The 144,179-nt window shown below is 43.9% G+C and overlaps 1 protein-coding gene and 2 long non-coding RNA genes across 4 annotated transcripts in view; 2 read left to right on the top strand and 1 right to left on the bottom strand.

Moving 5' to 3' along the window:
* Window positions 1–10,210, top strand: part of CAAP1 (caspase activity and apoptosis inhibitor 1) — a 58,846-nt gene extending 48,636 nt beyond the window's left edge. For both annotated transcript variants that reach the window (XM_053298646.1, XM_053298645.1), the window contains one exon: window positions 9,139–10,210. In XM_053298646.1, coding sequence (XP_053154621.1) covers window positions 9,139–9,476 — 338 coding nt within the window. In that variant the 3' untranslated portion in view covers window positions 9,477–10,210. The remainder of the gene's footprint in view (window positions 1–9,138) is intronic.
* A 30,589-nt stretch (window positions 10,211–40,799) lies between these two features.
* On the bottom strand, window positions 40,800–51,633 carry LOC128345979 (uncharacterized). The gene is made up of 3 exons (XR_008316724.1): window positions 51,476–51,633; window positions 45,330–45,480; window positions 40,800–42,315 (listed from the first exon to the last, which is right to left on the bottom strand). It is a non-coding gene; the product is annotated as an uncharacterized LOC128345979 (long non-coding RNA).
* A 97-nt stretch (window positions 51,634–51,730) lies between these two features.
* LOC128345980 (uncharacterized) lies at window positions 51,731–112,349 on the top strand. The gene is made up of 5 exons (XR_008316725.1): window positions 51,731–51,834; window positions 59,497–59,537; window positions 59,797–59,853; window positions 95,026–95,057; window positions 112,291–112,349. It is a non-coding gene; the product is annotated as an uncharacterized LOC128345980 (long non-coding RNA).
* The last annotated feature ends 31,830 nt before the right edge of the window (window positions 112,350–144,179 follow it).

Here is a 144,179-nt window from a genome sequence, read left to right as displayed (position 1 = left end):
AAGTGTGTATACTGTCAAATATTAGAATCTTTCCGACAGTGATTTCTCCCATGACACTCTATGGATGCAAAAGCTGGACTTTGAAGAAGCAAGATAGAAAAAGTATTGATGCTTTTGAATTTTGGTGCTGGAGAAGACTTTTTAGGATACCATAGACAGCCAGGAAAACAAACAAGTGGATCATAAAATAAATCAATCCAGGATATTCACTCGAGGCACAAATGACCAGGCTCAAACTATCATACTTCAGACACATTATGCGAAAACCCAGCTCCCTTGAGAAGTCCATAATGTTGGGGAAAGTTGAAGAAAAGAGAAGAAGAGGACGACCAGCAGCAAGATGGATGGACTCGGATTACGACAGCAATGAATTCACCACTGAGAGACCTTAAAGGCCAAGTTGAAGATGGATCATCCTGGAGAGAATCTATCTATGTGGTTGCTAAGAGTTGACACCTACTTGACGACACTTAATCAAACAGTTGTATTTATAGATAGTTTTATGGGGCAGTTACAGTCTGGGGCAGTTACAGTCTGGGACACTATTATATTGAACTAGTCTGGGACACTATTATATTGAACCCCCTTGTTCTATCCCATGCAATAGCCCCCATTAATTTATATTAGAAATGAGGTTCATGGAGCATGAGGGGTTGGTAATCCTCTCTTTAGACCACTGACAGATGTTGTTGTCCCTACCACACTGGTGTCCCTAAGTACCTCCTTTATTCTCTCCCGTATGAGTGAATGTTTGCTGCTGCTGCTTTTTCTGTAGAAGTGCCTTCTGTAGAAGGCAAACCACTGCATTTGAGGACACCGTTATGATGAGGAGAAAATCTGTCCTTTTCTCAAGAGCAGGAGGTTTGTGCAGAGGGGAGAGTGAGGTTAGGGTTAAGCAGAGGCATGCTGAAGTATTAGGAGGGAAGAAAGCAAGCGTCTGTAAAAACAAAACAAAAAAAACCCCGGAATTATCTCGTTGGCTGTCAAGGCTGACAATCCCCTTAATACCAATGTGAGCCCAGACAATTGTTTTGCTGCATTCATCAGGTAACATTTAATCACCTTGTTAATGTTTCAGTGCCTTACATGAAGACAGGCACATATAACTAACTATGGGGAAAGGTAATCGACATTCTTATAGGGCACTGAAGGTCCTACAGCTCAGAGAGATCCCCCATTACTGAAGGCTCCTTAGGGAAACATGCTCTGTTCTTTAATAGTCATATAGTAAAAGTAGCTAGTAAGGGAAATTGGACTTGATTAAAATATCATAAGGCAACAGATTAGTAGGATGCTGTGACTTTGTGGAGAATGCTTTAAATATTGCTCATTGCACTCTCTGGAATGACCTCTGAATTGACATGTTTCCTGCAGACTTCCTCTCTTCCTTCTATGCTATCAGAGGGAATTGATGACTGTTGCAGGTGATTGCTTCTTTGTCCTTTTTATGACTTTATCAGCCACCGTTTCGTGATGGCTTTGGGCAATGACAACAGTGCTAGTCAGGATGTTAGCTTTTAAAGAGCTTTTGAGAATGCACAGGCATAAATGGTAAAACTTAGAAACTCTTCTTCCACATTGGAGTCCATGGTGCTGAAGATGAAAAGCTTGAAAGCCGAGGGATGAGCAGAAATGAGTAAAAAGTGGTTAAGAAAGAGAAATTAAGTGCCTGGAAATGGATTTCACAATTCTAGCTGAAGGAATAAATACAAGTTATCAAACTGAAAAAGATAATGAGAAAAATGCCATCAGAGACTTTTATTACTATGTAAAATTACAGCTGCAAAAAAAGGGAAATGAAGCGGTTCAGTTAATTAAACATTTGTTAGGCCACCAAGGCTGTGTGATTATTGTGCATTGTAGTTCCCTAGAGATTTCCAGTACTGAAGACAACCCAGGGCTGATTGTACCTTTTAAGGTTTCGGTAACTTCCTATTCTCCAGGAGAAGGATAAATGGTTTCTCTAAAAAATAGTTTGGTCTCATTCACACAGGTCAGTGCCCCTTTCACTCAGTTCAGTTGGCCTTTGGCAAAAAAAGATGAGTGTGTTAGAACATAACTTCTGAACTTTGAACCAGACCTATTCAGTTGAGAATGTTTTCTCTCTGTAGAGAGACACTGTTCAGTTGAACAATGCATTAAGTAAATATGGACTGCTGCCCTGTAGCAAGGCAAAAGGATTTCCATTCCTTAATCCTATCGATTCCAATTTCTTTTGATCTTCCACGCACTTTGTTTCTGTAAGTTAAAAGCATTTGGATGATTGGAGTTCATGCCTGCTGCTCTTCTGTAGGCAGTGTGTGGTGGAGTACAAACTGCACTTTGCTAGTTAAAGTTAGATACTTCATGTTCTTTTTGACAAAAGCTTATCACAAGTTGGTGGTGGTGGTGATTCTAATATCAACTGTTTTTCACTGCTTTATAGCCATAATAGATTGCTTAAGAGATGAGAAATCCTAGACATGGACATTAGGCTTAAATGTTTCTAGTCTTGACCTTCTGCCTAAGAAGTGGACTAAAATACTCTCAATCTGCTCTTCATCTTTGTTGGTGTGTACATTTTAAAATGCACTTTATGAGTCCTTGTTTATTTGATCTGATTCTGTTGAACATATAGCACACTTTATAAAAGAGCAGCAAGATCTTTCCAGGGTTTCAACACATGGTGAGCCTGACAAGGATCTTAGTCCTAGTCTCATGTTTTATTGAATAGGCCCCCAACAGCAGAGTTGTGCGTTTGTGTGGATTTTTGTCATCTTGTTTTTGCTAATTTAGTCATATGAATGTGTTTGTAGACGACATTTGTCTATTTACATAAACTTTTATTTGTGAAACTGCTACTTATGGAATAGTTTACTTCCTAGTTACTTTACAAAAAGCCACTGCTTTGCAGGGCAAGAGCATTTACAATACATTCCTCTTAGTGTTCAGTATTGATTTTTCTTCCCCCTCCAGATACCAGTTATATCGTAAAAAGTCAAGGAAAATATGTTTTTCTAAAGATTTTCTTTGTTGCTCATAAACAAAAGACCCAAGCACACCCAAGGAAAGTTAAGGCACTTCTTTCTAAAAAGATTTAAAGCCAGGGTAGGATGTCTAAAGCCTTTCCTCCTCTACACACTTTTGACTGTAGCGAAAAAAGCAGTCTCTTTGAACTCATTTTGGAACCTGCACAGATTAATTTCAGTAGCATGTATTCTGCTCTGCTCAGTCTTTGCACAGAACTTGCTGAGAATGGAAAGTATCCAGTATAAAGATCAAGTGTAGAACACGATCTTTTATGTGTACAGTACAGAGAAGTTCTTGCTTTTCCCTTCCATTCTCCAAAAGAAGCTTTCACATCCATAAGCTAGCCTTATAATACAGTATACTATTACTGCCAAAGGCACTGAAATATTTAACAGGACAGCAACACACTTCTAGAATCTTTGTTTTGAGAAACTTGCATGATGTGGAGAGACTAATACATATTGGAAACCGATTTCTAGTTTTCAGCAGCATTCTCATTAAAAAAACAACAACCCAGAATGATGAATAAACTTCTTGGAACTTTTGCAAAAAATGTAATTTCATGTAATAGCAATTTGAGAATAGCCCAACAAGATCCCAAGACCATCTTGGATGCTAGTCCCAAGATAGATAGATGGATATGTAGCATCACAAATGTGTGTCACTGTGCTGATATTATGAACATCTTGACAGTTTAAGACATGCTGGCATAATTGTTTAAGATAATAGTTCCAGTTAATTACTTAGCAAATTGTGGTTAACTCTTTGGGCATGCGTGCCTCTAGTTGAGTTCATAGCATAGACTTGTGCTGTTCAATTGCCTGTACCAGGATCACCTTCTTTTCCTCTCCTGGTTCCGAGTCTCACTTTGCTTTATCTCCTCCTTCTGATCCCTACACCCAACATAATGTCTCTTTGCCTCTCTAGTGAGGAATTTCACACAATACTGTCGTTCAAAATCTAGAGCTTTTATGGCACATGCATATCCCAGATTCCATCTCTCAACCCTTTTTCATGCAGTTTTGTGTGACCAGGGAGCAGGCAGCGAGGGCTAAATCTGTTATGTATGAAACTTCTCACTAGAAATGCATGGAGGAGGTGTGATGCTGGATAGATGAGGGAGAACAAGATCTGATCATGCTGTGACCCAGCCCATGGGACCTCCAGCTGTTTCCTCCGAGTTGCATGAATCTCTGTTGAATTTGTGACATGAATGCTATGGGTTGACCTCCATTGAATTAAATTTGGAATAACCAGTTTCTATATTATTGAGAGCCATACCATTCTTCTTAAACTGGTCCAGGGATTAGAATTATCTGCCCAGCCTCTGTATAATAAAAGTTGCAATGGAGACCAATGGAGAGCTTCATAGAAACCAAACAGAAGATATGGGGCCATTGGTTTTTTTGGTTTTGGTTTTTTCCTGGATGGGCGGGACAAGCTAAGAAAAGAATAGCCTTTTTTCAGAATGCACATAAGATAGCAGTGCAGTAAAAGGAATATGAAATACACATGGAGACTTCTTGTCTTGCATCCAAATGTGATCAACTTTCTTTTATCATACCTTAATTAGAATTTAAAGGCACCAGAAACCAGATTAACAGCACAATCCTAAACATATATACTCGGCAGTAAGCCCCTCAGAGTTCAATGATCTCTAATCAGATTACATACATCATGTTTAAGATTTAAGCCTAAATTGTCTCAACAACCAGATCCAGCCCATAGACCACCAGTTGGCAAGCTCTAATGTAAGAATATCAAATCCTACTGTTGACTGTTATCTGAGCCAATGTTATGCAGTTTCTGAAGAGGACACTGGTTATCAGAGGGGGTTTTGTATTGGTTTCCAGTATATCGGTGACTGTGATGCTGATGAGCAAAAGTAGCAGATCAATAATGATTCCAGCCTTGGAGATCTAAAAGCAGAAGCTAGAAGGAAGAAACAGCTAATTTTGTAAAAACAGACCAGTGAAAAAAAATATTTTGGACCAAATGGGAAAAGGCTAATTAAAAAACAGACTCCCTAAGAATGAAAATGACTTAGTAAAGTATTGATAAAGCATGTAATTATTTCTAGGTGTTCTGGTCTAGTGCTATCATTTTATTATCATTAATGAAATATAGGAGCTTGCAAATGAATGCAGTATTACTTTAGGGGTTTTTTTGCTTGCACAAACTGAAAAGCTGTCCGTATTTTAACCCACACATCAATTTTAAACTGTGGAGGTTTCAGTAATACTGTAATTGTGGCAGCCATTAGTGTGACATTCAGATTGCAGCCAGAAAGGATAAAATGGGCAAATATAAACATGTAAGCTAACATTCTCTAAATCAGTGTCAGAGTCTTGCTGCATGCTCTAGAATAATGTGATGCCGTGACCTATTGCAGTAAATTGAACAAAGGAGCAGTTGTGCATTTTATCTCTCTGCTATTGCCAGACTGAGTGTATGGTATGTTCTTGACAAGGGTTGCTCATTGTTTCTTTAAAAACATTGCACATAAAGAATCTCCCAAAGCGCAACATATTGATCTTTAGCATAATAGGCCATATGTCCTTAAAGATGTACCACTGGGTAAGCAGTCTTTGTATTCAGCTTTTTAATACAGGCAATTATCAGGGAATTGATATACCAGATTGTGGATATAAATTTAAGAGTAGAAAACTTAGATAGCAATATAACAGATCAACAGTGGGGATTTTTGCATATTGAGCTTTCAAGATAAGTATCCCTCGTAGGGACAACTGCTTTAGGTAAACTGCTTTTAGGTAAATTACCATTCGTGGTATAATCCTATGAGACTTTGGAATTATATTGTATTATAATTCTATGAGACCATCCTATGAAAATGCTATTGGCTTTGTTCGAAGTTTAGTATATCAGATGGAACCTATTTACATATGTGGTGGAACTGTTTGGTGGAAGGGGGTTCAGTATGCCATGCAAGAAATCACAGGACAATAAATATCATGTACGGCCATGATGCTTATTTTGTGCTGTGTGACAGCATATCCCCCAAGAGAAAGAGACATTTAGTTGCATTTTTTTTAAATTACAGGCAAATTTTAATTTAAAAATACTTGGAAGTAAATTAGTCTCTAGTGTTAGGTGAGTCGATGTTGGATGCATAAGGCATAGTATGTTGTGCTCACAAACCAGTTGACTGAAGAAAAATGTATCAGAAAGCAGTTCTACATGTTAGGGACGTGCACAAAAACGGCTCTAATCCAAGCTGGTTCAAAGGGGCTCGGAGCTATACTGGGTAAAAGAGAATATGGTGAGGATTCCCCTTTACCAGTAACGGGCAGGGGGCTTCCCTAAAGTTAGATGGGGCAGGCAAAGAGTAAGAAGTTGCCTCAAAAGTGCATCTGATGGCAGCTGCAGGTGGCTTGGGCTGCTGACACACCACAGCCACCTACAACACTTTTAAGGTAATTTCTTACTCTTTTCATTCCCATCTACCTTTAGGAGAACTCCCTGTCCCCACTCCTTTACTTGTAAAGGAGAATCCTCTCTACCAGTAGAGTTCTGGTCCAGCTTGGGTTGAACCGGGACTCCTTTGGTTCAAACTCAGACCGGTTCGGCCCCAAACCTGTTCAGCCTAGCTTGACCTGAGCTGGCTCACACACCGCTACTACATGTATTCCTCAGTGTCAGGATCAGTGGCACTTGTTCATTTAGTTGTGGCAGGAAGAAACCTTGCAATGTAAAGATGGAAGTTTTGGCGCACAAGTGAAAGTGAATGTGCATTGTTCATTATTTACTCTTTTCTTTTTATAATGGTTTTCCTTAATTGGTGTTTCAGTGATATAATTTGGTTTTGGGGGGGTGTAATTTCTTAAATATAAACACACACACATTCATGGTTGGATGTACTCCCAGCCCTGAGGCAGGCACGGAGGCTGCCGTTTTGCCTCCCCCTGCATGTGCTCGGGGCCGGCCAATCATGCGGAGGATTGACCAGTTATAGGGCCAGCCTGTCCTCCCCTTTGCCAGTCGCTCTTTAGCAAGGCAGTGCTCAGTGAGGGTTAGCTGGTCACCATTTGGGGCCAAGTAGGGATTTTTTGGCCACACCAGATTGGTACCAGGTGTGTCCTTTTTCACCTACTTTTCACTAAGTCTTGTGGTGCAGGAGTTTAATAATATTTAAGATTGTTGGGTCACTTGGCAAGAGAGTGCAGTTTGGGGTAGGTTGTTTTGGTAATGGTGTTGGGCTGGAGGACCATTTAAGGTAGGAGGGTGTTGAAGACTAGCCCTTCGGAGTTTTGTGGCCCGGAGGGTTGGGATTGGCCCCTACTCAGAGGGTGGCTTGGGTCACCGGCCCACAGTTCTGTGGCTTGGGTTGGGTCAAGTTGCCCTCCCCTTGGAGGGGGGAACTCCACAGTGAGAGGATGTCAGGACCTGGTTCCTGGCTGAATTGGCACCTGACCCTTTGCCCTGGGGTGCAACGGTCCTCCTTATGAGGCTGACCCACATGGGTGGAGTACCCTCACTCTGGTTAGCTAGATTCCTCGTTGCAAGTTTCAGTTATGTATTAATTAATAAAGCAGCCTTAGTTTACTCCAATTATGCGTGTCATGTCTTTATTGGGGCCTGGGGGTACAATTTTGTTTATAGGTAAAGTGCTTCATTACCTAGTGAATATGTTTTGTCTTTGTCCGAAAAATATTAGGCTGGTTCACACACACATGTGTGCCACTTGATTACAGTACCCTTGATCACTCTCAGCTGAAGATGTGAACTGGTTCTGTTGGAAAGCATTGTGTGAGAGATTATATGAAAAATCTGTGGTGGTTGATTTGTAATAGTTCCTTCACAATCAAGCAATAATATTATCCTGCAGCCATCAAATCATGCTTGCATGTGTAAACCAGGTCTTATCTGTCTGTTGGTGGCAATTCTCCATAATAGATATACACAGAATCTCCACTAAGTTTGGAGACATAGAACAGGAGATGGAGATGAATACTGCCACCATGCCCTTCTTGTTGGCATTCCAGAGGCAACTGGTTCTTTGGTCAAGATGGAGTGCTGTATGACTTTAGGCTTTGGCCTAATCCACCAATGCAGTTCTTGAAGGTTTTTTTATGACATAAATAATTTTGCTACTGTATTGCATAGTTCTTCTAAGTAATAAGTAAACAGCATTAGTGGAGGACTTCCAATGATAAAGGATCACATATCCATAGTACTACGGGCCAGGTATTATATAGATATATCTCCAAAGTATAGTAATGTCAGAGGTTTGACTTGTCTGTTTGCATCATGTACTGTTAAAATATCCTAAAATCATTGGCTTGGATCCAAACAACCGTGCAAATAGTTCTGTGTGCCCAAGACAGTTTGGATCTTGTTTTTCTTGAACATGAGTTCTCTACTGCATGATTTTTGGAGCTGATGGGACTTTCAAAAGTGGTATGTGATAGATAGAGCATGGGGTTCTGGCATTCAATGGGAAAAAAGAATAAAATATGCCCAGGCCTTTGGGCATGCCTAAAGTAGCTATCTGGTTCCTAACCTAAGTTTTTAATCATAACTGAACAAATTAAAAAATGACCTAATGCCAATTGCAATACTTAAGTATTTACTTAATCACACAGGCATTTGTAGTATGTGTATTGGTACACTGATAACTGTTGCCTCTTGTTTTTAGTAGAATGTATAAAGAATTTTTTTGGTGGGAGGGTCTTTTTATACTGCACTTTAGGAATTAAATTTACTCCTAAAATAATAAACAGCCCCAAAGGCTTCCCACATAAACTTTCATTTTGTAATGCAGGCGCATCCTTGTGATATAAACCTTATGACATTTTAATTGGGAAAATAGATCATGTAATACCATATGATGGAATAAATTTTCCTAGCACTTCTGGCTTGGTCTACTGCATGTTCTTCTAAATTGGAATAAAAATGCATTAAAACTTGTCTAAATTAGATCAGTCTTAAAGTTGGTGGGAGGGCAGGAAGAAGAGAAACCGTTGTTTTTTAATTTATAGATGACCTTTCCTATACTCTAAATCTATGCAAGGCAAATTTTTATATAGAGATGTAATACTTTGAAAGATGAAGTGCAATTCTTTTTGTTAGGCCTCTGAAATCATTTGTTCTGTTAATTTTGTGTTACAGGCAAAGGAGAAGATAGTGACGTTCTCAGTATCAATGCAGATGCATATGACAGTGACATTGAAGGCCCATGTAATGAAGAAGATAATCCAGATGTGCCGGAGAGAACTGTCAGAAGTGGAGATGGTCAGATAGATGACCTTCAAAAAGACATTGAGAAAAGCGTGAATGAGATCCTGGGGCTTGCCGAATCCTCCCCAAAAGATTCTAAGGCAGGAACTTTAGCAGTTCCTCCAACAGATGATGTTCAGCCATCAGCACAGCAGCTGGAGCTCCTGGAGCTTGAGATGCGAGCCAGGGCTATTAAGGCCCTCATGAAAGCTGGAGATGTGAAAAAATAGCCCCAGGACTGTTCCATTTGCAAGATGTCTCTATTTGTTCTGATAGGTGTGATGTCAGCTTCCTTCAGTGCTAAAATGTATTTGGACTGGATTTGACATTCCTCATTCAAATTCTTTGTGTATCCTGACCTGTGGCTGAAATAGTTGATGGCAATGTGTAATTGCCATCAGTATGCTGCTTCTGTGACTTACACAAATGGATGGGTTTGACATAGTTTGACTCCCCTCTTTAATTTGCCCTGGATTATTTCTTGACATGGATTAGGATCCAAGAGTTTTAGGAACATGCATATTTAGCTAAATTCTGGTGCCTTACAAAATAATACAAGAACAAGATAGAATGTTCACGAGGCCACCACCAGCTTTCTGGAGATGTTTGGGTTACTTGACCTAAGAGGCTCATTTATGGTGGAGGAAGAAGTGGAAGCATTGCTCATGGGAGATGGAGAGATACAGTTCACATGGATTGAGAAAGCACCTCAGAATGTCTTGCACCAGTCATTGAGACTTGGAGGGATCAGTTGTTATGGACCCTAAGCAAGGTCTGAAAAAGTCAACAGTAGTGTGTGCTGCCTCTGACCTATATGGCCCTGCGCTGAGAGAGCAAAGCTGGTCACTGCCTCTAACTTGGCCAGCCCCTTAATGGGTCTGGATTCTGATGTGTTCACCTCTGGAATTGGTTATAGGTGTTTGTAATCCCAGTAGTTTACAATTAAAATTTACTATTTGTTAAATTCTAGAGATGTGCACGAATTGTATTTTGCAATTTGATTTGAGCTCAAATCAAGTCTCAATACACTTGAATTGATTAACTGTTTTGATGAATAGATTTGAGTGATTCCACCATAGGAAACAATGGGGAACTTGAATAACCCCATTGGTAGGTCCTAGGGATGCCAAAGTGGGTTGGGTGGTATGGTGTGCTGCGTACACCATACCACCTACCACAAAAGAAATGGGCAAGCAGGCAATTTTAAAAAAGTTAATCTTTCCCCCAAACTCCCATAGGATCCTATGGGAGTTCTAGGAAGAGGTTTGTTTGTTTTTAAATTAATTGCCCACTTGTCCATTTCTTTCGTGGGTTGGGTGGTAGGTACCACCCAGCACACTGTACCACCCAACCCACTTCGGCATCGCTAGGACCTACCAGTGGGGTGATTTGAGTTCCCTATTGTTTCCTATGGCTGAAACAAACTGGACTTACAGAATGCGCATGACAAGTTTTGCATTGCAATTTGCAAGGCATTTTGCATCCCTCCCTTGCAAATTTAACACTGCAGACTAGAAGAACAAAATAAAAGGGAATCTGTGCCTCCCACCACATTTTTTCAGAGTCCAAAAATGAGTTACCGACCCAGAATCTGCTACCAGTCACAGTGTCTGTGCTGCAGTAACAATATTGGCACAAGTTGCTCTCTCACACACATTTATTATTTCATTGCAATAGCTGCCAACAGAGCACCCTTGGCAGCAAGCATAGCCATAAACTCAGCTAGAACATCTTCAGCCACATTTTGACTGTGTACACCTTACATTGCAGATCAGTGAGAGAAACACAAGTTAGTCTCAAGGCCAGACATGGAGCTGCTCATAGCAATCACCAAGAAATATTACACACACGCAGCTGAGTAGCTGCTTTGCATTTCTTGCCACAACACCATCTCACAAACAGACCATACAGCTCAAGGAAAGCAGGTAGGCACCCATGTTCTACCACCCAGAGACGAAAGTTTGACAAATTTGATAAATAAATAAATGTTCTGCCTTTGTCAATCTGCGATCTTTCAAAACCAGATAGTTAACAGCAAGCAATAGCACAGCAAGCATGTTATACTTAGTCAGTGCTGTGAAAACCAAAAAATCAAACCTTCATTCTTTCCACCCTGCCTGCTACAGAGAGACAAGACAGAGCAGTCATGGCCTGATGGAGCAATGGTCTGACAAGAAAAAAAGCTTATATTCTTACCATGAAAAGTATTCTTCTCATCTTCTCCAGCACACATCCCTGCCTTTCTGCGTCTGATAACACCATAGCCTCAGACACATGGGTCAGGGCATCACTCCATCATCTCATTGACCATGATGGTGGCATGCATATCTGCATGTGTCAGCAGCACTAATGGGCAGACTGATACATCTGGTTTGGGGGTTGGCCAGTGTGGGATGACCTGCCAGTAGTATTGCAGTGGGTGGGTGGGGTATGACCATGAGTCACTCATCCTCCATAGCAAGCTCTGGATAGTCCAGCAGGGGGAGGTTGGCCTTCAGGAAGATCAGCCACTCCAACCTGTCAGCATCCATGCATGTGTGATGGAGTATCACCATGTCTCTGGCCACGGATAACATTCTCTCACTCTTGATGCTGGTTAGTGGGCATGAGAACCACCATCTGGCAAATGCTATCAAGTCTGGCCAGACTTCGTTATTTGATTTATATACCACCTTACCAAAGACCTACTGATACATTGCCCATAACTGGATCAGCTCCATCTCCTGGCCTGCCATTGGCTCCTAAAGACATGGCAAACCACTGCTCAGTATTGCTGCAGGGCTTGGTGGGCTTCTCCTGTACCCTTGGCAAGGTGTCAAGGAAGTCCTCCATGAACCACTGAGTGCAACACAGAGGCTCGCTTAGGTGCTAGAGATAGCATGCTGCTGGAAGCAGCAGTGATGCTGCTGCTAGGGATGTACTGCACACTAGTAGTTAGCACTCTGCACCCTCCACGTTGTGCCCCAGCCTCCTCTTCTCAGCTTGCCCAACCTCTGCAAGACTGCAACCGGAAGGTTCCGCCACCTGGGCAGCTCATCAGGATGGCTTTGTCCTTCATCCTTGGTCACATAGTCAGGACAAAATGTGCTGCCAATGCACCCAAGGGTGTCCTGAGCCACACCAGTCACCAGCTGGTGGAGTCCACAACTCCAGTCCTCAGCTGACCTGCCAAGGCAATTGCTTCCCCAGTGGTCAGTGTGGTCTGGAGCTCGCTCAAGGAGAAGAGCAGCAGGTGCAAAGCCTTGCTCAGCATTGCTGTCTCGGAGACTCGGCACACAAGCTGTTAGCAAAAATAAAGAACAGCTCAAGTGCCAAGACAACCTTGGAAATGAGCGCCCATTCCTGGTTGGATGGATCACACATGTCCAAGCCATGCCTTCTTGCCAGGAGGTGGATGGCCAGCTCTTGCTCCTGCAGATGCTGGAGCAAGAGAAAGGTGGAGTTACACCAGTTCGGATCATCCTGAGCAGTGTTCTCTCTAATTTATTTCATCTGTGTGATGAATGAGTTTTACTCTGGGCGGCAGGATCAAGGCAGTGTGTGTGCATGTGCATTCAGAGTGAGGCCTTCCTGATTCAACCTGAGCAGGATCTAAAGTTAATTGAGTGGACATCAAAAAAACTTGTGAGTGCATGCATGTGTGCACGCCTTAAAGGGAACACTGACCCTGAGGGATCAGGTATTCAGGTAGGCCCAACTCAAGCTGCCTCTTCTTGAACATATGCTTACCCCTTTTGTTCCAGTGGAAGCAAGCTGATATCTTGCGACACCTCTCCACAAGAGCAGTCGTGGCAGCAACAGACTGGCGCCCAGCACCATCAGCAGAAATGTCTCACCTGGCCCCAGCCCCAGAAGGGCCATATGCATCCCACACAACCAGGTTCAGACTGCAGCAGACAATCATGGGTGGACACAAACTGACTGCTCAGCTGCCCTGTTTATGTTGACAGCATTGTTGATGATCATGAATCCTTGGTGAAGGTTTGGATGCCCAGGCAGCCATCCCTCCAACTGGTGATCCATGGCTGCCGACAACTCATCTGCTGTGTGGTCAGTGTCCAGCACCTTTACATGCAGCACAGCCCACCTTTGCTTTGCTGTATGGGAGGGGCTGGCCTGCAGGAGCTGTCCCCTCGCTCTCTTACCCCCAACAGTGCAGCATGAGGGAGAGGAAAGCAACGTCCCTCCCACGGCAGCTTGTCCACAGATCCACCATGAAATGCACGCTGGTGTCAGGTGCCACTGTACGCAACAGCCCAGACATGGCCTCCCTGTATGTCTGGTACAGAGAAGGCACCACCCACCTGCTGAAGTTGGTGCATGAGTAGATCTTGTAGTCAGGGATAAGCAGTTTGAGCAGTAGACATTCTATTCCAGTGGACATTAAAAAAAAAACTTGTGAGTGTGTGCACACAAATGGGAATCTTCATAAGGATTCATTATGATAAAAAGTCATAACACACTGAAGAGTCTATAAACACTTAGAAAATTCTTTTTAAAATGAACTGAGCACCCCCACTGCCTTGCTGGTAGGAGGGTAGTTAGCATCCTATGTGCCCTACCCCCAACCCACTTCTGACCACCTTGGCTACCCATGGAGTGCAATGGCGCTGCTTCATATCCTCATTATTCCCTGTGGTGAAGATAAAGGAGCAGTGCTGACTCTGAGTGCATGTTCATTGCCACTAAATTCTACAACTGACGCTAAAAAAAGTGGCACTAGGGATTAAGACGGTCATGCTTGAGCCTTGTCACAGCCACCATTTACATCCCGAGATAAATACATAAAAATAGCTGGGCTGGGCACAGAGTATCTATGCCACTAGTTTGCTGCCGCTTTCCCCCCTAACGCCCTGCCACTGCTTTTTGGCCCACTCTCACCCCCCACCTGCCATTATCTTCCCCGCCCACCCCTGCTGTCTTCTTCCTCCCCATCCGCCCACTGCCTCCTTTGGTTGGCTGCTGGCCTGCCGCCGGCTACCATTGCTGTTTTCTCCCCCTGTCCCCATTGCTATGCAGGCAGCTGCTCGTGAACTCTTGCAGGAGCTGCCACACATAGCATTAGCGACAGGTACACTTAAGATAAATATATAGAGAGAGATGTAACACCATGACTCTAGGCTTTAACAAGAGCGGGTGGCAGGGAGGATTCATAGTGGCTTAAAGCAAATTTTAAAAAACACAAAAACATTTTATATATAAATATAAATATATATATATATAGACTACACAGCCACTTAATGGCACAGCAGGGAAGTAACTTGCCTAAGGAGCAAGAGGTTGCTGGTTCAAATCACCATTGGTATGTTTCCCGACTATGGGAAACACCTATATCAGGCAGCAGCGATATAGGAAGATGCTGAAAGGCATCATCTCATTCTGTGTGGGACATGGCAATGGTAAACCCTACCATAGAAAACCACAGGGCTCTGTGGTTGCCAGGAGTCGACACCAACTCGACGGCACACCTTTACCTTTACGGTAAGTTTCACATATTAACAGCAGCAATAGAACAATATAAAAAGCACAGCTTTTCAGTTAGGGCTGCAATTCTGTACATGCTAACTTGAAAGAAGATCTGATTGAAACCAATGGTACTTACTTCTAGGTAGGCATGCACAGAATGGATTGCACTATAAAGCCAAATACCTTAAACATTACAATACACAGCCTAGTAGGCAGTGATTTACATCAGAATCAAGCTATCCCCTCAACTGCCCTAATAGAGATCCCCTGCTGATAAAAAGCAAAGGCAACATTCCTCAGGGAATTTCTTAATATGAACCTCTCTCTCTCTCTCTCTCTCTGTGTTTTTTTTTTTAAGAAAACTGGGAGTCCGGGGGGAATGACTAAGGGAAACTTGAATCTTGAATTAATTTGAATTGAATCTAGAGAGACTCGATTCAAGCTCATATTTGGCCAGGGGGTGATTGAACAGATTTGTTTTGAGGTGGAATTACTCGAATCAACCAAATCTGAGTCAAATCAATTCAGCTTTGAAAGTTCCCCACACCTTAAAGCGACCCCCTGTGTTCAAATGCGGAGTTTCCAGACCAGTTGGGCATTCTAGGAATAGAACACCAAACCAGTTTGTGCACATCCCTAATCCCTAGATAAGTTTCTGTGTCCCCTTCCCTGTAACAGCCTACTTACCTGACAGTGCTCTTTCGTCTTCTGTTATCCACCACCACCAAGATAGCTGCTCCCTGCTGAGAAAACACACCCATCTCTTACCATCCCTGGTAAGGCCTAGACACATCCCTCAGCCAAACTAATGAGAGTGTCAGTCTCAACACAGACCACGCAGTCCTTTAAAATGTTAACTGCCCCCAGCCCTCAATCCCACCCCCCAAAGCCAGACCTCTTTGTCAACAAGCAAAGTCTGTATCTCTGAGATCTCCTTCCATGGAAGCAGAAGCAGCCGGATGGAAAGTCTGCTTACCTTTCCCTCCCCCCAGTTCTGTTTGGCCGCAGCAGCTTTTAAATAGTGCAGGAGGAGAAGGGCAGAGAAAGCAGCCAGCCAACACTTCTGGCAAAAGCTCAACAGGTGCCAGGAGTTGAGGACAACTAGCTGCAATTACTGAGATGTCAAGGCCGACAAGCAGAAACAAGGAGTGCAGGAAAACAGCAACAAACAAAGTCTGTATGTCGGGGATCTCCTCCCAAGTAAACAGAAGCAGCAACAGCAGGATGGAAAGTCTGTTTACCTCTGCCTCTCCCCTCTCTTTAGGAGGAGGCCACTGTCACAATTTCTTTAAAATGAAGTGGCATTGATTTCACTGAGTCAATTGTCCTCAACCATCAAGAATATCGCGGATATAAGACTAAAGATATAGCAGAGAGAGACATAGGCTGTTTAACTTATGCAACTTTGCGGCTCCGCATTTAGTGATCAGCAAGGGGCATCCATGACCCCAGATTTTCTTCATTTAACACAACACATGAGGATATTTGCCAGAGTTCACATGCAAAGGAAGAATAACGTGAACCAATTAGATGCTGCTGATAGTTCTGCCTGGTTTGTCTCTAGCTCAGTAATTTTTGTTCTTGGCTGCTTGGGGACCTAGGGATTTCTGCAAGGCTAGTGGCAGATAGGTGGAAGAGTAAGCAAATAATAAAAGAGAATGAGAAGCTCTCAAATTGATCTCATGGGATGTATAAAGCCTTATTATATTTAAAATATTGTTACCCTGTCTTTCCATAGTTTATGTGCCAGCTGGCTTACAAAACAAATTTAATCAAATCATCATCATTATTACTTCTTATTATTTATTATAAAACACAGGAATCCACTGGCAATTAATAATTAAATGACAAAATACCCAAAGCAACAGCAGCAAAAGATTATACCAGCAAAGGCCTGTTTTCCAATAGCATCTACTAGCTAAGGGGAATGCAGAGGTGAAGGCATTTGGGGGGGGGGAGAATTGGCAGATAGGAGAGGGGGATTGATCTCTCTTATAAATGTGTCCCCCTGGACCTGCAGGTGGGCTTCTGGTGCGTGCTTCTGAGGTGCTTGCATGGAGATATCTGGAAGTGTGAGCCAGCCCTTAGAGTCGGGCACTTAGCATGCAGTTGTGACTTTATACATATTTTGTAGTAACTGCATTCAGTTACATTTGGCTTTGTAATCTCTAAAGCAAGAAGTGGCATTTTAAAAACAGATATGTGTTACAAAGAAGTGTAGATTTTATATGCAGGTGATAAGCTGAATGTGAAAATAAAACGGAAAGTATCAGGAAAATTGAAGATTGCAAATTCCTTTGTAAATAACTATTTCATAATTGTTGTGAATTGCCTGGGAGACTACAAGCAGCCATTTGTTCAGGTGCTAATTCATTTTGGAGCTACTCTACTATTGTGTGTTTAAAAACCATCAGCCATATTCCATTAGCCTTTGAACTGATTCCTGGACACTTGCTTCTTAGTATAATTAAATCAGTTTTTAAAAAAATCTTAGTGTTTCCCATATCTTAAATACTTACCAGAGTGCGTTTCAGTATTTCATTTCTGAGTATCTCTTAGACCTTTCTTCTGTTTTTGCTTAACAAGAAAAGAAAAACTGAAAATAGTGGGGAGAGACAATTTACATATACAATATTCTGATCTTTTAAATATAGATACTTATGCTTAATGGATGCTTACATTATTTGTCCTGGGACTGCCAGATGAAAACTTCAGTTGAGGGCAACACTGCAGTTGCAATACCTGTTCTGCAGGGTCCAGTGCACTCAAAACATGGGATTCTATCTAAATATAGCAAACAACCACGAAGCACATACCCTCCAATATTCCACAAATGAAAATAAGAACATGTTTTTAATACCTCTGTTATCATACCAAGGATCACTGCTGGCTTCTACACTCTCCATCCCAGCCCTATCAACGTTGCTGAAGGCTCTACTCCATCTTCTGTATGATGTATTTATATACTCTTGTCGTGGATGTTGTTTTTGAGCAATAAAGACTGACTTGTATTGTGTCCCTCTGCACTCTTTGCTGTTTTTAAAAGCCAGGAAATTGTCTCTATCATATGTTAGAAAAACAAAGGGTACGATCCAGACTTGTACTTCTGCAAAGAGAAGTCATCCTGGTTCCACAAAGGGGGAAAGGGGTGATTTTCACAAACACCCCCCAACCTGCTTTCCTTCTGCAACCCCCTGTGCCCCTGAAAATATGTCTCTGACGGATGGGGGGAATCTTAGGACCACATTTTGGGTGTGTAGAGGACAGCAGAGCAAAGTGGGAGATCAGCAAAAATCAAGCTTTCCCTTTGGAAACTGAACTTCTTCCATTCCCCCTGAACCTCTTCCATTTGTGGCAGTGCTAGTATGAATGTTGCCTATTGTCCTACAATCAGATCAGCAGTTCAAAATGAGCCTTACCAGCATGTGCAATGGTAAACAATGGTAAACATCTTCATGCACATGCATCTACATGGCTGTACATAGGAACATAGGAAGCTGCTTTATATGCCAAGTCAGACCATTGGTCTATCTAGCTCAAGATTGTCCACACAGTCAGCGGCTTCTCCAAGATTGCAGGCAGGAGTCTCTCTCAGCCCTATCTGGAGATGCCATGGTGGGAACTTGGAACCTTCTGCATGCAAGTATGCAGGTGCTCTTCCCAGAGCAGCCCCATCACCCCTGAGGGGAATATCTTACAGTGCTCATGCATGTAGTCGCCCATTCAAATGTAAACAATGGTGGACCCTGCTTAGCAAGGGGACCATTCATGCTCGCTACCACAAGACCAGCTCTCCTGTAATGGTGGCCACTAGGGATGCACAAGCCACCTGCTTTCCTCTCTGCCTGGGAATGCCAAAGAAGAAGAAGAAAAAGCTGACCCTTCTGGTAGGCCGTAGTATATAGAATTTGTGCTGCCTCTGAGTTGGCAGGATGCAAGTTGTGCAGTCCAACCCATGGAGCGTCACCCCCAAGGGCCTTCTCACATGCCTGGCATTCACAGATGCACATTCAGAGGACCAAAACAGTACAGTTGTTATGGAAATAGACCAAAGAAAGCCCCGACTGTCTTGACTGGAAGCTATCAATGGCTCTGCTTGGAATTAGTTTGAAAAACATGAACCAAAACCGGCTTCTCTTTCCTACCCTTTCCTTAACCTCTCAAATCAGCCATGCTCAGTGTGAACCTGAGATTCATTCTGAGGATTCCAGGGCTTCCACCTTGGAAGCAATATCTTGCTGGCTGGAAGACACTGGCCTGGGCTGACTCCATATCAGTTTTTGTTTGCTTTTTTCAAATGGGTCATAGAACAAATCAATCCAGAATTTTCACTCGAGGCACAAATGACCAGGCTCAAACTATCATATTTTGGATACATTGTGTGAAAACCCAGCTCCCCTGAGAAGTCCATAATGCTGGGGAAAGTTGAAGGAAAGCAACGAGGAAGACCAGCAGCAAGTGGATGGACTCGATTACGACAGCAAGGAATGCACCACTGAGAGACCTTAAAGGCCAAGTTGAAGACAGATCATCCTGGAGAGAATCTATCTATGTGGCCGCTAAGAGTTGACACCGACTTGACAGCACTCCAATTGATTGATCGATCAATCAATCAAGGGTCCAGCACAGATATGCCATGTGCATATTAACAATTATATGTTCTCAAGAAACATGCCGTTAAATTATACCTTTTAATATGTTTGAGTCTAATTTGACATATATTTTTTTTTTGCACACCGCCTTGAATGCTCTCTTAAAGGCAAAATAAAAATGGTTTTAAGTAATAATAGTGACCCCCATACTGTGCAGTATTCTGCAGGAGTCTTCTACACTCTCTGCACTGCTGTGGGCATCTAAAACAAAACTGACATTGTGCAATAGCACTGTTTTGGAAATGCGAGGAGGAGGAGGAGCAACATAAATACAATGGCCATTGGATATAATGGCCATAGTGTTGCCCCAATGTGCTTGTGCAAAATTTTGGCACTTGTGCAGCAGTGCTCTTCTTGAGTATTTATCTTGATTTTGTTTTAAATGCCCACAGCTGCATGAGTGGTGTGGGTGGAAACCACCTGCAAGATGCTGTGCAGTATGTGGGCCAATAAAAACAACAGACCTTTCTGGGTATGCACTTAATAAGCCTACCTATTTCTTTTTTTTCTTCCCCAAATTCAATTTTTATTAATTTTTAACAATAATAACCATTAACAATCATAATAGACACCAATGGACTTCCCGCGCACCTCCCTTCGTGAAATAACAACTATAAAGTTTACCCTTATTATAATATTAATAAAAAACACAAATTTAAACCTTTAAAATAAAATAAAAAAGAACCACTAATCTACCCAACCTGCATTTCAAATTTCAAATCCTGCTGTAAGATCAATAGTAGAAAAATAATTCTTTAAATACAACAAAAAAGATCTCCAATCTTCCTTAAAACGCTCTAAGCTTTAGTCTCTTATCAATGTTATAAGTTTTGCCATCTCTGCATATACCAAAATTATTCCTAGCAGGAAGGCTTCTGGCTTCTTAGGAAATGTCACTTTAAATATTTTCTTTAATTCATTATATATCATGTCCCAATAGGCCTTAGCCTTCCCACAGATCCACCACATATGAAAAAAGGTGCCTTCAGAATGTCCACACTTCCAACATTTATTTGAAACATTTTTATACATTAATGCCAGTTATAAGCCTACCTATTTCAAACAGAAATGTTGTGATTCCTTAAGTGTAACAGCTTCTGGAAAGTTCTGGGCGTTTAGTCTTCAAATACTGGTAAGTTGTGGTCTAAGGAGACCATCAAGCAAAAGCTCTGTATTTCCTCCTCTTTCTTATCGGATATGAAGTCTGAGTACAAAAGACAAGGGGTGGCATTCAGGCTGTACTGCTGGAGCCAAGCGGACCAGCGCAGGGAAGCTTCCACAGCCCCTCATCCCTGCTGAAGCTCCCTGCACCTCTTGGGAAGCTATTGCTGAGAGACAAGGGGCCTTTGGCATGAGAAGAATCGCACAGCAGGGAGGAAGTGGAATAAACTGGGCCAGCCCAGTGCACTCCATTTGCCCCAGTGAAGGGCAAATTCATTGTCTAGAAACCTTGTGGAAACTGGGTCTCCCACGAGTGTCGAACATCTTCCCCGTCCCTCTCTGATTAAAAAGAAATGAAAATTTCTTGATGGTCTGATCAAGAAGTCAACACCGATGTATGCAAAATATGCAGGTGGTGGGCAGTTGCATTTTCCTCCAGCTAACTATTGGTCTGTGATGTGAATTAAGAGATGTCTCTTTCTCTTCAGTGGGGCCTAAGTTGCTCTGAAACAAAGGACAACATTTTACAATATCTCTCTCTATATATATATTTGGTCTCCAAAGGACAGGCCAAGACTAGATGGGCATGTGGACAGCTGACCTAGTGAAATATCCCATGACTCAGCTAGGGGTCATCCTTAGTGGCATAGTGACACTGATAGCAGTTCTGGGCAAGATCTGAGGTAGTCTCTGCCTGCCTTTGTGCCCCTGCCGCCCAGTTATCCGTTATTCTGAATTTGTTCAGAATTCCAGAAAGGGAAGGGACAAATGACCATTATTTGGCATAGACCAGGGAATAAATTTGGGTATTGGTCAGGCACTGAGCAAAGCCATTAAGCCTCCTGAGTAGCAGAGGTGTCCCATTTTATTACATGATTCTTTGCTGCTTCACTGTTGGCAAGACTGCAGTTGGATTATCTAACTAAAAAGGTGCAACTCCCTCGAGAGTCAAAAGTACCAATTATTCCTGGCAAGAGGCTTTAATGCTGTTTTTATGGTGATTTGATAGAGAACAATAATTAGACTTCAAAATGTCACTTTAAAAAGACAAATTATAGGCATTTCCTCCGAACAATTCAGGTTTGTTTGCAGCGTTTCCTTTTATTATAGTGTTTTGCATTTGCAGGGAAATATTTTGCCTAAACTGCTTAGAAAACCAGAGGCCTGGTTAATTTGCTTCTAAATATCTCTAGGATTTTTGCCATCTTTGGGGTTTAAAATAATTAGCTGCAAGGTATTAATGCATTGATCACAAAGCTGGCAGGTTATTAGATAGTAATAAAAATAAAAAAGGATGAAGTCTCCTAAAGGCAACGTCATAAAAATGCTGCCAATGAAGGTATTGTCCTTCAAACGTTTCAAGCTGTTCAGCTGTGAAACTCGAGTTACAGATGACTGTGCCCAGCTTGGAACAAGGAGTTTCACTCTCTTTCAATTCTAAGTAAAGGAAAACTGTCTTGGGGCCTTCCTGAATGTTAATAGCTCTTTGCTCTTAGATGTTCGATTGAAGATCCCTCCGTGGGACCAGTCAACAACAGATCCGCAAGGGAGGTCAGACTTACTGTTGATCTGGACAGGCAGATAAATCATTTGCACAGTATTCTTGGGATTGTACTATTTCAGACTGCAGTGGGGGGTTTGTATATTTGAGTGCCCACCCTCCTTATTTACCAACTCTCCTCCCCAAATTTTGTATGTAAGAAACCCTAGCACAATAAGAAGGCTAGGCTGGAATCTTCATGCTGACATGCTATTCCATTGACAGATAAATTTAAATATTACAGCAGGGAGAGGGGAGAGAGACATTCAGATATTCCATCTTCTCTCTGCCATCTGACATGGCATAGTCCCAGGAACTCTGTACCACATGATTTATCTAACTGCATAAATTGGCTTTTACATTGATAAGGTGCTTGTCTGGCAGCATTCTGAACTTTGAGGTCCACACAGGAGGAACCAGGGTAGCCCAGCTGGATCAAATCAAAGGTCTGCCTAGCATCCTATTTCCCATAATGGCCAGCCAGATGCTTCTAGGAAGTTGGTAATCACGTTATGTAGGCAAATAGCCATTCTTCCTTGTTGCTCCCCAGCAGCTGGCATTCAGCAACCTACTGCCTCTGAATCTGGAGGAACGTAAGGTAAAAGGAAGTAGCAGTTTGCATGGATCACAGTTCACGTCATGGTCTGAATTTGGATCGGTCCAGTAAATCGGTCCGGTCTGGTCTGGCTGAACCACAGACTGGTCGAGGCAGTCCTGGGGGTGGTGGTGAGTGGCACCTCACCGTAGAGACATGGGCTGCTGGGGGGAGCGCTGGCTGCTGGGTGGGAGCGCTGCTGCAGCCGGAAGCTGCCTAGATATATTTGCTTTTAAAGGTGCTGCTTGCCACCACCACTGGACCAGTCCATGGTTCGGCCAAACCGGATCGAACCAGTTCACTGGACAACAGACCGATGCAAATGCAGACCATGGCCAGAACTGTGGTCCATGCGCACCCCTAAAAGGAAGTTGACTGTTGACCTCAAGCATCATCAAACAGCTGAGTAAAGAGGCATCTTTTAAAGTGATTATTCTCTTATATTTAGCAGGGAGAGAGCAACTGGCCCATTTCACCCCCAGCACAATATCCCATCAGTGGCTGTTGCTGGAGTCTAGCATGATTCTTTTTAGATTGTGAGCCCTTTTGGAACAGGCCACTATCTTATTATTTATTTTTCTATGTAAACTGCTCTGCGAACCTTCGTTGCTAAGCAGTATATAAACATTGGTCGTCATAGTCGTGATAGCATTAATCTCACATGACTCCTATTTTTTGGCTTAGTTAGGGCAGGCACAAAACTGGATTGATGGTGATGTCAGGGTGCCTCTCCTAACACTACCTTTGGTAGGTAGCCATGGTCTTATAGGATTCCAGTTGTGTAATGGTCCCAGCTGATGCTGACTTAATGGTGGAGGCATTGTGTCATGGTGGTAGCTTTGAGGTGGGATCAGGTGTTGATCATACCAAAAATGTGAAGGGGATATGCACAATTTTAGGAGCCCAGATCCCAAATTAAAACCTGATTATTAAGCCCTGCAGTTTAGTCATGATAATATAAAGCTTCATGTTTATTGCTAAGTCAATCTGCAATATGTGCAGAGGGGGAAAAAACATGTTTATTATGTTTACTTTATTTATGGCCAAATTTAAATGTTAAAATACTGCAATTTTTTTTGTCAAGACTTGTGTTTTATGGTCCTTTCTTTCCATTAATATTAAAATATGTAAACAGGATACATAAAAGGTGAAGAAAAGTCTGAAGCCCGTAAAAAGGTTTTTGCTGCATACCAGTTAATCAAAGTGACTCTGTAGTCAGAGGGGGAAAGAACCAAAGAGCGTAACTGTAAATATTGCATGGTTATTAAACTGTAGAGGACAAGTTATCATTTGTGTTAAAATATGCATCTTCATATGGTCCAGCAGCCCTCTCAGGAAATGCATGGTCAAATTCTGTCCTTTCCGTTGCTCTTTAAGGGTTAATGTCTATATAAATGGGACTCCTCTGGTGGCCCTTCATAAATGCTTTAGACTGAGTACTTTAGACTGAGTACTGAGTAATGCCCTAGTACTTCATAAATGCTTTAGACTGAGAGTTTCTTGTATAAAGATATTGCCATGTCAGTTTCTGCTTCCTTTCTCTAATCTGACTCATTTGCACTTAAATGTGAAGATTTTGAAATAAAAATTAAAGGCTCCACTCCAATAATCTGGCATAAAATCGCAGTAAGTCAACATTAGTGGCAAGTCCAGATGAATTTTATTTAGTTATTTAGCATGCAATCCAGCCCAAGTTAGGCACATTTTAAGTCTAACTGCTTTCTGTGAAAAAGTTAAGCATGTGCATATATATCATCTACATATAAACATGCATCTTCACATGGTCCAATAGGGAATGTGAGGCCAAATTTTATCTTTCTATAGCTTATTAAGGATTATTATAAATGGGAATCTTTTGGTGTCCTTTTATGGAGAGGAAGGGATCATGGTGTCAAAGTTCTATTATTAACCAAAGAGAAGGGGGGCTCACACAAGTAGGGCCCTTTGATTTGGATGGTCTAACTCACGTGCATATAGTCTGACAGAGGCCCAAAGCTCTTGGAGTCTCTGGTCTCACGAGAGGGCTAATCCTTGGGTGGCAAGCCATTACAGGGGCAAAGGTGTGGTTTGGTGTCCCTGGACTACTTTGATGGGGTCAGCCATCACAAGAGAATCTTTGGTCACAGCAGACCAGACCCCAGGATCTTTTGCCCTCCTTCATATTCCCTCCTAGCAAGTTATCGAGATCCCTTCCTGGAGTAACAGAAAAATAGCGCCTCCTTGCATCTCCCCATTGCCAGCAATTGTCCTTGTGCAGGATTGGTGTGGGTGACAATGCAATTGCTGCTGGCAGAAGGGCTTAAATGGCATTAAAGGGTTTTAAATGCCCTTTCCCTGCCCAAGACAGGTGTCCCATACTTTCCTAAACAGCACAATTGCACTTGGCACACACACTTGAAGATTGTGGCCAATAGCTGCCACCCTGTGGACAACAGAGCTTGCTGGGATGCAGACTCAGCAGACCAGAAAGAGGGAGTGGCCCCTTTATGCTCAAACCGGAAGTTGCTGGACTGCAGTTGGATGAACGTCTGCGATGTGAATCGTGGTTCCAAAAACTAACCGTGGGTTTGGCAACCTCTGGTTTCACATTATGTGTGAATGGGGCCCCTATAAGCTCCACAAGGGAAGTGTCCATTGATTGTGTACAGATGATGCTGCCTTAGAGTGAGTCAGACCCTTCGGCCACCTAGCTCAGTATTGTCTACACTGACTGACAGCAGCTCTTTGGGTTTCAGACACAAGTTTTTCTTAGCCCTACAGGGATTTGCCATGGTTTTAACCTGGGATCTTGTTCATACAAAGATGCTCTTCCACTGAGCTGTGGCCTGTGGTGTTGTGTGTGTAGTTGGTTGCCCCCTCCTCTAGCAGATGGGCATAGTTTTCACTCCCAATCTGGTTGGAATTAGTTCTGTGTGTTTGGTCAAGCTGTGCAATGCCTTGTTCTACTGGAAGAAAGGAATTTACTTATTTGCTCTCCTGCTTTCTAGCTCCCTATCAAGAGACAAGCTCACCCAGTGAGTTCTGCTCAGTAGATCCACATGCAGAAGAAGATATTACATAGTCCTTCCCAGGTGATCATTTCTAAGTGGGCCACCTAATCAGAAAATTGGGGAACCTGCATTATGGTTGTGCACATTGCTGGCATCTGATGACACAGGGAAGGGTTTGACTGAGTGACCCAAATTTGTAATTTTAATGCAGCGCAGTGGCTAAATTTGCTGACCACATTAAACTATTTGGGGTAGTGAAATAAAGAACAGATTATGAAGTGCTCCAAAAGGATCTTTCTAAGCTGTGTGAGTGGGCAACAAAATGGCAAAAGTGATTCAATGTAAATGTAAAGTTATGCACACTGGGGCAAAAAAATCCTAGCTTTCCATAGACATTGATGGGGTCGTGGTGGATAGCTCATTGAAAATGTCAATTCAGTGTGCAAGAGCTGTGAAAAAGGCAAATTCCATGTTAGGGATCATTGGGAAGGGGGTTGAAAAATAAAACTGCTGATACTATAATGTTGTTATACAAATCTGTGGTGTGGCCACAACTGGAATATTGTGTGTATAGTTCTGGTCACCATATCTCAAAAAGGATATTATAGAACTTGAAAAGCTGCAGAAGAGGGCAACCAAAGTGATTATGGGTTTAGAGTATCTTCCTTATGAGGTAACATTTGGGGCTTTTTAGTTTAGAAACAAGACAACTAGGAGGTGACATAATAGAGATTTATAAAATTATGTATGGTGTGGAGAGAGAGAACAGTGTTTCCTAGAAATAGGTAAGAGAATTTGGAGTCTTTGTCTGCAATGTATAATGAATATTTCCATTATGTTGGATTTCTGTCACCTAAACCAACCACTGGAAGGTCTGCAATGACAGTTTTTCCCCGAGGATATGTGTCAGAACATATTTTGATCAACTGGTCTATACCTTATCCTTGTTGGTATCCCTGATAAGGGAATCACTTCTGGATTTTTGTTTCAGAGGTGCTTGAAGAGCCTACGTACTTTGATGAAAGTGGTCTTTAAAAGGTCTATCCAAACACTCTGAGGAACAATGCAGGAAAATCAGCAGCTCTTAAAACTTGATGGCCAGAAGCAGCCTGGGCTCAGTGTATGAGTGGGAACCTTTCCACTGATATGAGCTTCCCTGCTCCTTTTATTGTGTGTTCAATAACTTGTGGGGATGGGAGACATAGCTTAGTGGTGGAGCATGCAGAAAGTCCCAAGTGGAGTCCTTTGCATCTCGGTGGGGTGGGGGGGAAGCGTTCCTATGTGACAGCCTGGATAGCTGCTGTGAGTCAGTGTAGATCAGGGATTCTCAACGTTGGGTCTCTAGATGTTATTGGACTTCAGCCCCCATAATCCCCAGCCCCAGTGGCCTTTGGTTGAGGATTATGGGAGTTGAAGTCCAATAACATCTGGAGACCCAGCGTTAAGAATCCCTGGTGTAGATGATGCTGACTTAGATGGATCAGTGGTCTGACTTAGTATGAGACAGGTTCATATGTGGGGCACAGCAGCTGCTCTGGGAGGCTTGTCAGCCTACCTTCTTAGAATTCAGGCAGAGAAAAGCATGCTATTCCCTCCCGGGTGGCCTCTACTTGCTTTTACTGGTTGCGTCGGTTTTTTTGCTGGTTTGATGCTGGAAATTGTACATCACCCTTGGCATCTTGCAATGGAAAGGTTATCTATAAACATTACAAATAAGTGATAAAAACAAGATGTAGGCTTGTCAGGATCCTGTTTGGTTATACAGACATGACCTTCTCTAAAACCCCTTTGTATAATTTGCTAGCTGAATGGCCTTGGATGCTGGTTCGCTACTAGATCCCAGGCACACCCCTTGTCCGTGGGGGAGGGCTGTAGAGAAGCAGCTGGGAAAGCCTCCTGTCTGAAATCCTGGAGAGTCTCTGACAGTCAGTGCAGATAATGTTGACATAAATAGACCAATTATCTGACTAGAAGGCAGCGAGCATCCTATGTCCAGCGGTTTAGCAGCCAGAATGTTGCCAGAGAAGGAGCTAAAAGTCTGAGTTTTGCAGACTGGCTGGCAAGAATGCCTTGTGGAATGGACTCCTAGAGAATGGGGTCTGCTTTTAGGGACCTGATGCTGCTTGCAGAACCAGCATTGCCCACCTGGTTGGCTGCCTGCTCCCCTCTGCTCAGCTTCTATCTTTGTAAATAAACCTGTATCACAGGAACACTGTGAAGATGCTGTATTCTCCCAGCCCATGAAAGGAGGACTGCACCTGTACTTTCTTACTGCTTGGGGATTTTAGGGGCGCATGCAGCAGTGTTTACTTCTAATTAATTGCCTTGCATAAGATATCTAATGAAATCTATAATTGACTCACTGAGCCCTCTGTTATCCAGTTACAAGGTCCCATTACCTGAGCAGCTCTTGAAGGTGATGGCTTGAAACTGCAGTTTCCTTGTGGACAATCCATAGCTGAGCATGATCTGAAATCCTGCGAGCCAGCCATTCCTATAAAACAAAAACAAAGGAGGAGAGAGAGGTGAGTTGCTTGGCCACCAGCAACGCTTCCCTTCCCATTTTCTGCAAAGGCAGATAATGTTGTCACTGCTGTTCATTAAATATCAATAGGCCAAAGGGAATGAAGCTGGCAGGGTTAGATCTGTGGTCGATGAAGAACTGCAGGCTTCATAAAGCTGTTTGGAGTATAATATATGCTTATCACTGAATCCTATAATCAGCCCCAAGAATTGGTGGACAGAGTCTGACACACTGGACCTATAAAGTTGATGAGGAATTTAATTTGAAAAGCAAAAGATTTTACGTGAAGGTGAAAGTTGGTTTGTTTTAAATATAAATGGTGTGGTACAAATGCAGACAAATTCTGCAAATGTAAACTTCTTGCATGAGCTTTTATGTAATGTAATTTTATTTACAGTCATTGACCAAACAGAGAGTAAAAACCAGTAAACATTAAAATATTTTATATTTAACATTAAAAATTGGTTTGAAGTTAATAGTGAATTCCTCTGAGGGATCTATACATTGTGCTGGAATTTGGGCTAAACAAGTATGTAGATGCAAGAATAATCAAAGTATGCTTATTTGTTTTGGTGGGCAACAGAACCCCTGTTATCTAGATCAGTGTTTTTCAACCTTTTTCATCCCAAGGCCCATTTTTAAAAATGGCGGTACGCTGCCCTCCAACACACCTTCTTCCCCACCCCGTGGTAAAGCCACACAATTTATATTTATCTATGTATGCATATATTTATTTGTGCTTTCTTCCTCCTCTTTATTCTTATTTTATCTTTATTATTTATTTATTTATATAACATATATGTATACTGTCCAAAATGCAAAACCTCTGGGCAGTTTGTAGTTATCCCTTGCAGCCCTCCTGGAGCTGACATGCCCCATACTGCACTAGAAGGACACATCCTTCCTGGTGCATAAAGGAGTAAGTTAACCCTAAAAGCAGGGAGTTCAAACTCCCTGCTTTTGGAGCCGATCCAGAGTGAGAACGGCAAGCTAGCCAGTGTCCTGCGGCACACTACTGGCCACGGCACACTGGTTGGGAAATGCTGGTCTAGATCTTAAAACTTGAAATGCATTTTTTCCAAATCCAAATCCACTGCTTTTCCCCAAGTTGTGCCACATCAGTACAAGACAGAAGTCTCAATCCCTGCAAGTTCTGTGAACAACAACAACAAAAATAAAAATAAAAAAAATAAATCTGAGATATTTGTTTGGAATACACAAGTGCAAATTTGATGTTTGTACGTGTGATTTTCTCCCTGATTTTAATTATTTTATTAATTTAATTTGTTTCTTTGTAAGAGCTCAGTGTTTTTCTTCTTCTAACCAGGAAAGGGGAAAGAAGACTGGGTTCATGATAACCATGACAGCTAAATGGAGCCTCCATATTCAGAGGCAGTATACTTCTGAATACCCACTGTTGGAAACAAAGAATAGAGAAATGTTGTTGCTTTCATACTCTGCCTGTGAGCTCAAAGAATAATGTAGTGGTTATCTTTGGAAACAGAATGTTGGTCTGATTGGCAGTCCTTATGGTAAATGGGGAAAAGAAATATGTAAGACAGGCTCACATGATCCACCAGCAAGTAGGCAGGAGGGAATTGGCAGTTCCTAGGGAGTGTGTGCTCCCTGCAGGCAGGTCATCCCAAACCGCCCACCCCTGCTACCTGAGTCCTCCACTGACTTTCATCTGACACTCTGTCCAACTTCAAATCTCAATTACGGAATTTGGGCAAATGGGTGGAGGATTCAGGAACCAGCAGTGAGAGGGTTCAGAAGACACACTTGCTGACAGTGTGCACTCTTTGGGAACTGTTAGTTCCCTCTTGCTTACTTACTGGCGGATTGTGCGAACTCACCCATAATTTGACCTAGGAAAGAAAAAATAGGCACAGAATATTAGAAAACTCAACTTCCTGACCCCTAAGACCCTCCTTTTGACCTTCTATTATTTTGGTTTAATTTCCAGGTTTTTAAAAGAAGTTACCTGAATGTGTTTAACTTCATCGATGGAGAGAGAGAGAGAGATTCAGACACTCTCTCTTAAAGTCTTGGAAATACAGACAAAGATAAACCAATGATGGGACATGCACCTTTTCTGAACATTTGGCTGTGTCACTGGTATGAAGACCACGATACAGAATGAAGCAATGTCTGCACTACGTTCCTTGCTTGATTTTTTTCCCCTGAATTAAAAAGGAGCAAACTCTTTCTTCCTAGATTCAACCAGTGGTCTACTGTACACAACAGGAATAAGCTTTGCAACATGTCCAAAGAGTTTGATGAGTGGCAGGAAAAGCAAAGAGTGAGCTGAGTGCAGCTTCCACTGGTCAGAGTTGCCCTGCACAGTCCTTCTCTCCCTCTTCATTCTGTCTTCCATCGTCTTCATGGTTACTATTTTCTTCCACTGCCTCTGCAACTCGCCAGCCTGCAACTTCACACAATCACACAATCTGGATTCCTTGATAAATTCAATGCAACTGAGGGCCATTCTGATGTAAAGATAATTACAGTAAGGACCACAATACTGTGCGCACGTCAATAGGTAGTAAATCCCGTGGAACACAGTGGAGCTTGCTTCTGAGTAAACATGTATAGGATTGGACTGCAAATCCCATTAATCAAAGTGGGAGAGTTAATTTTCAATAAATCACTGGGACTTAAAGGTGCTTAACCTTAGCTGGATTATTTCCCCAAGTCTTTGTCTCCAAGGCCATCAAGAGAAGAACAAACTACACCCTGAAACAGTGAATAGAATTGTATTTTGTTGAGAGGGAGACTCAGGTCAAATCCCATAAGATCCCATAAAGATCACTGGGTGGCAAAGGCCAAGCCTCTGCATGCATAGTCCTAGTCAGATAATTGGCAATATCTACTGTGGGAAGAAAAGAGCACTGGATGCAGCCTCTGGCTCCCCATCCCCACAAAAGCTAATTGACACAATTACCAGTTTTCTGATTACAACCATGTGGGAACAGGCAGCCCTAGTGCTGGGTTGGGCGAAGAGCTTTTTCCACATCATCCTCAGTTCTCCGACCACTGAGGGACCTGGAAACCTGTTTTCAGATGGTTACGTCCCTCTCTTAATAAGGATGCCTATTTTTACATCTTAGAAGCCTGCGAGGCAGCTTTGCTATGGAGACAATAAAATAAACTTAAATTTGCTATGGAGACAATAAAATAACCCTCTCAGGATTGGATCGGAAAGAAGTCTAAAAAATTAAATGGGGCATTCCAGAATGACAGACGCCTCCCCTCTCACAAACAAGCCGTTTTTGTTTCATACCCTCTGCACACCCCTTGCATAAAAAAGAAACGGCATCCTCTCTTTTTTTAATCCCCCATACTGCTGTATACCCAAAGCAATAGAAATATTTTACTATGGCAGTTTGCTCTTTGTGGCTTCCCATGTTGGTATTGATAAAGTGTTATAATCAACACTTCGTCTTGCTACCTCATTTTAATTTTTTCCCCCTGTGTGTTTATCTCAGTGGGGAACTCTAAACTATATTTTTTATAATGTCCTCTTTCCCCGCAAACTTTTATCTTCAGCTAGTGAAAGAGATTAATAATCCCCTTACCTTCGCGGCAAAAGGTTTAATAAACAATGCTTAATTAAAACAAGGGAGGCACAATAAACCCAAAGGGTTCTGCTTTAGTGTTGCATATTTGTGTCATTTTTCTTGTTTGTTGTGGGGGCTTTTTTTTAAAAAAGGACTGTGGGGGTGGGGAAGGGAAGGGCCAGCAGAGAACATCAGACTTTTATATTTAATTGAACTAACAGCATGTGCTGACAAGTAATAAATAACAGCAGAATGGAGTGACTAAATAAATTGGTTTCCCCAAGCAATGATTCATCCTCTGTCTTTCATTGCCATCAAGTTAAGAGAGAGCTTCTTTGTGTCAGCTAGTAGTAGAAATATTTAATAGTGTAATACTCTTCTCCCCCCACCCCCCACTGCAGCCACGACAGACCTTCTAAGTGCCACTTGGCTTGTGAGCACTGCTTGTGACTAACGTTTGCTGGAAAGCATCCTGTGGTGATTCCATTTCTAGTAGATTCCAGTGGGTAGTGGGGTTCTGTTCAGAAGAAACGACTGGCAGTCAGTTCAGGACTGACAAAAGAAAGTACTCCTTCCCAAAAATGCATACTTAACATTAGGATTGGCACTGAAATGTCAACAAACCTGAAATGCAGAGCAAATTTCAGAGTTCCTCCCAAAAAGAAACACCTGAGGATTTTCAAGGGCAGCCAGATGAGTTTCAAGCAATCCTGTATTGTCTGCATTTTGTTATATAGGGTGGGTTTGTAGGAATATAGGAACATAGGTCTGTCAGACCTATGGTCCATTGAGCTCAGTATTGTCCAAACCAGGGCTTCACAACTTCAGCCTTCCTGAAGATGATCAACAACAATTCCCATCATACCTGATTATTGGCCACTGTGGCTGGGGATGATGGGAGCTGTGGTCCACAAACTGCTGGAGGGTCCACAAACTATTGGAGCTGTGCAGTCCTAGGGGCTATTCTTATGATCACAAAAACCGGGCTAGGAAAATCCTAGCCCGATTTTTGTGATCGTAAGAACTACCGGGCTTGTAGCCAAGTCTGGTGGTTCTCAAGCGGCTAACCCGCTCCTGTAGCCCATCCCTTAGCCCGGGTTTGCAGAGCGAGTGCTCCGCAGACCCGGGCTATCTGCTCGTGAGTAGCCATGGCGTGGCTCCACGCTGCAGCTACTCGTGAGTAGACCCCCGGCCGGGAGGCTTAAAAGCAGCCTCCGGGCTCGGGGTTCTCCCCAGTATGCCATCGTGTGGGCGGCCAATCTGGCTGCCCAGGGCTCCCTGCCTGCTCGTGAGCTTAGCCCGCTCTTCCCGCTCACTTCTCAAAACCAGGTCTCACGGATCATGAGACCCAGTCCCTAGTCTACACTGACTGGCAGTGGCTTTCCAAGGTTTCAGGCAGGAGTCTCTCCCAGCCCTACCTGGAGATGCCAGGGAGGGAACCTGGGACCTTCTGCATTCAAGCAAATGCTCTACCATTGAGCTATGGCCCCATCCCCTAAGGGGAATATCTTACAGTGCTCACATGTAGTCACCCATCCAAATGCAAACCAAAGTGAACCCTGCTTAGCAAAGGGGACAATTATGCTTGCTACCACAGATCTCCTCCCTTTATACGACCTGCAGCAAGTAAGTAGGAAGGAACTGGTAGTTCACAGCAAGCATGTGCTCTCACAGGTACTTCCGTCACTTTTGGTGTAATCCATACCTGCCAATGTCAGGTGGAGAATGTCAGGTCCCCTTTCACTTCCTGACATTTGTAGTAGTAGTAATAGTGTAGCAGTGGTAGTGGTAGTGGTAGTAGCAGCAGCAGTAGTAATAAAATAATAATAAATAAATAAATAAATAAATAAATAAACAAATAAATAAAAGTTTATTTGTTAGCTGTCCCATAACTTGGCAAAGAGGCACTTTTTAACATGGTGATTCTCTTTATTTAGCAAGGGGAGAGTAATTGGCCCTATCCACCCCCAGCACAGTACCTCCAGTGAGTTAGATGGAGCAATGGTCTGACTCGGTACAGTATATGGCAGCTGCCTACGTTCCTGTGTTCCATATAAAATAAATCTTCTGTAATAATATCCAGCTCCCTAAGCCTACTCCATTCCCCTGAACTCTTCTGCCTGTGTAAGAGGGAGTGGTATTCTCTGACTGAGGAGAGGAGGGGGAAGGTATTGGATTGTCCAAAGAATTTTCAACCTTCTACTTAGGAGCAAACATCTTCTAGGAATTACAGAGGAAAATAGCACGACTTTCCTGCTTAAGAAACATATATGTGGCATTAGCAGCTTCCCAATACCCACACTAATCTCCACCAGTCCCCACACTCATCTCTGACCTATTTGCAACTAACATGCCAGTCAGAACGAGAGATAAAGAAAGTGGCAAAGATGTGCATGCTTAATGGTCCTGGAAGGAAAAAGTCAAGAATGGATATGAGAACACAGAGATGAAAAACAGCCAATGTCTGGAAATACAACTGATTGATAACGCAGGTCTGGGGAATTTGGTGTGGAATATCGTATAGAAAGGTCTGGGGAATTTGGTGTGGATAACGCAGGTCTGGGGAATTTCACTAGAACGGTCACAGAGAGGGGCTACAACAGCTGAATGGGTCTGAAGGGAAGAGGGCTTGAGGACCCTTGAGGTGATGGCACAGATAAGGTGATGGGCAGGAATGGAGGGCGCATAGATGAAGGGTGGGGGGCAGCAAGACTAATTGAAAGAAATGTGAAGCAAAGCCTGGTGGGAAGGAAAGCTGGTGTAGCTGTCACCCATCCACTCAACTACCATTTGTAAGGCTACACTTCCACACATGGTCCTTCTATCTGGTAAACAACCATGGGGCGATTCTCACGATCAACAAAAATTGGGCTAGGAGAGCCTAGCCCAATTTTTGTTGGTCGTAAGAATCATCGGGCTTGCAGCCAAGCCCGGTGGTTCTTGAGTGGGTAACCCGCTCAAGAACCCCTGCTAAAAACAGGTTTGCGGAGCGAGTGCTCCAGCAAACCTGCTTTTTAGGCTCGTGAGTAGCCGCGGCACGGCTTCGTGCCACGCCTACTCATGAGTAGACCCCCGGCCGGGGGTCTCCCCAATATGCCCTGCGCGCTCGTGCAGGGCATACTGGGGCTTGCGGGGGCCACGTGGCTCCCGCTCCCCCACCCCCCACCGGCTCTGTCATGGAGCCGGCCGTCGCTTAGCCCACTCTCTCCACAGTTTTTACAAAAGCGGGTCTCACGGATTGTGAGACTCGCCTCCCTATCTCATTGGTAAACAATCATATGCTTCTGAAAACTCTGTCAGTGGGTGGGTGTTCGTGGGGTAGATGGGGGAAGGCAACAGTAGTACAGCTAGGGGTGATCATGGGGTTATTTTGGGGTTCAAACCTGGGGCCTTGTGAAGAGGGAGAAAGGTTTCACAAAACCATGGTCCACCCTCATATTTCTGGAGCTTCTACCACCTGTTTGTGTATTCTGGGCAGCAGCAGTGTACTGCTGCCCATACCATTTCCATACAGCGTCCTACCCAAGAAGTGCTAATTACAAAATTACAACAATTTCAGTGCCAGAGAAAGCAGAAGTTTCCTGCCATTATTCTGGGATCTTTTGAGGAACAGGCCTTGAGGAAATAGCACCACCAGCAGTGTGGATCATAAATGCTGGTGGTGGTCAGTGGGGTGAGCAATTTGCACTGTTTGTGTTCCCCAGATGCCAAAATGGCCTCCAACCTTTCAGTTGAAAACAGGGTATCAAGGGTTGTGAGGCAAGGGTGTTGGCTTGGCACTAGCATGGTGTTCCTGCAGCAAGTATGCCTCATCCATTGGGACCTACAGGGCTACTCCACAAAAGTAAAAAATGTGGTAAGGGCATGACTCGAACTGTTCACTTTCATATTACCTCTTTCGGGAGCCACAGGACTGTAACAATTTGAGTAAAAGGGATGTTGGCTCTGTGAATACATTTTTGGCAGTTATCAGCAGGTGGTGCTGTTGCACCTCCTATTCTAGAATCTGTGTAATGCTAGAATGAAGCAGGTTTTGGGAAGCCATATCTAAATATCTCCAGTTCCAAATAACAAAGTTCCGTGGAGAAACTATGGCCACATTTACATGTAACGTGGAACTGTTCCCACCCCTGCTCTCTCGTCAAAACTAGGACATAATGGAAAGCGGTCTCTCTGCAGTCTGTGCAGAGAGGAGGGGGAACTGACTACCTGGGCTTCCTTCTTGACTGAAGGACAGCCATGGCAGCCAATAGCAGCCAGAACAGGGAGGAGCTTCCTCCCTCAACTCAGGTTGCTGGACAGCGAGACTGTGGTGCCGCTTTTGGATGTAATGCTGGCACCACAGAACTAGAATTAAAGGAAGCGAAACTCACTACAAAAGGAAGGTACAAATTGGAGTCTGGGGAGGGAAACCACAGGTCCATTTTTGGTATGAACTACAGTTGCACGCATTTGGATGTTGAAATTACACAAATTTCAACCAGAGGCCCCTTTAACTCTGGTTTCATGTTACCTCCGAATGTGGCCATAATGTGGCCATTAAAAGGAAGGATCTGAGGTTGTCAGAGTATGGCCTCTCCATCTTGCTCTCTGATAGCCTGGTCTATGTTAATATTATTTTACTAAGAAAAGTCTTTAAATCATTGTGTAGTTAAATGAGCCCAGTAACATGGGGAAGTAGTTTTTAATGACAAGGAATAGAAATGAGATTATTCAGTTTGAGTAATCTGGTAGAGCCATAGGCTGACATGATGTGCAGTGGTACGGAGCCACTGTACAGCAATCCCAATGCTGTAGAGAACAAGCGATTGCTCAAGTAGCACTACCACAATAGTTCCCATTAACAACAATGGGGGAAACTGCAACAGTGCTGCCTGCACAATTGCCCATTCTCTACAGCATTGTGGCTGCTTTATGGGAAGATAGCAGCCCTGATGCAGTGCACAGCAGCCTTCTACCACTACTCATTATGTCAGACGTATTACTGTGTTTCCATAGATAAAGTCCTGAAGATGCACATTACAGATCAACAGTTACTACCATAGCTACAAAGCAATGGAGCACCATAACTTTATTCTGGGTATAACTCTTTCTCTACCATGTTGGGCACAGTATTTTAAAAAGTTTAAAAAAAAAATACCAGTTGAATATGCATAATGTGATCTGGTTTGATGTCTACACAGGAAAGTAATAGGTGGCCTTGCAAGCATGCTCTTTTAACTATAGCCAAACTGTTTCACTAATGGGCCATAAAAATTTCAGATGACCCCCAAATCCTAGCACAAAAGCCAATGCTGGTGTCAGAAGAAGTTTCAGAAGAAGAACCGTCATCTAGGACACTGCATTGTTAGAAATTGTTTTAGAGGATGCATTATGTTGACTTCAAATTGTACCACTAAGTAATCAAATACACACATTAATTAATAGGTGAGATGGAAAACAATGAAAATTCTTATTGCAAAATGTATATTGCAAAATGCACTGATCATATGGATTCATTGTACGGTTTTCAGATTTTATTTTGAATCCAGGCTCCTAAAAGTCTCATCCGTGTCAATCAGAACCATAACTTTGCTTGGAATAGGGCTTTTAGTTTAGTGTGCAAAGACTTTGGGGGAGCAGAGCTGGTCTTGTGGTAGCAAGCATGAATTGTCCTCTTTGCTTAGCAGGGTCCACCCTGGTTTGCATTTGAATGGGAGACTAGACGTGTGAGCACTGTAAGATATTCCCCTTAGGGGATGGGGCTGCTCTGGTGAAAGCATCTGCAGGCTTGCATGCAGAAGGCTCTAAGTTCCCTCCCTGGCATCCCCAAGACAGGGCTGAGAGAGACTCCTGCCTGCATCCTTGGAGAAGCCACTGCCAGTCTGTGAAGACAATACTGAGCTAGATGGACCAATGGTCTGACTTTCTATAAGGCAGCTTCCTATGTTCCGATGACTTTTCATGGCCAAGGACTAATAGCCATCCATCATTAACTGCAGTTTCTAGATTGAACAGTTTTGTTTGTGAATAGGATACGAGGAAAAGATTTAGTCTCATTTCAAGCATAATTTTGATGGACATTTTTTATGATGGAATTTTCTGTCACCAAAAATATGTCAGAGTGTAATTATTTGCATATATTAAGATAATTTTTTTTTTAAAAAAAAGAACTGGAATCCCTTTAATATGGTACAATATAATACATTTCTCAAAGATTGGCAGCTTGCTACTGAAGTGGACTGGAGGTAGTCTTTTTATTTCTAAGAATAAAATTTTAAAAAATGCTTTCCCCACACACTATTTTCACCCTGAAAATTTTCACCAGCATGCCCCCTGCCAAAACAGCAATTTACCTCTGTGTTGGCAATTCGCCTTGTATAATGGGCATCTTATACCTATCCAAAATGATGGTTGCTTCTAGTACTGTATTGTAATCAATTCTATATTATAATAATCTATACAGTATAATGCTCCATCAGTCCATCAGTTCTATGATTCTGTGGCAACTGCCCTGGTTAACACCAAGTACCTTCCATCTGATTTTCTTTGGTATAGGCAAGTTAAATACTTTATGCTAAGAACTATTAATCCAGATATGTAAAGAGTCACATACCATTTCTTGGTTTTAATATGTTTGTTGCACTGTAGCACTGAATGCTAGCATGACCTTGAAAGAGAACTCAGGGCATAGTCTGAAATCACATGGTACACTCATTGGAGCTAAGGAGGTCTAGGTTTTATCAGTGTCTGGATGGGAGACTGCTTGGGGACCCCATGTATGGCACCTTGATTTCATGATGGAAAAAAAGACGGGATAGAAATCTAATAAATAAACCCACCAGAGGTTGTGGAGAAGGTCGTTAGGTTTAGGCCCTATACAATAGAAAGAAACCCCTGCTAACTTGGCAAAGAGGCACCTTTTATGGTGATTCTTTTTATTTAGCAGGGGGAGAGTAACTGGCCCTATCCACCCCGAGCACAGTACCTCCAGTGACTGTTGCTGGTTTCTATCTTATGTTTCTTTTTAGGTTATGAGCCCTTTGGGGACAGGGATCCATCTTATTTATTTATTATTTCTCTGTTTAAACCGCCCTGAGCCACTTTTGGAAGTGTGGTATATGAATCGAATTAATGATGATGATGATGATGATGGAGGAAGTGAATATGTCAGTAGAGTTAGAAAAATTCTAAAGTCCAAACTCAATGGTGGAAACACCCTACAAGCCATAAACACCTGTGCTATACCCATCATTAGATACATTGCAGGAATAATAGACTGGACCCAGGCAGAACTAGAGATGCTAGATCACAAGACCAGGAAAATAATGACCATCAATCATGCTCTGCACCCCTACAGTGATGTAGATAAGCTATACCTCCCTCGTAGCTCAGGTGGAAGAGGAATGCTGCAAGTCCATCAAGCAGTAGAGGAGGAGAAAAGTGGCCTTGAAGAATATATCAAGGACAGTGAAGAAGATGCACTTAAAATGGTCAATAATTAGAAACTATTAAAGACCAATGAAACAAAGCAGGCCTACAAGAAAGAACAAGTCAAGAACCGAGCAGAAAAATGGAAAAAGAAGCCACTGCATGGTCAATATTTGCACGATATAACCGGAAAATCAAACATCACCAAGTCCTGGCAGTGGCTCAAGACAGGCAACTTGAAGAAAGAAACAGAGGGTTTAATACTGGCTGCACAAGAACAGGCATTAAGAACAAATGCAATAAGAGCAAAAGTTGAAAAATCAACAACAAACTGCAAGTGCTATCTGTAAAGAAGCAGATGCACTACTTAATCAGCTGTTGTAAAAAGATTGCACAGACTGACTACATACAAAGGCATGACAAGGTAGCAGCAATGATACACTGGAACATCTGCAAAAAATACAAGCTACCTGCAGCCAAAAATTGGTGGGACCACAAAATTGAAAAAGTTGTAGAAAATGAAGATGTAAAAATATTATGGGACTTTCGACTACAAACAGACAAACATCTGCCACACAACACACCAGATATACTGTAACTGTAGTCAAGAAGAAAGAAAAACAAGGTAAAATAATCAACATAGTCATACCAGGGGATACCAGAATAGAAAGAAATAGAAAAAATCACAAAATACAAAGATCTACAAATTGAAATTGAAAGGCTGTGGCAAAAGAAGACAAAAATAATCCCAGTGGTAACTGGCGCCCTAGGTGTAATTCCAAAACATCTTGAAGAGCACCTCAACACCATAGGGGCCACAGAAATCATCTTCAGTCAACTACAAAAAACAACTTTACTGGGAACAGTCTACATTTTGTGGTAATACCTATAACAACAACATTGATAACAAAATTCAGCCATTCCAGGTCCTTAGGAAGGACTCGACGTCCAGATAAAATGAACCAGTCAATAACACCTGTTTGACTGTGCAAACAAGAAATAATAATAATTAATAATTACACTCCTTTATTTTCTTCTGTATAGATGAATTGGTTCCTTTTCTTTCTGTGGGAAACATAGGTCCTGTTTTTGCCCCATTGGTCATAATGACTGGCATTTTAATACAAACCGATGCCTGCTTTTTACAAATTCTTTTTTACATATTCTGAATTACAATCAGAATGTTTTTTATTCTCCCTCTCTGCAGCCATCATGCTTTTCCCTTTCTTTCTCTTCCTGTGGAAGTGGCTCCATTTTTTCTGTGAGAAGGAACAATCTAGAGGTCTGTGCTCAGAAGGGTAGTCTGACGCAATCTAGAATAAGAAGTGTGATGGCTTGGTTCCTCTTATCACATTTGTTGAGATCACATGGAATAGAAAACATAGCTCCATGGTCATATCTGATTATTCTGTAACTAACCCAGTCACAGTAACCACGTTTCTACTGGGGAAGAAGAAGGATTCCAAGTCACCCTAAACAGTAAAGAGTCACCTCTTCTCCCAACACTGAGAGGGTTGAAACCATGTTTATCCATGTTGCAGATAGAGAACAGTGTATCCAGTCTTTGCAGCAAACTGAATGAGTAAGGCTGTCATATTGAACATCTAATTAGGTACCCAAGAACAACCAATCCATCACAAACAATTTTCTGCTGGTAGAGAAAAACAATGCTTTAATTCAGCTAATTATAATATATATCCCCATGTCTAGATAAAATGATCTTAAACCAGTATAGATTAAAATCTGCTGTGTTGTGCTAGTTTGGAATAGAAGCTGGGCTCAAAACAAATCCATCAGCGGATTGCTTATGAAAATGTCCGTCAGTCTGAGCAATGTTAATGGGTGAATCACCATAGCATTCAGGAGAGCATTTGAAAAGGCCATTTGCCCTTTCAGAGAAGCACAGCAGCTAAATTATTCACTGTGCTCTGTGGACAGAAAGGGATGGCCTTGGTAGAATCTGACCAAAGAGGCTGAAAGTCAGGCTTTTGCTTTGTTATAATAGTTGTCCTTGAAGAGCTCAGCAAACATGTGGGACGAATGGAGTATTTCCTCCCTCAAGTCCTGTAGGAAAATCCCCCCCTACCTGACAGACTGCATGGAAAAATGGGAAGGCATTGTACACTGAACCACCTATACAGCCAACACAACTGCAATGGTGCTATCAGCTGGAGGTTAAGGTCCCAGAGAGTCCTGGGACTAAAAGTGAAGATGGAGCCCTGCCCACTCCATCCCCCCACTTCCATCTTAGGAGAGACAGGAGAGGGAGAGCAAAGAAGAGCAAGCTTTTCCCTCTTCCCCAGGGGCCTACAGACATTTGTGCCCTGCCTTGTTCAATTATAGCTATGCCCCTGGTGCACAGCCACCTGGCCTGCTGGAAGTGTGCTTTATTTATAAGAAATCCTTCGCCTCCCACAGCATGTCAAGCTGTGAGCAGAGTCACCAAGACACAAGATCCTGTCTCACACGATGAAAGCACTCTCTGATATTAGTGAAGCAGAATTGCTATCCAGTTCATGTCATTGCAATCACATTGGATATGTTCTGGTAAATCATTGATTGATTCATAATGTCTGGAGTGTCGTACAACCACAACAAACTGAGCGTTATCATTTAAATGAATTTTTGCACTGCTGCGTCATCTGACTTCATGTGAGCTCTGTTCAGGAGCCTACCACTTCACCATCGACAATGAAAACAAAAATAAGATGTATTTACAGCATACATATTATGAAGTACATTAGCATATAAATAAACACAGATAATGGAGTAAATAGTGTGAAGATATTTTTTGCAGCTAATGTAATTTCCACCAATGAAGTAAAGCCAGATATTCGTGAATGTCTTGCTAAAAGGACTATTGTAAGGAGTAGAGGTGAAGGTTAGGCTTTATTTCTCAAATGAATTCAGGATAGGTTATAAACCAAATGTGTTTGGAAACTCATTTCTTTGCAGTGTTTAGTGGTGAAATGGCATTCACTCCAAAGACCTCTTATTCATTTTATATCCACACAATGAGACAGAACAATGCAATGTTAAAATCATATATCAGTGCTTGCAAAACCAGGAGATTATAAAAGTCTGGACCCACTGGAATCATTCGTCCTTTCATCTGTAGAGTTGTTTATTTGGTTTTGAATGTAGACTTGTTTATTTGGTTCCTGAATGTTCCTGAAAGGTAAGCACATTTAGAAATAAATAATAAAAGTACTTCAGCTGTTCAGGATGGGGACCTCTAAAACACATCTTGGCTCATCCTTGGTCCTCAAATAGTTGCCCAAATAAAAATGGTTTGCATTGCTTTGAAAATATATTTGGGCTTTAGTTTTGTTGGACTTCTGGTGGAAGAGGAGCCCACAGACATGGGGAGCAGGGGAAAAATATGCCTCTGTATATGAACATGCAAAGCTGCATCCTGAGACAGACTCTTGGTCCATGTAGGTCAGTATTGTCCATGTTGACTGTCAGTGGCTCTCCAAGGTTTCAAATGGGGTCTTTCTCAGTGCTACCTGAAGATGCTAAGGACTGAAACTGGGACCTTCTCATGCAAAGCACATGCTTGACCTCTCAGCTACAGATCCTCACCTGATGCTCTTATGTTCTGGTTTGGTGTGTGCATGGGTTGGTCATGCTTGTTTCCTATGATATCTTATTCTTTTTAATTTCCATGTTGAAGCACCATGCAGCTTTTTTACTCCAACGTAGGGTAAGGGTGGTCCAGTTCCTAAGCCATATTCAACACTCAGAGCATGGACAGACAGCTAAGCTTCTCCATAGTAAGCTGACAATGGTCATCTGTACCATCCTGTTAAGTATTTTAAGGAGAATTTTAATACATCAAGTACAGCTGACCATTTAACTACACATCTGTACTGGAAATGTTAAACGTCTCTGGATGGTACAGATTACCAGGCTACCGCAGAGAAAAAGAGCTCACTCTGGAGAACTTTGGTCATCGATGTGCACTGTGCATGTTGAACGTGCATTAATTGGACAATGGCCTTGAAGTCTAAATGCTATTAACAGCCTTTGTGGCAAACTTAAAATTCAATGAAGCTATTCTCATGACCAGGGGAGATTGGGCTAAGGAAGCCTAGCCTGATTTCCCCTGGTCTGCTGCCACGGGAGTCAGACAGCTCCTGGCAGCAAACCTCAAAAGCTACCCCTCCCCTTAAACGAGGTTAGTGGAGCGAGCGCACTGCTAACCCTGTTTTGTTGATCATGTGCTGCCGCGGGGCGGCTCCACGCCATGGCAACACATGAGGAGACCCCCACCGGGAGGCTGAAACAATCCTCCCGGCCCCAAGGGTCTCTCCAGAATGCCCCATGCATTTGCGTGGGGCATCCTGGAACTTCCAGGGGCCGGCTGGCACCTGATCCCTACCGCCCCTGCTGGCTCCGTGACGGAGCCGGCAGTCGTGTGGGCAACTGATCTGGCCGCCCAGGGATGGCTCCCTGCACTACCCCGAACAGCGCTTCACACCGATCGTGTGAAGCACCTCAATATTTCATCTCCCCTTTCCCCCAAAGGACAGCTGCACATGGTAGTTTGTTTCTCTGAGCTGTGATTAGGATGTTATGCATTTCAAATTCTGTATTATCTTACCTGCTTAGATTTATCTGATGTTTTATTATCTCATTTATTTTATATTGTTATCGTTGTGACTCAAGTCCCACACAATATTTTACTAGCGTGGTGTAGTGGTTATATTTTACTAGCCAGCGTGGTGTAGTGGTTAGAGTGCTGGACTAGGACCGAGGAGACCCAAGTTCAAATCCCCATTCAGCCATGATACTAGCTGGGTGACTCTGGGCCAGTCACGTATCTCTCAGCCTAACCTACTTCACAGGGTTGTTGTGAGGAAAAACTTATGTAGCACACTGCTCTGGGCTCCTTAGAGGAAGAGTGGGATATGAAATGTAAACAAATAAAATAAAATAATAAAAATAAATAAAATATTACAAATATTTATATACTGCTTTTCAACAAAATTGCTTTCGACATAAATAAATAGATAACTAAATGAATAGATAGATAAGAAAGATGGTTCCCTGTCCCCAAAGGCTCTGTTAAGATTTGCACCTGCTTTCCATGCAGAAGATCCCAGGTTCACTCCCTGGCATCTCCAGGTAGGGCTGGGGAAGACTCTTGCCTGAAACTTTGGAGAGCCACTGACAATCAACATCGATAATACTGAGCTACCGTATTTACCCAAATCGAAGACGACTCTGAATTTAAGATGACCCCCTTAAAAAGTAGAGGTTAAATACAGATTCTATTTGCATTTACTTGAAAGGAACAGACTCTGAATTTAAGACAACCTCCTGATTCCTAAAATCAAAAAATTTGGGGAAAACCTAGTCTTGGATTCAGGTAAATACAGTAGATGGACCAACACCCTGACTCAGTAGAAGGCAGCTTCTTGTGTTCCTGTGTAATTGTTAGGGTCAAACTCTGGTGAGACAGAATACATTTACTCAGTAAAACCAGAATAATACCAGAGGACTAATGGAATTGGATATAATATAGTACAGCCAGTGGGTTCCAAGTATTCGTTGCCTCCATATTGTGTGAGAAAATCTCACCATTTTATACTCTTACAATCTTCCAACTAAGCTGGAAAAGCCACTTGATGGTCCACCAAGACTGGCTTTTCTTCAATCATATTATTGATAACACTCTGTGTAGCAACATCTCCGCCAAGAGGTGCTTAATGAACTTTGGGGGGGGGGAGTTCTGAATAGAAAAAGGTTCTATTATCAACAAATGGTAGCTGGAAAGAACTAAATAGGATTATGAAGATTATCCTTCTTTAACAATGCCTTAAATTTTTATCTCCTTATCCTTTCCTCATTGCTTTCTCTCTCAAGACATTATGGTTTATTGTGTCTCCACAAGGTACCTTGCATGTGATTTACACACTGAACGGCCTGGCTTTCAGAGCAAGTTAATGATATAATATCCCCATTTATATTCAGAGCAGTCAACATTTTCTAGCTCTCAGAATAATAAAACCACCTGCATTTAATATACATGGAAAAATGGGAAGGCAAATAGCAGATATGGCACAATCAGATAAGTGTAATCAGATAAAATATCACAATATTATAGCAGATCAGCATCTGGTAATGACTTGAATTTTAAAAGACTGACAAACAGCATGGCTCAAAGCAATCAGGCATACCTCATTCGGAGCTACTTATCCCAGATATGATTGCTCTTCTCATATGTTTCTGGCAGATTAAACATTCAGGGTTTCTTAGTTTAACACTTCTAGTGCTGGGTGTCTCTTTGGTGGAGAAACACAAGGCTTCCTTCCCCGCCTCCTCTCTTGCCTGAAAGTGACAACACATGATGAAATGGACAAGCAAATCAGGGCTTCGTAATGGTTACCGTTAACGGAACTACATTGTTCCTAGTGATGTCCGTTTATGCACAGAGCTGCTTGTGTGATCCATCAGCCACCTTTGTGGATTTCCCACATCTTGCTTCTTCTCAAATTGAGGTCACACATTAAAAATGCAGAACAGCGAACTCTAGCTGGTGGCCCTCATGCAAGTGCCTTGTGAGCTTGTGGCTCTGATGCTGAAAAGCACCCCATGTGGCAGTGGCATTTGTGTGAATCGGTATGTTCATGTGGGAGGTGGAGGTTGTACATTCAGAAGTTGTAGAGGCAACAGCTGCAATGTTCTCAATTTCAGGCACTCCAGAAAGGAGCACCTAGATCATAGCCATGGTGTGTGTATTGCTTCTGTGTGGAAACAATAGTTCATACGAACAGCACCTCCCGAATACAAGTTTGGTGGTGGACCTGCACACTCCTGAAGCTCTTGCATGAGGGCGTCTGCTCAGAACCAACTTCAGGAGTCAATGTTCTTGATCAACTCTCCAGGATCCTCTGATATGCCCACTGCTGATCCCTAAGACCACCTCTGTGCTGTAGCCTTTGTGTGGTGTAGTGACAGAGTCACTCTTTCAGAATCCAGCTATGCAGAGGCGTATCTAGGGAAAATAGCGCCTAGGGCAAGCATTGAAATTGCGCCCCCTGTCCAAACATCTGACACCCATCTTTCAGATAACTTTACCATAATATCAGTGAAAAAATAAACCTGGACTAGCTCTTGCCCTCATTGCTCAGAGTTTTCCTCTATCCTTCTATTTTTAGTCAGAGATGCTACTTCAATTTGGTTCTTGCACATACTCAAAAAATGAGGCTGTTCTCACGAGTAGCCAAGACCGGTCTAAGGAAGACAAGCCTAGGGTTGGCTGCCCATAAGAACCGCCAGGAACTGAGTGGCTCCTGGTGGCACCTCAGCAGTAAATCCACCTAGGGAGCCCACCTTGTAAATGAGGTTAAGGGAGCAAGCACTCCCTTAGCTGCAGTTATTTGAGCATGTGTCAGTACCGGCTGCTTTAAGTCAGTGCCAATGCACTGATGGGCGGCCGCCCACCCAATGCTCTGGGGATCCCCACAATGCACCGCACACTTGCAAGGTGCATTGTGAAATTTCGGGGGGCTGGGATGACATGTCCCAGCCCCAAACCTCCACGGTGCTTGGAGCAGCAGGTGACTGTCTGGGTGTGCAAGCAAGGACCCAGGAATCATCTGCAGGGAAGGTAAGTTTAAGCAGCCTTTCCCGTCGGCCACCTGCCACCCCACCCACCTGGTCATGAGAAAAACCTCAATATGCCATAACTATCAAGTGTCATTGAGTTCCAATGTTCCACATATCATTTGGGAAAATTAATTGTAACAGGTCTGCAGTCTTTTCTGTTTGCAGACATGCTATTAAGAAATCACATTTCAGGTTTGGAAAAAGTTCCTCTTAAATGCTTATAATCAGGCCAATATTAATCAGAGGCATCTCTAGCAAGTTACTGTAGAAGCTGGACCTGTTTAATTTCTAACTGGATGCATCCTTCTCCTGTCTAAAATCAAGCTGAAAGACCAAGGCAGTGTGCCCTGAAGTCTAATTTCCAAAGTCAGCAAAATACACAAACTGTACAAAGTCTTTGCAGCCCATAGGGCACAGAAGTTAAGATGAGCACCTTAAGTTTCCACATAATTTCCGCTGAAAGTATCTTAACTCTCATCTTAAACCAAAGTTTTTTTTGGATTGCTGAATAAATCTCTGCATTTGGTAGAATAATGGATTTCTAGCATTTTTTTTCTGCCTTTCAAGGCAATATGTATATTTCTCAATTACTGCATTGTTCCTAGAGAGGCTTTTTGTAATCTGAATCCCACCAGCAAATCCTAATTCCCGGAAACCTAATGAAGTCTCTGCTCTGTCTTCTTTCTCTTCTTGATTTGCTCTTCTTTGTCTGGCTGCCATCATCTCTAAACATTACTACCACCATCACTACTACTACTGCTGCTGCTGCTGGTACTACCTCCGCTACCACCACCACCACCACCACCACCACCACCACCACCACTACCAATACTAATACTAATACTAATACTAATACTAATACTAATACTAATACTAATACTAATACTAATACTAATACTAATATGGTCTGGATACCAAAAACTGATGGACCACAAGTAGTTTTAAAACTGAATTCCTATATATTAAAGACTACTAGTTGTTCTCTGTGACAGCTTAAAATACTTTTGTTCTTTTTGCTTCTTGTGAGTGGTTTTATGAATGGTTGAACTTCTCCATGTGTTCAGGATTTTCTTTATTTTTAATTTTCTTTTCATTGCAAATGAGTATTGAATGCTGTAATGTATTATTAGGTTTCTTCCCTGTTCATAATTCTGACAGATCGTTCATATTTTGGGAACTCTGCCTGCAATAAATACAAGACCTATTATAAATGAAGTTTATCCATAATTTTGGTTGTCATGTTATTTTGTATAAGAAATGAAATAAAATGAAGCTGTCACTTGTGAAGGCAAAATTGGGTCTCTGGATACAATCATTCCAAAAACAAAACACAAACTAATGCAGACATGACACTTACCATAGATATATGAGCAGATATGGTAGACTGTTGTAATGTGTGTTCCTCATCATTAACAACACATTGATATGTTCTGCTGAGGAATGTGGTGTTCTGGGTTAATCCATACTTTGATCCAGGCCAGCTTTTGAATGGGGCTTTAGTCACTTGTATGCCAGATCTGGAGTAGAGGCAGGGCTAACAAACAGCTGGCAGCAAGAGCACTGAAAAGCAGCCTGCACTTGCTTCTCTGTACATAATATCTATTTCATTAAACTATCAATATTCCGGATTCCACTCCACTGCTTTGTCCTTGCATACCACAACTTGTTCCCTTGGATTCTACAAGGAAGACATTCCTAGGGATGTGCTCGAAGCGTTTCGGCACCTCTATTTCCAGCCGCTGAAATGCTTCGAGCTGCCCCAGCTGAATTGTTTGTGCTGGGGGCAAGCAGGCACTTTAAAAGGAGGAAGGCAGGACTTACCAGCCCCTCCGTTGCTTCTCTGTTGCTCCCTGCTATGCCAGAGCAGTGCTGTTTGCATTAAGCAGCTGGGCTCAATGTTTGCCCGGCTGCATTTGCTTAGGAACAGTGTTGTTCCATACCGGGAGCCAAAATTCCCTACCAGAGGCCCAGAAATTCCCTATTTGCTTTTGAAATTCCCTGCAGGAATTCCTTTTTTGCCCTTGAAATTCCCTGCAGGAATTAAAAATGATATATGCAATATATAATTACTAGCTGAACTGGAACAGAGCATCTGTGCACTAGTACATGTTAGCTCCCCTTGCCCCTGCCACAGCCCCTCACCCCAGAGACCTCCCTGCCTTCACTCACTTGGCCTCTCCCCCTTTGCTCACTCGGCCTGCCCCCCTTCCCCTTTGCTTGCTCACTCACTCATTCAGGGAGAGCGGCATTGCAGCAGTGGCCTAGGTCAGCTCAAACCTCCAGCCTCCATAACATTGCTCCATCAAGTTTCCTCACGAGGAGGAGGGTCGAGCTGGGGCTTTCCATCCGGCTTGCATGGACGGGCCTCGGTGTATTATCTTGCCCCAGCTCGGCCGTCCTTACGAGATTTAGTGGGGTGATGGAGGCTGGCGGTTAGAGCCGGCCCAGGTTGCTGCTGCCGCAATGCTACTGCTTGGAGGCACGTTTTAATTGGTTGCGGCTGCAGCGGGGGCAATTTCCATTGATTGTGGCTGGGTTGTGGCTGCTGTGAGGGCGGGGCTTGGCATGTACCATTTGCCATGGGCCACTTTAGGCTGATAGATAAATAGATAGATAGATAGATAGATAGATAGATAGATTAGACAGAAATAACTGATCAATTTAGGTGGGGCGGTGGGGGCGGTTCGCAGGGTGGTGGCGGTTGGCAGGGTGGGGTCTGCCTCCCTCCAGGACTGACCTCGAGCGTGTCACATGTTGTGGACACCCTGACTCCAACATTAAACCCACAGTTACCAATCTAAAATTATGTAGAATCCAGGCCTTTGTCTGATTCCATTTTATTAAGGAATCAATTAATGCCTGAACTCAAGTCTCATGAATTGCCTCTGGGACAGAAGGTCATTGCTTTGTGAAGGAAGGGGCAGCCCAGCATTGTTTCTCAATGTTTGTGAAATGGGAGACACAGTGGCCAGGCTTGGTTTCCTGTCTCACACATACCCAAATAATATCACTGTGGAATGCCTTTATAGATTCATGGCAGGAAGATTTATACACACTAGCAATCTGGATATGTTGGTGCCCAGCTTATTCATGTTGAATGAGAACTCATAGCCCAGTGGGCCCGGTTGAGTTCTGCTCTTTGCCAGTACTACTGAACTCCTTGCAACAGGAATTCAAATGGAGTAAAATGATTAAACTCCTAAAATGTGCCTGAACTTGCTTTCAGGTAATGTCTTTGGGGGAAGCTGGCAGCTGAGCTTGCATTTCCTCTTACAAAAGAAGTCTACGTTAATCATTGGTGATTGCTCTGCTTTGCCCAAAGGGGATAATTTTGTCTTTCTCTGAGGCATATTTGCTATGTCGAATTAGAAGCATTGTTATACCTTACTGCTGTCTTTAGAATTCCGCCCTAGGTAAATGCGCACAGAAGAAAATGATTTAACTGCTCTCTCACACCTATAGCTTTGAATTTCCTTCTTTTAATACCTTTTTAAGGGAGGTAGGATATTTAAGTCCCCCCCCCTCTCAGGGGGACCAGGCGCCAGAATATTTTGGGACAAAAGAAGATGCCTATTTGCAAGCTCTAGAGATGCAGATTTGCTTTGGGAATGTCAATAGAACAATACTCTGCCCAAACAGGAGATGGGACCCAGATCCTATTTACCCTGGACTGAATAATTAGAAGACAGGATCTGGAGGGCAACAGCAATTCACACCTTTTGTGATCCAGGAAGGATGAAGATATTTTGAATAGACTCTATGGAGATCAAATGATGGAACAACTATAAGAAGGGGTCTCTGGACATGGCAAATTAGCAATCTTTGCCTAACAAGCAATACTTGCTCATGTGCATAATCCAAGTGCTGCTGTCTAGCTGTGCAGCTAGCAGGGACTTGGAACCTGCAGACAAGAGGCTGCTCAGTGATTCTTGCCATGAGGCGAAGAATCAAGGGCTGACTCTGTGAAATTCAGCACCAGCTCTTTCCATCTGAAGCCTATTGTTCCAAAGCCTCGCATCCAAGCTGTTTACACATGCTGCCCCATGTCAGACCCTGGTAAACATGGCCTTGATTTCCACTCCCCTCCTCCCTACTAATCACTGCCCCCCCCCGCCACCCCTTTCCTAAGCCCTCCCTTCCTTCTTCTCTCTCTGTTTCTCACTAAATGTTTTAGTAAGATTTATTAGGCAGCTATAATTATTGATTGTGCACACATGTGATAGCTAGGCACATTGCCCAACACCTTGAATTTTATCCTGATGTGCAACTTTCTGTAATAAAGCCCATTCAATTGTTTGAGAGTATTTTTGGTCTTCTTTCTACCTTCATGCCCAGACTACACACTGTACAAAGAACTGGTCACTTTGTGACACTGGTGGAACAAGCCTAATTTCCTATGCTCGCTCAGGAGCATATCTAATATACAAATCAGGCTTGGCTCACAACACTCTCCCTCCCCAGGAAATTGATCAGCTTTTTCTAGGTCTCTCTCTCTCTCTCTCTTAGCAAAAGACCACACACTTCCCATCATCTCATAGCAAAACACACTACCAGAGTTATATAGACTCAATTTCAAAATAATAAGATGTGTTTATTCAAGAAGTAGTATAGGTGTGCACTTTAGGAATACACAACAATACTTCACATTGTGATTTCAGTTCTTGGGTAGCAATGATGTAAAATTTAAGGCAGTGATTCTGAAACTCTGATATACCTGATTTGTCATTGGTTACAGACTCAGGGGTTTCCTCATATTCTTCCCCAAGGTAATTTTTTTTCTCATGGCAAATAAAAACAAAAACATAAATGCAGAGGTCTGCCTCAGGAATTTCTGCTACTCTTTCCCAATTCTGAGCATGTGCAGACACCATCTTGAGTGGTCAGTGTTGCTGAGCACTCAAGATGGTGTCTGCACATGCTCAGATACCATTTCCTGCCTGACTTCCTGCCCAAAGGCTTCTGGGAATAGAGAACCTCCTGTTCATAAGCAAATGCAGCTGGGCAAACAGAGAGCCCAGCTGCTTAATGCAAACAGCGCCTCTCTGGAGTGCTGGAGGAGCAACGGAGGGGCAGGTAAGACCTGCCTTCTTCCTTCTAAAGTGTCTGCTCTCTGCCTCCTGGATGTGCACAAAATGCTTCGTGCACATCCCTAGACACCCCAAAGGTTCTCCCCCTTCTTTTAAAGATCTCCTATGAGGCATACCTTGTTTTGTAGGTAGTTTAGGACCTGAGATGAATCTGAAATTCCTGCCTTTGCATGGATTCACACAATCACACTAATGCCAATAACCTACAGTTAAACCAGTTGAGTGAACCAGGCCTCAGTGTGTAATTGAACTGAAGGTATATTATCTCTTTGTTTACCCTCAGCATCATCTTTCCCCATCCCTACATTGCCTTCACTGAGTTAAATTTCAGTCTGTAAGCTCCTTGGGGCTGGGCCCTATCTTTTTTCATTACTCTATAGTACCACGATCATTAAAGGTGCTATGCTATTGTTTTTGTATATTTCATAGTGTTTCTGTGAAGGCTTCTGTGTCAGGCTTACATGCTGATTTGAGCAACTACGAGATGCTACGGTTGCTACGCCTCAGTTGGCCTTTGACTTGTCCTCACATAAGTCTGACACTGTCAGTGGTTTTTACCTGTTTGATAAACTGACTGTAACAGTGACACCTCCACTTTCTACCTTTTAATTGATATTGGTTTTTCATTTGAGTTAGATGCTTTTCTCTAGCAAGAATGCATTGCTGATTAAAGTACAAGAGAAAGCAGCTGTGCACTCTGCTGTGCAACCTGGGAAATGCAAGCATTACAGGAACAGCGTAATTTCCAACTTCATGGTGTGTTGTTGTGATGGTATTGTGTGTGCACACATGCATGTTGGAGAGGAGAGCTGGTCTTGTGGTAGCAAGCATGACTTGTCCCCTTAGCTAAGCATAGTCTGCCCTGGTTGCATTTGAATGGGAGACTTGATGTGTGAGCACTGTAAGATATTCCCCTGCGGGGATGGAGCCGCTCTGGGAAGAGCAGAAGGTTTCAAGTTCCCTCCCTGGCATCTCCAAGACAGGGCTGAGAGAGATTCCTCCCTGCAACTTTAGAGAAGCCACTGCCATCTATGAAGACAATACTGAGCTAGATAGACCAATGGTCTGACTCAGTATATGGAAGCTTCCTATCTTCCTATGTGTTTTGGCTTCCCAAGCGGCCATGCTTCAGGAAAAGCAATTCCTTATTTCACATCTTAGGACCTGCGATTTCTTCACTTACCACATGCTCACAGGCAGACTTTGCATGCTGCAAACAGAGACACTGCATTCCATGAGTAACTCTGGATCTTGTTCTTGGAAGAACACTGTATGACAACACGGAGGAGGGAAGTGTGGTGCTTTTTCTGCTTGTGGTGCAGTCTTCCTGGTGTTCATTGGATGGTCAGACAAGTTCTTCACAGAGCTCAAAGAAGACGTATTGCGCTCACTATCTCAAAGCATGGGGGAGGAGGGAAAGAGAGGAAAACAAACACTGCAGCCCTCATTGATCACATCTGTGATTTGCACGTAGGGATTAAAGAGAGCATCATATCCAGACCTTATTATTCACAAGCTCTTACAAGGTTCAATAGTTCTCTCAGTCTGGTTGAAAAACACGACTTTGTGAAACAAACAGCAACAGCAGTAGAACAATTGCTTCGGCAGTAGCATTTCAAACCTGTGCCATAAGTGCATAAATGCAGTAGGAAAAGGCAGAATTGGGCAAAATTGTGCCTGTATGCCCTCCTAGTGGAGGAGGAAATAGAAAGCAACAATGCCCTGCCTACCTTGGCTTCCCATGCATCCAGATGTTGGCGGGGAGTGGCAGAGGCTCTAACTCTACTCCTGGTGCTAGCTCCTTGAACCTGGAAAGCTGGAAATGGGACAGAGCATTTGCTGTGTTGTTGCTGAGGCCTGGAACATGTCAAGCTTTAAAGGTGATATTATAACATAGGCAAAGCAAAACAAATTCCTTCTCAAGTGCTATTACCCTATTCGGCTTTGAGAATGGCCAGTTGACAATTTGCACCGCAGCCAAATTGTCACGCCAGAAAACCACTGCTTTGTTCCTTAATGTGGATGAAAAAAAATTCCATAAATGCAAGATCATTTGACAGACCAGACTTGATCCATTCAGAAGGCCAGTGAGCTGCACGCCACTAGCCCTACCAACAGACCCTGAAACTTACAGTACCTGCATTGTCTGAATGCACTTGCAAACTCTCCTCCCATGTCCCTCCATAATAGATCCCGTTAAATTCGCACAAGGAGTGCAGCTAAACCTCAAGGTAATTATGAAAACCACGGGTCAACCGGATCCTGTCATGCAGCAACCAAACCTGTGCCATAAATGCAGTGGGAAAAGGATTGGCTGAGTGCAACTACCCAACATGCAAAGTTCCTATTTATTTGTTTGTTTGTTTGTTTAACATGCAATTTAAATTTATTTATTTAACATGCATTATTTATTTATTTATTTAACATTATTTTTATACCACCCCACACTTGACCCTCTAGCACCTGAAGCTCTCTTCTGGGATTGCAATTTGAGTAACAGGTTGTGCAGGACTTCCAACTTGTGCAATGGGAGCCTGGACAAGCTGTGTTCAGTGTCAAACTCAATTTCCAAGAACTGAAGGCAGCTGGGCCTTCAGTCTTATCAGAGGCTAGGGGGACCCCAACTCTGTGGCTGGGCCTTCAGTCTTATCGGGAGCTAGAGGGACCCCCCAAGTCCTCCATCAGCTTGGCAAAACATTGTAAGGTCCCAGCACAAACAGTAGAATCAGCAGGGCCAGTGAACAACAAGTTGTTCTAGTAAGAACTAATCAGCCTACTTTCCTTTCACTGTCTCTATATCTGGACTAAATTTGGTGCAAATTGAGGTCCACAAGTTAGATCTCTTGTACCTCAAATGTTCATGTATCCACCATCTTGGATTGGGGTGGATGTCATCATTACAAACTGCACCATTGAGCTGTCCCTGTGTGTCACTCACTACATCTGTTCCAAATTTGGTTCAAATTGATTAGACAGTCCTCACAGTGCACTTGCACCTCAAAAGTATATGCCTCTGCCATCTTGGATCAGGGTGGGTGACATCATCACAAACAACACCATTGGGGCATCCCTATGAGTCCATTCAACTGTAGCAAATTTGGTTCAGATCGGTTAGGCTGTCCACAAGTTAGTGCACTTGCGCCTCAAAAGTTTGTGTCCACCATCTTGAATTGGAGTGGATGACATCATCATAATCTTTGCCATTGAGGTGTCCCTATGTGTCCCTACAGCTGTGGCAAATTTGGTTCAAATTAGTTAAGCGATTCACAAGTTGGCTCACTTATGCCTCAAAGGTTTATGCTTCCGCCATCTTGAATCAAGGTGGATGACATCATCACAAATTACACCACTGAGGTGTCCTTGTGTGTCACTCACTACAACTGTACCTAATCTGGTTCAAATCAGTTAGAAAGTCCACAAGTTAGCCCACTTAAACCTCAAACATTTGCACATCCACCATCTTGGATTGGAGTAGATGACATCATCACAATCTATGCCATTGAGGTTTCCCTATGTGTCCCTACATCTGTAGCAAATTTGGTTCAAATAGGTTAGGCAGTCCACCAATTAGCCCGCTTCTGCCTCAGTAGTTCATGCAGCTGCCATCTTGAAATGGAGTGGATGACATCATCACACACCACACCATTTGGGCATCCCTATGTATCTCTACATCTGTAGCAAATTTGGTTCAAACCGGTTAGGTCAGGGTTTCTTAACCTTGGGCCCCCAGATGTTGTTGGACTACAACTCCCATCATCCCCAGACATGGCCTTTGTGGCTGAGGATTATGGGAGTTGTAGTCCAACATCTGGGGGCCCAAGTTTAAGAAACCCTGGGTTAGGTGGTTCACAAGTAAGCCCACTTGTGCCTCAAATGTTCATGTGTCTGCCATCTTGGCTTGGGGTGGAGGACAACATCACAAACTAAGCCGTTGAGGTGTCCCTGTGTGTCACTCACTGCAACTGTACCTAATTTGGTTTAAATTGGTTAGACAGTCCACAAATTAGCTTGCTTGCACTTCAGATGTTCATGCGGCCACCATCTTGAATTGGAGTGGATGACAACATCACAAACGATGCCGTTGAGGTGCCCCTACAACTGTACCCGATTTGGTTCATATTGGTCCAGGTGTTGCGAAATTGATGGGGGCGGGTGGACACATGGATGGACACACACACAGACGTACACATTGACACACACACAGAATTCCGGGTGAGCTCATAAGCCTACTGAAAAAAATAATCTAGAATATGCAAAATAGCATCATACCCATAAACAAATGTGAAACACCATTGCAGAAAAGTACCAAAGCATTCAAACACTGCACAAGAACTAAAGCAGCCCATAGGAAGAGCTTTATCAAAATAACACCGACCATCAGTATAGAAGCCCAAGTACTTGAAGTCAGCTGGGTGAACTGGCAGCAACCAGAGAAGCCACTGCCAGTCTGTGTGGACAATCCTGAACTAGATGGACCAAGGGACTGACTCGGCATAAGGCAGCTTCCTATGTTCCTAAAGCAGTCTGGAAATTGCACTTTGTCTTCAAACCATGGGGGCTGCACCGATGCACAAGCCTAACGGTTCATGCAATATACTATATACATGAAGCAGATCTGACAGAGCAAAGCTCAGAATCATTATTACCATTCACTGAGCCCCCTCAGAGGTAAGTCAAATGGTGTATCAACCAGAAATCCCCTGGCTCTTCCTTAGGAACAACGCCCAAAGGGGCAGCCCTAACCCAAGGTTGCAGCCTCAACACTCTACCACTCCTTAGTCAACTTTTCATGTATCATGTGTTCAGCCTCTGCCACAGATTTCAAATCCCTGGCACCTAAAAACAACCAAGGCCCTGTATAAGGGACCCGAAAGCTAAACGTAAATCTGTCCAAGAGATACGCGGCCCTGGGTCAGTCGGGGTGGGGTGGGTGGCGTAGATACTGAGCCGGGGCTCCCAAGCACACCAGCGTTGGCACCCTTGTTCAGAACTCCCTTGGATCCATGAACAAAGGGCCCAGGCTTTCTTTGTGAGGGTGTGGCCAGCTCTCAAGCGGCCCCTGCCCGAAATCAGGACAAGGCTGGGTGGCTGCATCCGCCATGGGAGCATTTGTGCTTGGATCTGCATGAAGTACGAAAACATTTCCCATTTGAATTCAACTTCCAGCACGCTCCCCTCCCCCAGTCTTTACCAGCAGGATCCCTACCAGCCTCACTGCCTTACAGTAGGGGCTGCTAGCCATACCCATGGAAAGGATATGCCCATTGTTGGCGTATTTGCCAGAGGAAGCTCTGTCCTGCCACATAATATCCCAGCAAAGCTCCCCATCCTTTCTATCCCAGGGCCCAGTCCATGGCACTGCACATTTGAAATTGCCCACTAACGAGCCTTGATATGAATTATAAGCATGGTGAATAATATCAATTTTTTGACTATGGACAGGGCTCACCCAGCCTGGGCCTGGAGCACAACTGCCATAAATATGGTATAACCCGAAAGCCAATTGTCCCTGTTCTATTCCGCCTTGGACCACTTCAGTTGCTCCACCACCCTGGATAGGATGGTCAGTATGCCATCCTTTACTAGGAGCTTGGGCTCGGGGTCCCTTAACAGCAAGGAGGAAAGATCAACAGATTTGCCCTTCCAAATGTTCTCCTTGGTGGCCTGCTGGAGGTGACAACTTAACGGGGCTGATACTTCCATATAAGGATTGCACTGAGAGGACCAGTTCCTCCAGAATAAAGCTGAACTTGCACCATAGGAACATAGGAAGCTGCCATATACTGAGTCAGACCCTTGGTCTATCTAGCTCATTATTGTCTTCACAGACTGGCAGCAGCTTCTCCAAGGTTTGTTTGTTTGTTTGTTTATTTATCTATCTATCAAATTTGTACACAGCCCCAAACTTTCATCTCTGGGCGGTTGCAGGCAGGAATCTTTCTCAGCCCTTTCTTGGAGATGCCAGGGAGGGAACTTAGAACCTTCTGCTCTTCCCAGAGTGGCTCCATCCCCTGAGGGGAATATCTTACAGTGCTCCCGCATCTAGTCTCCCTTTCATATGCAATCAGGGTGGACCCTGGTTAGCTAAGGAGACAAGTCATGCTTGCTACCACAAGACCAGCTCTCCTCCTGGTGTCTTTCACCTGCCTGGCCCAAATGCCGGAATAGCACTAGTGTGCCTTGTTGAGGATCCAGGCCCAACCCCACTGACCCTCATGTCCAATTCGGTATTACGTGCTAGATGGGTAGGATGCAGACCACTTGCCTCTTCCCCTGCTGGCCCACAGGCTCCTTGGCCCTGGGGCACTTCACCAGCCTTGCCTATGCCACCACTGCTTCCAGTTAGGGACAATGAACCCTGTGGCTGCATTGGAGATCAAGTCCCACCTGGGTGGGGTGGGTTGTGGGGAGCAGGGCTGAAGCAGCTCCTGTCATGTTGACCACATCACCTAAGGATTCTGCGCCGCACAAAGCTGCGCTTGGGCTGATTTGGTATGCCTGTATGAAGAGGGTCCAGTATCTGGATGTACCATTGGGTGTCATGGTTCCAGTTATCCCTAAGGAAGATGTTGGCACCTGGAAGGTAAATGCAAGGAAAACTGGCCCTGGTGAGGTGACGCCCCATCCCTCGGCTCCCCTGTGCATCAGCCAGAACCTGGGAAGAACCTGGGATGTGGGACTTGAAAACCACACCCCATGATCCCTCACTACTTGGGGCATCCATGCATCCTCCCACGACCCTGCCATATGTGCTTGCCCAGCACCAATCTGCAATGAAGGGGAAACAGGGATGTGGTGTGCCATCCTGGTATCAGCTCTCCCCTCCAAAGCGCTGGGGCAGGTGCTGATTTTGCCCATCAGGGCAATGATCCACCAAGACTCCATTCCCCTGAGTTCTTTTCCAGGCCTGCTCTCCTGTGGCATGGGTCTGCCCTGGGCTCTGTGTGCAGCAGCCCCACTTACCCCCGATGGACCCATACTGGATTGCTGCTCAAGCTGCTTCAGATGAGCCTGTCGCTGAGGACTGACTGTCAGAAGATTAGGAAAAGAAGGGAATGACCCCAAGGACTTCCACTTCTTCAGTGCCATTAGTTCAGTAAGACCAAAGTAGAGTAGGTCTAACTGCACACAAAACCTCAACGTTGAGCAACCGACCAAGCCAACTTTTATACCCCAGCTTCCCACCACTCGTAGCCTCATGGCAGGGGCAGGAAACTTTGTCTTTCCATTAGCTCAGTGCAAATTAACCCCCTCACTTCATTCACCCTGAGGGGGAACAAACCTTGTGATTCTTCAAATTCTCCTACTGAGATCCTCTGTAAATACCACCCTTCTTCAACATAACTTGGGATATTACCCAGGTGACCTTGCATCATTTGCAACTGGGAAAACGAGAAGAGTTAACCAACTTGTTGCATGTTGGAAAATCAGGTGCAGCACTGGGAATCCAAGTTAATCAAGAATCTCAGCTACTTAACTTCTCCTTGTAATCTCTCCTGTCACAATGATTGGAGTCTTTATTGTTAACAAAACAGAAATGCAATCCTTTGTGGTTGCTGCTGTTGTTTTTTTGTTTCCATATAAAACAGATTTCTTACCCACATAAAAGAGTCACAAAGCATTTCTGCCACTGTATTTTTCTCCACAGGACTGTATATTCTTCTGCTCCTTGGTAACTGCAGGAGGCTGGTGAGCAAATTTATTAGGCATGCATTGTGCCCATGGAACTAAATGAGGGATGATTTGTCATGAGTCGCTCTCTTTCCCCCTATTTGTTTCGACAAAATGCACAGCTCTGAGATGAGAGATAGAGCTGCATTTCTCTTTTGTCTTCTCCCTCTTTTCTGTCACCTTTGTGTTTGGGCTCTAGTCTTATTGTCTTTGTGGCTTTCATTGTAGTCCCCTTTCATCTGCAACAGTCCTCAAATAAAGGCTTTGTCTTTCACAGGAGAATTCAGCATGGGACTGTAGTGTATCACATCATGTTTTAGGATGCAACTAGAAGGTTAGTAAAGAGCTACATCTTTTGATTCAGGATTTTTAAAAACAAACACATTGCAGACTATAATAGGAACATAGGAAACTGTCATATACTGAGTCAGACCATTGGTCTATCTAGCTCATTATTGTCTTCATAGATGGCAGCGGCTTCTCCAAGGTTGCAGGCAGCAATCTCTCTCAGCCCTATCTTGGAGAAGCCAGAGAGGGAACTTGAAACCTTCTGCTCTTCCCAGAGCGGCTCCATCCCCTGAGGGGAATATCTTACAGTGCTCACACATCAAGTCTCCCATTCAAATGCAACCAAGGCGGACTATGCTTAGCTACGGGGACAAGTCATGTTTGCTACCACAAGACCAGCTCTCCTCTCCTAAGACCAGCTCTCCTCTCCTCTCTAATTGTGATGTGGTAGTTAGGGGTGTCAGGCTAGAACCAGGGAGAGTGGGGTTCAAATCATGCTTAGCCATGAAGCTCACTGGATGAAATTGGACCAATTGCTATAGTCCTATTTGGCCATTCAAAAAGAAAGAAAGAAAGAAAGAAGAGCTGCTCTACACAGTGTTAGCATCAAAGTGAATCAAAAGTCCCACCTTGCCCCCATCCTGCCCCGCCCACCCTGCCGCTCACCCCCTTTACTTTGCCACTCACAGTTAAGGTGGTGTTTGTCTGCAGAAGGCAATGCTGTAACCTTGATGACTGGCACATCCGTGATTAGCAGCCTGGATCACTCCAGGCTGCTGATCATGGAAGCACCGGCCATCATGGATATAGTGCTTCCCTCTGCCAAAAATGCCACTGAAACAGTGAGTGGCAAGGTAGAGGGAGTGCATGACAGGCTCGGGTGGGACTTCTGGACCCGCTTTGCTGCAGTACATATGTATAGTGCTTTGGGGTAAAATGTCTAAAGAGGGCTTAAATCTCTCAGACTTACCTACATCACAGCCTAACCACATCACTGGATGAAGTTGGGCCAATCGCTATACCTCTCAGTCTAACATACATCACAGGATTCTTGTGAGGAAAAAAGTGGGGGCTGGGAACCAAATATGCCACCCTGAACTCCTTGGAGAAAGGACAGGATAATAATGCAATAAATAACAACAACATCACACTCAGGAGGGTGGGAATCCTGGAAGCAAGGGAAGCACACCTAATATCTATGAAGAGCCCTAGATTTGTCCCATGGAGAGTTGTTAGTTAGAGATGTGCCAGCCAGCTCAAAATAGAGTTGGTTCGAGATTGAACTGGCTCGTTTAGCAGATTTGACCTCAAGCTGAACCTGACTCGGATCGGTTCAAGTTCGAACTGAACTGGGCCGGCCAGTTTGGAGCTGGCTGAAAGCCCTACCGGCAAAGGGGAATCCACAGAGGCCTAAAATTGCCCTAATGGGCCCAGGAGACTCTGGGGGAGGCCACCGGGGGTTGGGGGCTTTGACTGGTAGGGCTTTGGGTTGGTTCTGAACCAGTTCATGGTAAAACTGAACCATGGTCAGAGCTGCCAAAAGTGAGCTGGTCAGGTCCGTTTCAAATCTAGTATGGATTCAAACTGAACCAGGAAAAACTGGTTTTGTGCACATCTCTATTGTTAATCACCTTCAGCTATTGACAAATTCTCCCCAAAACTGGCTCTTTCCCATAGCCCTGTACTTACTGTTCTTAAATTGTAGTTTCCAAAGCACTTTCAGATGGCTCATGAATCCCCAGTGAAGATAATGGGTAGAAATGCTGAAGAGCTAGTGGTTTCTTCTTTATCATAGCTGTCTATAATATAGTTGCCAAGGCAGCTAATCAACCCCCCCCCCAAAAAAAACAACCCCAAAAAACCACTGCATCATTACAATAAAGGGACCTACATGCAGACGGTAGTCACTGATCAATTTAAAGTTTAGGCTAAAATCGCTCTGACTCTTCAAGAGGGCAATCAGCTGCAATGAAAACTTCCAGAAACTCTCAGCAGTATGCCTGGATTCCATCCATTTGTACATAGGTGTCTGTTATGTTGTGACTACAGAGGAAAAATGCAGAAGCTGAGTTTTAATTTGGAAGCTTTTCATGTGCCCCCTACCCCAACAATGGGAAAAACCATAACTTGAAGGTAGAAAAGATGCTTTATATGTGCAGGCTCAATCTATGGTGTCTCCAGTTAAAAAAATATTGGGTAGCAGAACTAAGAAAGACACTTGAGTTTTAGTGGCTATAAGGTAAGAAAATGTGGCAGCCCACAGAGAACAAGTACATCTGAACAGTAGTCCCTAATGCAAACCTGTTTAAGAACCACTGCAATATTATTTCCTATCCCATTGACAAGAATCCACAAGAGGATTATTCTCATGTGCAAGGAAAACTGGTTTTTCCAGCATGAGAGAACCACTGGGAGTCCTGAAACTCCCAGTGGTGGTACGGTGGCAAACCCACCTCCGGAGCCTGCCTTCTAAACTAGGTTAAGGGAGCAACCTCATTTTTTTGATCGTCTGCTTGCAGCCAGGGCTGGGCTCCCTGCTGGCACCGGGGGATCCCCATGCGCTCGCTCAATACATTATAGCAATAGCACTTACATTTACATACCGCTCTATAGCTGGAAGCTCTCTAAGAGGTTTACAATGATTTAGCATATTGCCCCCCAACATTCTGGGTACTCATTTTACCGACCTCAGAAGGATGGAAGGCTGAGTGAACCTTGAGCCCCTTGATCAGGATCGAACTTGTAACCTTCTGGTTACAGGGCGGCAGTTTTACCACTGCGCCACCAGGGGCTCTGTAAGTTCCAAAGGCCTCCCAGCCCCTAAATCTCCCTGCTGCCGGCAGCGGCAGAGGATGATGTGGAGGATCCACACACCCAGCAAAGAGAAATGGATCATTTGCAGAGAAGGTAAGCTTTTAAAGACTTCCTCCCCTCACCCCTTGGAGCCCTTTCTCATGATCATGAGAAAGGGCTCAAGGTCTGGAAGGAGGCAAGGCCAAGGCATGGCAGATTGCAGCACCACAGACAGCTCTAAGAGACACAGATTGCTCCAACAACAATCAGAGGTAGACTGAGCCAAATACCTTTGAGCTCCAGTTATCTCTCATGGGCTCTACCTCTCTGCCTGGAAAGTGGAAGTCTTAAAAGGGGCAGCCTTCTGGCCCGGCACTCTTCTTCTTCTTCTCTATCTTACCCTGCCTAGCCTGTTGCTTGCATTGGTGGTATATATCAAAAAGTATAATAGTGTGGAAGGGACCAGCTCTTCAGGGGACTTGAGTTCTGAGGGTGCTCTTTCATGGGGCTCAGGTTCCAAGGATGCTATTTTGACAAGTCAAGTTTTGGGACTCTTTCAAGTTTTGGCCCAGTGTCAGAGTCTGGGCCTGGGCCTGGACTGGCTTTAGTGTTGATCCTGCCTCCTCAGATTCAGACTCACAGCAATATTTACTACCCAGGCTGAGTACCATGATAATCCTAAACAGCATATAAGGTAGTTAGCAGAAGCCCAATGGTGGAGATTGTTGGCATTAAATTTCAGCAGGTTCCAGCTTGAGAGTCTGAATTCATCTCATTTCCTGGTCTTTCCTTCCTTCCTTCTGAGTGTGGAAGCAGAAGGAGTTCTGACCAAAGCTTTTAAAGCACAATCTGTATTTCTTTGGGTGTATTGCAATTCCTAGATTGTGAGAAGGGGCCCCAGATGAGAGATTAGAAAAGAGGAATAAAGAAAAGGAGTAATGCTAAGAGGGTGGATTGTCACTCATCTTAAAGGGTAAAATATTGTGAAAACAACACAGGTTTTCCTCCTTCTCTTCCCACATCAGCCTCTTTCCTGGTTCACAATTCACCAGAAGGAAGAGATTGGCTGATTTATAACTGCCATCTTTCTTCATAATTTGAAATTGAACTTTATTTTTAGTTCAGTATTGATAATATCTCTCACAGCCTGAAAGATATTTCAGCTTCAGAATGAAATATCAGAATGGAAAACTTGGCATCTGAATGTCACTGGAGCAATACTTCCACATAAAAGAGAGGGAGGACTTATGCTTTCTTGTCTGCACATGTAGATGGCATTCAGTTAAGAAAACAAACTGGAGACAGACCATGGGCACATTTCTTTTCACTCTGCTATTGGTGAGGAAAGTGCAGAGTGGCTCTGTTGAAGTCTAGTATACCCTTCCCCTCTTCATCCATGCTGATTCAGAGCTGCTACTGCACTGGGTTGGAGTGTCAAGTTCGCGTGCCTCATTTTGAAATATTCAGTAGGTTCAGTAGGTTTGAAATGGTTCAGACGGCCATTTGAGGGTGGGTTGGAGGGTTAGAGAGTTCTTTCCCCAGCAGCAGCACACAATAAGAACCTCTGGTTACATCAGCAAACCCAGGAAACACACAATTAAGCCAGGTGAGGCATTTAAATAATTTAAATGCCTCACCTGTTTAAATCGGGAGCTCCAAGAAAAGAAAGTCCTCCAAGGCAAAGCAGGCCCTCTCAGGATGCCATGCACTGCAAGCAGACTGGAAAGCCTCATGACATCAACAGCTGCTCTCTAATTGGCCATGAAGGAGCAGGAGGCAGACTAAAGCTCTCTATTGTTTCCATGCCTGCTAGGTTCCAATGACTGGGTAGAAAAGGTAAGTGGATCCACACAACCAGAAAAGCAAGATAGGAGAGCTCTTCTCTTCTCCTACCTTGGTTAAGAGCAGGGTACAAAATCTGTGTTACCTTGCTTTGAAAAACCTGGGCTAGGGGGTTTTGTGTGAGTTCTCACAATCATGCAAAACAGGGTAACCCAGCTCCTACCCTGATTTTAATGGTTGTGTGAACAGGCCTAAGAACTTTTTCCTCACCCTGGGCATGCAGTGCAGGATACTTTGGCCAGAAACAGGAGCTGCATTGTGCACTGGGTTCTGGAAAAGCACAAGTCACTGAGGAGGTCTCACAATCTGTGAGACCTGCTTTCGCTCAAACTGTGGGGAGAGCGGGCTAAGCCCTCTCTCCCTGCAGACGACTGAGCAGGGAGCCCTGGGTGGCCGGATCGGCCGCCCACACAATTGCTGGCTCCGTGACAGAGCCGGTGGGGGCTGGGGAGCTTGGGGGCCGTGCGGCCCCCAGAAGCCCCAGTGTGCACTGCGCAAGCGCACAGGGCATACTGGGGAGACCCCCGGAGCCAGGAGGCAGCTTTTCACCACCCCTCTGGGGGTCTACTCGTGAGTAGGCATGGCGTGAATCCGCACTGTGGCTACTCATGATACTAAAAACCAGGTTTGTGGCGCGCTCGCTCCGCAAACCTGGTTTTTGACCAGGGGTTCTCGAACGGGTTACCCACTCTAGAACCACCGGGCTTGCAGCCAAGCCTGGTGGTTCTTACGATTAACAAAAATCGGGCTAGGCTCTCCTAGCCCGATTTTTGTTAATCATGAGAATAGCCCCACTGAATGCTTCAAGGAAAGGGTCATAACATACTTCTGGGACCCTTTGGGGACAAAAGTTTTTAAAATAGAACAATGCAGAGCAGAGTAATAGCAGGCAGATGAGTTAAGCTCCCCCCTTGCCTTTCACTTCTCCGTTCTAAATTCTCTCCTGAAGCAGCTTTTCATACATCAGGACTCGGTTACATCCATCTGTATGTAATGTGGTTAGCCCTTTAGTTTCAGTAGGTGATGAGTACTAAGGGATTATGGCAAACGTTTCACAGAAAAGGTGAGTTTTGAGATGGGGGTTGGAAGGAAGAGAGAGAGGCTATTCACACAATGCGGCAAAAATGGGCTAGTGGAAGCTAGCCCGATTTCGCCCCATCGTGTGAACTACCGGGCTCGGCTGCGAGCCTGGTGGTTCCTAGGCGGGTAACCCGCCTAAGTACCCCACCCCTAAAACCAAGTTTGTGGAGCGAGCGCTCCGCAAACCTGGTTTTACAGATCGTGAGTAGCCACAGTGTGGCTCCGCACCATGGTTACTCATGAGTAGACCCCTGGAGGGGAGGCAAAATGCTGCCTCCCGGCTCTGGGGGTCTCCCCAGTATGCCCTGCACGATCACGCAGGGCTTTCTGGAGCTTCCGGGGGCCGCATGGCCCCCGAGCTCCCCAGCCCCCTGAGGCTCCATCACGGAGCCGGCAATCGTGTGGGCGGCCAATCTGGGTGCCAGGGCTCCTGCTCTGATCTTGAGCAGGGAGAGCGGGCTTAGTCTGCTCTCCCCGCGCACCCTCCAAACCTGGGTCTCACTGATCGTGAGACCTGGCTCAGAGATGACATAGAGGGAGTTCCAGGCACAAAAGGCAGCAAAGGAGAAGATAAAGTCCTTTAAGAGAGCAAGAGATCTTTGGCCAGCCCAAGTTAGTAACGTTGTAAATATGACAGTCCATGGAATATATTAATTCCATGGAACTTACTCCCAGCTGAATGTGTGTGCAGGATTGCACCTGGGAATGAGTCTGGAGATAGTAATTTTTAAGACAGTTTAAAGTGTTTTGTGAGAACTCAAATATTTTTTTTGTCCAACAGCCAATTCTCATCAAATAGGTTCAGCAGGGTTTTTTGAACAACACAATCACCTGCAAAATCTGTTTACACAAATCAGGGCCACGGAGAGGTAGTCATCAAGAACAAAAATAGTTTTGGGGCCTTCCTCCTGCACCTCCTCCCACTGTCAGTCAATAATGCTAGTAAGGGTACGTTGGGGAGCCCTCAGCCCAGTGGGACCTGGGACAGTTTAACTCTTCTGCTCCCTCTTCCCACCTGGCCCCTAGTGAAAGAGGAATGAATGCAAGTTGCAATCTCCCTTTCAAATTGCCATCACCTCTCTGAGAAAGGCTATCATGTGTCTTCAGCCTCACACAACATCAAACCAATGTGATGCAGATATGCCCTAAGCACAATATGCGAAGTATTTGTGGAAGACATCCCTAGAATACACAGGGAGGCTCTTCTCACAATCAGTGAGAAGAGCCTGGGGAGGATTTGTGAGAAGAGCGGGGTAAGCCTGCTCTCCCCACAGACAAGCAGCAAGCCCTGCCTGGGCGGCCGCTGCGGCCGCCTACAAGACAGCCAGCTCCGTCACGGAGCCAGCGGGGACTGTGGAGTTCGGGGGCCACGCGCCCCCGTTAGTTTCAGCATGCCCTGCGTGAGTGTGCAGGGCATGCTGGAGAGACCCCCGAGCCAGGAGGCTGCTTTTCAGCCTCCTGCTTGTTGGTTTCCTCATGAGTTGCTGTGGCACGGAGCCGCGCCAACTCATGATCCATTAACCCGGTTAGTGGAGCTCTCTCTCCGCTAACCTGGGCTAAGGGGCGGGTTACTCAAGCGGGCTAGCCGCTTGTAAGCCACCGGGCTCGCCTGCGAGCCTGGTGGTTTAAACGAGCAGCAAAAATTGGGCTAGCCTCTCTTAGCCCGATTTTTGCTGCTCGTGGGAATAGCCTCAAAGTGTTCTGTCCTCCAAGTCCTGCTCACTCAATCTGCAAAAGTAGAAGAAAAAGTCCAGAAGAATCCTATGTGCTCAATTAACAAAAACCACCCTGGCATTTCAGAGGCATTCTGCTCTGATTGATAAAATGTTGAAATGTCTCACGCACAGGAAAACACTTTTTGAAAATAACTCACTGGGGTTGAATTAACATTCTGCAAATGTCTCAATTTTATGGCTGGGCATATCTTTGGTCCTGTTCAAAATTAGTAATGCCAAATACTAAGACCCTGTTAATATCTTAATAGGCTGATGGGCCCAACCAGGCATGCACATGAGGATCATTTAAAGCAGCAGTCAGTTTCCAAGGGAAGGTATACAGTATGTGAGTTTTCTTTTAGATAAACTAAGAAGCTATGCAACAAATCTCTAATTTATGATTTGATGCCTTGATGCTAGGACATCATCGTATGCATTTGTGTGGGGAAGGAGCTGGGTGAGGGGCGGCTTCTATATGGCAACTGCCTACCCCATGTATGTTTGTACAGGAAATGCAAATCTCTTTGTACTCTGATGCAACTGCAGGATCTGTTACTCAGTGTCAAGGGCTGTAGGGCAGGTTTCTCTCGCTGCAAAAGTATACCCAAGTACCACACTTTACTTTTCTTCATAGGAATGAAGGTAGGCAATCACATATGTGACAGAAAGTAAGGCGGTGTATTCAGATACTCAGAGGAACTATTGTAGTGGAGGCTTAATCAGTGCCCTATATCAGGTGACCCTTGTCACTTCGGCCATTTTGGATAAAAGCTGCTCCTTATCTTCAGGGTTCTGCCTTAGGCTGGAAGGATTCAGGCATCATGCAAAACCATGGTATATTTCACCTAATGGTGGTTTGTTTGTATGTCTGAACCGGCACCTATCAGCACATTGGCCTGGTTCACACACTCATTCAAATCTAGGTTAATGTGGGTTACTGACATTAGCTTGATTGTACAAACCCACACCACAATGGTTTATGACCCAAGATGTATCTAAGATGCCTATCTTGTTGTGGCTCCACACAATCACATTAATGTTGGTAACCCACATAAAACCTAAATTTGAATGATTGTGTGAACTAAGCCATTAAGGGTATTTACATGACTGGGAGGCGGAGAGTGTAGACGGGTGGGGGAAAGGCTGCACTAAACTTAACTTCCCCCAGACAATCCCCCGACATTGATGCGAAGCACGGATCATGTTCCCACATGATCTGTGCTGCTGCATCTTGGCTTCCATGTATCTCACAATGCAATGTGGAAGTGCGGTGCATCGGGGATACCTACATGCGATGGGCCCTCTAGATGCCCATCTCTGTATCCGCTTGGTTGCAAGCAGCCCAAGCAGTCACACAACCCCAGGGCTGGGGTTAAGGGTGTGCTCATGCCCCTGACCTCGGTAAAAGAGTGAGGGGGGAGGAAGCTGAGTCAGGCAGGTGGGGAGTGCCAGGATCTACATGGATCCTAGTGCTTCACACATGCAGTGTAACCCAGGCTGGGTCCGTGCATGTGAATACCCTTAGTGGTCGCCTTCTGACATAATCCCAAACTGGAGGCAAGTGAGGCAGAGGTTTTGTCACAAAAGCGACCCAAAGTTTCACTCCCCAAACCATGAACTAAACTTTCAGTTTGTAGTGAGTTTTGTTGCTCATACTTAAGATTTGGAGGCGCCATTGTGTCATCTGAATCCTGCCGCTACCGTGCCTTGGGTTTTGTGCTGTGAGTCATACTAAAACCATAGATAGGGTGGCTCAGACCTGCCCAGAAATGCGTTAGCTCTCTGTATGCCACTCTTCCCACTGGCCGCCTCTCTGAGCACTTGCCCCGCCCCCCACTGTCTCTACACTCCTCCAGCCATTGCCCAGCAACAGCGACGCCACGTTGCCACATCCCCAGCTTCAAAGCATGCAGAAGGGGAAAGCCACATTGGGGTATGTCTGCTTTCCACTGTTTTTCATGTCCCCTTTGGTAATCTGCAGAGAAAGGGGATGGGATGACAAGAGGGGTATTTTGTGGAGAGGTCTCTACAAATGAAGTGATGGATAAGTACTTGCACAAGCACGTATAGTCCCAGTGGCACCATGAACTGGGCAACAAAGATAACACATGCCAGGGCAGCGAGACCCGAGGTCTGGGTTGAAAGGCAGCCCCTGGAATTCCTGAGTGGCTGTGTGTGTGTGTGTGTGTGTGTGTGTGTACACCAATTAGTAGTGGGGGACCAGCCCCTTCAAGGGCTGAATAATGAATAATGCGTCATGATGCTCCTTCTCCCAAGAACCACACTCTTGTGAGAGTGGCAGGCCACAGAGACATGCATGCAGGCCAGAGAACTTTCTCTTCCCAGCCCCATTGCTGCATCCACACAAGCCATGGGGAAGGGTACCACATCAACATCTTTCCAGGTCACAGAGACTGGTGGACAGAAGGAGTGCAAACACTCATTCTGACAGTCTGGTCATCCCTTGGCACATGTGCATGTTGATTTTTGCCCTGTATGGCCACCCGGCTTGCTAGGAATCACTGGAAATAGGGGCTCCCCTCACCTGTGATTTTCTGCAGCAGCCAATCTGCTTTCTTGCATGCTTGTTTTACTTAATCATATTTCTATGCCACCTGATATAAACATCTCTAGGCAGCGAACAAAGTTAAAACCATAACAAATAAACAATATAAAACAGTTAAAATTCATAAAACAGATAAAAAACAATTTCAGTAAGTAAAAACATGTAAAATTTAAAGTTCAGTTAAAAGCCTGGGAAAACAGGAACATCTTTAGGGTATTCGTAAAAGCAAGCAGAGAAGGAGAAGCTCTTATTTCAACAGGGAGTGTATTCCAGAGCCCTGGGGCAGCTACAGAAAAGGCCTGGTCCTGAGTTGCCACCAAATGAGCTGGTGGCAACCATAACCGGAGCTCTCCAGATGATCTTAATAGGCAACAGGGTTCATGACAGAAAAGGTGCTCTCTTATGTACCCTGGGCCCAAGCCATTGAGGGCTTTATAGGTAATTTGTATTTCGTTCAGAAACATATCGGCAGCCTGTACAATTCTTTCAAAATAGGTGAGGTGCGTCCCGCAAGCTCCAGCATGCCCTGCGCGAGCATGCAGGGCATGCTGGCAAGACCCCCGGAGTTGAGAGGCGGCTTTTCGCCTCCCCTCTGGGGGTCTCCTCATGAGTAGCCACGGTGTGGAGCCACGCCGCAGCTACTCACGACCAGATAGTCCGGGTTTGCGGAGCACTCGCTCCACAAACCAGGGCTAAGAGAAGGGCTACCAAAGCAGGTTACCTGCTGGAGAGCTACTGGGCTCACAGCCGAGCCCGGTGGTTCTTACAGTTGGGGGGAAATCGGGCTAGGCTTTCCTATCCTGATTTCCCCCAATCATGAGAATAGCCCCGGTGTTTTATATGTTCCCCTCGGGTTGACCCAGAGTCCTATCTGGCTACCGCATTCTGTACCAATTGTAGTTTCTGGTCTACATACAAAGGCAACCCCATGTAGAGTGCATTGCAGTAGTTAAGCCTAGATGTTACCAGCATATATAACACTGTTTTAAGGTCACGTATCAGGCATATCAGCCAAAGCTGATAAAAACACTCCTGGTTTGGAATTGGTCTAGATAATCTGTGTCATCCAAAACTATCTGGAGTTGAGAAACAACCACTTGCTCAAACATCTTGCCCAACCAAGGAAGATTAGAAACAAGCCTATAATTAGCCAACTCTGAGGGGTCCAATGCAGGTTTCTTCAGATAAGGTCTAATAACAGCCTCCTTAAGACAAGAAGGCATCCTGCCCTTCCTCAGAGAAGCATTTATAATATTTACCAGACCGTCTGTGATGTGACTACCAGATGAAAAAAGCCAAGTTGGGCAATCGTCAAAAGAACAGGTCATGAGATGCACAGTCCAAAGCAATTTGTCCACATCCTCAGGAGTCACAAACTGAAAGGGATCCAATTCTTGTAGGAACAAGATGATTTGCAGGACACCTCTACAATAGACTCTGCAATAACTTTGGAGTCTAGTTTGGCACAAATTTTATCCACAAAAAAGTTGTTAAAAACATCAGAATGAGTGACATATGGTTTCAAATTCAAATTGGTGGTGGAGAGGACATAAACTAGCCCCCTCATGACCATAGACAACTCAGCTGGATGTGAATTTGTGGAAGCAATGCAGGCAGAAGAGAACAGCTTCTTTGCTACCTGCACTGCCAGAACACAGATCTTCAAATGTGCTCTCTGTTGCAATCTGTCATTCATGCCAAGTCTTCCTGCACTTGCGCTCTCATTGTCTACCTCGCCACTTCAGCTCCTGTAGTTCTTCTGAGTACCATGGGGTTGACTTTAAAGCAGGTCGGAGAGGACTCTTTGGAGAGATTTCGTCTACCACTCTACCGAGTTCATTATTCCATATTTGCAACAAAGCATCGACATAATCACTAGCTGAGCCAGCTTGAAACCCTTACCAGGCTTCTTGGAATACTGTTTGATCCAATAACTTCCTTGGGTGTACTAACCTAATGGATCTTTCACCCCTGCTGAGGTGGGTTGTGATTGCAATCCTACCTTAACCATATGCCGCAACACTGGTCCCAGCCTGGTAATTTTGGAACATAGGAGCATAGTAATCTGCCATATACTGAGTCAGACCATTGGTCCATCTAGCTCAGTATTGTCTACACAGACTGGCAGCAGCTTCTCCAAGGCTGCAGGAAGGAATCTCTCTCAGCCCTGTCTTGGAGATGCCAGGGAGGGAACATTGAACCTCCTGCTCTTCCCAGAGCAGCTCCATCCCCTAAGGGGAATAGCTTACAGTGCTCACACTTCTAGTCTCCCATTCAAATGCAACCAGGGGGGACTCTGCTTCGCTAAGGGGACAAGTCATGCTTGTTACCACAAGACTAGCTCTCCTGGAATGTGTACTAGGAGCCATCACCAATTTTGCCAGACCGAGCCCACAGGGAAATGACCGGACATATGGAGCAGCCTGGACTCCTTGGGAATCTGTAAGGGTTGAGTGTGGAGGGCAAGGCAAGGAGTATTCTGTTTTCAAACAAATCTACCAGGGGGTGCCCATATTAGTTGCAGTCCTATGGTCCTCCCCAGTGGACTGACCACTCAGCCCACTGAGGGATAATCCATGGCCGGCAAACTGACACTGGGGCAGAAGTCTGTTAGAGGCTCCCGAACTCCTTTGACTGGGTCTGCCATTACAAAAGCATCCTTTGTCATAGTGGACCCCAGGATCCTTTGCCTGCCCTCATATACATATTCTCTCCTAGGAAGTCATCATGTTCCCTTCCCACAGTAACAGAAAAGTAGTGCCCCTCTCCACTCCTCTTGGCCGGTAATCACTCTTGTGTGAGGCTGTTTTGGCTGCAGGGCTCTTGCTAGGGTGGCAGTGCAAGTGTTGAGAGGGAAAGAGTTTACATGCCATTTACAGGGTTTGAATGCCCTTTCTCTGCTGAGGGCAGGCTGTCCATGCTGAAAAGGGCATACCTCCTTGAAGATTATGGCCAACAGCCATTGCCCTGCTGATGTACCGATTCTTTGCCAGCAGCCTGGTGATATGAGCGCTACGGAGCATGCTGGGATGCAACCTGGGTGGACTCGGGAGAGGGAGGGGCTCCTCTGCCCTAAAACCAGAGGTTACTCAGACCGGGTTGAAAGATCATCTGCACGATGATTAACAGTTTCAGGACTAAACCTCAGGTTCGTCAATGTGTGAAGGTGGCCATTGTGTTTTATTTTGGGCAGTCCAGTCGCACCCTGAACCCAAGTTTTGAAGTTGATTGGTTTGTCCTAACCATGGTCTGAACTTTCAGTTGTGGTTTCATTTTCGTTTGCATCAGTAGCTTTACCCTCAAAGGACTCTCTCATGGCGGTAAAAAGAAGAGACAGATCCCAACTAAGATTTGATTAATGTCTGTGATGCCAATCCAGATTATGTTAGTATTCAACGCTTCCTCCAAAGATGTCAGTGCAATACAGTGCAATACATGTGGAATTATCAGTGGGCTTCATAGTAGAGTGGGGACTTGTAACTCAGTCTAACTTGCTCTCTACTAGTGGTGGAGATTTGTTAAAGCCAAGTTAGGCCTGACTACCCCTTAGCCTAGACCATTAGTTTGTGTCCAGACCACATAAGAGAATTAGAAGTGAATACAGAGAGAATCAGAAAGAAGCTGTTTATACTGTGAGAATGAAACAATTAAAATATAAGCAATGACTCTATTGCAGTAAAAATTACTTGCAAACAACGTGACTGAAACTTAATCATTTTTATTAAATAATCCCACACAGCTAAAAAAGCAAAAATATGAATATATTTGTATTAAAAATCTTTTGGATCTGAGATGTAATCTCTAAACTGAAGAAATGAAAACAAGAAAGAGTCATTCATTTGTCTTTTCATAAGACATCAAGATGAATGGGGATCAAGCCTTGCCATAGCTGTACAAATAAATCACGCTCCCTTATATGAATCATAAGAGGCCCATCCACCTAGCATGGTGAAAGGGATGCTGTGGTGTTTGCCTAGCAAGCTGAAGCAAAAGTTGAATTTCTTCTTGGCTGCCATTTACTTTTTATGTATTTCAAATACAAAAAATGATTCAGTGTGAGTGTGTTATGGTTTGCTCTTTATGGTTCTGAATGGAAATTAGTCACTGACTTGAGTTATCTGTCTGGGAAAAAGGGGTTGCTTCAATCATTAAAATAATAATCCTCACAACAGATCACTCTCCAGTAATAACAGTTATAATAATAAGTATTTAAAAAACAAAACACTATCATAGTAATCAGTATAACTCTGCAACCCTGTTCAGCATTATTATCCTCCCTACAGACACCTATATTGGGCAGCAGCGATATAGGAAGCTGCTGAAAGGCATCATCTCACACTGTGAGGGAGGAGGCAATGGCAAACCCCTCCTGTATTCTACCTAAGAAAACCACAGGGCTCTGTGGGCTCCAGGAGTCGAAATCGACATGACGGCACACTTTACCTTTACTGAATGTGTGTGTGGCAGGACTTGAACCATGGAGTTACTGGTTCACAGATCAGTGTTGTAGTGACTATATTATCATACTCTTAACTAGATATGTCAGTTCTAGTTTCCATGGATTCCATGGGTTGGAATGAGATATAATACAGATGTTACACTTACCATGGATATATGAGCAGACATGATAATTGAGCTGAATTGTTGTCAGATATGTCCTTATTATTAATGATACAGCATTGTGTGATAACTTTGATTGAGGAAGATGTTGTAGAAGACATGCTAGAGCAGGACTGCACAACTTTGGCCCTCCTACAGATGCTGGACTACAACTCCCATAAGAAGAGGCTGTGATGGTTAAGGTAAGTTGGAATACAACTGTTATAGGTTGGAAGATGTTCTTGATTGTAGCAGAGAGGAATCTCTATATATAAAAGGATAGCGGGCAGGGGTCTGCGAAGAGAGGGGTGGTGAGGAAGGAAAGAACCCCTTCAGGAGAAGGAGGCTGCCATTGTGTGAATTAGATGAGGAAACAAGATGAACAAGATCTGTTAACTCAGGAAGGGACAGAGACAGAGAGAGGAAGGGAGGGGAAGACAGACAGAGGGAGAAAGCGAGTTGAGAAGAGAGAAAGGGATGGGAATAGAGAAAGAAGGAAAGGCGAGGGATGGGCCCGAGCCTGTCAGCAGCCTGAGGGGAATGAGTGGCCATGGTGGCAGCAGCATGGAAGGGCCCAGTAAACCGCTGCTGTTGTTTAGGGCTACTGAGTCAACCACTGCTGCTGTTTCGGCCATTGGCGGAGGGAGGCAGGCAGGCAAGGGATGAGCCCAGGCCTTTCAGTGGCCTGAGGGGAATGAGCAGCTATGGCAGTGGCGGCAGCGAGGAAGGGCTTGGTCAACTGCTGCTGCTGCTCCTTTGGGGAGGAGCAGGAGTGGGGTTCGGGTGAGGGTGTGGAGGTCTATGGGATAGGTGGCTGCAGCTTGACCAATAGTGCCAGCAATGCTGTAGCCACGGCCAAGAGGGGTGAGGGGGATGGAAGCAACAGGATGGAGGAGGAGGAGGAGCAGGAGCAGGAGTGTGGCTCAGGTGAGGGTGCAGAGATCTCTGAGGTGCGGGGGGGGGGGGGGGCTGTGGCAGGGGGTGAGGGGAACAATCAAGTACCAGCGCGCAGATGCTCTGCGTGGGTTAAGCTAGTGGGAGTTATAATTCAACAGCAGCTAGAGAGCCAAAGTTGTGCAATTCTGTTTTAGAATGTGTCCGTCTCAGATTTAGTACTTTGTACAGTTCACAGATTCAGGCTTCATCCAGCTTCATATTGTTCTGTTCTCAAGGACTGAGGTTGCCCACCTCTCGCTAAGCCAACTAATCTCTCAGAGAGAGTGTACAGTCTGTGGATGAGTCCCAAGCCTAAGAATCGCTGAGCTGAAATCACTATTTGAAATCACTATTTCGAGGGGGTACTGGACTGAACTGGCCTGGTTTAGTTTGGGTCCAGTTCAGACTCAAACCAAACTGGATCAGCCGGTTCCATGCACACCCTTAATCATATCCACAGTCAGCTTCCCAGGTACTGTACCTCAGTGTATAATTTGGCTGTATGCAGGTTTGCACTAAGCTGAGTTAAATTCCCCACATTAAGCCAAAGCATTGGCTGCCTTCACACATAACAGCAAACTGCGGGTCCAACAGACCCACAGTTTGCCTCCATTCTCCCCAGCACACTCCTAGATGATCCAATGTGCAGTCCGAGAGACTGTGAAATAAGAGGCACTGGCTGTGTACACAGCATGAAGGACAGCCATGGCAACCAATTCCTTAGGAGAGTGGGAGGAGCTTCCTCCCCTCAACCCCAGTTAGGACATAGCAGCAGCTTCTACACCACGCCTACAAGCCCAGTGGTTCCCACAACCACTGGAAAGTGGGTTAAGCTCCCTTAGCCTGCTTTCCAGTGACCATGGGAATAGCTTCAGTGTCTGAGCAAGGCTGCACTACCTGACCAGAACCCTAGTACAACAGATCATCATGGGATTCATGACATGGATTCTTGAGATGGAAAGCAGGAGACTCAACATAGCATCTACACGTGGCATACCTTACAAATGAACTCAAACCTCACATTTAAGGGCCAAACATCATGAGATTTGTGTAATGTCTTCATTAGCTCATAGTTAAACATGTATTAAGCTCATATGTTAAAAGGGCAGACAAGAGTGCCATTCTTTTATTGATCATGTGTGTATTCTGTTTCTCTTCCCTGAAATAGCTCCAGAGATGGGGTACATGGAGTTACCACTTATTCCCCCAACAGCTCTGTGATCTAACAGACTTGGCTGAGAGATAGTGATTTGCCCACTCACCTACTACACTTAATGGCCAAATAGGGATTTGGACATAGAGCTCTGCAGCAGGTCCAGCACTGAAACCAATACACTATATTAGCATAAGGCCAAATCACACATTAATCATTAAACCAATCATTAGCACTGATGGAGTTAACTTTTCTTTAAAAGGTAGCAGCTGGGGAACCCATTTGAATTAGGACTGCATCAGAGGGAGAGGAGCCTTTGCCTCATCATGATTCCAATCTGGATCAAGCTTTCCCCTCCTCACAACTGCTATTGGACAAGGGGAAAAGGCTCTCATGGTCCCTTTAGTAGAATTTAAATTTCTCTCTTAAGATGAGCAGCTCTTCCACAGTGAGGCTATTCTCATGACTGGGCAGACAGGTGGGTGGGTGTGAGGGGAGGCAGGGTGGAAACTCTTCAGTGTGCCACCACGCACCCACACGATTTGCACTGCATGGAGCAGTGCGGATTTCTGGAGGCCAGAACACATTGTCCTGGCCTCCATGAATCTCACAATGTACCATGCAATGAATGCAATGCATTGGGGGATTCCCCTGGGTGTCAGGCACTCTAGGCACCCAACTCTGTGTATGCTTGGGTTACGTTCAGCCCAAGAATACACATGACCCCGTGCATGGGGTAAAGGGCACACTCACCCACTATCACCCTGGTAAAAGCCTTGGTATAAAACCCAGACTTGCAAGGGATGCAGCCCTGGAATCTGGCTCAATCCCAATACTGCATACGAGGAGCCCTACCTTGGTAGGACTTCCCTAACCTGGGTAGGGATGCACCGGGGCACAGCCTTAGTATTTCCTAGAGCACATTCACTAGTATGCTGGTGCACTTTCTTTTGTATTTGTATGTTGTATTTGTGGAGTCCTCTAGGATGACTCCAAGAGGTAGCAAGAGTAGTGGGGCTCTCCCCACCAACTATTTCCCGCTCCCCCTTTTGCTCCCCCGTCCACCAGACTGGAACTTTTCAGCAAAGTATCAGACATAGGGCTGGTTCTCATGAGTGAAAGGTGGGTTGGAGAAGGGTCCTACCTGGCTTTGGGAGCTGTGCGTGCTCCCCAATTTTGGCCGTGCTCCTGTAAAAACCTAAATAGGAGAAGGGGGAAGTGATCATGTGAGAAGCAGGATCTGGATTGGACAGCTTTTCCTCCAACCTCTATAATATGCCGAGTACAAGTGCTGGATAGGATGGTGCTGTCCGACACAGCTGCTGTTTCCCACACAAGAGCACTTCCCCCTACTTCTACCAAGATTTTTGCAAGCCCATGACAAAAAATCAGGGGCACACACAGCTCCCAAAGTTGGGTAGGACGCTTCTCCAACCCACTGGTTGTGAATGAGAACCAGCTAATCGTATATAATGAGCCTATAGCTTGAATTAATTATTTTAAAAGGCCCCAGTTGTTTAAAGAAGCCTCATTCACTCACTCCTGTACCCTAGAAAAAGCTGCAGAAGTCAGTGCAGCCAGGTAGACAGGAGACGCATTACTTACCATAAATTACATTAATTACCTTCCCTCTGTAAGCATTTAGCATTGAGAAAAACCCTTTCTGCTCTAATAATGTTCTTTGCTCCCCTAGACTAGTTGTTCTAGAGTCACTCCTGTATCCGTGGGAGTCAGTTTTAATATTCTGGGCATGGAATATCCTGCCTTTGAATTCAGGGAACAGTGTTATGATAACATAACGTTATATCTGCGAGAGCAGTCTGTGCAGGGGCAGAGCTATAATTGTGTGCATGGGTTCCAAGAACCCATGCACAGCTGCTGTTGTAGCTGCTGTGCTCGCTGTGATGGACACCTGGTGGTAACCCCCCCCGGCACCCCTTTTCTCCCTGCCACATGTGCGGCATTTTCTCCCTGCTGTGCAGTGGCCACCTCCCTGACAGAGTAGCCCACTGCTCAGCTGCCACCACTGCTGCCGCTGCATGCGGCAAAGAGAGAAGGGGCTCCTGGTGGAAACAGAAGGGGCACCACTGGGGGGCACCATGGGAGGTGCCGCCGCTGTCTTGGGGGTTGGGGGCCTTTGTTCTCCCTACGCTACTGCGTCTGTGTCCATTTAATGAATGTGTGAAATAGAATATTTAAAAATGCTCTTTAGCGGCAAAGTTTTTCATGCATTCCCACTTGTTCTCTGTTTTCAAAACATTTAACCTTCACACTGACCTTTTTAAACAAGTAATTTTTTTTAAAAAAAACTTCAGTTGTATTTATTTGTATGTCAGTAAAATGTCTACTGCCTGAAAACAATGGATTAAAAGCAAATTGTCTCCATAGGCATAGCATTGTCTCCATAGGCATAGAACTGTTATGGCAAGACTGTCTCTCTAATATGCCTTTGCTCTTGACCACTGGCATAAAACCTATTCCCAGCATTTACATTTTGTTTCTTTTCTGTGGTTTTTGGTGATGAGCTAGACATAGAAACCTGAGATCTGTAAAGAAAGAAAAAATGAAGAGTGGGGTGGGAGGGAAAGAGAAACTTTCCATTTGGTAGTTCCTGCTTGTATTATTTATTGTATCACTTTGTAGAAAAATCCCACTGGGGCCTACCTTTAACATCCTGGGCTGCTCCAAAGGCCACACTCAGTTCTAATTACTAGTGTAAACGGGGATTCTTCTCACAGATTTCACTGGTGTTACTTCAGTTTTACACAGGTATTGCTGAGAATTGTATATGCCCCTGGGTCTTTGTAAGAGAAGGTGAAGAAAATCAATTTCAATATTGAATAAGATGCCTGTGGAGAAGGTCACTAAACTCTATAGGACTGGAATTTTAATGAAGGAATCTAACAACATGGGGGATCAAGGAAACTTTAATATGTGCTTTTCAGAATTGTACATAGGATTTTTTTTGGGGGGGGGGTAAAGTTGGGCATTAAATAAAGGTGCTTTGTTCTGTTTTTGTTTTGCACAGTGGGAGAGTGGCTTTGTTTGTACTTTTCACTTGAGAATATTTAGGAGCGAGAGTGCCCTTTGCCAGAATTGCTCACACAAAATTTGTAACATTAGAAGATTCGTCACACAATTCATTCATTTGGATCACACTGTCAATAGACATGTGCTTTACAGCATCTGTTAAAAAGAATGGTCCTGGCCTCAAGAAGCTTACAATCTTAAAAGGACAATCTTAACATCTTAATCTTACATCTTACAATCTTAAATTATTTAAGAGACACATTTTGTGATTGCTTTTCATCCCACCCTTTTTGAAATTGCTTAGGACAGTATGCACATGGCTTTTCTGTTTAATTCTCTCAACTACCCTGCTAGGTAGGTTAGATTGAGAGGCAGTGGCCGCATTTACAAATGACAGGAAACCAGAGTTGAAGGAGCCAGAGGTTGCCAAACCTGTACGTCCGAATGAGTGAAACCTCAGTCCTGTTTGAAAAGTGACCCAAGGTTTCCCTTGCCAAACTCCACTTTGAAATTTCAGGTTGTAGTGAGTTTTGCTGCTTTTACCTGAGGTTTCCAGCCACCTGCTGTACATATGAATGCAGAACTGCAGGCTGTGCTAGCTGAAACTGGAGTTGAGGGAGGAAGCTCCTCCCTCTCTCCAGCTGTGATTGGTTGTTGGTGCTGTCCTTCATGCCAGAACGAAGCCCACACAACCATTTCCCCCTCCTCTCTGCAGTCTCCCTGACTGCAGTTCGGCTCCTGTCAGTTTTGTCCAACTCTGGACAGGTAATCTGTGCCGGTGGTGGGAAAGCAGAACCGTGGGTCCACTAAACCCTTAGTTCCACGTTACGTGCAAATGAGGCCAATGACTGGCCCAGTTTAAGGTATGTAAATCCAGGTCTCCCCAGTCTAAATGGGCAGCAAAAGAGAAATCTGAAAATAAAGGCCATGCTTGGAGAAGGTTCTATGTAGAAGAGAGGGAAGGAAAACATGGCAATTAATAAATGTGTGGGTGAACAGGTTATGAAGAAATATTAATTTTGAAGAGAATACTGGCAGAAAAGGAAAATGTGATCAAAAGGCAAATGAACTTCAAAACACCATGATTGAATAAAAACAGACTCAGTAGAGATTAGTATTTGAATTCTTATCTGAAAGAGTGCTGGTTAAAGAAGTTATAATCAGAGTAAATGAAATCCGATAAGGGAGAGATACTTGAAGAATGAGTATATTGAAAAAAGCACAGACACAGCACTGTCAATAAAGGAACTTTTATGTTTTAGAATATAGTTCACTGAGGTAAATTATTAAATGTGGATTGTTTTATGTCAATTTTTTAATATAGGTTTCTTTAAAAACCAAAACCATAAAGCTTCAATTTACAGCCTTATTTTCATCTTTCTTTGCTTGGAATCCTTTCGACCTAGCTTGTTTCACAGATATGTGATTCATTTTAGATGGAAGATATAAGCAGCTTTTGGCCATGCACACGTACAACTGTAAATGGTTCCCTAACAGGACAATCCTAATCATACTTACAAAGGAGTAAGTCCATGGAGCTCATTGAGACTTATGTCTGAGTACGTATGCTTAAGATTGCACTAAATAACAATATTGGCCCAATTTGTATACACTCAGCCTGAAATTCTGTGGGCCTCATAAGTGTACGTTGGTGGTGAGGGTAAAAGAGGGAAAGCACCATAAAGCTATAAGAGTTACAATACATATTCTAAGGCTCAGCTTAAGACATTGAAAATGTATCCACAGATTAAACTGTGGCTGAAATTTAGCCAGTTCATTGGCATTTATTTGAATGCAAACCTTTCCTCTCCTTGAAAGCGTAGTTGTCTGGTGCATGATTTAACTTAGGTTGGTCTTAGTGGGTTGGTAATGTGTATTGACACAGATAGTATAATGATGCTACCAGCACACTCCTGCACTTCACTATGCCTGTGTAGATTCAGAGTTCTGTCCACTTCCCACCATTTGAAGATCTTATTTCTACGAGATTTTATTGTCCAACAACCCATATTGCTCTGTCTGTAGGAGCCCTTAGTTATGGCAAACAGTCTTTTTAAAAAAACTGCTACAGAGTTTCTGTGGTAATTGGCTGTGATGGCACTGGCATTCAAGAATCTAGATGGAAAACACCATGGGCAATCCGTTTATTTAGCTTTAATGGGACTTGCGTCACACTGGAGCAAACTGTGTGTAGATTACCAGCGAAGGGGTGTCCATTATATTTCACGAGGGAGGAAAAAGACATTGACGGTCTGGAGTAAGGAACAGTATGAAAAACTCTGCATCCCAGTTGTTTTGCAGTCTGGCTTCTGATCATTTTGTAGCCTGGAGGAAGGAAAAGTGGCTCTGTGTCTTTAAAGGGCTCTACCCAGAACTCCTGGCAGGAAGTGTGCCACTCTTGCTCACTTGCTTCTGCTTGGCTAGCATGGCTAATGTTTTTAATTGAGCTCAGCATGCCACCTTTTCTCCTTGTCCCCAGACCAGTTTTGACAAGAGATGTGGGGCTTCAGCTCTTAGTGCCCATGCCTAGTGACACTCCCCTGCCTTAAACTCTCTGTATTGTGGATGTCCTAGCTAAAACACATACAGAGGACATGAGCTCCCCATGTGGAGATGGAGCTGCTGGATATTCTTTCCTCTCTAGCAGATTGCTAATGGAAATTTTGCACTGTTGTCTGAACAAATTGCATTGCATTAGAATTCTGCTCTTTGGCTGGAGCAGTGAATTAGACGAGGGATATCATTTAGGGGTTTTTCCCTACTGGGCATAATACCCAATTTATTTTCATTTACATTAATTTTTCTACATCAATGGCTGCAAGATGCATTAAACTATTAAATGCAGGCAATTCCCAGGTCATGAGATGCAAAATTGAAAGGTGTAATGAATATATATTTATAACATCTAGAAACCCTCACACTGATGTGGAGGATACTAGTATGCAAAATGGTATGACTCTGTTTAATCAGTTTGACAATTGGATGTCATAGAAGACTGCCAATGTTCCATGGGTTCAGGTGATACAATAATGACACAATGAGTGAAGTGTTTGGAAATGAAAACTTACATCTAGGCAGACTTGTCAAGGGACTGGGGAAAGGGAAAGTAACCTCTGCTAGTGGAACATCTCTTCTTTGCAAAGTTAGTGCAAGGCAAATGTTCTTTTTAATGACTACATCTCATTTGAAATTATACGTATTTAACTACAGTCATTCTTTAGGGGCCACTGCATATTTGACTACACTGGTGCGGAGGCTGCTTAACCCCATTGCTTTTCCCTCTAGAAGAAAAGGAATGTTTAACAGCCCTAGATGTTTCTCCCCCTAGAAGAAAGGGAATGTTTGACTGCAGTCTTAGGGCCAGTCATGCAGGTTCTTCCTCAGGAGGCAAGGCAATGATTGGATAGGAGATAGTCATGTGATTGGCTTCACCCATGCAGTTTTGCGTGACCTTGAAATGTTAATATGGCAGTGTGGAAAGAAGCCATGGAGAATGGCTCCCACACAGCTTGAATAAAGTATGTTTTGCATTGCTAGGAAAAACAGTACATTGTGAAAATCCAGATTTGGCAGATTGTTTTCTAAATCTGGATTTCCCCTTAGAATTGTAAACTCCCAGGTTCCGGACCACTTCTTTCTTATTTATTTATTTATTTATTTATTGCATTTACATACCGCCTAATATAGAAATCTCTAGGCGGTGTACATAATTAAAATAAATATAAAACATTTAAAATTCATAAAAAGATAAGAATCATTATAGAGGGGAAAAACACGCATTAAAATTTAAAATTTGATCTCTGTTGAAGGCCTTGAAAAATAGGTACGTCTTCAGGGTCCTCCTAAAAACAAACAGAGAAGGAGATGCTCTTATTTAAGCAGGGAGCATGTTCCAAAGCCCTGGGGCAGCCACAGAGAAGGCCCGGCCCCAAGTCGCCACCAAACAGGTTGGTGGCAACCATGCCAGACTTCTCCAGATGATCTTAATAGGCGACAGGGTTCATGACAGAGAAGGCGCTCTCTTAAATACCCTGGACCTAAGTCGTTAAGGGCTTTATCGGTAATAACCAGTACTTTGTATTTAGTTCAGAAACATATTGTAGCCAGTGCAGTTCTTTTAGAATCAGTGTTATATGGTCCCTTCTGGTAAACCCAAAGACCAATCTGGTTGCCACATTCTGTACCAATTGAAGTTTCCAAACTATGTACAAAGGCAGCCCCATGTAGAGTGCATCACAGGAGTCAAGCCTAGAGGTTACCAGCATATGTACCACCATTTTAAGCTCATTTGTCTCCAGAAATGGATGTATCTGGCGTATCAGCCGAAGCTGATTAAAAGCACTCCTGGCCACAGACTCAACCTGAGGTCTTCTCAGCTGGCCCTCCTTAGTGTCCCAGGCCCTAGTGTAGTCCATGGTGCCTGGGCCCGTAGGAGGGCCTTCTTTGTGGCTGCCCCTCTTCTTTGGAACGCTCTTCCCTCCCAAATTCGTTCAGCCCCACCCCCCCCAGCTGTTTTTAAGGCCCTTCTTAAGACCTACCTGTTTCGCAAAAGGTTGGTATTGTTGTCCACTGTCTAGAGTCTTTGGAGGAGGTGGTATAAAAGAAAATCCAAATAAATAAATAAATAAATAAATAAAATAAGCAAGCCACCCTCCCTAAAGTGACTCCAGGTGGTTTACATTAAAATCAGAAATACATAACAGTTAAAATCAGAAATCAGTTAAAAGCAGATTAAAATTGCAATTAAAACTAAATATCATTTAAAAGCTAGGCTAAAAGGATGGGTCTTTAAGTCTCTCCTGAAGAACTCCAAGGAATATAATCCTCTCATCTGGGGGGAGCATGTTCTACAACCCAGGGGTGACAACACAGACGTCTCTATCTCAGGTTGCCACCAGTTCAACTGGTGGCATCCAAAGATGGACCCCTCCTGATCATCTCAATGAGTGGCGGGGATCTTGTAGACAAAGGTATCCTCTGAGGTAACCTCATCCTGAGTCATTAACAGCAAAATGTAGTGACCAGCATTTGTACTTTGCCCAGAAACTTATCAGCAGCCAGTGCAACTGGTTAAGAACAGGCATAAGAACATAAGAACAGCCCTGCTGGATCAGGTACAAGGCCCATCTAGTCCAGCATCCTGTTTCACACAGTGGCCCACCAGATGCCTCTGGGGACCCCACAGGCAAGAAGTATGTGCATGCCCTCTCTCCTGCTGTTGCTCCCCTGCAACTGACATTGAGAGGCATCATGCCTCTTTGGCTGGAGATGGCCCACAGCCACCAAACTAGTAGCCATTGATAGACCTGTCCTCCATGAATCTGTCTAAACCCATTTTAAAACCATCCAAGTTGGTGACCATCACCACATCCCATGGCAAGGAATTCCATAGACTAATTATGCACTGTGTGAAAAAATACTTCTACTTGTTGGTCCTAAATTTCCCAACCTTCAGTTTCATGGGGTGACCCCTGATTCTAGTGTTGTGAGAGAGGGAGAAATTTCTCTGTGTCTACCCTCTCCACTCCTTGAATAATTTTATACACTTTGATCGTGTCTCCCCTTAGTTGCCTCTTTAATATGGTCTCTCTGGGATACCCCAGAGTCCAATCTGTCTGCCACATTTTGAACTAACTGAAGTTTCCGAATGACATACAAAGGCAGCCCTACACAGAGCACACTGCAGTAGTACAACTTGGAGGTTATCAGCTGGTGCACCACTGTTTTCAGGTCATTCTCAAGGAATGGGAGGATTTGTCAGATCAATCACAGCTGATAAAAAGTGCTTCTGGCCACAGCCTCAACCTGAGACACCAGGGTGAGAGATCCGGGTCCAATAGCACTCCCATGCTACAAACCTGTTCTTTCTGGGGTGTGTGTGTGTGTGCGTGTGTGTGTGTGACCTCATCTAGAACAGGAAGTTCTATTCCATCTTGCAGATTATGACCTCAAACGATGAGCACCTCCATCTTGCTTGGATTCAGCGCCAGTTTATTCTCCCTCATCCAGCCCATTACTGCCTGAAGGCAGGCATTTAAGGGGCTAACACCATTTCTTGATGTTGATGACAAGGAGAAATAGATTTGGGTGATACTGATACTGATAACAACCCAATGCCAGAACCCCTAATAACTTCACCCAGAGGTTTCATGTCGATGTTAAAAAGCATTGATTTGCTTCTGATACACGTTTACATCAAATCACTGGGCTGTAAAAAAAAAAAAAAGTCTAAGTTTCACTGTTGCCTCTTGATAGAAGCTTTTGCTCTCTCATAGAGATGTATACACACTCCCCGCCCCCAGCCATTTCTCTAAATTTATCAACAGTATTTGATTTCCCTTAGAAATGATTATTGATGTTTTCTGTAAGTGCAACCCTTGGAAAGCAAGCTTTTGTTGGTAGATACGCAACTCCACCTGAGAGCTAAAGATATATTATTATTACTGTTCTTGCATCCGTGAAAATTTCTATACATATTTTTACTTGAGCAGGACTATTAGCATTTGCATCACATTTTTTTGAAGACAAGCTCAAGGTTTTCCTCTTATTCATTTAAAACTTTTATACCCCACCCTTCCAGTACATTACTGCTCAGGGCGGCTCACAACATTTATAAAACAGTCACAATATAAAATCAGACTATTAAAATTAACCAAATTAAACAGGTTAAAAATCCAAGCTAAAATCACAATCAAAATTAGCTTTTAAAATTCCAAATTAAAATCTTAAAGCTAAAAACAAAGAATCATAAAAACTAAAAACTAAAGACTCTTCTGCTTTTAGTTACAGCACTGCTGCAGATTATGAGGTGAACATCAGAAATTGATATCACTGGGCTTCATCTGCAATGAATGGTTCTGTCTTAGCCTATTTTGCACATATGTGCTTATCATTTGATGAATGCAACTTCATGTATTTATTTATTTATCTACACCACAATAACTGGCATGTGTAAATGGGCCATCACCAGTGTATTGCCACAGAAAAACTTCCAGATGATCTAATCTCACCTCAGTACAGTCCTTTTCAATGGAACCAATTCACACATTCAGCTTCCAGTCATCAGCTTCCAGTCATTGTAGACAAAATCACACCATGATATACTTACATCTGTGAAATGCTATTTACCATTAAGGTACTATCTGAGAGAACAGCACTGGGAACAGCTGACCTCCTGTATTCACAGGGTTATTGTTCACCTCCTTAACGTTTTAGATTGAGACAAATACCTAACTTTATTTGTCATAAAATTGTTATTGTCTATGCCATAAAGGTGAGCATTTATTTTAGTATAAAAGGGATGTTAATTGGGTATAGTTCCTCAATATCACTTATTCTCTTACATATACATTTCATTTTATATACACCATTAAGCCCTGATCAATATTTGGGGATGGAAAGGATTCAAGCAAGATTAATTGGTAACCCTGGTTTTGGAATATTTTGCTTTTTCTTGTAGCATGTAGCATATGTTTTAATTTTGTTGTGTTTTACAAAGTTGTAACTTAGGAATGGGATGCAGCATTCCACGAACCAATTGCATCCCATTCACACAAGAGGGGGGTGGTAATTGTTGCTGATTCTCCCTTCCACCTCCTGTGCCCACCTCCTGTGCCCCTAAATCTGCTCCTGAGGATTGGGGTTGGGCAGGCTCTTGAACAGAATGGTAGACAGCATGGTGGCGGCGGTGAGGCTGCAGCAGGAAGGGGGATCAGCAAAAATCACTCCCCTTTGCACAAGTGCAACTACCTTCTATTTGCAGAACACTTTAGGATACAACCCCTTGTCTTTCCATTCAAGTTTGGTGTATATTTATCCACCCTGCTCTGTGTTGATGATAGCACAGACTTCCCTAAACATCTGATACCTTGGTTGGGCACATTTTTTCCTAGATTAAAATGTGAGGCATGCCCCACCCACCCCCTCTATAATATTGTAAGTTTCTGCATCCTCCTGTGTCAAGCACTTCCCTGGGTTATGAAAATGCCAGACTCAAAATAAGGGAAATAATTTATGATATGGAGCAGCAAATTGATCAGGGCTCCATTCCGCTTGGTGTCTTTTTGGGCAATCAAATTCTGAGCTTTACCCCTGCCAACTATTTAAACCAGCTAACAGTCCCAAAGTACCGCGAGCCCTGACATTGGCCCAATGCAATGCCTTGTGCACAGCTGTGTTGGAAGGGAGATATCAAAGAATTCCATATGGAGAGTGTATTTGCCCCTGTGGCTCTGGTGAGATTGAAATGACAGCTCATGTACTCTTGTACTGTCACTATTACTGTGATATTTGGCATAAGCTCATCTCTTCAGATATTAGCTCATATCCAGGTTGTACTGCTTCCTTTTACCTAAATTTCCGCTTGGCAGATCAGAATGACTCTAGATCCTATAATGTGGCTAAGTTCTGCCTTATAGCTTTCAAAATTCATTTAGAGCTCATTAAGAACTAAATATTCTATGAGATTTAACACCGCTCTGTATTAATTACATAATTTTGATGTCTTGCTACCTTTATACTCAGTGTCATTCTTTTATTAGTGTTGACTAACCTTTATATATAGTTTTATGTTCATAGTTTTAACTTCTAGCTTCTTCTACTTATTATACCAAGTAATTTTATAGAGACTTTTTATTATTTTGTAGGAGTAGATGGTTTGAACCGTTTTTGCCTATTTTTGTCTGTTGTGCTGGTCAAAGAATGAAATAAAGACTATGACTATGACTATGTGTAAAGGACTCCAGGCGGCCTCTGAATTACAGCCACTGGAGGAGCAATATTCCACTGTTCCGGCAATCTGTTTCCTTCAAAGTCTAACCCAGGGAACTGCTGCTTCCAGCTCTCCAAGTCACAGAGCTCCTTCTCCTGGCAGCTCTCCTCCTAGACTGGCCCCTCATCATTGGCCAGTCCTGGTTTATATAGCGCTTGGCAGTGGGGGCAAGACTCGTGAGATCTCGCCGCTTTGCGAGACTTTGGCCTAAGGTCTTGTGAGAGTTGTCCCTGACCCTGTGACAACGTGCCATCTTCAAGCGACAGCATGCTGCTATCCTGTAGGGGGCAGGAAGACACTCCCCAGCCAGGGGAAGCTGCCACATCCAGGGATGCATGGCCAGGAGAGACTGGCACCAGCCGCAATGGGAGGGTTGGCTCTCGAGTGTCGGCCCGATCCCTTGCAGCAGCCCACGGCCCATTGCAGGATCCCAGACGAATCTATCTATCTATCTATCTATCTATCTATCTATCTATCTATCTATCTATCTATCTATCTATCTATTGGTCTTTGTTACTCTTGCCTATATTTTTGGACTGTCCTGGACTATGGAAGCTCATACTGAAGAAGGGAACAATGCACTGTATACTAAACCAAATGGAAAATCTGACATTTTTGTTGTGTACTATGAAAAGATTCTAGCAGAGAGGCCAAACTCAGGCTAACTTTGCTTGAAGAAAAGGGGCCTCCAGCAAGAGAGGCAGGCGCAGCTGGGCACCACATCGCCAAAGAGAGTCTGTGGAGATCTGTGGAGAGTCTGTGGAGATCCACAAGTGGATCTCAACGCATGATCCACAAGTGGATCTCAACGCATGATCCACTTGTGGAACTCTCTGAAAATAAAACTTTTCAGCTTTAAAAGGTGTGGTGGTTGGGCTCTGAGGTTACGATCACATGATAAGATCTATGAGGTTACGATCTTATGAAAAGATCTATTTTATTACCTACTGAGGCAATAAAAGAACTGGATATTTACAGCAGATGTTCTGACTTCACACGACCATAACTTACCTGGCCTGGGGAGGGCTGGGGGGAAGGCAGGCGCCTTCCTGCCTTCCTTCCCCCACACTACCTGCGCCGCTCCCAGGCTGCCCAGCGCCGTGTGTCCACATGACCAGTGTGCAAGCACTCTGGGAGCAGTTAGGGGGTAGGGTCACTGTGTTATGAGTTTGCCTAACTTTATTTGCTATGGTTTTGCCTGGCAAATTTGATGGGTGATCAAGGGTAATTGTCCTTTTAATTGCTTTAATTGTCCCTTTAATTGTAATGCTGCCCCTGAACTTGTGGTGACAGCAAACAACCTGGATGGCTTTAAGAGGGGTTTGGATGACTTCATGGAGGAGAGGTCTATCAATGGCTACTAGTCGGAGGGCTGTGGAGCCTCAAAGGCAGGATGCTTCTGAGTACCAGTTGCAGGGGAGTAACAGCAAGAGGGAGGGCATGCCCTCAACTCCAGCCTGTGGCTTCCAGCTGCATCTGGTGGGCCACTGTGTGAAACAGGATGCTGGACTAGATGGGCCTGATCCAGCAGGGCTGTTCTTATGTTCTTATGAGAGAAGGCAGCAGATAAATGGTTGGGGGCCATAGGTCTTCAAATGTATGTGGAGACTGGAAGATCCCTTTCATCGGCACCTTGTCAAAAATGATATATGGTTCTTGGTACTGTATCGAGATGAAGAAGAAGAATTATCAGGCCTGGTGATAGCAGTTGGGGGAGTAAACAAGCCCTGTCAAAAGGTGGGAATTGGAATTTTTGATGGAATCCAGGTTGCCATGATCAACACAGAATATTAGATTTCTAATGACTATGGAGATGAGGAGCCTAAAGAACCAATGAGAAGTTGGGGTACAACAGGTGGAAACCAATCAAGAGTCTGAAAAGACAGACAACGAAGAAGTGTGACTTCTGGGCTATAGAAGTCACATTAATAGGAAGATAGCAGACTTTACCTCTCTTTCTTCCTACACATATCTTTCATTTCCCCTTCTTGTACCTTCTCTCCCTATTGTTATTCAAGATGCCTTCTCTCCCCAAACCAATTTCCCTTTTTCTTCCTTTTTCTCCTTCATAACAGTAGACTCAAGTAGCCTATCCCCTTCTACTGTCTCTCAAAACGTATTTTTTCTTTCTTTCACCTTTTCTCCCTCATTACATTAGCCTCAAATATTCTTTCCTCTTTTAAATGTACCAACTCTATCTATACAGTTTATTATACTTCTATAGACTTATCTATTCACTAAATAGATAACTATTGACTTAGTTTTTTATTTTTATATATTCGCTAAATAGATAATTAGTTACTTAGTTTCATATTTTTTTAGTTTTTTCTTTCTTTTTGGATAAATCTGAAGATACTTCAAGCTGCCAGAAGGGTAAATATAATATTTAGGGGTTTTTTTGGAGGGGGGAGTAGGTTAAAGGGTCCTAGTGGGTAGGGTTTATTATTAATTCACAACACCACTCTTGATAATAGCTTTGAATGCTGCATATTTAGCATATTTTGCTTACGCTTGTATTTTGATGTACCATGTATTTTACATTTCATGTGTCTGTTGCTACCTTTTACCATCCTATATGCCTCAAGTCTTTGAATAAAACTTTTCAGCTTTAAAAGGTGTGGTCGTTGGGCTCTGAGGTTACGATCACATGATAAGATCTATGAGGTTACGATCTTATGAAAAGATCTATTTTATTACCTACTGAGGCAATAAAAGAACTGGATATTTACAGCAGATGTTCTGACTTCACACGACCATAACTTACCTGGCCTGGGGAGGGCTGGGGGGAAGGCAGGCGCCTTCCTGCCTTCCTTCCCCTACACTACCTGCGCCGCTCCCAGGCTGCCCAGTGCCATGTGTCCACATGACCAGTGCGCAAGCACTCTGGGAGCAGTTAGGGGGTAGGGTCACTGTGTTATGAGTTTGCCTAACTTTATTTGCTATGGTTTTGCCTGGCAAATTTGATGGGTGATCAAGGGTAATTGTCCTTTTAATTGCTTTAATTGTCCCTTTAATTGTAATGCTGCCCCTGAACTTCTCATCTCTTGGAGAAGTGGAGAGATCCTCACAATATTTTTCCCAGTTGGTTCCAAGAACAATGGCTAGGCATCTTCCCGCAACTACAGGATAGCTCCTGGCGACCTATCCTTAGCTTTGTGCAGTCAGTCACGACTTTCTAGGCATATGATGCTTCTGGGATTTCCCCATGACCATTAGTTGTAGTAGAGGCTGCATCAGGAAATCTCAGTGCATCCTTATTCACCTGGGATAATGTCATTGCCCGTATATGGACAGAAAAAGGGGAATCAGTACAGCAAGGGGCTTTTCCACTCCAGGCATAGAGCAGTGAATACATTCAAAATGGTGAATTAAGTTTTTGATGTGTATTTCAATCTTTCACAAGCACATTTTGGGAATTACTGACCTTATGCACCAGGAGAATTATACCTAATAAGTTGGCTGCTGAACTCTTAGCAAAGAGTGATATCAAATTAGCAAGAAACAAAAGATCCCCAGATACCACTCATAGATGGAAAATTGGGATGACAGACTGCTAGGGTCAAACTAGATATGAAAGTGACAGACTAAAGTGTTAAGATCCAAGTCTGTTGCCAAACCCAAATGAGTTGTGTTAGGCTGAATGGGTGATCTAAAGCACAGCATAGCCAGGCAAAGGAGGGAGCTAAACCCTCCCCCTGCCTGGGGATGAAGCAGTTTTAAGGCAAAAGGTGCATGTGGGAGGGCTGATCTCCCCCTTCTTGCCAGCCCATGTTACACTTGTAGCTGCCTTCCATCCAAACCCACTTCATATAGATTCGTCAGGATCAGAGTCAGGTCTAGTGCCATCTCATCTGGTTTGAACCTTTGAGGCCGCAGCCCTGAAGTTTCTTGAAAAATATGGATATTTAGTGAAATATGTTCCCTTTTTAATAGGAAGTAATCCATTTTGGAGAAGCATCACACGTAATTTGGTGCAATTGAACTTCGTCTTTAACCTTTTGCTATGATTTATGTGATTAGGTCACCAGAGAAAGTAGTTTTCGAAAGCATGATTAACCACTTTAAGGAAATCATTTCTGTCTTCAAGCACTTTGTGTAACTGCGCTCTTCAAGTGTTTGTCCTTCCTTGTAAAATTGTCTCGGGGTGGAGGGGGAGAGAGAGAAATGTGGAAACATTTTGCTTTGAAGAATTGTCTCAGATTTGAAAAGCGAGGAGCCTGGAGGACAAAGGAGTCGGTAGCAAATTGACTGGAGGTTGGATTCTACTGCTGAATATTAGCATGGATGTGATTTCAGTAGAACAACTGCTGCACTATGCTGTGCAGGTATCTATCTATAGCTTACTAGAACAGAGTCATGCAGTATCAATTAATACACCTTCTATGCACTATAATCTATTATTGGGAACAGAAAGCATTTGCTAATAGATCATGAGGTCATTCACACAATCGAAAACTGTGTTCTACCCAGGTTTTGGAGCTGTGTGTACTCCCAATTTTTGATTGTGTGGAAGCAAGGTTAGAGGAAAACCTGGGTAGAAGTGATTGTGTGGAAGCAAGGTAGGAGAAAAAGCTACCCAGGTTTTCCTCTAACCTTGCTTCCACACAATCACTTCTACCCAGGTTTTCCTCTACCCTTGCTTCCACACAATCAAAAATTGGGAGTACACACAGATCCCAAACCTGGGTAGAACACAGTTTTCAATTGTGTGAATGACCTCCTTATCTTTTTATATCTATCTATCTATCTATCTATCTATCTATCTATCTATCTATCTATCTATCTATCATTGTCTTTTTGTGATATAGAATCTTTGGAATGTGTATTATAATAAACATAAATCCTAAGTAATTGTTAACAATGCTGATAGAATGTAGTGGCTAAGAGTGTGAGATGGGAAATCACTAGGGAGTCTTAGGCAAGTCACTATTCTTTCAGCCTCAGCACTTGCATCTGCATTATAAGGATAATACTGACCTTGCAGGGTTGTTTGAAGAGATATTGAGTTAATGTATGTGTGAACCACACTGAAAACCAGGGGTATAGCTAGGAGAGAGGGGGCCCGTGTTTTCCCCTCTCCCTGCAGCCTCTCAGAGTGAGGGAGATAATGAAAAAAATAGGGAGGGGTAGAGCAGAGGGCCCAGGTTTTTTGAACCCATCCGCTCAATTATAGCTATACCCCTGCTGAAAAGGTAAAAGAAATCCTACATTAATTAAGCCTTCCCAGCTTCTGACTTATCTAGCTAAACACTGCTGACTCACAAATGATGGTGCACCAGGGGATGAATATGCCTCCTGCATTTTGCTGCTTGCTCTGAATGGCAGAAAATTATTTACTTATATATTTATTTGTAAGATCCGTATGCTGCCATTTTTCACAACCGAATTCATGGCGACTTACAAAACTCAAAATAACCATTAGGGATGCACGCAAAATTGATTTTGTATTATGCTTCGAGCTCAAAACAAAACACAAAATGGCTGATACGTTTTGCGGAAACAGCGGTCGAGCCAGCTGTTTCAATGAAACAACTCGAAATGTTCCTGGGTTTCAGCCAAAGAGAACAATGGTGAAACTTGAAACACCCCATTGTATGGTTAGCTCCTAGGGACACCATCATGGGTTGGGCGGTAGGGCATGATGGGTGCTACCTACCACCACTACCTACCATATATTAAAAAGCAGTGGATAGATGCTTTTTAATATATGGTGGTGTTTGGCTCGATGGTCAACATCCTGACTAAGTGTGTGGCCATGCACCAGGAAGAAGCGTCCCTGCTGCAGAGAGCTTCCTTAGCTCCTCTGCATCTATTGTGCAGCAGCGGGTAATTGTTGCTCTCCTTCCCTGAGGGCTGCACAGCCCTTAGGGACATGTTTTCAGGTGGCACAGGGCACTTATGGGGGAAGGAGAGATTGGTGAAAATCTCCCTCCTGTGCACTCCTCTATTGTTAGAGAAATAATTAACTCTTGTGACTTCCTGAGAGGGATGCATATGTTGAGTTTTCCCTCTTTACTTCTCTAATATCAATTCTTTTCGCTCTATGAACAATGTTAAATCAATTTTCACCTATGCTCTGGTAATTTGTTATCTAGGTCAGGGGCAGGCATTCAGTAGCTTGGGAGCTACTGCAAGCTCCCAGGTTTATCTGAAGTAGCTCTCCAGACGTTTGGATTTGATACTTCTCCCTTCCCTTATAGCCAACACTGAAAATTTGATTGGTTGGCTGAGAGGGGGCATGGTTCAATCTCTCTCCCTTTTCAGGTAGTTCAGGTACTTTACTTTCTCTCCCATTAATTTCTTTTCAGCCCAAACCCCACAAAGGAGTCTCCCTTGCTTCCCTCTTGCCCTGCAGCAAAATTCTCTTGGAATTCAGTGATTTAAAATTCCTTATTTTGTAGATGCCAATTTTTCTACAAGCTGCCATTTTTTTACTGGTTCTGCAGCCCATATTGTGCTGGTTCTCCACCTCTCCAAAGTGCTGTTTCAAACTGGTAGCTCCTAAGATTGTGTGTGTGTGTGTGTGTGTGTGTGTGTGTGTGAGAGAGAGAGAGAGAGAGAGAGAGAGAGAGAGAGAGAATCTCCTCACTGACATTTCTTTTTGCTGTCTTTTGCCTCTTTTTCAGTCTGAAATTCTTCAGAAATGCTTCTGACTGTCATATTTTAATCTCATTTAAAATTATGCATCTTAACAATAATAAGATGTTTCATCTTCTGTTATCTCCTTATTATAGAGCTAACTACAAGAATCACCTCTATAGTTAAGGTGAGTGCCTTTTCCAATATTCTGTTATTATGTGGCCTGAGTATGCTGTTAGTTATATAAAATAAAAATCATTTATCTGATCAGTAACACATTTGGTGTAGAAAATCTACCTGGGGAGAGTTATGATTTGACCAAATTTCAGAAAAATATGAAAAAAGTATGTGTTTGCTTAAAGTATAGTCATCACACTTTTTTGATCCTGTTTCTGACAACACAAAATGTATCTTCACTTTCCACCCGAAGAAAAGTTTCAAGATTTGAACAAAAATGGGTTGGACAAAATAAATCATATTTACTTGTGATGAGTGATCCCTCCATCATGACTCATGTTTGCTTTGGATTGGAAATAAGTGGAGCTATTTTCCCTCATCCTGGTAAGAGTTCGGCTTATTTCTGAGCCCGATCTGAATTCATTCCTCTCCAAAATTCTCTTCTCCCCTCACGCATATCCCCTGACACCCACCCTGTCTATCCTTACTGCCATACAATTCCCTAAACCCTTTCCCTCTTCCCTTTAAACCCACTTACTCCCTTGGCTGGCAGTGGCAGAAGAAGTGAGCCAGCGTGGTGTAGTGGTTAGAGTGCTGGACTAGGACTGGGGAGATCCGAGTTCAAATCCCTATTCGGCCATGATACTTGCTGGGTGACTCTGGGCCAGTCACTTCTCTCTCAGCCTAACCTACTTCACAGGGTTGTTGTGAGGAGAAACTCAAGTATGTAGTACACCACTCTGGGCTCCTTGGAGGAAGAGCGGGATATAAATGTTAATAATAATAATAATAATAACAACAACAACAGCAGCCTATATTCTGCAACGATATCTATAACAGCAACAACATTGACAATAAAATTCAGCCATCCCAGGTCGTTGGGAAGGACTCGATGTCTGGATAAAACAAACCAGTCAATAACACCTGTCTGACTGTGTAAATAAATAATAATAATAACAACTTGCTACAAATAACTCAGAGCCAACAAAGTTGCCACAATTCTCATTCTGGCTGTAGAAGGAGAAAGATGCCTGCTTCCCTCCCCTCCGCCCACACGCAGCCCTCCTCTGACCTGGATGAAAGGCCCCACCAACCCTTGGGAAATGGAGTTCAAAGTGCTGTTGACCTTACACCCCCACATCTGTTTCCCCCCTATGAGCCTCCAAAGAGGTTTTCCCTCCCAAACAGGGATCCAGAACTCTGCAGGGGTAAAAATGGCTGGGGATGATTTGGGTCAGAAAAAGAGTGGGTAGAGAAAGGGTTACAGCTTAGTGTATCTCTGCTCTATTCCCCCCCCCCACCCCTCCTTCTACACATAAAGTGGCTGCTGTGGTTTAAAACCACACATTTGGAAGTAAGGTCTAGTTTAGCCCTTAAAATCCTCCCTCCTGCTAATATCGCTTCTTCTTTTCTGGAGAGGGCCTGCTGCTATCCATGCACACACGATTTTGTCTGGCTGTGGGCACAAGTACCAGCTGAAAACTACAAATTCTTCCTATAGTAGGCAGGTTGTGACCCATCAAAATTCCCTGGCTGGCTGAACAGTGATTAACATTTAAAATATATGCAAACTAGGCTCCTAATTAAAGTTCAATAATGTAAGGCTTTGAACCTGTTCACTGCCTTTGGAAATAATCAGAAAAGCAGCCTGCTTATCACCCAAAGTCATTATCATAAAGCACTGCGTTTCCAGCCCCCTCCACTCTTCATCTCTGCAGCAGTGACAAGAATTGTGTCAAAGCCACAGAACGTTACTCGAAGGGCTGCTGCCGCTCATGTTCGTTTTACGGCGGATTCAGACACTGCTGGGATGAAACTGTGTGACACATGCTCCACCCGGATGGCTTTTGTGGCGCTGAAAGACAGATTTTAGCAGGAGAGGGCGGGAATTTAGACTCAGGTCCACAGATCTTTCATCTTCCCAATGAGAACTGACAGAAACTACTCATTGAGGCTATTTTCACGCGTGGTGGCTGGGCTTCAATGAGGTTTCCACTGAGTGTGTGAACTGGCGGGAGCTGTGTGGCTCCTGGCGGCAAACCTGTTTAATTCCCCCCTTAAATGAAGTTGGTGGAGCGAGCGGCAACGGAGGGCTCCCCAGAATGCCCTGCGCACTCGTGTGGGGCATTCTTGGACTTCTGGGGGCTGGGAGGTCCCCAAACCCCGCCGCCCCAACCGGCTCTGTGGTGGAGCCGGTAATCATGTGGGCAGCAGATCCAGCCGCCCAAGGAGGATGCCCTGCTCATCTGTGGGGAGAGTGGGTCAAGCTCGTTCTTCCCGCAGAACCCTCTTGGGCTCTCCACAGTGCTTGTGTGGAGAGCCTTATTATTTCTCATGAACATCTTGGATAATGTTGAACCCCACCCCACCTTCCCCTGCCCCTTTGAAATGTGGTCAGCACTGCTTGCGAAAATGTTTTGTACCATTCGTTTGCCATGCCCTCTTTCTCTCTCACTCAACGGGCTTCATTTGCCTTCAGTGCGCTCATCAGATAGCTGTGGCTGAGGACATGCATTGCTTTTATGGGAGCTGCTGGTTGCAGTATCCTTTCCCCTCCAAGGGAAAATACAGAAGAAATTAAGAAGCCACTACAGCAATCAACATCTTACAGCTTCCAAAGAGAATCAGCCCTGCCTCCCTGCCCTAGAGGAATATTTGCTACAGCAATAGGTTTTCCCAGCTTCTGTAGGAACATTTTATAAGGGCACTCAAGGAGAAGAAAGGAAAAAGGCCTCTCGGCTTTGCTTTTGTTGATATGCTCATATAAGGGATTTGGAAGATCCAATGAGGAAACCCAATAAAGGCGAGGAGAGATATAGGGTCAGTGGCCTAATATACTTGAGTTGTTTAATCACTAAAACGTGACTTGCCGAAGGGACCAAAATTGATAGTGGCCTGGCTGTTTTCATCATGGGGCCACTACATTTATTTGCCTGTCAGGGGCCTTTAAAGGTATGATGTATTGCCCCATAAGCCAACATCTGTGGAATATTAAATGTTATATATCAGGAGCCTTCATAACGCAAACTCTTTTTTATTATTAGGTTGAATTCAAAGGAAAAGTTGGGGAGGGGGGGAAGGACTGCTAATTTTAATTGTGCCATTTAAGCCATGTGACAAAGAATGCTTAAAACTGCCCAGAACCTTCAGAGAGGGTGGAATCGAAATGTAATGAATAAAAATAATAAATAAATAAATAAAACAATGCATGGCTTTCTCTGTTTCCCATCTTTTTGAGATCCTTCATTCTTCCTGGATAAGAGTTGATTTGCAAAGTGGCAAAGAAAACCCCTGATAACTGGGCCAAGAGGCACTTTTTAAAATGGCGTTTCTCTTAGATCTAGCAGGTGGGAAGCAACTGTGAACCCTGTTCCGTCCCAGCACAGCATTTCTCCAGTGGCTCTTGCTAGTGCCTACCTTGTGTTTATTTTTAGACTGTAAGCTCTTTGGAGATAGGGGACCATCTTTTCTTATCATGCTTTTTATGTAAACTGCTTTGAACACTTCTTTGTTGAGATGTGGTAACACAACAACAGTCACAACAACAACAATAATAAATTAACCCAAACTGCACAGAACTTGGAATTGAATCACGTTTCTTCGTAGTTTGTGGGCCAAAGGAGACATTACATTAAAGGCACAGCAGTCATTAAAAAAACAGCAGCTGCACATCTGGCTCCTAGCAGCGATAATACAACTGGCCCCATGTCCTGATATCTTGACATGCGGATGATTAAGGTTTCTTCTTGTTAATGCACTCTGGGAACTCCTGAGCTAATGTTTATAAAGGTTGTTTTTCCACTAGCAAGGCATACCAGGATACATGGGTCAAGTAGCATTGTTCAGCATACCTAGAAACTAGAAAGTCTACTTGTAGCAGCTGAATAGAGACTATTTCCTGAAAGCACTTGAGATGCTCATGTTGGATCTCTGTAGAAAAATGGTAAGGAAAATTGCTACAAATGTCTTTAGGAAAAAAAATGTCCATCGTATGTAGGTTCTTGAATGAGTTCTTTCAAGATATCCTTCTCTTGATAGCATTCAGCTCTTCTGCAGTCCTGAGAGCAGTGAATATGATAATGCAAAAATCCTAATTTCCCCATGCTGGCAAACCAGCCCATCCTTATAGATGATATATAGTTACTACTACTGCAACTACTCCAAATATTTATATACTGCTTTTCAACAAAAGTTTCCAAAGTGGTTTACATCAAGAAATAATAAGAAAGAAAGAAAGAAAGAAAGAAAGAAAGAAAGAAAGAAAGAAAGAAAAGGCAGATACCAGCAACAGCCACTGGAGGGATGCTGTGCTGGGGTTGGATAGGGCCAGTTGCTCTCTCCCTGCTAAATATAAATGAATTGCCACTTTAATGCACGATGTAATGCATTACCATCAGCTGTAGTAGAGGGCACGTATAAGAAAATTCCTATTAACAATTGGATTTGTCCTTGTGGCCAAGGTGTAGAAACAGTGACTCATGTTTTGTTATATTGTTTATTCTATAAGGATATTCGTTCTGAACTGATTGCCCTTCTTTTATTGAATATCCCTGGTAGAACTGAGGATGGGTATGTTTCTTTTCTGTTAGCAGACTATAGTGAATGTATAACACTGAATGTGGCTAAATTTTGTGCAGCAGCAGTCAAGATTAGATCTCAATTGTTTGAGTAAATGGTATTAGAATGATTAGCTCACTAATTCACCCCTCCCCACCCGCTTTCTGTATTTTGCAAAACAAGTTGTATTGTCTTGCTTTTGTTATGGGTCATTGACCGTAATAAAGATTCATTCATCCTTTTAAAAGGTGCCTCTTTGCCCAGTCAGCAGTGAACTGGGTTATTAAATTATTAGATTAGATTATTAGATAATATTAGATTATGTCATGTTGGCCAACTGGTGGTGACCCTGTGTCTTCTTCCATCAACTCACAGAGTTTTACTCCGCAGGTCACTAGGTGGCCTATTTCCCAATGCGGACCCCAGAACCTCAGCTCTGCAAGAGGATTCTGCCACAGGCCTTGGTACCTGCTGAGGCCAGGAGCTGATAAACCATTGCTGAGACTCTGGGATCCCAAGCTTAGGAAATGCCACTCTTTCCTGAGAATCAGCTGTATGCCCGTTGCCTATTTGCCTCCTCAGTATGGGAACACTAGGGTCCTCTTATAGACCAGGGGTTCCCAAACTGGGAGCCTCCAGATGTTGCTGAACTACAGCTCCCATCACCCCCGACCACAATAAATTGCAGCTGGGGCTGATGGGAGTTGTAGTTCAGCAACATCTGGAGGATCCCAGTTCGGGAACCACTGCTATAGACTCTAGGAATAAAAGTACTGCTGAACCCTAGTGGATGCATGTATTAGGAGCGGAGCAGTGGCAAGATTTAACAAATAGTTTTTGAGGATGAGTGGGCTTATCATTGGCTTTTAGTCTCTTTCTTCTTGCATCTTTATTTTTACACTAAAAGAGAGTGATGGTGAAGAGTCTTGCTTGTAGTGGCTGCTCACTATTTTTCTCCCCCAGAGGCCCCTTCAAAATGATACACAGTGGCTGGGTGCTGCTGGGCATGTGTGAAAACATGTGTGAAACATACAAAAGTATGTGCGAAACATACAAAAAAGCAGCAGTGCTATACAGAATGCAAACCTGTCCTGTGCCGGCAGCAGGCAGTGATTTCTCTCTCAGCAGCAGGAATAGGGGGTGAAAAAAAAGGCGGATCGATCTTTCTTTCTGCAGTGGGGGAAGCAGTGCAGCAGCAGATTCCAAGGAAGGCAGTGGTGCCTAGTGGTGGCACACAGGCAACACAAACAGATCTTTTCTGGCTTGCTCTCTTTCTTCTCCCATGAGACAGAATGGTGGCTGGCTGTAGCCCTCCTTAAGTACATTTGAAAATCCCTCCATCTGCCTCCCGCCGCCACGCTTGTGCCTTTCCCTTAGCCAATGCTGGCACAGTTAACCCTGGGAATACAAGATTTGCATGGAGACAAGCTAATCTGGACTGAAGGGGGATTCACCAGCCAATCATTCATACTTGTAAGTCACCAATCTGAAGCTTGGAGGGTGGGATTTTCAAAATTTTTTGCAGGGAAACAAAATGGAGAGCAAGAGAGATGGCTACAAAATGGAGGTCCGAATCTCCGATTTTGGGGGGGGTCTGAATCTGGGCGATTTGTTTTGTAGCCGAATCTGGGCATTTGAGCACAGGGGCAATTTGTTTTGTCTACAAATCCGAAACAAGTAGATTCAGGTACAAATCGTTTTGTACCCAAATTGATTTGCACATCCCTAGCAGCAAGAACTTCCACTGCCACCACCTATTTCATGGCAAAGGAGACAAAAAGTCCCCACCACTGCTGCCGCTCCAGTATGCCTTTCTGAAACTAAATTTCAGGGGCTCATCCCAAAATTGCCCCTTGTCCTGGGGCCTCCAACTTCACCTGACCCCCATATTTGAGCCAAAAGTTCTTTTTTTGAGAACTTCTGGCAAAGCCTCAGTCTGAGCCTCACATTTTTTTTATTTATGTATTTATTAAACTTCTGTACCGCCCAAACTTTCGTCTCTGGACGGTTAACATAAAAACAATTAAAACATACATAAAAGTTAGAACAATGTAACAATATAAAAACAGCCATAAAATTAAAAACAGACAATTCTAAAAAGCTGGGAAAGCTTGGGTGAAAAGATGGGTTTTCAGGTGTTTTTTTAAAATGGCCAGAGATGGGGAGGATCTGCCAGTACTGGCTGCAGTGGGACACCATGAAGCAACTTTATTTGGCCCCTGGTGACCCTACCAAATTTTAGTCAAAGTGTGCCTCACAAGGTTTATTTTTCTCGGTTTCATTTGTAAGGAAGAGAAGCAAAGAGCTTCTGTATATTTTTCATATAATGACCATATTGCTCTTTCATACACATCTGAAATGGCAAAAAAGACCATTGCCAATCTGCCTCTGGCGAGGTTGTTACAGAAAGCACACTAATTCTACAGCTTGACCAATTGACGACCATATACCATCCAAGCGTATGTGTTCTGTATTTGCAATGCCCTCATTGCTAATTGATAGCTGTCCATGAGGAATCAGATTAAACTGGGCCTAGAACTAGTGTCTGGAGAGTAGAATGGGCCCTCCGAATACTTAAATTGGCCAGTCCTCATTTACATAACAATTTGGTAGAAATGGGGTCTCATTCTCCTGGTGTAAAGAAAAGGAGCTCTGTACCATGCATAATTTTTGCATCATTAAAAATTAAATCTCATAAGTATAATGACTCAAACATCAAGTCATGACAATATCTGCCTGATGATGAACTGCTGTATGTTAAAAAACAATTCACTAGGTAATGGTGCAATATTTTTTGTATTTAGACAGAATTTAATGGGAAAGAAAAACTACTTTACCTCAGATGTTTTTCTGTCAGTAATTGGCCAGGAGAAAAATATGCTGCTCAATATTAGCTTGTGGAATGTTCCCCATTCATCGTGGTCTATCTATCTATATATCTAATTGTGTCTATTATCATTATTGCTATTATTAGTATTGATGCAGCACACTGTTTGCACTCAAGAAACTTGATCAGAGTGCCCTATGGGACTTCAGTGTAAAAGTTAAAACCCATCTCTGGCAGTTAAGTTGTCTTTACTCCACCTCTTCCCCTACTGTTACTTATTCGCCTTATCCAGGGGCGTGGCAAGGGGAAGAGCACCCATGTTCATCCCTCTCCCCGATGACCCCTCAGAGTGAGGGTGGAAATGAAGAAAATAGGCAGGGATAGAGCTGGGGAGGGCCCTCAGGAGGTGCCCCCCGGGTCTTTGAACCCATCCACTCAATTATAGCCACACCCCTGGCCTTGCCTCTTCCTGACATGACTCCAGGCTCAAGCAGTGGCACCAAGTATAACTCAAGTGTCACCCTCAGGGCAGAAGCAACTGGGCTGAAGGTGTCGGCCCCAGCCCCAACCTCAGTGCTGGGAGATCCAGAACCAGAGACTCCAGAACAGAGGACCCCAGAACGGCCACACAATGAGCTTAAGCCTGAGCCCCATGATGAGCCGGCCTCTTCCACACCCCATCGCCCGCACTACATTATTGGCAGTGGACCAGGCAGGACTGTTAACAGGTCAGTGTGGAAGCATGGTAGTTACCACCCTCTGTGGCTGTGCTCTGCTCAAAGTGGGGGAAATTAGCTTCAAATGGAACACAGCTATATTAACTTTAAAGTACTTCAGGAAAATTGGCTGTGGCATGGACACGTTGACAAAAGAGAGTAGACACGTGTGCTTGAAAACAATGAGGCTATTCACACGTGTGTGCAAAACTGGGCTGAGGAAGCCCAGCTTGGTTTTGCACACATGTGAACCACTTGATCCTGGGCCTGATCCTGGTGGCAATGTGGTGGCAAATCCACCTATGTAGCCAGTGTCTAAAAAGAAGTTAAGGGAGTGAGTACTCCCTTAACCCCGTTTTCTTGATCATATGACAGCCGTGGCTGCTGCACTGTGGAGAGCCTGGGGAGGGAAGGAGGTATTCCCATGATGCACTGCACACTCAAGACATCAATACAATACAATGTATTTCTGGGGGCTAGGATAACACTTCCGGCCCCCAACCCTCCCTGCTGCCTTGGTGCATGAGGAATCATCTGGGCATGCGGGGAGCGCGCCCAGCAACGTCGGCTCGATTATCTGTGGGGAAGGTAAGTTTAACCCACCTTCCCTGCAGACCACCCTCTAGCCCTTCTCAAGGATTGTGAGAAGAGGCTCAAAGAGTTCCTTTATTGAGGGATACTAGAGGTACAGAACGTGAAAAGACGGTGGCTAGCTTTAGTACCAGGAAGGAGAAAGAGGCTTGAGAGTGGAAGAAAGAAAAGGAGGAAAGCCATTTTTGATAGCTACCTGTTCTAGCTAGATCCTTCTCTCCAGTTGACTCAAATGCGCAGTGAGCAATGAGTTGCACGTGAGCAGTGTGAGGTGCAGAGTTCGATGGTAGGGTGCAAATGTAAGGGTGCAAGCCTGTGTGATGACAGTACATGAGGCAAGAGATTGATGCCATTTGGGGGGGGGGGTTCTAGGAAAAAATATACCTGGAGGCATGATTGGAGTGCTTCGGTGGATCAAGCATTGATAAGGAGTTTAGTCAATTTAGGAAACCTCTTGCTCCAAATAAGGCCTGAATATCGAGTATTAATAGATTACATTTGGGGTATTTTCCCCTGTATGCTCCTTAAAAAAATCTTTTGCAAAAGAGATCGCTGAGAGCAATCACCTGAATAGAGAAGGGAGGGGCATATCATGCTTTTTGGCATTACTTATGGAATTCTGATAACAGCGGGCAGGAAATGAGATGAGAAGTTTTGCTTAGCCTTGTAACTTCTAATTCGGCATTTATGGGAGGAAGAGAGCTTGCATTCCTTTCCTTTTGTCTCTACTCTACTTTTATTTGGGTCTGCCCTCCATCTCTCTCTATATATGCTCAGATGCAATCAGAGGGGCATTTGCTTTAATCCATTATGGCCTTTTGCAAAGGCCTGAGGGCACCTTGGGGAAACACCTTGTCAGACCAACCTTTTACCTGGAATGCAGCTACAGTTAAGGATGTGTGAGCTGGCTTGATTCAAACTGTGGTTTGAATCAAACCGGCCCAGTTTGGGCGGTTTGAGTTTGAACAAGACTGGCCACAGTACTAAGAACTGGTTCACAGGCTGGTTTGGGGGTATACTTGTAAAGTGAGATTCCCTATCATAAGGCCGGCGGGTGTGTGTGTGTAAAAGGGTCCCTAGTACCTTTTATTTTCAGACTACAGTGGCGGCAGCGGAGAATTTCCAGAGACATCGGAGGCAGTGGGGAGGGGGCGGCAGCAGGGGCTCCTCCAAGCCTCCCACCGGCCTCCCGAATGATATCCCAGAATGGCTGCTGTCCAGGCTGTCATTTGGGAAGTTAAGGGGGGGCTTGGAGGAGACCCCTCTGCTGCCCCCCCCACCTCTGATGTCTCCAGAAACTCTTCGCCCCCACACCACCTGAAAATAAAAGGTACTAAGGCCACAGCCACTCCGGGCTGTTATTCGGGAAGCCAGCTGGTGGCTTGGAGAAGCCCCCGCCACTGCCTGCCACCATCTCAGATGTCTCTGGAGACTCTCTACTGCTGCCACCACCGCCTGAAAATAAAAGGTACTAAGGACCCTTTCTCTCGCCCCTCCCGGCCTTATGATAGGGAATCCCCCTTTACTTGTAAAGGGGAATCCTCGCTGGATTCCTCTTTATGAGTATATCCCCGAACCGGGCCACAAACCATTTTGATAGCCGGACCAGACCGGACCTGGTTTGTCCAGATCTGGAACTGGACCAGGCCAGGTCGGTTTGAATCCAGTCAAGATTCATACCAAACTCACCAAACCGGTTCTGTGCACACCCAGATATAGTTTCTCTTCCAAGCAAGCCAGGGAAAGAAAATGGCTAAGTGACTAAGTTTGAGGGGTACATTGAAGTACCCAAAATGACTTAAAAATGAGTCTTGTAATAGGACTTTATTTAGTGAAGGAGAAGCACTAGATTCCAGGCCAGAAGACTTTCCTTTTAAATCTCTCTGCTCTCCAGGCAGAGACTGGAAGGGCTAGTCTGGGCATGGAGAGATTTAAGACCTCATTCCTCCTTTGGCCTTTTTTAGAGTAAATTGCTCACTAGGAATTATCCAGGGTGCTGCAACCCCAGCTGACTTGCTTCACCTCACCTCACATCATGGGCTTCTGATTCTGGGAAAGGACATTCTCTTCAATTCTCCCCCTCTTTTATATTCCCCCCCTAGTTAGAGTATAAGCTCCTTGAGGCAGGATCAGTCTCTTGCTAGTATTACTTTGTAAAGTACCATCAATAGTGATGGAGAGTCAGCATGGTGTAGTGGTTAGAGTGTTGGACTTTGGCTGCAGAGATCAGAGCTCAATTCCCCATTCAGCCATGAAATTCACTGGGTGATCTTAGGACAATCACCATATTTCAGCTTAACTAACTTCATAGGTTGTTATGAAAATGAAATGGGGGGAGGGGTTGACCATGTATGGCCCCTGAGTTCCTGGGAAATCTAGATGATAAAATTAATAGTTCTGCACATATTAATCACTTTAATGAGTGGAATAATCAACTAAATTTTTATATGATTACTGGATGAGGGCCACTTTACTGAGGTAAAATTTGAGGTGCACCTTTAATTTTTGAGCCAATTTTGGATCTGATGTCTTGATATGTTAAGGAATAAGAAAAGGAAACATTAAAAATGGCCTTTCCTTCTAACAATTTGGTTTACCTATGTCTGGCGGGCGGCCTTGTGGGAGGTGCCGCTGACCTTACTGGCTTGGGCCGAGTCGCGGCTAGGAGGGAAGACACCACGGTGAAGTGCGGCTGCTGTAAGAGGGCCTGCACAGGAGGACGGCTGTCCAGGGAGCTCGAAAGGCAGGCAGCTCAGGCCGGGCCATCACCTGAGCAAGGTCAATAAAGCAGACATATATAATATATAATATAAAGCTGATTGGGTCTGACTGACTGATTGACATGACACTTCCAGACCTGTTTTTGTAGGTAGGTTCCAGACCTTGCCTTACATTTTCCAGAAAGTTGAACCCTCCACCCCCCAAACAACATATGTTCCCAGCAAATGTGGAAAAACTCTCCCACTGGAAAAGCAGAGGTTAGGGTTAGGGCTAGTGTGAGGGTTACAGTTGGGATTCAGGTTGGGGTAGGGCTGGGTTCAGGTTGGGGTTGGGGTTATCTCCCTGTCATATTTGTACCAGGAAGAGAATTCCAAAAGTGTGGAGCTGGCTCTGAGATGTTGTTTCTAGTACCCACAAACCGAACCTCAACTAAAGGTTGTATTATCCATTTTTCCCAACTTAGCATACTAACTGATGTATTAGTTTAAAAGGAAATCATTGACTCAAATTATGTAATAGATTGATAGCTTGCTACAAGGGTCCCATTGCTAGAGAGGGGACCATGCCATATTTGAAAACTTTTGGGATTATACAGACTTACCAGTGAAGGCTGCAGTAGCTTTATGGGTTTTTTTTTTTTTTTAAGCACAACACATCATGGTTCTGTGAGCTGCAGCCATGCTTGAAGTGCTGCTGCTTTTGTGCACCACCATTTTTTTCCTGAGTGAACCAGAAAATGATGGGATGTTGTGATGTTGCATCATTTCCCAGTGTGGGGGAAAATTGTACCCAACAGGAACCAGAAGATGGAAGCACAGTGGCTGTTGCTGCTTGCTCTTCCACATACTCAAGCACAGCATTTTCTGGAAAAAGAAAAGATAAATGCCACTGCGGGAAATCACAATTCCAAATATTTTTGAAAATTTTGCCTGTCCAAACTAACAAAAGCTCCCTATTTTCACAATCTGCAGAAGTGGCAGTGAAAATGGTGGGGAGTTAGTTTCAAGTCAGCACTCGGTAGTGGTGTTTTTGTTATGCAATTCTCTCTCCATATCTGTTCATCTGGTACTGAATTTGATGGTTTTTAGGAGCCAAGTGAAAAGAGGTTTATTTTCCAAGCTTTTAGTGGCATTTAATAGTTAATGGCTCCTGTAGTTTTACTGTTGCTCTTCAACTGTGTTGTTAGTTTCAGTGGTTCACTTTATTAGCTATTATTTTAATCTTTTAATATGACCAAGTAAGCCGCCTTGAGAATCAGCATGGAAAGGTGGGGTAGAAATACATTAATAAAGAAATAAATTTGATAGTAGTTATTAATAATGTAAGCTGAGTGAGGAAAGCTTGCTCTTTAGCTATCTCCAGAGTCAAAGTCTCTGCTAACAAATGGCTGGTGTGCATGATATGGTTGGATATGAAGAACAGAGACGTTGACATTGGCAGCAACCTTTCAGTATATCATATAATAGATTTAACAAAAAAACCCTTTGGCCTAATGACTCTGTGAAACAGTTTGGCATCTGTTTTCCAGAGTCCCTTAATCTCATTCCAGAGTTGATGGCAGTACTGAAATTTTTTGTTGTTCTCTGGAGCTGATGTTGCAATCTGATGGAATGGAGATACTGACTAAGTTTGGTCTCGCTGGTAAGAAGATTTGTGTAAATGATGTCGAATTGCTTGGCATTAACCTTCATATCGGTCTGTAGAGAGATGTATTATTAGATGCTGATGCTTTGATCAGCGTTATGCGAGACATAAAGGGGAAGAGAGCCTTGACTCTGAATAATTTTCAGGTGAAAATCCTCTGCCACAGCAGTCAGAGGACAGCAGTTCATAAGTCAACAAACTGCATTATTTGCCCCAGTCCCTCTGAAGACATGCTGTAAAGGATTATAGAGTTGTTATGTTGAAATAGGAGGTTGGCCAGAGTGAGCGGAACTGGTTCACAGGTTTAGCTTGTGCTATCTATATCGGGTGATTTTGTCCCAAAGGAGATGACTAATGTGGAAGCAAAGCATATATAATTCTCCAAAATTGTTGGTTTGAGTGGGGTTCAAAGCAATGTTTCCTTTTCCATACTGTGTGGAAACAGTTGTGTTTTCAAGGCTAAAATTACAGGCACTCTTCACTCCTATCCCCTTAGATACAAAGGCATTTTCTTGCTCAACCCCCACAATAATGACCAAACATTGTTGAAGCAGCTGCAAGATAATCCTCGATGTTTTTTAAATGCCATGGGTATGAATGGAATGATACCAATAATACAGATTATTGTGATTATAATCAATTTTTTCTCAACATTCCATCGGCATCTTTGCTCAGACAGTCAGGTCTCATTCTCTTAGTATTGGAGAGGAGAGTTGGTCTTGTGGTAGCAAGCATGACTTGTCCCCATAGCTAAGCAGGGTCTGCCCTGGTTGCATCTGAATGGGAGACTTGATGTGTGAGCACTGCAAGAGATTCCCCTCAGGGGATGGAGCCACTCTGGGAAGAGCATATAGGTTTCAAGTTCCCTCCCTGGCTTCTCCAAGATAGGGCTGAGAGAGATTCCTGCCCGCAACCTTGGAGAAGCCACTGCCAGTCTGTGAAGACAATACTGAGCTAGATAGACCAATGGTCTGACTCAGTATATGGCAGTTTCCTATGTTCCTATGTTCCTATGACTGTACTTTCTGAGCCACAACATTGCTTCCTTACATGCCTGTCAGTTGTATCAGAGAGTCCCCAGAGCAGTTTTAGCCCCTTGGGATGATATCACCACCCATTTACAGGAAGGAGGTTGGAAATGTTTGATAGGGACTCCAATATGCATAAAGTGGCACATCCAGCTTATTGGCTCAATGTATCAAAGTGCACTTTGTCCTCTCCCTTGGCGCAATAGTATGTCCTAACAGGCACACAGTTTTAGAATCACTGGTAGGTAAACAATATGAAAAATGCTTTGTGGCTGAAGAGCAATTAAGGAGTGGAATAAACTGCTTCTGGAGATTGTGGTTGTACACATGTAGGCTCTGTGCAGAAGCTTCAATTAATACCAGGAGGGCAAGATCAGTGGGTGCGATTCCGCCCTTCTCCACAGATTATCAATTCCCACATTTAGTAATCTACATAGGGCTCAAATGCACAAATATTACATAGGATTCCATCGTAGAAAAGGCTCTGACTCCATCCCTAGTCAGAGCTGGCTCCAAGTTTTGGGCCTTTGGTTAAGAAATTATTTTGCCTTAAGTTGTGAAAAAAAGAAGATTGTTCTCTTGAGAATGTACAAAGTGCTTTCTCAAACTGTTTTGCTGTTTGATACAAGTGCTTCTGTAATTTGCATGAATCTACTGCTAGTGTGCATGAGATCGCAGACAGCAGGGATTGATGGGAACCTTAACAGTTTTTGGTCCCCAGCAAATGCTCAATGCTAGCCAACCCCCATATCGAACTTAAAGAAAGATCTTAAAGAAAGGAATGTGGAGCAAGGTTGCATTGTGACTGTACTTCATTTTCATCTGAGATGCTGTTAATCCACAGTAGCTCTTACATGAAAAACTCTGAAGTGCCTATGTTTGGGTGGGCTGGGGGAGGTTATTTTGAGTGAGCACTCTGCACCTCCTTCTTGGACATGGCAGCTTTGGAAATATTAATGTGTGTGTGTGCGGGGGGGGGGGTATTCTGCCTATGTGGAAATGGTTGTGTGAGGACTTTGTCATCTTAAAGAGAGATGCCTCGTGGTCAAGTGAGTGGTCTGAGAGCACTTGATGTTACAGTATTGTTGGAGCCAAGCAGACATGGACCAGATCAGTCTCTTGGATGGGAAACAATTGAGAACATCATGTATGATTAGGATAGAATAAATGTGTTTTAAAAGAATATGAGACTATTCACATTTGCACACTTGTGTGAACCACCGGGATTGTGTCCGATCCCGGTGGCTACATGGCTGCAAACCCGCCTATGTAGCCTCCTGCCAAAATGAAGTTAAGAGAGCAAGCACTCCCTTAACTTCATTTTGTTGATCATGTGTCAGCCTTGGCTGCTTGCAGCCATGGCTGGCACACTCGGGGAGGGGGGTCCCAGTAATGCACTGTGCACTTGCATGGTGCATTATTGGGGCTCTGGGGATGGGACGATGTGTGTTGGCACGTCCCGGCACCTCGACCCCAGACATGCTGGGCGAGCCACAGGGGAAGCCGCCGTTCATCTGGGCGGGTGATCTGCCTGCCCATCAAAGGAAATATGATGGTCTGCAGGGAAGGTAGGCTAAACCCTCCTTCCCTGCAGACTGCCCCGGAGCACTTCTTACCGATTGTGAGAAGAGCTCCAGAGTGTGAAGTGAAGCCCGACATAGATGAGCCTATGTGTGGTCAGGCTTGTGGCCTATGTCCACTGGGGTTTTTTGGAACAATATACAGTGAGCAATCCCAGGAACAGGGCAAGTCTGTCCATACTGGGGCACATCACCCCTCCAGGGGTAGTTACTGGTGTCTACTCATGTTTCTTTTTGGATTATGAACCTTATGGGACAGGTTACCATCTTATTCATTGTTATTATTGTTTCTCTGAAAACTGCTTTGAGAACATTTTTGAAGAGTGGTATATAAATATTCGTCATCATTGTAATAGTAGGAGTTGTAGGTAGGGCACTGCTTGAGTGAGTGGAGCTTTATTTGAACCTCAGATGATCATACAACAGTCATGGCTGTCTCTCTTCAGTGGCTGTCTCTTCAGTGGCTCTCCATTAGGTGCAGCTACAGCTATAGTCCTGGCCACTCCTAACATCGTGGCCAGCTGATGTCATCACAATCCCTTACCAAATGAATACCAATATGACATATATTTATATACCACTTTTCAGCAAATGTTTCCAAAGCAGTTTACATAGACAGATAGATAGATAGATAGATAGATAGATAGATAGATAGATAGATAGATAGATGGAAAGAAAATGGCTCCCTGTGCCCAAAGGACTCACAATCTAAACAAGAAACTTAAGATAAACACCAGCAACAGCCACTGGAGGGACACTGTGCTGGGGATGGATAGGACCAGTTGCTCTCCCCCTGCTCAATAAAGAGAATCACCACTTTACAACCATACAATGCATGGGTTCCTCATGCAGCCATATCTGCAAAGGGTTTGAGTTCGTTCTGAGAAAGGCTGTTTTCCTGAGAGGGTGGAGCAAGAGCATTATTCTTTTTAAAAGGATGTTTATCCCTGCCTTATGCTTGCTGGTTAAGAATCATTGTTTTGTTCCAGACAGAGACTGCAGCTACAGAGGGAGGTCATGTTAGCACAGGGAGAGATAATTCAGGAACAAACTGGGCCAAAGGAGGTTTTGAAGATGACGACTGAATCACTTTATATTTTATTAGCGCCTTGATCGAGACGGCTTGAGTGGACATTATCTCCTATTAGCATGTTGCTTTTTACACAGAAGAGCAAAACTGTCTCCACTTTTGAAACACTTTTGAACTGGAAATGCAAAGCAGGAAAAAAGGAAGGGGGTTGGAAAGCAAGCTCCTGGGAATGACAATTAGTGGTTAACTATAAAAAATGGGGGAAATAATTGAGACAGATGACCAGATTTAGTAAAAATAAACCTCACCATTAAAAACTAATTAAATATTTGCATTTCAGCATTACGTTTCTGCACCAAAGTTTGGGGGAACAGCAGGGTGACAGTGAGGATTATTGACTAATTCGCTGAAGTTTTAAAATGAGATTAGTTACACACAATGTATGGAAGGGTTACTCATGCTTCCACACAGCTGCTTTATTATTCTTTTGAAAGTGAATAATTTGTAACTGTTCGCCAAGATCTTTTATCAGCCACTTATCTCTTTCAGCTGGACTTGTGATATGGAAGGATAAAATGAATCGCCAGCTAATATTGGGAGAATTAATCAGACCAGAACAGCAGGAGAGTAATGACTTAACTTACGGTTAAGTATTTGCATTTGGCAATGCACAAGAAGAGAAAGAAAGAAAGAAAGAAAGAAAGAAAGAAAGAAAGAAAGAAAGAAAGAAAGAAAGAAAGAAAGATTATTCAGGAGATTGCATCTTTATCCCTGATATTAAGACTGAGAATTGTGGCAACTTTGTTGGCTCTGAGTTATTTGTAGCAAGTTGTTGTTGTTATTATTATTATTTACATGTATATCCCGCTCTTCCTCCAAGGAGCCCAGAGCGGTGTACTACATACTTGAGTTTCTCCTCACAACAACCCTGTGAAGTAGGTTAGGCTGAGAGAGAAGTGACTGGCCCAGAGTCACCCAGCTAGTATCATGGTTGAATGCGGATTTGAACTCGGATCTCCCCCGTCCTAGTCCAGCACTCTAACCACTACACCACGCTGGCTCCAATAAGTTGTTATTCAGGTCATAATTAATGGTTAAATAACACATGATGGAGGCAGTCCTGAGTCTTTAAGGTAGGGTCTGCTCCAGTCATGCATATAGCAGGCAGATGGTGTGCTGAAGGAGTACATAGAGGGCTGAAATCCCTCTGCCTTAACCAGGATTCAAGAAGACCCAGCCCAGGCTGCAAGCCCATGATCGTGAGGGAGGAAAAGTAAAACGCAGGTCGTGCTTAACAATGAGCTGGGTCTCACGATCCATGAGACCCGGTTTTTTGGGGTGAGCGGGGAGAGGGGGCTAAGCCCGCTCTTCCCGCTCATGAGCGGAGAGGGAGCCCTGGGCGGCTGGATCGGCCGCCCACACGATTGCCGGCTCCGAGACAGGGCCGGCGGGGGCTGGGGAGCTCGGGGGGGCGTGCGGCCCCCGCAAGCCCCAGTATGCCCTGCGCGAGCATACTCTGCTCTGTAGAAGTATCAGACTTGTGCACATCTGACCACGTGCACAAAGCAAGATGGAGGTACTTGGCAGCAGCTCATGGTGTCTCCAGTCAAGAATAGGCCCCTCACCAACTATGGGCTCCAACAACCATGCCAAACTGCTGATGCTGCCAAGCCTGACTCGTGCTATGCACATCTCAACCCAGTTAGGCTGGGAGGGTTCCAGAGTTCAACAGCAAAGGAGATGTTAATGGGAAAATATGCATTCAATTTAAACAGGAAGGAGCATTTGTTAGCAGGCAGTGGTTCTTTAACATTATTGTAAAACAAAATAATTACTTGCTCCAGTGTTGGTAGAGAATCACATTAATGGATGCTGTTAAATTAATGCTCATTTTAAATTTTTCATACACTTCAAGGTTCAGTAGAGAGTCAGTTCTTAATAATATTCTTAAGCGGCAAATTAGTTAAAAACAAGTTTAGTGCCATGAACAATGTTCACAATTTGTGTCATTCACACCTTCCTTTTTTTTGTTCCATCATACTGCCCAAAATTAATAAGTGGAGCAGGGCAACAGGAAGACACATTTCTACCTTGTTCTGGATGGGGTTGCACTCCCCATGAAGGACCAGGTTCTCAGTTTGGGGGTCCTCATCAATCCAGCACTATTGCTAGAGTCTCAAGTGGCCTCTGTGGCTCAGACTACCTTTTATCAGCTTCGGCTGATACACCAACTGCGACCTTAACTGGATGGAGATAGCTTGGCCTCAGTTTCTCATGCTCTGATAACCTCCCGTTTAGATTACTGCACTGCATTGTACGTAGGGCGGCCTACGTACATTGTACATACTGCAATGCATTGTATGTAGGGCAGCCTTTGACAATGGTCTGGAAACTTCAGTTGGTAAAAAAATAGGGCTGTGACCTTATTAACTGGGGCTGGGCATTTTGATCATATCACATAATCACACCAGTGCTTTGTCAGCTGCACTGGCTTCCAGTCCATTTCCAGGCCCAATTCAAAGTGCAGGTTTTAACCTTTAAAGCCCTAATTGGCTTGGGACTTGAGAGAGTGCCTTGCCCCATATGTCCCGACTCTGACCTTAAGATCTTCTTCAGAGGCAGATCTTCTGAAGCAGGAGCCCCTGGTGGCGCAGTGGTAAAACTGCCGCCCTGTAACCAGAAGGTTACAAGTTCAATCCTGACCAGGGGCTCAAGGTTGACTCAGCCTTCCATCCTTCCGAGGTCGGTAAAATGAGTACCCAGAAATGTTGGGGGCAATATGCTAAATCATTGTAAACCACTTAGAGAGCTCCGGCTATAGAGCGGTATATAAATGTTATTGCTATTGCTATTGCTAGAGGCCCTGCTCCAAGTGCCCCTGCCAAGTGATGTGGGGCAGGTGACTACTACGGAGAGGGCCTTTTCTGTGGTGGCACCCCGATTATGGAACAGCTTCCTGAGTGAATTTTGCCTGGCACCATCACTTTGTTCTTTTAGATGCCAGGTGAAGGCCTTTCTGTTCACCCAGGTTTTTTAAAATGGATTCCCCCCCGCAAAAGATGTTAAAACAAGTTTTTAAAATATTTTCTGTTATATTTTGTATTTTTGTGTCTGTTGTGTTGTTTGTCATGTTTTATGTGTTTTTATTGGATGCTTTTTAAATGTTGTTATGTTCACCAGTAAGAGAACCATTTGTTTTGGGGAGCGTAACAAATACAGTTGTTGTTTTATTTCTAGTACTAGTCATTGTCATTATCATCTCTCTCTCTCTCTACCCACACCCATGCTTCCTTGCCTGATACAACAAAGCAGATTCATGGGTGGAAACTGCTGCTATTTCACTTGCTGGATCAGAAATCACGGGCCTCAATCAGATGCCCATACAAATATGTATATAAAAGAAATCATTTATGGAATAGTTTATATCAGAAGGAATTGTATCACTATCTCAGATTTGAATTCTTTTTGCTTCTTAAATTTTTATTAATTTTTACAATAACTTTTACATTGAATTACATTCACTTCCTAACTCTACACATAAATAAATATTGACATCCAGCTAACCTATCTGCACAGTTCACAATAACTATGCATATAAGCCATTGTTATATAGTTCAAAATATACAGACTGCATTTGATAATGCTCAATTTTACCCAACCCTACCTGCTGCTATTACTATATTTCAAACTCTGTTGAAAAGTCCATATTGGAAAAATAATTTTTTAAATAAAGCAAAAAAAGTTCCCAATCTTCTTTAAAGCTTTCAAAATTATCATCTCTTTTGAGTGTTGTAAGCTTTGCCATCTCTGCATATTCCAAATTTTTTATCAGCCAGTCTTCTTTTGAGGGCATTTTAGTGTCTTTCCACTTTTGCGCATAAACTATCCTGGCCGCTGTGGTTGCATACATAACAAAATGTTAAATTTCTTCTGGGAAGCTCTCCTTCTGTTATTCCCAGCAGGAAGGACTCTGGCCTTTTGAAAAATGTCATTTTGAAAAATTTCTTCAGTTCATTATATATCATATCCCAAAAGGCCTTTGCCTCCTGCACGACCACCACATATGAAGGAAAGTTCCTTCACATTCTCCACATTTCCAACATTTGTTTGAAACATTTTTATACATCAAATACATCTCAGATTTGAATTCTGAAGCAGAGATAAGAAGTCACAATTTCCTTGACAGGGGATATTTGGAAAATGTAGTGAGGACTTCATAAAGGAAAGATACAGACTGCAGAAGGGAGGATTTATTGAGAATGAACACAGATATGAGATCTAATAGGTTCATGTGCAGCCTGCTTTCTGATTATGTCAATACAGCTTTGGAAAAACAGTATAAATAAATGTTGGCATAGCTCCTCATCCCACCCCACCCCACCCCAAGGCAGTTTCCCATGGCGTGCTTATGTTCATTGCCAATTAACCTGCAGAATGAAATCTTTTACTAATCCCATAGATAGAAAAGCATGCCATCTTAAACATTTTCCCACCTGTAACTCAGCATGCTTAATTTGTGCCATCAGGAGCCCATGTGGCAAATTATATGCAGCAAAAACAAGCCGATGTCTCCAAAATGGGACAGGGGGATGGAAGAACAACATAACAAAAACAAGGATAGGGAAGCCATTTTTAGAACAACACCCAAAAGCCACTGAATACTTGCTAGGCAACAAAAGGGTTAGATAATGAGTATGAACAACTGCCACTTGGAAAAGAAGTGTGGTGATTATCTGGAGTCTGGACCCAGCCTGGGTTAGAATGCTGCATTTAGATGTAACATGAAATCGGAGGTAAAGGGGCCTTTGGTTGAAATTTGTGTACATCCAAATGCATGCAACCACAGTTTGGGGGGAAAATGGACCTGTGATTTTGTTCCCCAGACTCTGATTTGTACCCTTCTTGATCCTTGGCTAAATCTCACTTCTATTTTTGTTCCTGAAATTGTCCCCTTCCAATCATCATACTTTCTTTTAAATGTCTTTCAAATGCCACAGAAAAGAACAGTGCAGGGTTTATTTAAATGGCATGCATATTCAGAATCACTTAATGGGGATTAGTTTACGCCCTTAATAAACTTAATACACTTCGGCCATCTGTTTGTATTCAGAATAGTTAAAGACTAAATGTTTTTGCATATAGGAGGGGTTCCCAATGTTGTTGATCATTGTGAGTTTGGAGGGTGGCAGGTGTAAGTGGACTAGTTATTTTTGATTAATCAGTCTGGAATAAAAAGGATGTGGTGGAATAATTTGTAGAGGAAGAATGGCAGTTCAACTCCCATTAGCAGAGCAAAACCAGTAGAGTGAGAACTCAGCCAAGCAGGAGGTCTGGAGACAGTTCGTTTAGTTTGAAGAACAACAAGGATTTATTTAGAAGTTACAAAAGTATAGGAAAGCTGAGCTTAATGCTGAAAGGGAGAGAGACTAAACTTACAACCATCTCTGGAGAGACAAAATGGAGACTAACACTGGAAGAACAAAGAGGGGAGGAGTCCAGTACTTTTATCCATGACCCTAACTCCCCTGAGTGGTCACTATGAGAAATTGCAGCTTAGAGCTGGTGCTGCCAGGGGCCTAGCTCCAACATAATTTGCCTCTCTACCTTTTTCATCATTCAGTGGTTAGAACTGCCACTCAGTTGAAAAGGGTGAGCAAAAACACACACAGTTTTTCTTTCCCTTTCATCAGTCCTCACTCAGTTTTGATCCTGTTCTTCCTCTTCCTGTTCTTTATTTTAAAAATTCAGTTGCACCTCCGTCTCCTACCCCCCTCCTACACCCTGTAACAACAAAGACAGGGCTCCTGATTCAAGCTCCCAATCACTGGAAATTTTGGATCACCAGAAGTCAGTAATTCTGACATCACAAACTGTGGTTAAGTAAACTTGACAATGAGGCTTTTCTCATGCTCAGCCTAATATGGGCCAAGGACTCCCAGTTCGGGTTAGGCAGCATGTGAGAACTGCTGCCTAGCCCAGTTTTCAAACCCGGCTGTTAACCAAAGTTAAGGGAGCAATTGTTCCCTTAACCTGAGCTAACTGCTCTTGTGTTCACTGGGGCTATGTTTAGCCTCAGAGGAAACAAGTTTTGCATTGCACGGTGGGATTCACGGAGGCCAGGACAAGAAGTCCCGGCTTCAGATCAATCTGCCCTGCTCATGCTTAGCCTCAGCAAAAACAAGAGAAAACACTGGCCCTGGCCCCTACATGGAGGAGGGTTGATTGTGTGGGAGCACACTCTGCACTATCACCAACTAACCAATGATCATCTGGGGGTAAGGCAAGGTTTGGGAAGCCTTCCTCCCTACCTGCCCAGTAGGTCATGTGAATGGACCCAATATCTTTAACAAGAGAATATGAAAATATGAAGTGTCCTCCTCATGACCAGTTCACATGGGCTAGTTCTTACACCTTTCAACCATTATTTTGCGCTTGCAATCATAGTAACTGAAGTGTAGGGTAAAGATGGATTTTTATCTCTGTTATGCTTCTTTCTATCTGTTGATAAAGTAGAGGACAGGTGGGAATAAAGGAGGGATAGGCCTGAGGGCTGAGAAACACTGGCCCTGGCCTCAGGCTGTGAACTGGGCTGAGGAATCACACACAGTCGGCATTGGCCTGCACAATTCTCCAGCCTGCCAGGGATACACATATGTGGTCCTAAGCAGGACTGTGAGAACTGACTCCAGAGCACTTTCCAGATTAACCCCTACAGTGTATTTCTGTGTAATTCCATACTTCCTGTGTTGTGACACTGAAGTCCCTACGCTGTCAGCAGGGTGCCGTTCATATTTTGGATGCCTTGTTTCGGATTTTATCACTGTTGTAAATGCATTGCTGGAAAGCAGCTGTATTTTTCTGTTTGGGGAGGTTTACTCCACAGTTTGTGTGTTGCCATGTAATGCTGTGTGGACAGTTCAAATCACAGTGTGACAATTTGTTGATTTTTATGGAGCCCCTTTTCCATTCAGAGGTGCCTGGCAAGGTCTTCCTCATAGGCAGCAACCTGCCCTGGCTCGCCCCTCTACCTTTCCTGGCTCTCTGCCACAGCACTCCTCAGAGAGCAGCAGCCCCTTCCCAAATGATCGGTCTCACAGGGAGCTGGTGCGGGGGCCCTCCCCAGGAATTGGGGGGGGGGTGTTCCTTGCAAATTTCACTGCTGCTGCTGCCACCACCCAGCTGCATTTGCCTTTTTTGCAGAGAGAGAAAGAAAGAGAGAGAAACAGGCAGGAAGAAATCTTGGTTTCCCTCTCCTTTCCTCCCCACAGATCTCAAACCCCACACCTCCCTCCTCCTCTGCTTGCTTCCAATATAACCTGAGCTTGTCCACACAGAAGGGGAGGGGAGACGGAGGGGGAGGTTGGAGGTCAGAGCAGTTTTATCATTATTTTTCCACCGGGGTTCTCCTAAGACTCCCTTTTAATTTGCTACTTTGGCCAAAGACTCATACAAGTGCAGCTGAGCAGATTTATGAATCTGACCCTTTCTTGTGCACTTTTACTGAAGAGGAAGCCCATTGAACTAAATCATTTACCTCTGTGCAATCCCATTTGCTTACTACAAGGCAAAGGGCAGGGAGAGAGAACAGTCACTTACTTAAGTCAATTGAACTGAATCATTTACTTCTGTGCAATCTCAATGTGCAATCCCACTGTGCAGTCCTTGCTGGAGGAACACTCGCCTCCCCTCCACCTCCTCTTTCCTATTATTATGGCCTTCGCCACCATTGGATTTTAAAAATTTTTTAATTTGTTTTTGCTGAACCACTTGTGCTTACAATGATGCAAGGCTCAGTTAGATTGGTTTTTTTGGAATGGCGCTTCCCCCTGCTGGCAGCTTTGTGCAAGGCAACCCAGAAATTTTAGATCATCACGTCATCCCGCCGCCATGACCCGATTGCCCCAAATGGAACAGGAGGGGGGGGCAGATAGATGCATTTCAAGGAGAATATGTACACCTCCTGCCTGGAAAACACATTGCAGTGGACAGAAATTTGAATGGCCACCAGCCTATCATGAAGCATTGAACAACCCTTAACTCTCAGTTTGAAACTATCACACTATTCCATTGCACTTTGCAAAGCTTTAACTGTTGCAAATCTTGTCATCCGGGAAATGCCCAGAAGAGAAGCTCATTGATTCTTGCATCTGTTTAATGTAGGCTTCTGAAGTTTTGGGGAAAAGATATCATTTTTTTTCAGACAATGATATCAGAAAAAACATGTGATGAAAGTGAATAAAAATTCTGGAGATGGATGTAAAGCATGTCAGAAGCTGTGTTCGTATTTTTATTGGCTTCTGTTATAGATGTTCTCCCTTACATTGTTTTAAAGATAATCACAGTACATTTTTTTCTTGGTTGGCAGTATGAAGCAGAATGTAAGTAATAAGATCTTGCATTCTGCTAAGCCTGAAGCTGCTTCAGCCTTGTCCTGACCATTGAAATATAAAATAAAATTATCAGGAGCAACTGCTAATCCAATTGGCCTTTGATTAGAGTTTAGTTCTTCCCTCCTGATTTTACAGTGTGGCTGTGTTCTGAATCAGTCTGGCTAATTTACTCTCAATTATAAATCCTCCAACAGGCATTTTCCCTCCCTGTTTTCCCTCTCTTTTTAATTTCTATGAAATCTGGAGCAATCTTATGTCATGACTAGTTGTCCGGAGGAGCAAGCAGAAATTGGCTGTCTAAAGGCAGCCCACCATGTGTTTGAGCCAGGCCTGGGTGGTCCATGGACTGCTGCCGATGGTCCACTGACTGCTGCCAAGTTGGTATCTACAATTCCACCCTTTGGCCATCTGTAGGGGTGGTACAACACAGTACAGCTCCTGCCTGCAGTATGCTGCCACAATGTGACAAAGAAAAAAGTAATGGGGTCCCAGTGCTAGAGTCCAGAGATCAATACCCTTGGCAAGCACCCAAGGAGATTAGTTTACTAGTGAGTGGCTACTGTACCAACACAAGGCTCAGAGGTAATGTGGATCCACAGTTAAGCTGGGTGCCAAGCAATATCCTTGAGGCAGGAGGAAAAATTGTGCCTACCTGTGAGTAAATGTCTTTACAATTTAATTGTAAGTAAATTGTTTTTATTTGCCCTTGGTTGGCTCTTTTCTGCATCTCTTGTGGCTCTTTGTGTATACATATTGCAGATGTGCAAGAAGCAGTTCAGGAGCAAATGAGAGACAAAAGAAAATGAATGATGGGTAACCGAGGAGTTCTGGGGTGTGTGTGTGTGTGTGTGTGTGTGTGTGTGTGTGTGTGTGTGTGTGTGTGTCCATCCAGAGAGAGAAAGAGAGAGGGAGTGCCACATAATTCAGCAGATCCATGGCAATCTCCTAGCACCTTTTAGTTTGCTTAAAAGTGTGTGTGTGTGGGGGGGGAGCTGTCCAACTCAACTTCCCTCAAGATGGTCACAGAAATGCTGCTGGGAGTGTGGATCATGCTCTCAGATGCTGCATGCTGTATCAGGCAGTGCAGAGCTCCAGAGGCCGGGATGACACATACTGGCCTCCAGATGTCCCGCAATGCACTGCACCATGAGCATGGTGAATTGATGGGATCCCCCGTTAGAGGGGCACTCTAGGCACCCATCTCTGTCTCTCTTTGGGCTTTGTGCAGCCTGATAAGCTGGGTTAACCTCAGCTAAGAGCTGGGCTTGGGAGTGGGGTTAGGCTGGGTGGTTCTGCGTGGATGCCAGCATTCCACACAAGCCTAGCCTGGGTTAGGCTGCTTGTGAGAACAGCTTCCTTGTCTTAATCTCCCTTCATATAAACATACAAAGCTGCCTGAATAGAATTGGACTTGTATTAGCACTTATGGCCCAATATTGTCTGTTCCGCCTAGCTCACCCAAGGTCTTAGGCAGAGGTCTTTCTCAGTCCTATTACTGGAGGTAATTTAACTTCGGATGCCAGGGGTGGAACCTGGGTTCTTGTGCATGCAAAGCATGTGCTCTGTGCTAGGTTTGGGCTCTTCCCAAATGTCTTCAGGTAGAGCACACAATAATAGAGGAAGAAACTCTATGACTAGATAGTATTCTCTGTTTCCGAACAGGAAAATATACTAGTCCAGATCAGCATGGCCATACAAGGTTACAGTACATAGATTTTACTAATTTTGGAGGGCCAGATGAGAAGGGCTTTTAATTGTACAGCAATATCCACAGATAATTTACTTTTCCTAAATACTTTTGTGGATACTGGATGGCTCAGAGGGCTGGTAATGGAATGAAAATCTCTTGCTTGTAAGCCATTGATCTGAATCAATCCCATGTCAGTAGTGACCCAAAGTTATTATGATCTGATAGCTGTGTGCAGTGATTTATCTGGTTCAATATAATTTGTAGTAAATGGAGTACCTTCTGGTAGCTTATTATGGATCTAAATAAAAAATATCACGCAAATTCACCTTCTCATCTAAATAAGGTTGAGGAACTTCAGTGAGATTTTGAATCATGCTTTGGGGGTTAGAGAACCCCTATTTGCAATTGGTTAGCATCTTGCAGTATGCACCTACCTGCCCACATGCAGAAGAATGAGATGGTAAATTGCTAGCATTCTGGACTAGACTTCTTCAGGCTGAAGTTGGGGATATGATTTTTGAATGTTCCTCCATGTTAAAAAAAAACAAAAAACCTAACTCCATGCAATTTAAGAAGAGACCTAGCACACCAGGGAGAAAGTGCTATCAACTCCTGTGCTAGTTTTCTGTCTGCAGGGAGCTTTTTTTCCTTTTTCCTTTTTCCTTTTTTTAAATTACATTCATAGATGTAATTCTTCACCTGCAGTCTGAAGTGGTACAGTTCACTCTGCCACTTCAGAATCAGGACCCTACCAAACATCATGTCCATCTCTTTGAGCTTCATATACTGCATAGATCAGGCCTTGGAATCAACTAAATGCATGTTCAGCTGCCTTTGCTCTGAATTTTGATCATAGAGCTATCATTGCCTCCTTATTCTCTGTTGCTTGCAGAGCTTAGAGCTGCATCTTGCATATGGTTGAATGAATGAATGAATAGACCAGATTACAGAAACAAAATCCCAATAAAGAAAAACAAAAGGAAAAAAAATCACTTTAAATCCATAATTCAATTAAAGGTTTAACTAATAATATCATCTCCATTCAAACGGATAAAGCTACCAGCTTCCTGTGGACTTTCCCAGCTATTGAGTAAAACTTGGCGACATTTAAAGAAATTTCATCAGATGTATCAGCTAAAAGCAAATTAAAATAAAAATTATCTGAATGCCCTGGAAATTTTTTTATGAGGGGTAACAAATAGTAATCTCAAATGCCCCTATAAAAATTACAATACAGCACGAGTTGTTGTTCCTATACACCCACTGGTACGGGGCAAAATCTGCTTCAGCATGTGAGTCCCCGTGAGGCAGATCATAGTCCTTTGGAAAAATCATTGTCCAGCTTTCCGGTTGCCTCCAATGTAACTCATGGAACTGTGATTTTTTTAAAGGGGCAGGAGGGTGGGCATTAGGGATGTGCACAAATCAATTTTTGATTTCAACACCCCCAATTTGTTTTGGGTCCAAATCTGATCCCCCCCAATCACCCCAGATTCAATTTGTACCCAGATTTTCCGAATCTGAACAAGTCCCGGCCTCTGTTTACCCACATTACCAGGAACTGCATGGATAGTCATCCTCCCTGCTCCTGGCAGTGCTGGTTGTGTGAGCTCGCAGCTTGCACGCCACAGGGGCTTAGAGCGGTCATCTGGGGGAAGGTAGTTTGAACCCTACCTTCCATGCCACCCACCTGACTACATGCATGGTTATGTGAATAGCCCCAGGGCCTATACCTGGCCAAGGAACACAAGGTTCAGGCCTGATTTCAGTGGTCCTCGAGAGCATTTCCATCCAGGTAGGGCTGTGCTAGCCTGGGTAGAGCTGGACATGAGAACAACCTCCTTGATTACTTTGTCATCTAGACATCCTTGTCTACTTTGTCATCTATACAGTGATGGGGCACTGCCATCACTGATCACCTGCCCACATGCTAAGAAGAGCCACAACTGCCACTACCTAAAGGGAGGGCCTGCTGCTCACCCTCTATCTTTGTCCAGATGGGGAGAGAGAGGAGAAACCAAGTAATGCCAAGAGTAGGGAAGTCAGGCAGTGGTCCGATTCAGAAAAGTATGAGGAGGAACTGCCTGACCCACAGTCCCACTCCCCTGATATGGTCCTGTTGCAGAACACTGAGGAGGAAGCCCCACGGATGGAGAGCTCACCTGTTGTGAAACAGCAAGAGGCTGCCAGGAACCTGTTGCCTTCTTCAGATGGGGAGGAGCCAGGACCAAGCAGTAGACCGGTGAGCTACATGGAGCGTTGGCATGACTGCAGAAAGGAGCAGCGTTTTGTGCAGAGAAGGAGCAGCCATTTGGCTGCAAAGTCTGATTGGGGAGGCGTCTGAGTCTGTAGCCCCATAGGCAGGCGGGGCCTTAATTGGTTTCACCTGGCGTTTGGCCTTGACAGGCTATAAATAAATTCAGACCACTTACTCTGCACCACTCTGGTTTCAGCTGATCGCTTGGGCGTGAAGTTCCATTTCTCTGTTCTTGAGTACCTTGTACTTTGTTCCTGTTTGCGCCTGGGATCTTGACCCTGTGCCTGGCTATTGACTTGTGACTCTCTTTGGAATGCCCCTGGACTACGGAACTGGCTACCCTCTCATGGTATCAACCCATACTGGACTTGGTATTCAACTATGATTTATGGACTGACGATTCAAATGTGGTAATTTCCATTGATTTGGTTCTACGTATGTTTGCTTCGACTTTGCTGCAAGCAAAAGCCTTAATCTCACACATGCCAGCTGTTGTTTGATTTATCACAGGAGCATGTGCCCTTGACAAGGGGGACCTGCCGCACTGCAATCCAGTTTGCTAGGGTAGATAACTGTGGTTGCTGCTGCACCATCGCGGGTCAGCAGTGGGCCCTTCTGGAGCACAGAAGCTTAGTGAGTACTTTGATCTATAATCACTGACCATTGTGTACAAACTGGCACATCATCATTTGGGTGAGCCCGCCACACCTGGATGGCAAACAAGAATCAAACTGTGATTGCAGTCCTGGTTTGGAGGGCTTGTTCTGTTCAAACAAGCCCTGCAAAACAGTTTGCAAGTTTGGACATAAGGATAAATGGTGGTTTGATGGAACAAGGAAGTTTTCATTAAGCTGAACATCAGAAGAGGAGGAAAGAAGGAGAGGAAATCACAGGGCTTGTTCTAGATCTTCCAAATCATTTAGGTCCTCAGATGTTGTTGAACAACCACTCCCATCATCCACAGCCACAGAGGTCAAAGGCCATTGTGGTTGGGGATGATGGGCACTGTAGTTCAAAGACATCTGGGGACCCAAGCTGGAGAAACCCTGCTTTAGAGGATTAAAAACATTGGATCTGAATGCAGGCAGCATGTGGAGCGGGCCTGAAAGACAAAACAAACAGAGAGTTAAGAAAGGAGAATCAATTTCAGCCCTGACTATGCAGATGCCCTTTAAGATCTTTATATGTTAGAAAACACACCTCCAATTTCAATACTGCGAAGTTAACTTTTAAGGACAGGGCTGACTGCTCCTTTCCCCTGAAGCATACTTGAATGTTGATTTTTATCTGAAGAGCCGCTTTATTTAGCCATGGATTATCTTTTATCTCTATAGGCAAAGCAGCTGGGAGTGCAGTCACTGAAGTTCAATAGCTGTCTTCTTAAAACTTCAGCACTAAAACACAAACACGAAGGTAATCAACTGCTTTGACGTCAAAACAAATTAAGATGCAGAACACACAACTACTCACCATTCACATTTGCCTCATAGATCAGGAGTGGGCAACCGCTGCTGGGTCTGTGTGTGAGGCGGAGGAGAGACAAGGCAATTTGGAGTGAGAGTTATGACAAATAGAGGGCCAGGCAATATATGTTACAGCCAAACATCCTCACCCAGTTCACTCAGTAATTAATCCGAGGGATTTCAAGAGGACTTCTAAATGAGCCTGTTTAGGATGACAGTTTTAGGAGGACAGGCTGGGGCCTGTGCTTCCCGGAACAGCTTATGGGAACTGGAGGCAAAGGGAGAGAGAATGACCATGTTCAAATAAAGGAAAAGGGAATTTCCCTTTGCCCACAAGGGTGTAGCAAAGGACAGGCTGCTGAGGCCCCCACTGAGTGTGCTACCCCACACCAGCCATACCCCTCCTCCCTGAGTCAGTGTGCCAATGCAGGGGGCTGGCTGGTGGACCAGTAGGCAAGCACTTTGCTGACTTGGTGCTTCCTTTTTCTTCTTAGCGAATGAGGGAGAAAAAGGAAACACCCAGCCAGCAAAGGAAGTTGCTTTGCCAACTGGAGAGGGTGAGGGGCCACCATGCATTTGTACCCAGTGCTGGCCGCTATGCCGTTTCCCCCTGTGTTGGCATGCTGATGTAGGGGAAAGGGGGATTGGTGCAGTGGCCCCTCACCCTCTCCAGCCAGGAAGTGCCACCAGTTAGGTGTTTTGTTCTTCTCCCTCACTTGTGAGGAACCAAAAACAAAGCACCCAGTCAGCAATCAATGTGCTTGCTGGCTAGTAGGGATGTGCACAGAACTGGCTGGCCCAGTGTGGTTTGAGTCCAGACAGGACTTGAACCTGACTGGACCAGTTCGGTCCGGCACCCCTTAGAACACCCCCGGTTCCGTTCAGACTGAGGTGGGGATTCTCAAAGTTTTTTGGGTTTTTAAAAGGTTTTTTAAAAACCTTTAGGCCCTGGGGGTGGGGGCTTCCTCTAGGCTGCAGGGTGTGTGTGTGTCCGTGGAAGTTCCCCCTCCCCCTGCTGGCCTCGTTTTTCACCACTGCAGCCTGTATAACCCTCTTTTCCAGCCTGTTGGGGCCTCTGTAAGTTGGTGTGGTGGCCATTTTCCCCACTGCCGCACATGTGCAAATGGCTTTGAAATATCCAGAAATGCTATTGTTCCCTCTTCCCCACAACACTGTGAAAAGTTCCTATAGACCAAGCTACTGTTAAAGGTACAGGAGCCATCCAGGAAGACTTTTTTCTAGCAAGTTGCCAAACACGCATGGCCTACAGCTGTGTCTAGGCTGGGTGGTGTTCCATCAGATTCTTGTGTAGGCCTTCAGGAAGCAGTAGGCCTAAAGTCAGCTAGTGCTGGAAGACGAATAGCTCACAGATCTGCATGTAAGGATATTCAGCATGGCTGAGCAAGCCTCCTTTGCGTGTTTAGATGTTGAGATTTTAAGAGATTGAGGAACAGTCCAGGGAATAACTAAGGTCAGAACGAAAGAAGCTCTTCTGCAATCCATGAGAAGAGCTTCTGTCAGGTCTGCGGGGAGAGTGGGCTTAGCAGATGATCAAAGGGCAGATGATCAAAGGGCAGATGATCAAAGGCCAGCCCTGGGGCAGCTGGATCGGCTGCCCACAGGAGTACCGGCTTTGTAACGAGGTGTTCTACCCAGGTGTTCTACCCAGGTTTGGGAGCTGTGTGTGCTCCCAATTTTTGGTTGTGTGGAAGCAAGGTAGGAGCTAAACCTGGGTAGCTTTTCCTCCGATGTTGCTTCCACATAATCACTACTATCCAGGTTTTCCTCTTAATTTCCTCTCAATTTTTGATTGTGTGAATGACTTCATACTGTGACTGCTTCATTTTGTCCTATATTGAATCCAGCATAGGCATAGCATCACAAAGACTTTGGATATTAGTTGGAATTTCTGAAGAGAGGATCAGTTTTTGTCTCAGACATAGGCTGTTCAGCATAAACATGGAGCAGGTGACTGCTCATATCTGATCTACAAAAGTGTAAATACGTGTATTGAATGAATAAATAACTAGAGGTTTAATAGTAGTTAACACTGGTAGTAGATTGCTGGTGTTAGAACTACTAACAGAAAATGGTTGCATGCATTTATTTCTGGCATTTAATATCCCGTTGACTGGCCCAGGAAATTTCACAGCAGCTTATAAGCTTCAATAAAAAGTAACAAATTACATATAAAATAATTAAAACCTCAGTCCTTACAAAAATCCATATAAAATCTTTCAGAAATTAATGTCTGGTTGTAGCTCAGCAGCCAAAAGTTCTCCTAAATAAAATTTGATTTGATAGATCTTCTAAAGCAGGGGTTCTCAAACTCGGGTCCCCAGATGTTGTTGGACTACTACTCCCATTATCCTCAGCCTCACAGCTGGGTATGAAGGGAGTTGTAGTCCAACAACATCTGGGGGCCCAAGTTTGAGAACCCCTATTCTAAAGGATAGCAGCTAGCCAGATGGACCTTCCTAGGTAGGACATTCCATAATGAAGGCACCACCACTGAGAAAACCCTAGGCATCAGGGGGTGGGACTGTAGCTCAGTAGTGGAGCATCTGCTTTGCAGGAGAGGAGAGCTGGTCTTGTGGTAGCAAGCATGACTGGTAGCAAGCATGACCCTTAGCTAAGCAGGGTCCACCCTGGTTGCATATGAAAGGGAGACTAGAGGTGTGAGCACTGTAAGATATTCCCCTCAGGGGATGGAGCCACTCTGGGAAGAGCAGGAGGTTTCAAGTTCCCTCCCTGGCTTCTCCAAGATAGGGCTGAGAGAGATTCCTGCCTGTAACCTTGGAGAAGCTGTTGCCAGTCTGTGAAGACAATAGTGAGCTAGATAGACCAATGGTCTGACTCACTATATGGCAGCTTCCTATGTTCCTACGCAGAAGTCTGAAAACAATGGAAGAAGTGCCTAGGCAATGTTTTAAGTCATTGTGCAACTGTCCTGTTGCACACAGCCAAGGCTCCCTTTTCATGTTGCACAGCAACCCTTGCGGGTCCTTAACACCAAACCCCTGTGGGGCCATAACACATTTCATTCCACTGTGTGAAATGTCTGTCACTATTTTTAACCTACCTTCTGTATCAAGGCAGCTCATATGTTTATATAGACATGTTGTATGGGGGGAAGGGTGTCTAATCTTTTGGCATTTGTTGGTTTGTACACATGAGGTCTTCAGACTGGGATGGCCAGTGTTTACTTGGATGTTTTTGGCAACAGTACAGCTTCATTTGTCTGAACAGCCCGGGGGAGATGTACTCTGTTGGCTTTCGGGTCTAGGTTTCTGGAGCTTGTCAATAGCATTTGGCTAGCCTGATGCTGCATATGGCCTGGAGTATTTCATTCATATTTTTATTACAGTTGTGTTTTGTTAGCTTCCTTGGGGATCTTTTACAATAGATTTCAAAAAATAAGTTAAGATCACAGTGGTTACTCTTAACAAGGGGCTAAAAGTCAATAACACAGAGCTTTGTGATGGAGATCTGAAGTTCTGACTGAGGCCACCTTCAGACATAACAGCAAACTGGAGCCAAACATTCCAGAGGTTCAAGATTGTGGTAGTCCAAATGCGTAAAACCATGGCTTCATCACTGAACCATGGGTTGGTTTTAGCCTCCAAACCTTAATTTTTACTTTAGGTTTGTTTTGAGTTTTTTCTGAGACTTCAGGTTTGAAGGTGGCATCATGTTGTCCAGATACTGCCACCGTGACCTCTGGTTTGTGCAAGCTGCACAAACAAGAATTAAGGGTTGGAAGCTCCTCCCATTCTCTGAATCTATTGGCTTCCGTGGCTTTCCATTATGCAAAGGAGGAATCTCTCACAGCCAGTTCCTCCCCCTTTGCCAGCTTCCAGACTTCAGAGTGCAGTGGGGGAATGGAGGCAAACTATGGGTCTGTTGGACCCGCAGTTTGCCGTTATGTCTGAAGGCAGCCTCAAACAACACAGGTGTCCTGAAGGACAACTTTGCATCTGTGTGGAAAGAGGGAGCTGAGAGGAAATTAGAAAACTATGGTCTAAGTATTCCCATGTTGGTCTCCTTAGGGATCTTAAAAGCCAAGGAGATAATAAGACAGAGGATTTGGGATATAGTGACTCAGGAAGGGTATGTAATGCAACTCATACTCATAGACCAGCTAAATATTTACATGAGCTTGTTCTTGCCAAACCGAGAAGGGCATTTGCTTTGGGCACGCTTGAATGCGCTGCCCTCAGCTCTCCTAGAGGGTCGCTATCTCGGTATTCCTTTTGCTCAATGGTTATATGCATGTCAGTCAGGAGTGGTTGAGATAACTGATCATATGTGGCTTCTGTTTATTTTATAGAGATATTCGGCTAACACTTTTGTCATCTATTTTGTCTAGATTCCCAGGTAGGCCATCAGCCTTTTATGTGCTTCTCCTTTTTTCCAACAGAGAGATTAATGTTTCCACCAAGGTGGCAAAATTTTGCTACATTGCAAGCTGTGTAAGGAAGCAATTGGTAAAACCATGAGTGTCGATTGTTCTATATATTGGCATATTGTAAATGGTGTTTTGTAAGAAAGTACTGGCAGAATCATGATTGCTGGAAGTTACTACTTATCTGTTGTGTTGTATTTTTGCCTGGTCAATGACCGAAATAAAGATTCCATTTCAACACAGGCAAGCTCTCATACAACACAGGTTATGTTTATTTCTCTAGTCAGCAAATATGTATTACATATTTTGGAAATGTATTAGCTTCTCTTCAGCCTTTCAGAGCAGTTTATAAAGGAGATAAAAATAACAAAATACAAGTAACAATAGAACACAGAGACAATGAAACAGAGCAGCAATAAGATTCTGATGTAAAATTATAACTTGACAATAGGCTTGTGCCCGAAACGTTTCAGAGGCCATTATGGAGGCCTCCGAAACGTTTCGGCTCCGGGGGCCGTTTCGGTGCTTCGGCACCGGTGGGGGTAGTCCTTTAAGGGCGGGGGAGGGTGCACTTACCCCTCCTGCCGCATATCCCCCGCTGGCGCTCCGTCACTGTTAAGCCCCTCGGGGCGGTAGCGTTCCTTCCTGCCGCCCCGTTTTTGTCATCGGCTGGAAGTGGCCGGAAGAAGCAAGCGCGCGTGCGCCCGTCTGCCATGTGGGTGCACGCGCACTACGGGCACATGCACGCTTGCTTCTTCCGGCCACTTCCGGCCGATGACAAAAACGGGGCGGCAGGGAGGAACGCTGCCGCCCCGAGGGGCTTAACAGTGACAGAGCGCTGGCGGGGGATATGCGGTGGGAGGGGTAAGTGCACCCTCCCCCGCCCTTAAAGGACTACCCCTGCCAATGTGGAAGAAACTTCGTGCACATCCCTACTTGACAATCTAAAATGCCCTGGCAACTAGGAAGTGTTTCATCTAACACTGAAAATAAAATTAAGATGACACCAGGTTAGCGGCCTTGGGAAGGGAATTCCAAAGATGAGGTGCCACAACAGAAAATGTCCTGTCTCTGGTCACCTCCCACTTTCTTTCAGATGGTGTGAGAACTTGGAATGGTAGGAGGAGAAGGGGAACTTGGATATTAAATATGGTTTTAATATCATGGAAAGTTCATTCAGGTTGAGGCAATCCTTTGGGCATTTTACTGGGGGCCCTCCAGTGGAGGGTAAAACTGATGCGTAAATGGCAGGCCAGAGTCCCACCTCAATCACAGCTCCCAAATAAACTGCTGGCTAGTTTCATAGCTATAAGCACTGCTTCACACAACATCTCTCTAAATTGACATTTGGAGCAGGCAGATAATACCCTTAGGGACTGGATTTGACCCTAAAACTGCCAAGTGCTGAGCTCTACTTGATTTTCTTCTGTGGGGCATTGGAGGTCAAAGAACGTCATCCAAGAATGCCATTGGATAGTACTACTTGAGAGGGAAGTATCTGATTCACTCTAGTCTCCTTATGTCAATCCCAATGTCAGGAATGGGGTGAGTAAGTCTAAATTTCCTTTCTATTCATAGAATCAGAAAAGATCATTGCTATCAGTTATGCCTGGCTGAAGACACTGCATTTTCTTCTATGATGTGTGTGTCACTTTTCATTAATTCTGAGAGGCCTGCTGCTTTAGTAACCCAAGTAAACAGAGTAGTGTGTTGGATTAGATCTTGGTTGTGAATAAATTTATTTTTCAGTAAGTGTAAAAAAATAAAAAGAAGAAAAGAGCAAGGCCAAAACCCCTCGGAGCAGAAAATGTCACAGTGATTGCTAATACATTACTGCACAGAGAAATGCCTAATAAAACCCCTATTAGGATGTCATACCTGCTTACTGCTGAATTCTCCAGAAAGTTTATTTGATATGTCTAAGCCAATTATCAAAGTCCTGGTGATAAGAAGCAGCTCAGTGGGCCCAAATATGTCAGATTAGAATGACTAAATTGTGGGAATTCATGGGCCTCTGCTTTGAATAATTAACTTGACTCTTTGTTAATGCATACTCTTTGCAAAGTAATTTTCTCTTTACATGAAGCATTTTGCCCTTGCATTGCCTTTGAAAAGTAAACTGCGTGAGAGTACATTTGCTTTGATATTCTCATTTTCTCTCCATCTTTCTCCTCTGCCCCCATTTCCCTTGCCTTTGCCCTGCCTAGGTGTGATGACTGGCATACAGTGGAATGTGACACAATGGAATCATTCCCCACTAGTGGGAAAATGAGCATCATCTCACCATTGGCATTGCACTGGCAGAACCCATTAATGCTTCTTCTTTCTCCTCACCTATCACATGTGGATTTCATGTGAAGAACAGAGACTTGTTTCCTATGCAGACAAATTATGTATTCTCCAAAGTGTATGATCTGGGCTATGTAAACTCTGCATTACTCTCTCTCTCAGTCTCTCTCTCTCTCTCATCACCTGTGCCAGGGAATCAGAAATTCTGTGAGTTGTAGTCTTAGTTGTTCTGTGAACAGAATGCAATTCGGCTTGCACAAATGGGGGCAATTTTCACAGACCCCCCCCTCTTTTAGCCTCTCGGTGTCCCTACACATTGGATCCTGGGGGATAAGCAACCTGAATCTGGACCAGGCTGACATATGAGAAGGGGAAGAACACTTCAGTGCTTGTCCTATGACCTGTATATATGATGCAAATGAAGCACCATTGCATCATTTCTGTCAGTTACCATACTGCAGGCTAAACGCTCTCCCCTGACATAAGGAGAGACAGGAGCCCTATAAAAATGTTCTTAGCACATTCTAATGAATGCACATGTTTGTTGTGTATGTGCGCACATGTGTGCACACTCGCACAGCATTATGTTGGCAGGCTCTACCCCAAATGCTCCTGCATGCATTAGAACGTGCCATGTGGGAGCACTCTACACACATTCTAAGGAATGCACAGAGACTAATGCTGCATGTCGCCCACCCCACGTATATTCAGTAGAATAGGATTAAGAGCTGTGCAGGGCTCTGAATCTTTGCTTCCTCCCTACCCATTGGAAATCTGATAGTGAGACCAGAAAACTCTGGTTTCTGACCTTTCACCTGGCTTTGCCCACACACTTTCATTTATAGACCTCTACAACCACACGGACCAGAATCCCCCTGGATTATATGATCTCAGAGAGCCAATCCCATGATGCCACAGCCTGCTATACAGTTCAAAATCGGCTTCGACACATTGTTGTGGGAGGCCCACCAGCTTCTCCCTTCACATCTCCAGATTGGCACCCTGCCTTCCTCTTGTCTCCTTGGCCAGAGCGGGCCCTTCCATGCATCCAGCCAAAGTGTGCTGTGTTGGGCGGCAAATTGAAGGCAAATTTTGGTGGCATCTGCCTTGTCCTCTTGCGCCCTGGCTCATGTGTTTGCAGACGTGCTTCTGCCACTGCCAGTGCATCACAGATGTGATGCCTGGTTCTCTAGCCCAGCACTCTCCTCTTCTCAGCTTTCACTGCCATTTCCACTTCTCATTTACTGTCTTCTCTTTTGGAATTGAGCCTGTGGGGAGGGGTATGCAGCCATTTGCCTGCCTGCTGGCTGCCCAAGGCCTTGCCACTATTTCCACCAGGACTCCAGCGGCTAGGTAAGGCGTAGGGGGCGGGGGCGGACAGACATTGTTTGGTGCCTTGCCTCAGGCACCAAAATGTCTTGGGCTTCTACTGTCTTACTCCACATGCTTCCTGCCTCTCTGACCGAATGTTGCCCACACTCAAAGCAGAGTGCCTGACACATACACCCTTATTGAGGCTCTTTGTTTTAAAGGGTTGTCTCGGACTCCAGGGCTTTGCAGTGCCAGTCTAGAATGGGGAGACTTTATTTCAAAGCGCCAAGCTCCAAAAACTTCTCTCTCTGTGTCTGTATGAAACAACAGCTGAACTGGCAACACTACTCCAAATGCTAGGGCACCGGTATAAAACAACTTGAAGTGCACACACCAGGAAAGGCCTGATTTGATTTGATGTGCCAGGAAGTTTGTTCATTCTAGGTTGTAGCATCATGATAATTCAGCTCAGTGGTTACAAGAAAATAACACTGAATAATTTGTTGGAAGTGAAGTGCTTTGCGCTGTCTCTTGTCTCAATGACGGTGGAGGACAGACTAGTGAGTCAGAGGGCTAGAGGGTCAAGACATTGGTCATCCCTTCTCTACTGCTCTGACACTATCCCTTTAGAATGTAGATTGCTACTCTCAGGGGACTTCCTTCCTTCCAGCCACTTCCTTCCTCTCTTCTCTTCCTGTTCCTTCTACCTTGCAACATGGAAACTCTTCTCCCTGCACCATGTGTGCAGATATGCAGAATCTATCTGCATCCAGCTAGCTAGCTAGATTAGAGATCCTAACTCCTCACTTTCCTATCTAGAATGGAGTTCTTTAGTAAATGCCATATATATTGATTTGAAACTATGAACTGGCTCCAAGTTACTCTACTCTCAGTATACACGCATGCCTAACCAAATTCCGCTGTGTTGTGCCTCTGTGCACTCTGCTATAATGAAAAAGGGATTCTCTTACCAGAGAGAATTCCCAACAGAATTAACAGGAAGTAGCTTCCAATAGGGAAGAGAATCTGGAGGGGGGAAAGCAATTAAATAACTTCTTTTCTGCCTTCAGGTCCCCATCCATTTCCGTATTTCTGTTTGTGTAGCATTCTAGGTTCATTTCCATGGAAACCATGGGATTTTGTTTAAACGCTTTTTTTGCTTTGGCTACGTATATCTCCTACTTAAAGCCCTAAAGCCTGTACAGAGTATTCCACAAAACTGACATAAGAACAGCCCTGTGGTATCAGGCCTAAGGCCTATCTAGTCCAGCATCCTGTTTCACACAGTGACCTACCAGATGCTTCTGGGAAGCCCACAGGCAAGAGCTGAGGGCATGCCCTCTCTCCTGCTGTTACACCCTTGCAACTGGTATTTACAGGCATCTTTCCTCTTAGGCTGGAGGTAGCCCATTCCCCTCAGACTAGTAGCCATTAACAGACTGCCATGAAATTATCTAACCCCCTTTTAAAGACATCCAGGCTAGTGGCTGGCACCACATCTTGTGCTGAGAATTCCATAGGTTAACTATGTGCTGTGTCCTTTTCTTGGCCCTAAATTAGTCCTAACCATTTAAAATATAATGATCTTGTATCCTAGCAAGAAATAAACAAACAAACAAACAAAGGACTGAGAAATAAAGAAAAGAATTGGTTAAATTAGTTAAATACGGTGGTGGTAGTATATTATTTTTTTAAAAATATATCTTTTGAAATTTTCCTGCTTTATTCAACAATATTTTTGTACACAGTTTGGGCCCCAGACTTGTAGTTAACAAGACATTTATCTTTGTAGGCATGTAATTGCTATGCACTGTTGCAGGACTTGCAATGATATTTACCATTTCTTGTAACAAGAAGCTGCAGGCCATGTTTGAGGAATCACTTCTTATGCTGACACTTGGAATAAGTCCTAGCAGTAAAATTCTGAGGGAATATTTTATAAATAGTAAAATTAAACGATGGTCACAGTCTGTTTGGGCAAAGATCTGCAAATGATGTGTATCTTTATAATTTTCTCTTGCACTTATATATGTGCCCAGATCAGCATTTTTACAGTCCGGAAGCAAAAGGCTGGACCTCCAGTACTGCTGACTTGGAAGTGATTAAAAAATTTAAATACCTCTCATATCACTGTAAGTTTTTTGCATATATCTTCATTATTTTAAGAGCTGAAAACCAGTGATTGAAAGCTATAGCCATATATAGTGAGAACAAGGGAAAGCAGTAGTTAAAAATGTTGGTTTCAGGCTTTGTATTTCAATTGCCTGCTGTGTAATGTATTTGAATGGCTTTCTGAGGAAGATGCTATGCATTTGTCTTTTGAAAATGATTTCTGATATGCAACAGAAAGGGAAACCCTTGTATAATTCTAGGACTCTTCTAGGCCATATTAAACACTTTATTTAAATATCTCTGAAATGGCTGTAAGGATACCTGAATCCAAGACTAGATTTTTTCCAAGTCCTTTGATGATATTCATTGGAGGGTCATTGTAAACTCAGAGTCTTCTTCCTTTTGGAATTATAAGGGTATAACATGAATTTAATCTGTATTTTTAAGGGGGTCATCTTAAATTTAGAGTTGTCTTTCCAGATAAATATGGTACTGTAGACAATATGGAAAAAAACCTTTTAGGGAAAAACTTTTTAAAATAGTCCTCTACCGTAAGTAGTAGGTTCTGTGCTTGCAGTCCTTGGCTAGTGTTCTAGTTTAAAGAATGCTCTTTATTAAAACATACCTTCAAGAAGTATTTGCTTCAAAAGTCTGCAGCACTTTAAAACAAATAGCTAATCCAATTTAATACATTTGCTCAGTTTCGACACCAAACAACAGACTGATGCTATGAGAACAAACTGGGAAGATGCCTCTGGCTCATGAGTTCCCTACCCTGCTTCCCTTCGGGCAACAGAATTAATCACTTGTTGTTAACCAAACTATGGTTTGTGCTTGCCCTGCAAACTAGGATTTGAACCCATCCCCCTGCCCCTCAGACTATGCAAGCCTGAGGTTCCTTCCAGGCTTATTCTCATAGCACCAAAGCATGGTTTGGCATGATGCCATGCACATGAACCAACCACTCACCATGTTTCTCAGTTGTACAGGATTCAATGGAATCTTCTATGGAGACAGCTTGTTGTTTTTATGATGGCAACTGTAAAAAAAAAGCTTCTGTGGTCATAGAAATGATTGCAGGATATCGCTGCATACAGCAACAGTTATACCGGGCTCTCATAATTCTGTACACAAGAGACTAGATATAATATCCAGCACTGCTCACACTTACAACTCAGAACTCACCGCCTCAACCCCGCAGGACATGGTTATGTTTCCATTTGTGTGAAGGGGGGTGCACTGTAACTGTGATGGCGGGTGCTTCTGTGAGCAGCACCCTGGATTACCCAAGCCATCACGGTTGTGGCACTTCCTCCTTCAGACAAATGCAATCATAACCATGAGCACCTGGCAAGAGGGTGTAATTGACAGCTTTGGGGCGGGACTTCCTCCCCACTTTCCAAGGTGTTGCCATGAGCACCACTGCACTTTATAATGTCTGAAGAAGGCTTTTGAGATGCCAGGGAGTACAAGGTTCCAGGTATGGGAGGCACTGGTTCTGATGGTGCTTTTTCTGGAGGTTCCTCTTTTGGAGTTTCTTCAGGCTCTAACCTGGTGTCAGGAGCTAGGATTAAGTCTAGTGCTAGTCGTATCTTCTAGAATCAGACTCGGGGTGGAGGTCGTGCCAATCTTTCTGTCTGAGGCCTTCCCCCAGAAGGTACACAGGCTTGGTTGATTGTGACTCATGTTTGATCCCACCCTCCTGGGTGCTTTACAGTAAGGCCTTTGGGGATTATGTAAACTTATCTTGAGTTGAGCTCTGGTGTGTGGGCTGCCAGTTTGGCATCTCTGGTTTAGAAAATTACTTGTCACACACACCCACCCCCACCCCCACACACCTACCTCCTGAAGCCTTATTACAAAACCAAGTACACTTACATGTTTTTGTAGCCAATGATTTTCTTCCAGGTTTGGTGAGGCTTTCTCCGCCTGCAGGTTTGTGGGATCTCTCCCACATTGAAACACTATGTGAAACACATTAAACACTATGCTTTTGAATTAAATGTATTCAGTGTATCACTTGTTAATTTTTACCAAAGGCCTTGCCCGTCTTATCATGTGACGTCTAAGAGAAACACTATATTACCCAGAAAACCACTGCTTTCGGTTGGAACTATTTCCTTATTCTATCCATTGTCTGTCTGTATTCTGGTTAGAGCTCCCATTAATGATTGTCGCAGATAACCAAGGGTGAGAAAATGATTCTTCTAAATCATTAGTCTATTTCTTTCAGTGCCTTATTGAAAGGAGAACATTTTAACTGCAAAAAATTGATTTAACGGTATATCCTTTTAAAGCCTTTTTACTTGCTAATTAGCCTGGGTTATTTGCCTTAAGTATAGCCATTGGTAGAGAAGGGAGTGAGTAGGAAAGTAACACATAAATAGAATATACTGTTGGCATCATGAGCTATAGGGCACTAATTCAAAGGGAAGATTAAACTCTTTAAAATGGTGTTGGGATCACATTCTTAAGAACTAGCAATAAAATTCAGGATAAAATCCTAGAAAATTAACATATGCTTGAAATATCTTGAAAGATGCACCAAGAAAGAAGAGTTAAAATGAAGAGTAATGCTTTAGTCACACAAACAACGAAGTGATTAAAAATGTTCCTGGACTAAACCACCTCATATTGCAGATGGGGTTTCTATAAACGAATGTTCCTTTGTAAACATTTATCTCTACTCCCTGCACATTTAAAACAAGATTAAGAATCTCATCATCAGTACAGTGTATCTGCTTGCCTTGCAAATACAAGGCATCTGGAGTAGGTTTAATTAAGAACTTTATTATGAAACAGCTCCATTTCTCTCTTTTCCTTTCTCTTTCCTTCCTCTTTTCCTTTCTCTTTCCTTCCTCTTTTCCTTTCTCCTTCTTCTCTCCCTCTGCCCTTCTGACGCTGCCATTCTCTCTCTCCAAGATTCCCACTAGGCCAAACTTCTGAATAACACAAATGATGATTGTGGTGTTTTTGGTTAATCTATTCCTTGATCTAGGCCATCTTATTCAGCATTGTGTTTGGAATCTGGATCCCTTACTATTTTCGTTAAAGCATGGGAGCTCACTTTTATCAGATGGATTAAACTTTGCTTGGATATTTGGGAGTCCTCTTTGGTTTCTGTGGAGGGACTCCTTTCCTAGCTGGTGGCTGTCATATGTCAACAATAAATTATTGCAAATGGGTCTATCTCCTTCTGAAATTCTACTCATGGGAAATGAGAGGGCGAAGGTCATACTTATCCAATGCCTCCATGATACTGAGCACCAGAATCTTGTTTCTAGGGAAAATAGGACCTGCTCTCCTCTATTTTTTTTTGTATCATGCCCCCTTTGGGGAATAGAGGTGCTAAATACACTTTTTAAAGTTTAGGATAGCATTCACTAGGGCCCATATGAATGTGTTCCCCTCAGCCCTTTTGGAAAAAAGATTTGATAAGGGATTGTCGAATTTTGGCCTATGCCCTTGTGGTGCAGGCCTCCCTGAAACAGTTTCGCATGTGCTGTTATATTGCTCCCTTTACTCTGATCCTAGGAAAGAGCTCATATTCTTTTTGTTAGAGCAATTTCCAGGAAGAGCTGACTCCTTTTATCTGAATTTCTGTCTTGAGGACCGAAATAATGAGGTTACCGAAATAATTATGTTGTTATTAGACTAAGATCTTGATTCAGGTCTAATTCATAGGAGCCATTGCTGTTTATTATGTATTATATTATTGTTCACATATTGTGTTTTTAATCCTGTTTTTATCTTTGTATGTTCTCTGTATGGCCTACAGCTGTAATAAATTGATTGATTGACTACATTTCCCCACATTGTTGGTACCGATGTGCACCACAACAGCTGTCTCCTCCCAGCACTGACTAAGAGCCTATCTAGATGCTGCATGATGTTTGCAACCTTCGTATCAGGCAGGCAAGTCACCGTGAGGTCAACACCTGGGTCACAAACCCATCTTTCTATACCTCGAATGATCAACTAGTGCCTTGGAAGTCAAGTAGGATGCAGGAGGACCTTGATTTGCACAGAAGGGATGATAGGCAACCAAAGGAAAGTGAAGAAAATGCATTTAGAACCTTGCAAAGGAATAAGAAATCCTTTATTTGTGGAAGCCCCAAACACTTGCTGAATAAATGTCCCATGAATAAAGAGTTTGCAGACAAAAGGCAAGCAAAACAAAGTTGCAAAGAGAGTGAGTCATCTGGGAAAACACAGTACATAACTACAATCCATCAGAGACTAAAGCTAATAAGCAAAGGATATACCTTGAACAAACAGATAAAATTTTGGAAGCCAAGTCTGAGAAATGCAGCAAGGGCATTTGTATTGACTCAAGTGCTACAAGCAATCTGATTAGAGAAAGGGAGATATTTATAAAGTTAGATATAAGTTGTAAAATCCCTATATATTTGGCAGATGGAAAACTGATGTATGCAGAAGGGAAAGCAACTGTACAGTTGCTCTGCATACTGGAGAAACGAGAAACCATTGGATCAGCAATTGAGGAAGCTTTATATGTGCCTACTCTAGAAACAAGTCTGCTGTCTGTAAAATATGCCACAGAAAAGGACTACAAAGTTAAGTTTAAAGGAAGGCACTGTTTCATTACTCATAAACAGCAATTGCTTATGAAAGCAGTTTTACAAAAGAATGGGTTGTTTGAAGTAGAATGTGTGACACCGTTCAAAACTGTGAAGGATTGCACACACAAAGGATGTCTGAATTTGTGGCACAGAAGGTTAGGCCATAGAGATGTCAAAATGATATGTCAGACTGAAAAGTTGGATCTGGTAAAGAGTCTAAAAATAGCCCCCTGTAACACTGAATCAAAGTGTTCATCCTGTATAAGCGCAAAAGCAACATGGCCTGCAATTTCTTGCACACAAAGAAAGAGAAACAGCAGCCTTTGGATCTGATTCATAGAAGCTCTTCTCATGATCTGTGAGTAGAGCTTTTGTTGGGTCTGCGGGGAGAGCGGGCTTAGCCCACTCTCCCTGCAGATTATCAAAGAGCAGCCCTGGGGCAGCTGGGTCGCCCTCCCACACGACTGCTAGCTCTGTCACGGTGCTGCCAGGGGCTGCAGGATTTGGGTCCGCACGACCCCCAGAAGTCCCAGGATGCCCCACATGAGTGCGCAAGGCATCCTGGAGAGATCCCTGAACCTGGGGTGGGGGTGGCTGGCTGGCTGCAGCCTCCTGCTTGGGGGTCTACTCATGTGTTGCCATGCAGTGCGACGACACATGATAAAAGAATGAGATTAACGTAGCGCTTGCTCCAATAACCTAATTTAAGGGGAGGGTGTTCTAGGCGGGCTAGCCTCCTTGGGAGCACCGGGCTCACCTGTGAGACCAGTGGTTCCCACGATAAACAGAAAGAGGGCTAAGCTCCTTTAGCCCACTTCCCGTCGTTTGTGGGAATAGCCTCATAGTGATGTTTGTGGACCTATGCAAGTTAATACATCAGGAGGGAATAAATGATGGCTATTGATGATTTCACTGATGACTATTCTAGATCCACATATACATACCTGTTAAGTAAAAAAGGACAAGTACTAGAAAGACTAAAAGAATATATTGCAAGTGTGAGCAACAAGTTTGGGAGAAAGCCACAGATCCTCCTCAATGACAATGGTGGTTGGGAATTATGGGAATTATGTCATACGGTTCCTAAAGGAGGAGGGCATTAAACATCAAAAGACTGTTCCTTATACTCCAGAGAAAATGGAGTGATGGTAAGCAAGAACTGTACTCTTATGGAAATGACCAGATGCATGCTTGTAGAAGCTGGTTTGGCTACTAAATTTTGGGGAGAGGCAATGATGACTGCTACTTACCTGCAAAACAGATTGCCAACGAAGGCCACAGGAACAATGCTACATGAGTTATGGCATGGCAACAAGCTCACTTTGAGTCATAAGAGTGTTTGGATCTAAAGCATACACCTAATAAAGGTAAAGTGTGCCGTTGAATCGGTGTTGACTCCTGTCGACCACAGTGTCATGTGATTTTCATGGTAGAATAAAGGAGTGGCTTACCATTACCTTCTACCACGCAGTATGAGATGATGCTTTTCAGTATCTTTCTATATCGCTGCTGCCTGATATAAGTTTTCTCCATAGTCTGGGAAACATACCAGTGGGGATTCGAACTGTCAACCTCAGTCTTGCTAGTCAAGTCATTTCCCCACTGTGCCATTAGGTGGCTCACATACACCTATATACCAAAAGCCAAAAGGATCAAACTCAACTGTAGATCTGACGAAGGAATACTTGTTGGCTATTCCGTAGGATGTAAAGGATATAAGATTGTAGATCTTGCCACAGAAACAATTAAAATATGCAATATTTCATACTTCGGTGAAAATGAAAAACCAAATACTAGTGAACTGCCAAGCTTAGAGCCCAATTTTCAGTTAGAGAAAGAATCAAGGCAATATGACCAAAACAAAGGAGCCACTGTAAGTTTTACACCTGACAGCAATTCAGCAGAAGCGGATGCTGATGACGAACAAAGGGTGCAGCATTCAACACGACCAAAAAAAAAAAAGGAGTTCCACCTAAGAAATATTCTGACATTGCAAAGGGAGAAAGGTTTCAAGAACCAACCACGTGGAAAGAAATTGATGACTTATCTGCAACTGAAGCACAAAACTGGAAGGAAGGTGCAAAAGAAGAAATGGAATTATTGCACGAAAATAACACAGGGACACTTACAGAGCTACCTAGGGGAAGAAAGACTGGGGGGGGGAGGTGGATTTTTAAAATTAAGCAAAATGCAGAAGGAGATGTCCAGCATTACAAAATGAGACTGGTGGCAAAGGGATTCTTGCAAATATAGGGGGAAGATTATGATGAGACATTTGTGCCCATTGTGAAACACACCTCAGTAAGGACACTCCTAAACATTGCAGCAGCACAGAAAATGCAAGTGGATCAAGTGAAATACATGTCAGTAAGGACACTCCTAAACATTACAGCAGCACAGAAAATGCAAGTGGATCACATAGAGGCTATTCCCACGATCAGCCGAAATCGGGCTAGGGGAGCCTAGCCCGATTTCGGCTGATCATGGGAGCCACCAGGCTCGCAGGTGAGCCCGGTTGCCTCCTGGCAGTTAACCCGCCAAACAACCCCTCCTCTTAAACTGGGTTTAATTGTGAGTAGCCGTGGCGCGGCTCTGCACCACAGCAACTTATGAGTAGACCCCCAGAGGGGAGGCGAAAAGCCGTCTCTCCTGTATGCCCTGCGCGCTCGTGCAGGGCACACTGGAGCTTCTGGGGGCCATGCGGCCCCCAATCCTCCCAGCCCTCACCGGCTCTGTCATGGAGCCGGTAGTCATGTGGGCAGCCGATCTGCCCTGCTCGTCTGTGGGGAGAGTGGGCTTAGCCCACTCTCCCTGCTTACCTTCCCAGACTGGGTCTCATTGATCATGAGACCTGGCTCATAGACGTGAAAACTACATTTCTTCATGGAGACATCAAAGAAGACATTTACATGGAGCAGCCTCCAGGATTTGTGGAACCTGGGAAGAAAAACTTGTATGTAAACAGCAGAAAAGTTTTTATGGACTAAAGCAGGCTGTCAGAACCTGAAATGTTAAATTAAACCAGTTGCTAGTCAATGAGAGATTTACCCAAGGAAAGGGTACGAGGAAAGGAAAGGAAAGGAAAGGAAAGGGTCTGTACTTGAGGCTCAAAGACAACTGATCGACCTATATACTTACTTTTGTTGATCTGATTTTTTAAAAATGAAAATAGAGAGGACAGCCTTGAAATAATAAAGCACCTGAATAGAAGATAGAAGTAAACAAACAAACAAACCAATCCCTTGGGCCTGTTTCACACTATCTTGGGATACACACAGAGAGAGAAGAGGATGGGAGCTATTTGCTTAACCAAAAGCAGAAAATAAATGATTTACTAGAGTATTTGGGACTTACAGAGGCCAAAGAAACAAGTACACCTATGAAACAGGTTACCTAAAACAGGAGGAGAGTGAACTTCTGCCAGACAACAGTGAGTACAAGACAGCGACTGGAAAACTCTTTTATATGTAGCTATGACAACAAAACTGGATATAGCTGCATCTGTGGGAATCTTGATGCAGCTATAAAGTAGGAAAGTAAGTAAGCACACCCAGCAAAGACAACTGGACTGCGGTAAAGAGACTAGGCAGGTACCAAAAAGAGGCAACCAATCTAAAGTTAAAGTTGCCTGCTAGCAGTGGACCCAAATTAATAGGTTATATGGATGCAGACTGAGCTGAGGATCAAACAGACCAGAAGTCAACCAGTGGACTTTAATGGTGAGGAGTAGTCACCACTTTTATGGTGCTCCACCACTTTTATGGTGGAGTCAGTTGGCGTAGTTGCAAGCAATCAATAGCTGCTCTCTATCTATGGAGGTAGAATATGTATCTGCCACTCAAGCATGTCAAGAGATGGTGTGCCTGCACAAGCTAATGCTGGATTTCAACATAGATGACGCCAAACCCACTGAGATGTTGGAAGATAATCAAAGTTGC

Source organism: Hemicordylus capensis, chromosome 2 (assembly GCF_027244095.1).
Source record: "Hemicordylus capensis ecotype Gifberg chromosome 2, rHemCap1.1.pri, whole genome shotgun sequence".
Classification (NCBI taxonomy): Eukaryota; Metazoa; Chordata; class Lepidosauria; order Squamata; family Cordylidae; genus Hemicordylus; species Hemicordylus capensis.
The sequence above is the reverse complement of the archived record's forward strand: the minus strand, read 5'-3'. Positions and strand labels throughout refer to the sequence as shown.